Below are 144,179 nucleotides of genomic sequence, written 5' to 3'. Positions count from 1 at the left end.
GGGTCAAGGAGAGATGGCTTATAATCCTGTAAAAGAGGGCATGTATCTTGGGCTGAGAAAGTCTATGTTTCCTCAAATATTTTCCTGCTTCTAAATGTTTATTCTCTGAAATAACTGTGTTCCTATCTTCTGTCATCTTCTGTCACTGTGAAACTGACTGACTGCCACCCTTTATCCAAAATTCAGGTCTAAATTCAAAATACAAATATTTGAGCTGAATGTACATATGATCACATAAGATGAAACTAAGCAAAATGAACTCCAAGTTATGGAAACAAGTGGCTTATCTTTATTGTTGTTACTTCTAACACACTACGTGAAATTTTTTATCTTCCCTATGATTTAGTTCCTGCTGTCATTATATTTGATTTTGGTACCCTGGGTATTATATTTGTCTGAATCGGGAAAGGGAAGGGGAATATCAAAATGGTGAGACAAAGAATAAAGGGTGAACCAATGCAACAATACTTACAAGACAACATGTTGTAAACTAACTGTACAACTTGGGGGGTGCGGTGGGGAGGAGGGAAGGTGGGAGCAAAATGAGAGAGGAGGCTACAAGTTTGACAAGAAATGTAATCACTATCTTACATATGTAACTGTAACCCCTCATAAATCACTTTGACAAGAAAAAGAAAAAATATTTGAGCTGATCCATATGCTACAAAAAATAAAGCTTTCTCTTGGGAAAAACATCTTGTTGCTTATATATAAGTATTTCATGCAGGATGCATTAAAACCTAGGGTCATTTTAAACTCACAAAATGGGTTAGTGCTAAGGAAAATATGACGAAAGTGAAAGTTGCTAAGCTTATTTTCTCTTTTTCTTAATTTCAGCCTCCCATCCCCAGACTTCAACACTGGTGCAATTGTCCTGACAGCTAGACACAGACATAAGGTATTTCTAAAGCCACAAAGAAACCTGGACTCAGGGCTGGGGATATAGCCTAGTGGCAAGAGTGCCTGCCTCGGATACACGAGGCCCTAGGTTCGGTTCCCCAGCACCACATATACAGAAAACGGCCAGAAGCGGCGCTGTGGCTCAAGTGGCAGAGTGCTAGCCTTGAGCGGGAAGAAGCCAGGGACAGTGCTCAGGCCCTGAGTCCAAGGCCCAGGACTGGCCAAAAAAAAAAAAAAAAGAAACCTGGACTCAGCGACTCCAGAGGAATACATTTTGTACATTTATAATTTGATTCACTGTATTTAAAGCAAAGAATGTTAGATGCTAATGCTGGACTGATTTTTCTAACTATTCCGCACTTGCCAAAGGCAGAATCAGATACAGACCACATCAGGATTGACATACGTGACAGCGATTTCCAAAATGCCCATGATGAATTGTAATCTGCAAAAGGGAAAATTACATCTGTGTGGTGCCAGGACAATTTCCTCCAAATGCCACTCCTGTCGGGACATGCTCTCAGGCAGAGCCAGGATTCTTTTTGCAGGAAATCTAGTCTGGTAGTTAAATCCTTGGGATTATGGCAAAGGCTCCCTGTGATCCAGGCTACCTCTTGACTCTCTCTCTCTCTCTTTCTCTCTCTCTCTCTCTATCTCTCTCTCCACACACACACACACACCCGTGTGTGTGTGTGTGTGTGTGTGTGTGTTGCCAGGATAGCTCTCTTTGACAAGAATATGTGGGTCTTACACCCTTCAAAACCTGGTTCAAGCCTCACTGTTTTCTAAAGAGGCTTTTATTTCTAGTCTTTCTCCACCTGGATCATTCTTCTGTATTTGCCACTTTGGGGAAGTTATGGACAATGTCATTACAACATTGGTGGTGGCCACTGGGCTATGTGGCAAATGTGCAAGTGTGTTGAGCAGGCTTCCTGGTGGCTTCTGCTGCCCAGCTCCTGTGTCCCACCTTAACTGTCAGCCCACCCTGGGTTTGCTTTGCTTTCTTGTCCACTTCTAATTGTTCCTTTATTCTAACTGTTCTATTATTGCTTGCTTCCTGAATTCCTTCCTGAAACAGAATCATGTAAATGGGATTCTTTGAACTGGTGTGGCATTGTTTGTCTCCTAGCCCATGACCCCTTGAGTGTTCTAGAGCTTTCTCTTCATATGCTACTCCCAGGAGAAACAATGATCTTAGAAGCAAATTATCTTCTTAGGTTCTAGTTTCTGAAAATTGCAGTTTTTGTTTCTTCTTCAACTAAAAGAAGGAACAAAAATCTATGCAAGACACTTTATATGTATTATCTATAATTCAAAATGATCCCCAGTTCTAATTGAAGAATCTCATAATCAAGAAGGTTAAATGTGGTTGGCCCAATGTCACCCAGTTAGTAAGTTATCATCAAGACTTAAATTCAAATTCGGCCCCAAAACTTCTGACTTTGTGTCCTTACCACAAGTAAAGTAGCTTCATGACAGGAACCTGGAAATGATCTGTTCTAACTGATTGCTAAAGTATGACCAGGAGATAGTTGGGCTAGAATTTAATAAAATCATGGTGGCAAAGCTACTGACGTTGAGCTTACATAATTGGTACAAATTGTTCTCATAAAAAAAAAACTGAAGAGGTTCTATCTGAAAGAGATAAGACAAACCCTACTAAGGTAACCAAAACACTTGGGGTGTGGGATAAACATAATATTAGATGGGTTGCCATGTGCTGACATCCAAGTTTAGAAACAGAAAAATGAGTGGATCACTTAGTGATCCTTTAGTTTGGGGGGTTTGTGGAAGGTTTTCATTTCTCCTTCAATTATTAAGGTGAGCTTTACTGACAACAGTACTCTTAGCCTATGTTAACTGACCTTAAGTTATTCCTACAAAGACCAGGATCTTATGCTTTATCTCACTTGTGGAAACTAGTAGAAAAAAATAAAAACAACAACAAAAACAAACCAAGGTCATGAAAGTAAAAGGAGAACTACTAGGGAAATGGACAGAGGAGGAAAAGGAGGGAAAAGAGGGAGTAAGATAAAGTAATGTGGGGGATATGATCAAAGCACATTATATGCATGTATGTCCCGATGTAAGCCCTTACAACTTAACATATGTCCCAGTGAAATAAAAGGGAAGGAATAGAACGGCACACTGGGGCTGGGGATATAGCCTAGTGGCAAGAGTGCCTGCCTCAGATACACCAGGCCCTAGGTTCGATTCCCCAGCACCACATATACAGAAAACGGCCAGAAGCGGCGCTGTGGCTCAAGTGGCAGAGTGCTAGCCTTGAGCGGGAAGAAGCCAGGGACAGTGCTTAGGCCCTGAGTCCAAGGCCCAGGACTGGCCAAAAAAAAAAAAAAAAAAAAAAGAAGGGCACACTGGTTGGTTATATGCGTCCCAGGCAAACTGATCTAGCTGCACTTTGACCAGTCATCAGACCATTTGCAGCTGGTCATTTCTACCCAACCCCTTGGGTTTCAGTGAAGGTAACCTGGTGATTATCTCTAACCCTGAGGGCTCTGCCAAAATAGGATCAGTAGGCTTTTGATATCTAAGGCCAGAGTACAGAATCTGCGTTCATTGAAAATCTTCACATGAGTTATCTCTCTATAATACCTTTTTCCCAAATCCCCCTGCTTCCTGTTTCATAACACTGACCACATGATGTTACTGCTTCTTGTTTTATAACACTGATTACTTGATGTTATAACAATGTGCCTGTGCTCACCCTTCTCCTCCCTCCCCACTATGCCATCAGATGTCCCAAGACTATACCATAATCTTTAGGAATTATCACACAAATGTCACTTCTTCCCAGAATGATTTAAACACTATACAATTCCAACAAAAATGAATGACATCAAAATTATTGACTACTAATTCTCAAATTTACATGACACACAAACCCCTATGAATAAACAAAGTATTCTAGAGAGGAAAAGTACAGACCTGTAATAGTGAAGTTGGTATTATTTGGGCCCAGAGATAGACAAATTGCCATTGGGTAAAGGATTAAAAACAGAGACAGAAAGTAAGGGAGAAACATGAACACTTAAATATGGCCAAGAAGCACACAGGTCACTAAGGAAACAATGAAGTCTTCAGCAAGAGCTGAGAGGCATTGATTAGTACATAGAAAACAACCATGGCTATCTCCTGCTTCATACCATCCAGGAAAAAAAAAAAAAAAAAAAAAAAACTCCTTGGGGCTGGGAATATGGCCTAGTGGCAAGAGTGCTTGCCTCATATACATGAAGCCCTAGTTTCGATTACTCAGCACCACATATATAGAAAACAGCCAGAAATGGCACTGTGGCTCAAGTGGCAAAGTGCTAGCCTTGAGCAAAAAGAAGCCAGGGACAGTGCTCAGGCCCTGAGACCAAGCCCAGGACTAGCCCCCCCCCCAAAAAAAAAAACCACCAAACTCCTTTACCCTTATACCTTAGATGTAAAAGGTAAAAGTCTAATACTCTGTGTGTGTGTGTGTGTGTGTGTGTGTGCGCGCGCGCGCGCGCGCGCGCGCGCGCTGGTCCTTGGCTCTGACCTCATGGCCTGGGCATTGTCCCTGGGCTTTTTTTTACCCAAGGCTAGTACTCTATCACTCGAATCACACCTCTACTTCTGGCTTTTTCTTTTCCTTTGGTAGGGTGCAGAGAGGTAGATGGTGAATTGGAGCTAGAGTCTCATGAACTTTTCTGCCCAGACTGGCTTTGAACCCCAATCCTCAGAGCTCAGCCCCCTGAGTTGCTAGGATTACAGGCCTGTGCCACCGGTGCCCAGCTAAAAATCTAAAACTTTCGAAGGTGATATAGGACAATATCTATAGAATCCCAGAATGGTGGAGATTTCTAAAACAAGACATAGAAGTACTAACCGCAAAAGAAAAAAAAATAAATTTGGCTACATTTAAATTTACAAGTTTTATTTAACAATGCATCTCATGAAGAAAGTGATCAAAATAGTTACAAAGCTAAAGAATATATTTGTAATCTACATAGCCATTTTTTAAAACTATATAAAGTGGCTTGAATGTGAAAATTTGTTTCAAAGTCAATAATAATAATAAGTTCAAAGCCAAATTACTGAGAAAAATGAGCAACTGATAAGAGGCAGTTCACTGAGTAAGAAGCATGAACAGCCAATAAGTATATAAAAGAACACTCAACTTCATTAGCAATCACACAGACACCTGTAATGATACCAATGGGATTCTAATTTCCATCTACTGAGTAGCAAAAATTAAGAAGTTTGATACTGTCAAAGACTCAGTATGGTTGTGAGTCAACTGGAATATTTATGTACTATTGGTAGCAGTCTAAATTGGTACAACTATTTTGAGAAAAAAATAAGTTGAATATTCACATATTTTATAGACTAGCATTTCTAGCCTAGAAGAAACCCTTACACATATATACAAGATTTATGTGATTCTAGTGCTAAAATTAAACCCTAGAGAAACTCTCATATGGGATTTATGTATACAAATGTTCCTAGCAACATTGAATAACAACTACAAACAACCCAGAGAAGGGATGAATTATTTGTACCTTCAAAAAAAAAAAGCACGGGCTGGGAATATGGCCTAGTGGTAAAGTCCTTGCCTCGTATACATGAAGCCCTGGGTTCGATTCCCCAAGCACCACATATATACAAAAAGCCAGAAGTGGCACTGTGGCTCAAGAGGCAGAGTGCTAGCCTTGAGTAAAAAGAAGCCAGGGATAGTGCTCAGGCCCTGAGTTCAAGCCCCAGGACTGGCAACAAAAATAAAAATAATAGAATTTGTATTTTTAAAAAAGCGCAAAATTGGACTGGGGATATAGCCTAGTGGCAAGAGTGCCTGCCTCGGATACACGAGGCCCTAGATTCGATTCCCCAGCACCACATATACAGAAAACGGCCAGAAGCGGCACTGTGGCTCAAGTGGCAGAGTGCTAGCCTTGAGCGGGAAGAAGCCAGGGACCGTGCTCGGACCCTGAGTCCAAGGCCCAGGACTGGCCAAAAAAAAAAAAAAAAGCGCAAAATTCTGTATCTAATAGTGGAAATAGTGAATTGTGTATAGCATGGAAGAATCTGAGAAACAAAATATTAATTGAAAATAACCAAGGGGAAAGAATACTGAGTATATAAAATAAAGCAAGCAAAATTAAGTAATACATCTTATGTCATACATATATGTTAATTTTTTTTGTTTTACCAAAGATCTATAGAAATAAAATTCAGAATCCTGGTGATTTCTAGGGGCCTCCAGGGGATGGAATAGGAGGGCAGCCCTCAGCCAGGGCAATGGTGTTGGTCATGAGCTTGGGAGGCACACTCAAGAGCTGATGTTACTGGGTTTTATCACTTTATCATGACTCTCACATTCTTTCGCATATATCAACTATGACATACAATAATAAAAGGTACCCTGTGCTGATGGTTCACACTTATAATCCTAGCTACTCAGGAAGCTGGGATCTGAGGATCACAGTTGAAAGCCAGACCGTACAAAAAAGTCCATGAGGCTATCTCTAATTAACCAGCAAAAAGCCAGAAGTTGTGGTTCAAGTGGTAGCATAGCAACCTTGATCAAAAAAAAAAAAAAAAAAAAAAAAAAACTCCAAGGGACAAAGCAGCTAAGATGCCCAGGCTTTTCTAATAATGTAGAAACAAGCTTCTCCCAATTACTCCTAATTCTACCCATCCATGCTCAAAGACCGACCAACATAGAACACAGGCAGATCAGATAGTCTGGCTGTCTACACCCTACACTAAGCTGATGAGGGGGCCAAAACTCAGAGAAAAATGTCCCATGATCACCTGAAGGAGCCAGGAGCCAACCTCAGGTTTTCTGACACTTCTTCCCTTTGACTCTTGGTCTGGTAGAGAATAGAAAGAAAACTCCTTGTTAGGGATGGTTGCTCATGCCTATAATTCCAGCAACTCAGGAGGTAGAGACAATGGGTTCAAAGCTATCCTAGGCAAAAGTTAGTTCGATCCGTTGTCAAAAACACCCTGGGTATGGTGATGTGTGCTTATAGTCCCAGCTACTCAGGAAACAGAAGTAGAAGAATCATGGTCCAAAGCCAGCCTGAGCAAAGTCAAGTGGTAGAACACTTGCCTGGCAAGCCTGGGACTCTGTGTCCAAACCGCAATACAGGGGCTGGGAATATGGCCTAGTGGTTCAGTGTTTGCCTCATATACACGAAGCCCTGAGTTCAATTCCCCAGCACCACATATATAGAAAATGGCCAGAGGTGGCGCTGTGGCTCAAGTGGCAGAGTGCTAGCCTTGAGCAAAAAGAAGCCAGTGACAGTGCTCAGGCCCTGAGTTCAAGCCCCAGGATTGGCAAAAAAATAAAATAAAAATAAAAGAGTCACAACATATTAAAAAAAAAAAACAGTACAGCAAAAATAAATAAAAAAAGGAAAAAAAAAAAAAAAAGAAGAAAACCTCCAGATGTCCTTATCTTTGTGTCTCTGAGAATAGCATGGGGCCTCACAATTTGTTGGCTCCCGGAATATGTTTTCATACTGAATATTATGGAATTCTTCTTAGCTTTCTCCTAAGTGGTAAAAAGTATTTGTTTCCTGGCTTCAAATCAGAAGAAGCTTCCTAGAGGCAAGACAAAAGACACTAGCAGCCCTGTTAGTAATGGGCACAGCCCAAACTCATGTTTGGGCACAGTGGGGGAGGGATCCGTGGGAAGAAAAGAACGAGAGAGCGGTGGCAGACAGACTGTATGTTCCAGCTGGTCCCAGCAGGCCAGCCTCGCGTGACTGACTGGCTTGTGTGTAGCTAAAGGTGAAGAATCCAGAGGATCGGAGCCAATGAGTGAGTGTGTCTTTGTTGCCCCCAGGGGAGAGTGGTCGGAATCTGTGGGTGAGTGTTGGAATGAGCAGTGAGAGCACTTTCCCTCCCATTTCACCTGCATAATAGGCTGCTGATCTCACATTGTGTAAGTTCCTGGCCAGCTAGTGGCTGCCCTCTCACTTTATTGGCAACTTCCCCAAGCCGCAGGTTGCCTATGTCCCTGATTTAGTGGTAAACTAGCGCCTTCTGATTCCATTATTATTCTTGCTTCCTCGGTTCTCCTGTATCTCATGCATGCGTGCAAAGGCTCAGACTGCAGCATTGTAGACTAGGCCTCTGGGAAGTGTCTCAATAAGGCCTGGCTTTCCTCATGGAGCCAGTACTAGCCAGGCTCTTCAGTTCTGCCTCCCTCTCTTTGAGTGCATAGAGTTGACAGACTATGAATACCAAGTGTTCCTATCCAGGGGCCCCTGAAGAAAGATGGTTGGCTGCTTCCGCCCTGAGCAGCCTGCTGGCTGGGAGCCCTCATAATGGTATGAATCAAGATGGCACCAGTTGTTTACTGTTTGTGACTGCTGGTTGATACAGGTTCTCTCCAGAGACCTGTGGGAAAAATACTGTTCACTCACTGGAAAGCTCGGCAAGGTTTCTCAGTCTGTAATATTAAGATCCAGAGGACCGAACCTGGGCTGCTCACCCACTAAACCTGAATCAGGCTCACTTATTTACCACATGAATTAAGGGCTCTGGGCAGGCGAGAGGACGTTCTTCCTTCTCAGTGAGACTAACTGGGGTTTAAACTCAGATCCAGCTGAGCTTAACCTTAAGCTTAAGCTGTCCCTGAGCTCTTTTGCTCAAGGCTAGCACTTTACTACTTGAACCACAGCTCCATTTCTGGCTTTTTGGTGCTTAATTGGAGATAAGAATCTCATGGAGTTCACAGGCATAAGCCACCAGCACCCAGCTTAGTTTATCTTTCTTAAAGAACATTGCACACAGTTGATGTGTAATTCATTGAATTGTACATTATCCTAACTGGAGCTTAAGGTCAGGTAAACATGGTTCCCAGGATCTCATAACAAAGGATGGCATTGATTTTCTTGAGAGAGCTTTGTTTTCAAAACCATGAACAGGAAATGGAAATACATAAAAAAATGGTAGATGTATGTGTCTGAGACCAATCCAACCAAAGTATTTGTCCAGTTGTTTTTAGGTTTGAATAAAGAATTGTTCTCAGTTAACCTGGGATAGGATTATTCTAAGATGAACACAATTTAAACTGTGATACTCAAGAAACATCTACCAGCTTTCTTCATCCATGTAGAACACAACACACAGTTATACAGAGAACCAGAGTAAGATCTGTATTATTTGTTCTTATTAAGAAATGGATCATTTCTAATCAATTAATTTTTCAGATACCTAAAAGTTAATTTCTTCTGTGCTATTTTTCCACTATCTGCTGCCAACTAAATTAATGCTTTTGTTTCCAAGATGATCAAGTCTGCAACACAGATGTTATGTCATGTAATGACAATTGTCAGACTATTATCTACTGAGTAGTCTAGAATGCTTTTTTTCAGATTGTCTTTATAACAGAAACTGAAAAAAAAATTGCCACTCCTGGGGCTTGACTCAGTGCCTGGACACTATCCGTGGCTTCTTTTTGCTCAAGGCTATCATACCACTTGAGCCACAGTTCCAGTTCTGGCTTTTTCTGTTTATGTGGTGCTGAGGAATCGAACTCAGAGCTTCATGCAAGCACTCTACTGCTAAGCCACATTACCAGCACCCAGACACTGAAAATTTTTAACATTTTTAAATCAAGATATAGTTCTCCTGTTTCAAAAATTTAGATGCAAGTGGCCAAGAGGTCAACAACTGGATGTATAAGGTCTATTAACTAATCCTGGTCTTTCAAAAATATTGCCTTATAAATGTACATAGTTAAGATATTATTCAGCACTTACTGTGTACTAAATATTTTTATACAGACATATTCATCATGGATATGTGCTGAGAGAGAAAATAGTTTAAATAAAAGCAAAGATTTGTACTTTCCAACTTGCACCTAAAAGCAAGGGCACAAATAAGTCATGATACTATTCCTTAAATATACAAGAGCATATTAAATATAGCTGAGCAGGGTAGCTCATGCCTATAATCCTAGCTACTCAAGAGGCTTAGACCTAAGGATCACAGCTCATTAAAGCCAATCCAGGCAGCAAATCTATGAGGCTCTTATCTCCAATTAACCAGCAAAAGGCCAAAAGTGGAGCTGTGGCTCAAGTGGTAGAGTTCCAGCCTCAGTGGAAAAACTAAGCAAGAGCACGAAGCACTGAAACTACACAACAACAAAATGATACAAGGGATTTGCATTTTTTAATATCCTTTGTGTTTTACTACCTTCTTTTGAAAAAAGTTATGTGTGTGTATATGTGAAGAGTTCACTCTTAGATTCAGACAATTCCCAGTGGACTTTTATACCTTTACAACTTTAGGACAAGACATTAGGAAGTGGTGTGGAATGTTCCAGTGGGTTCTGATGTGCACACAGCTGACTATGCAGGTTGACCATCCCTGCTGACAGCCAAAAATCACTGTGAAAATATAAACATCCCCAAACTCCCCGGGCATCAGTACCTCCCCCATTCAGTGCCACTTTCAGAATGCCTCACCCAAAGGTTTAATTCACTTCCTAGGGTGTGTCCCAGTGCACCTGCAGCATCTCTGTATGGGTGTAGGCATTGGTGAGGTGACACAGGGGATGTGTTCAGACAAATTGTGAGGCTTGCTTCTGGCTACAGATCAGAAAAGCTGCAGGGACTGTGCATCTCCCCCTTGCAAAGAAAGGACTTTTTGCATCAGTGAATCAACCTAAGAAAAGAGATGCTGGTGGAGGAGGGGGGGAGGGTTCTCACTGATGGGGCCTCCTCAGTATACCTTATCTGCTCAAGATCCACAGAGAATGAAGTGGAAAAGGCAACTGTCAGATGGTTTTAGCAGTGATTCTAACAGTATCAATCATGACTTGATGACACCAAGGGAATCACACAAATGCTCCACAAACCATTCCATGAAATAGATAGGGAAGAAATGCCTACTCAGCCTATTAAGCCAGTATTATGATCATAACAAAGCCCAACAAGAATATTACAATTAAGTGTGTGTGTGTGTATCATTTTCATTGATTAGTATAGATGCAAAAATCCTCAATAAAATACTTGCTAACTGAATTCAACAACTCATTAAACCAATCAAGTCAGTTCTATTCCAAGGATGCAAGGATGGTTTGACACACAAATCAATAAATGTAATATAGCATATAAATGGAACTGAGGGGGGAAAAGCATAATCTTAATTGATCCAGAAAAACCTTTGCAAAATTTAACATCCTTTCACGATAAAAAAAAAAAACTTCTGTGAAAGGGGAGAAATATAAAGACACAATGTCTCTGTGCCTACGATCATATAAAACAATATTTATTGAAATGAACTCCGGGTGATGGAAATAAGAGGTTTTTCTTTTCTTTTGTCTTGTTTGTTCCTTTAGCTATCTTTGGGGTGGAGGACAACAGGGCAGCATAGAAATGGAGGGACAAAGGGAACAAACATCACAGTGGTATTCACTAGACACTATGCTGAGAATGAACTATACAATTTGTGGGTAAACATGAAAGGGAAAAACTGGGAGTGAAGGAAGATGTGACATTGTATAAAAAGAAATGTACTCATTACCTGACTTATGAAATAGTAATCCCTCTGTACATCACCTTTGTAATAACAATAAAAATATTTAATTAGGAGCTGGGAATATGGCCCAGTGGCAAGAGTGCTCACCTCACATACATGAAGCCCTGAGTTCGATTCCCCAGCACCACATATATAGAAAATGGCCAGAAGTGGCGCTGTGGCTCAAGTGGTAGAGTGCTAGCCTTGAGCAAAAAGAAGCCAGGGACAGTGCTCAGGCCCTGAGTCCAAGGCCCAGGACTGGCAAAAAAAAAAAATTTAAATTAAATTAAAAATTATGAAGAAACTAGAAATATAAGGCATATATTTCAACATAATAAAGGCTGCATATAACAAACCTTTATCCAACTTCATAATAAATGTAGAAAAACTGAAATCATTTCCTATAAAGTCCAGATTGAGACAAGGGTGACTACTCTCCTCGTTTTTACTTACTACAGTGTTGGAATTCCTAGCTAGATCAGTGAGTCAAGAGAATGAAATAAAAGGGACTCACAGAGAGAAGGAAGAAATAAAATTATCTATATCTGCAAATGACATGATCTACTTAAAAGAGTTTAAGGATCCCACTTCAAAACTCCTATATCTGATTAAGCACTTTGGGCAACATAAGATATAAAATCAACATACAAAAATCAGTTAGCTTTTCTATGTACCAAGAATAGTATAAAAATTAGTCTGAGAAATATTTGTCTTGGTTAGTGAACTGGTTTTTGAAGGTAACAAGTAGTCAATTGTTGCTTTTGAATCCAATGCACCATTCTATTTATTTTTACTAAAGAACTGAGACCATTAATATACAATGTTAATATTGACAAATATGTAGTATTTTGTTGCTTGGTTGTGTTTGCTTCTTTTTCTAATCCTCATTCCACTAGTCTACTTATCCAGTGAGATTTACCATTTCCCATATTTTCTTTTTTTTAATTAATTTATTTATTATCAAAGTGATGCAGCTGGGAATATGGCCGAGTGGCAAGAGTGCTTGCCTCGTATACATGAGGCCCTGGGTTCAATTCCTCAGTACCACATATACAGAAAATGGCCAGAAGTGGCGCTGTGGCTCAAGTGGCAGAGTGCTAGCCTTGAGCAAAAAAGAAGCCAGGGACAGTGCTTAGGCCCTGAATTCACGGCCCAGAACTGGCCAAAAAAAGAAGGCCCTACATAGTGATGTACAGAGGGGTTACAGTTTCATACGCAAGGCAGTGCGTACATTTCTTATCCAACTTGTTACCTCCTCCCTCATTCCTCCCCATACCTTCCCTCCTCCCAATTTCCACCCCCCATGAGTTGTAACTTTGTTTACACCGTATAGTTTTATAAGTATTGTTGCTGCATTGGTTTGTCTTTTATCCTTTGTCTTTCATGTATTTTATTGCTTGCACTTATCTTTTCTATGTGGATTCCTTTAAGTATCTTCTGCAGTGCGGGTTTAGAAGTCACAAATTCCCTTAATTTTTGTCTACCATGGAAGGTTTTTATTTCTCTCAAACATGAAAAAAATAACTTTTCTAGGATCTAGGTTGACTGGTGCTTTTGTTTTTGTTTTTGTTTTTTTCAGAGCTTGGGATATATTGCTTTGATGCTCTCCTTGCTTGTTGAGTTTGTGTTGAAAAATCTCCTGTTATTATGATAGAGTTTCCTTACAATGTGCTTTGTTACTTCTGTGTCATTTTCAATATTCTTTCTCTGAGAAAACAGGTTGGGAAGGTTCACACCTTCTCCATATCCCCCATCCAGTTTGTCTCCCAGGGTCAGCATGTGTCCAGGTCTATGGGTGATGACCCCCTAGTGTACTAGAGTGGTGAGAGCAGACAGCACTGAATTCTGCACTGAATGGGAGAGAACTGGGGAACCTGGTGCCAACGCCTGCTGGTCTCACCGTGTAGACCCACTCCAGCAGTTCACCTCCCACTGCAGAGGAAGCGGGTGTTGAATTGTATGCTTCAGAAGGTCTGGACTCTGAGTCTTCAGGTTTTTACTGTCAGCAAATACAAACCAGAAAGAGTTCTTGGTTGCAGGTCTCAGTTCTTTCAAGTCTTCCCCAACAGTTCACCTCCCTGGGGGAGATATTCAGAGAAAGTGTTAATAATTGAAATTATGTTCCTATGATATATTGACTCATCACTAAATTAAGACACAGTAAGAAAGCCTTTGGGCATCATATGGAGAAGGTTCTCACCTGACTAGAAGGTGGAAAAGCTAAGGGTCAGCCTCAGAAATCAATTATAAAGGTTGGGAGCTCATTAGAAGGTCAAATTCTCAATCCTGATATATCTTTTGTGTTAGGTGAGGATCCTAAATAACATATAGCAATGGAGATGGTTACCAGGTCATGGCATACACTGACAGTCACATAAATGGGCAGCCAAGAAAATCCAGGCTCTATCTATGCAGCTAAAGGCTTGGGGATGGAACAACAGCAGTAATATGGTTTGAGGAGCTACCCATTGTGCTCTCCTACCTCAACCCAAGAACAGCCCTTCTCATGATTTTTAATACCATTGAGTAACTTTTCTTATATTTGAATTTCATGTAAATGGAATAATAATTTTACAAGTATAAATTCATATTTCTTGGCTTATGCACACCTACATGAGCTGTGTAATTTCAGTGGTATTATACATAATTTAAATACTCTTGTCTTTATGTTTAAGACTGGTGAAAATTCATGTAATATTATTATTTTATTTTTATTTTTTTGTCAGTCCTGGGCCTTGGACTCAGGGCCTAAGCACTGTCCCTGGCTTCTTTTTGCTCAAGGCTAGCACTCTGCCACTTGAGTCACAGCGCCACTTCTGGCCATTTTCTGTATATGTGGTGCTGGGGAATCGAACCCAGGGCTTCAAGTATATGAGGCAAGCGCTCTTGCCACTAGGCCATATCCCCAGCCCTCATGTAATATTATTAGTACTGTATTTTATTTTCTCAGAAAAACATTGACTAACAAATAAAAAACATTCTGGCAAGTTGAAAGAGGATGAGACAGCAGAAGGGAAGACATTTGTATTTAGTACCTTTTTTTTCCCTTTGGTACTGGGAAATTGCTCTTGTGAGGCAATTGTTCTACCACGTGAACCATACCTCCAATCCTTTTGCTTTTAGGTTTTCCCCTAGAATTTTGTGCTAACTTCACCCAGCCTGGCCTCAAGCCAAGACTTTCCTGCCTCTCTCACCCAGAGCATGTACCAACACACCCAGCTATTTTTAGAGACAAGGTCTGGCTTTTTGCCTCAGGTGGCCACAAACCAAAATCCTCTTCTGTGTCTCATGAGTAGCTCTGATTACAGGCATGTTTGGCTCGATCTTTTAGTGTCTGTAATAGCATTCATTTTTAAATAAGGGCCCTCCAATTTTTATTTTATTTTGGTCCTTATAAATTATGTAATCGGTGTTTTGGAAGTGAGTTTTTAAAAGACATGAACAGTTTATCTAACTCAGTCCCTTCATCAGACTAAGAAGATTAAACTGCAACATCTTGCTTAGCAAACTGAAAGGGCTGGAGGGAAGGAATTCTCCCTGGGCCAGAACATGATGAGTGAACTACAGTTTCACGGACACACACGAAGTCCATGAGGGAGCCACAGCTATCCCTATCCAGGTTCTTCACCATCTCATCTCCCCATCCCCAATGACACAGGGTTCCCAGAGCCAGCCTTGTCTTCAGCATTAAAGGGCTGTGGAGCCAAGCAACCATTAGCCTTTACAGCTGCTGTGTATTTGGACTCATGGCCACCATCCCGGCTTTCAACTACTGGGCATCCTTCCCATACATAGAACAGCTAAATAGGGCCCTGTAGTCCCAAATACATCTGCCAGCCCTGGGGCCTACAAGGACTGTGAATAGACAGACATATGTTCTATTCTTGGGAACACTCTGTTTCAAAGAAGCCCATAAGGCCTTTAAAAGTCTGGAAAAGGAATGGTTAGAGATGGGATGTAGGGGTCACCAGAGAGTCCTGGTGCAGTATCCTGAATCTCTTTCCCTTAGTCAACTGCCTTCCTTCCTCTGAAGACCATATGGAAGGGAAGAACGAGTGCTAGAACCAGAGCTGTACTGAGAAAAGTGCAATGGTTATTTCCTATGGCTTTGATAGAAATCCTTACAGGAAGGCTGGAAACTGATTTTAAAGCATTAAAAAAATACTGTCTAAGGCAATTTATTCAGTAACACATAAAGAATCTTTTGTCATCTGATAGTCCAGCCAGCACTGCATAGGCACGCACGTGCATGTGCACACACACACACACACACACACACACACACACACACAGTTCATGAGCACACAATTTATTTCCACTTCTAAGAGAAATTAGGAGTAAATAAATTCTTTTCCACAAATCACAGCGAGCTCAATTACCTTCCCCTATTGCCCAGGGCAACAAACAACATCTCAGCTCTAAAATGACATCATTCACCCAAGCATGTTTTGAACTCCACCTGTCTTCCTTCTGCCTACATTAAAAACGTTTTGCGTGTGGTACAAAGGTTTGATTTCAGACCCTACACTTGCTAGGGATGTGCGCTACCTACGGAGTCACACCTCCAGTCCTTTTTGCTTTAGTTATTTTCAGATAAGGTCTTGCATTTTTGTTCAAACTAATCTGAGACTACGGGCCTTCCATCTATGTCTCCTGCATTACTGAGATGATATTTGCCTGTCACCATGCCCAGCACTCACTAAAACTTTTGCAGGACATTTTCTTGACATTTCACATGCTTTTTAATGGATTTTCTTCATGTCACCTGGAAATAATTTCTTTTCAAATTAAGATGTGTTCAGTACAGGCTGAACCTGTGGAGATTGTTGTGTTGTGGTGCCACAGATTGGGAGTGTGCTTCCATGGTAGAGGAAAAGAGCCTCTGAAGCTTCCCAGCTCTCTCCAGCCATCAGCCCAAGCATTATAGGGGAACTGCCTTCAGACAGTCACTAGCATCAGATTTTACAGAGAGAGAGACAGAGAGAGACAGACAGAGAGAGAGAGGCAGAGAGAGAGAGAGAGAGAGAGAGAGAGATGTACCTTCTTGATATTGGGCCCAGCACTGATTTACCTGCCCAACTGACCCCTGACTTCTGTGAGCTTCTTCCTTCCCATTGGTTTCTGTGTGGTGGTTTTGGGGTTCTCACTTGCTTCATGAGGTTTCTAGCCAGGACTCTGAATTGGGCTCTCCTTTCTAGTTCTCCTATTCTTCCAAGGACTAGCTCAAGGGCCTCTTCATTGATGTGCCCCCTGTTCTGTAGCCTTTGAACAATGCCTTGAAGTGGATACTTGTCTTTGCCTACTATCCCCCACCTCACACATATACTCACAATTCTGACTCCAAAACAATGTCATAATTATTTTTCCCCATCCCTCCTTTCTCCCCAAGTGGCCAGCATAGAACCAATGTTCAGGCACACATTTGCTGATCAGAAAAGATCTGTGACATAAATCTAAACCAGTAACAGCACAGAATCCCTTTGCAGCACACCCACACCAGAAGTCAGGAAATAAACATGATTGTAACTTTTTTATTTCAGTTGGAGAAATGGCTCCCCGTGGTGGTTCCAGAACCTTTCCTCCCTCTCTGGGAAAGGTGGTGACACTTGTAAGATCTGAAAGGTCGGTTGGGCTGCTCTGCCCAGCTGCAGGGCACAAGGGCCTATTGCTCAGCTTTGAACAAACCCTGGGATTCTTTGTAATTGGAAACCAGGCTTTGAGAGCCTTTAGAGCCATGAAGGAGTTTATTGTTCTCCATCCCCACAGGCTTCGGCCACACTTCCAGCAGGCCCTCCAGGTCTGCTTGGCAGACAGCCACCTTCCTGCTGGACAGAGACCCACAGACCACCTGCACATACACACATGCACTCACACAGACACACACACACACACACACACACACACACACACACACACGACTGGGGTGATGCATCAAAGGCTGACCAGGTGGCCAGCTGAGGCAGAAACCTCACAAACTTCAACATGGCTGACTTAGTTAGTCCCAGACTCATCTCAGTAAGGCACCTGCAGAAATGGGAGACAAGAAACTGAGGCCTGGGCTGGGGATATAGCCTAGTGGCTAGAGTGCCTGCCTCGTATTCATGAGGCCCTGGGTTCAATTCCCCAGCACCACATATACAGAAAATGGCCAGAAGTGGCGCTGTGGCTCAAGTGGCAGAGTGCTAGCCTTGAGCAAAAAGAAGCCAGGGACAGTGCTCAGGCCCTGAGTCCAAGACCCAGGACTGGCCAAAAAAAAAGAAACTGAGGCCTGGGTGCACGCATAGTTCTATGTTCATTCCATATACCTCCCTGCCTCTCCACACTCTTCCCTGAGCCTCCTGTGAACACAGCCCGCTCAAGGGCCTCTGGGTTTCCCTATGCTGTGGTAAGGTAACAACAACAGCAACAAAATAGAACAATAATGAGGAGGGCAAGACATGGGGAGGCAAAGTTCTTCTAAGCAGATGAATAGAAAACTTTTCTAGCAACAGAGTTCTTTCTTTAAAAGAACCTTATTGAAAACAGCATACTCCCGAAACTCTGTTTTCCCTTCTGCCGGGAAAAAGTATATTTTCATTTTACTCTCCTTCCTTAGCTCTTTTCCATTCATAGCAAGTAAGGGCCCCACCATCTTTTCAGCCCGAATACCTCAGTCAAGGCCTCTAAACCCAGCAAAAGCCAGGAAGCAGGCAAGCGACCTTCTACCTATCCGGAGGATGTTCATAAAAGCCAAACAGACAGGCACACAGGTGTGAGTGCTAACCAGAATATTCTTTCTTATAAACTTCTAGTAGAAGCCCAAATGCAAGCAATTAAAATGGGGCTTTACTGAAAGGATAGTGAACACATCTGGAGCCTTAGTGCCTACAATTGGGCTTTGACGCCATGAGAATCTCCTTATCTCCTCTCTCATTCTCTACAGTACAGCTGCGTTTTCTATAGGACCAATTCAGCAGTGAAACCAACTAGACACTATGTTGAAAATGAACTATACAATTTGGTGTGGGGGGGACATGGAATTGGGAGGGGAAAACGTGGGAGAGAATGAGGGAGGGGGTGATGCTCAAAAGGAAATGTATTGATTACCTGGCTTTGTGTAACAAAATATATTTCCACAGCGCTAGATCACCGTCTCTCCAAGCATCTCCAGGTAATATACCTTTACTAGCAGCTCTTCCTAGAAAAGCCCTAGGAAGGCCTCTCATTGGCCCAGTTCTGTCGTGTGCCCATTCCTGAAGCAGTCATTGTACCCTATAACTGCATACATGTCCACCCATGGCTAAGAGTTCACAGTTCTAAGATTGGGAGATATCACAGAAGGAGGGGCCGGGAGGGAGTAGTTACTCATTCCCCTCACAAAAAAAAAGAGGGGTTTCTGGTAAGCATCACAGATTCTTAACATTTTTTTTTCAGAAATTGTCTTTGAAAATGGAGTCTTGTCCAAAGGAATGTTCTAGTCAGTCTAACTTGATGCATTAAAGCCTGGGGCAATGGAAGTCTTGCAGAGCCTCTAAGACACCCCTCCAGAGAGTGCCATCATGGACCCTCCACTGAGCTAAGAATCAGGCTCAATGCACTGTTGCTTTTCCTTTTAGGCTTAATTCAGCTTGAAAAGTATCTTCGTCTTATCTCATACAAGTGAGCAAGGAAGACTATATTGGTTCAGTGTGAAATAAACAACCTCTTATTATGAGAAATGTGATGCTTGACTCCACTGAGCCTTTTGGTAACCACAATTGGACATTACAGAAGCTTTTCTGGTGAGCCCAAAGATATCTGAGCCACTTCCTTTTTTCAAATGACTTCACCCAATGGCTTTCTATGCTATTAGTGGAATGAGTCCAACCTATCTTTGATTTGTGGTTACTCGATTGGATCCTGAAAGGAGAAGCTGGCTCTGCCTTTCCAAGACAAATAATTGCCTGGGAATCCTGTAGAGTGATATAATTCCTGCAGAATTGAAGAAAACAAAAATTTGGAGAAACTTAACTCCTCCAGAGAGATGGAAATGGGTGGAAAAGGGCTCTCACTCTCTTTCTCTCTGATGGCTCCCTTCACTTCTTTCTGATCACCAGTGTTCCTGACACTGGAAATGTTTTCTTGGAAAGGAGGGGATTAGGGATCTTCAAAAGCCCAAAGCCACTGATTAGCAGGTCAAACCACATCCCCATAAGCACAACATCAGTCTTTGGACCACTCTTAAACTCAGCCTCTGAACTTCAAATTCACTCCAGCCACTGCAAGGTAGTGGGTGTGAGACAACACTAATCAAACCATTCTTTACTAACAAAAACATGCTTCTGGGCTAAATCACAGGCCAGCTTTAATAAGAGTCTTTGGTATCATTCAATCCAAAGGAAATGACCAGAGAGAGCAACACAATGTGATGGGTGCTTCCTAGGATGGAAGACAAATGCCAGTGAGACAGCATTTGTCTTGACATTGGAACCCTGGTTTCATTTTCAGATTGTAATAACCAAAAGTTATCTCAGGCTTAGAAGGATATTTTCTTCTTCTTTTTAAAAAAATTATTTTTTATTTGATGATTATTATTATAAAGTTGATGTACAGAGGCACTGCAGTTACATAAGTCAAGTAAAGAGTGTATTTCCTTTGAAACAATGTCACCCCTTCCCTCACTCTCCCATCCCCACCCACAAGCTGCATAGTTGATTTTCAACAGTGTCTAGTGGGTACTATTGCTGTATTACTTCACCTTTTGTCCCTCCATTCCTGGGTTTCCCCCAATAAATGAAATGTGTTAGAATCTGATAATTTGAAACATGATTTCATGAAGGATGTGACACAACAGGAAATCATTTTAACATTTACTTAGAGACCCAGCAATGATTATTTTGACTTCATTTGCATGTATAATGTGTTCATATCTAAAATCAGTCTGGAAAATGAGTAATAATGACAAGAAAGCTTCATGAGAGACTTGTGCAAGAGAATTAGCTGTCTACAATGTAAGGATACATTTAGGATATTTTCTTCTTAATGAACTCTTTCATTTTGGAATAATTTAAGAGTTACAGAAAAGTTTCTAATTCAGTAGAGTTCCCATATATCCTTCACCCAGGTCCCACTGTTGTTAACATCTTTCCTTCTCATGCTCCATTTTTCAAAAATGAAGAAATAAGACACCCATATGTTAATTCAGATTCCACTAAGTTTTCCACTAGTGTTTCAGCCTCCCATTCAGGCTCCCCTGTGGCATTTAGTTATCCTGTCTTCTTAGTCTCTTTGGACCTGTGATGTTTCTTCTGTCTTTCATGATTTTGAAGAGTATTGATCAGATATTTTATAGGATGTCTTTCCATTTGGGTTTGTCTGATGTCTCTCGTGGATAGGCTTGCATTATGGGCTTTCAGGAAGAATACTCATAACAAATGAAGTGTCTCAAAGGAATATTTAAAAATGAGGAGCACAGAAATTCAAACAAAACCCTATTTGTGTCCTCTTTATGTCTTTATGAAAGTGTGTATCAACTTTGTGCTGGATTTTTCTAATTCATATTTAGTTTCTTTAAAAAAAAATAGGAAGAGCTAGTGACCCTATATGTGTGCAACTGTCAGAGGTGAGCTCTCAGAAGTAGCTGCCTCCTTCTGGTGGAGCCACACTCGAATCCCGCTTGTGTCCTCTTAGATCATGCACAGAGTGCTGACTTCCTCCTACTCAAGAGGAACTTTCTACATTTCTATCATATTTCTTGTATAATAGTAGTGAACCCAGAATATCCCATGTGTGCCAAGAAAAATGAGACGAGCAAGAAATGAGGCTAGTTGAATCCCAAGGAAACTGTATTTTTCCTAATGACAGAAAATGGTGTAAATGCACTCTAAAAACTGCACATAAAGCTGTGTTCATTTTGATGAAAAATCTGTCAGTATTTGAGCTATAGCAGAGGTAGTAAATCTCAAGATGAAAATGGTTGAACTGAAATATTATGTGATGTTAAGAGTTGGGACAGGCAAGTATGTTCACACTTCAAGTACCAGAATCCACCAGAGCAAGAGATGGAAAGGAGATGAGAGAGATCACTTAGGCCTCAGAACCACAGAGGACAATCTCAGTTCCCAACATCCCAATGACACTTCTAGTCAGTGGACCTTTGTTCTGTCCTTAAGAATGTGAGAGATTGTGCACGGACATCATATAATAAATCAGCCTTTGGCTAAGCAGGGTTGGAATAGGATTTTAAGTATCTGTTCCTTCCACTGAAGTAGCCTTTCACAAATAAGACACAGGCTTGTTTAAAGGTAGAGTTACCACAGGGAGAAAGGTAAGTCACACCTGAGGACTGAGGTTGTGGTACTCACTGAGACAGAAAGCGCAGGGCGCAGCTCCCAAAGGCAGTGATGGCAATGGTCCTGCTGAGAAAATGTGAAGATCCTTCTCTCTAGGGTAAGCAGAGGAGATTGAGACAGAAAGTAGAAAAAAAATTCCAAGGAATAAGCTTTGGCCTGGCACATTATTGCTGGAGCAAAAACTGCCAATGACTGGAGAAGAACTGGCCAACAGTGAGTGGAAGTCAGAAGGCCTTCCATGACCCACTGTGGATATTGGCTGGCTCAGGAAAACCAGGAGATAGCCAAACTCACATCAGTCCAGAACACAAACAAGTCCTATGAGCAGAGTGACAAAACTAGGAGGAGAGCTATAGCCAACTTTGGGCTCAGTCAGTGGGATCCTGGTAAGGAAATATTCCTCGCCAGGAAGCGTAACTTGGATGGTGTTTGTCATAAGATTGGGAAACACTGTGGAACTTGTGGTTCCTGTAATTTGTCTTCCTCTGAGGAGCTCGTGTTTATTGATGTTGTTCAGTAAAAGACAGAATCATCAATTTCCTTCACCAGTGTGGAAAGTTCCCTGGTTTCTGGACAAAGTTTGAACCAAAAGAATTGAAATGGGCATTTCTACATTGGTTTTCTTCCTAAGCACAGAGTGGTTATTGCTATAATGATAGCTTTCAGGAACATCCAAAACTTAATTCCATTTCAAGTCATCAAAACTTGAAAACAATGGAAGGAAATGAGCACAGAACTATGCCTTTTGTAAGACAGCAGTGAAATGAATCCTTGTAAGATCTCCAAATGGTCTTATACCTATTTCACTGAGAAGACTGAAGTATAACACAGTCTAATGGGGTGCACACTGAGATTCTGATCTATGTCTGTTTATCTCAGGTCCCTGGTTGTTCTACGTTATTATACTGTCTCTCTGTGATTGACTTCCCCAAGGCCTTAGGAATCTAAGGAGTCAGTGAATAAAAATACTTTGGATGGTTGTAGAATGCCTATTTGTGACCTTACCATTCTATGTGAAAGTATGCAGGAGTGAGGAGAAACATGAAAACTCTAAATTGTGTGTGAATATGTGTGTATGTGTTCATGCATGCAATCGTGTGTGTGTGTGTGTGTGTGTGTGTGTGTGTGTGTGTGCTGGTCCTGGCACTTGAACCCAGAGCATGGGTGCTGTTTCTGAGCTTTGTGCTCAAGGCTAATGCTCTATCACTTGAGCCACAGCTCGACTTCTGACTTTTTGGTGGTTAACTGGAGATGAGTCTCATGTACTTTCCAGAGTGGGCTGGCTTTGAACCGTGATTCTCAGCCTCCTGAATTATGTTTATAGGTGTCAGCCACTGGTACCTGGCTAAAACTCTAAACTTTTATTAATATCATATTATCTTTGTGTTTTTAGACTTCTATCTTTAATCCATCTGGATTTTTTTTCACCAGTCCTGGGGCTTGAACTCTGGGCCTGAGCACTGTCCCTGGCTTCTTTTTGCTCAAGGCTAGCACTCTACCACTTGAGCAACAGCTCCACTTCTGGCTTTTTCTATACCCAGGGCTTCATGTACGCGAGGCAAGCACTCTACCACTAAGCCATATTCCCAGCCCCTGGAATTTATTTTTTTAATAAGGCATGAGTTAAGAGTTCTGCCTTGGGCTGGGGATATGGCCTAGTGGCAAGAGAGCTTGCCTCGTATACATGAGGCCCTGGGTTCGATTCCCCAGCACCAGATATACAGAAAATGGCCAGAAGTGGCGCTGTGGCTCAAGTGGCAGAGTGCTAGCCTTGAGCAAAAGGAAGCCAGGGACAGTGCTCAGGCCCTGAGTCCAAGGCCCAGGACTGGCCAAAAAAAAAAAAAAAAAAAAAGAGTTCTGCCTTTATTTTTGTTTGAATGGATACCCGTGTATACCATGACTACTTTTAAAGCATCCTTTTCCCCCTAAAGAAGTCATCTTTGTCATTATTTTTCACTTCACTTTCCTAGACTCTTCTTTCCATTGACCTTTGCCAGAACCAATTTCCTACTGTCAGCTTTGCTTAAAATGTTAAACCAGTCCCCACTATTAATTCTTCTCAGACATTTACTCTTCCATATCAACTTTAACATCTTTTTGTCTATCTCTGAGCTTCATTCACCCAAAGCAGTCATTTTGTTTCCAATTAAATTTTGATTCCAAATTAAATTCATTTGGTTTTGTGTTAGAAATAGATTGACACTACAAATTAAACATTGCATAAACACAGTATATATCTCCATTTATTCACTCTTACCCCATACAATGTTATACTCTATTTTGTGGTTTTGTTTGAGATAAAGTCTTCCTGTGTAGCAGGTCCTGAATTTGAGATCCTCTTAGCTCAGCCTCCTGAAGGCTGGGATGGAGCTTGAAATCAGGGTCTGGGAATTTTCTTGAGCTTTTGTGCTCAAAGCTAGCAACCTACCACTTGAGCCACAGCTCCACTTCCAGCTTTTTGTGGTTAATTGGAAATAAGAGTCCCTTGGACTTTTTTTGCCCAGGCTGGCTTCAAACCATGATCCTCAGGTCTCAGCCTCCTAAGTAGCTATGATTACAGGTGTAAGCCACTAGCATCCAATCCGGATCATCCTTTTTTATGGGTATCTTACCTTTCTCATAAAATCCATTAGGATTTTGTGGGGTTTGTTTCTATCAAAAATATAATTCATGCTTATTCCTAATTTTCCTTCTCTCATTTACAGAAAAGCTATTGGCTTATACATTTCTTACTTACAGACATCTTACCAAATTCTCTTCATTCTTGCAGATTACTTAATACACTAAATTCTAAATACAGCTTTTTGCAAAAGAGGCTCGTTATTTCTTATCCAATATTGTTACACATTTTCCTATTGGATTATTTAAAATTTTATCATCGAATAGTGTTTTTCTTCTAATCTGTTCATAAACAGTTCATAATCAACATCCTGATTTTTAAACTATATTTATACACCCAAAATAAACATATCCTCCCTTCATAATTTCCTATTGGACTTTAATAACTTTTGTTTATAATTTTGGCTTCTATAGTTGTAAATAAAATTGTCTCATTTTCACCCAACTTTCATTTTTATCACATTTTAGTTATTATGCTTACTTCATAAAATGAATAGTTGTTTCCACCTTTTTCTACAGCATGGAATCGTTTAAATAATCACCCAGTATAGTTTCATGGATATTGTACCAAACTCCTGGACCAGAGACAAAAGAAGAAGAAAACTAGTTCGTTACAGCAACATCAGTGGTGTGCTCTCAATATTTTCAGTTTGTTGACCCTCAGTTCCAGTGGGACAATGTGAAGAGGGCCTGCTCACTGTCACACACAGAGGGGTGGTTTAAAGTGATGCTTAGCAATCTATCATTGTAAATGGGCATGAGACACACCTGCCCTTTGCACCTGAAGGAAACATTGTCTTCCAACGCTACAAGCAAATCTTCCCTTTACTTGGAAAGGCAACACTACCTTCCAAGGTTGTCTTCTATCCAGTGTCTTTGTAAAGATAGACCAAAACAAGAACAGTCCGCACTTCCCTTGTAGGTACACCAAAAGATGAGAAGCACACCGAGAATTATTTGCACTCAGGTAATTGGTAAATAGGACAAAATAGTTTAGAACCTATTAATTCTTAGGCAGTAGATATATGAATGCCATTGGACTACTTTGTGGCCTTTTTCTGTATTTTTAAAATATTTCTTCCCACTGCCCTCCAAAAACCAAGAAACAAAAATACAAGGACTGAGCCAGATCTCACCAAAAAAATAAGACTAATATCCCTGGGACTTTTCTTTTCCTGTCCTTTCAAATACTGTGTTGATTCCATTCTTGTGGCCATAACAGTATCCCACACACACACACCAACCCTACACACAAACATACATTTATTCTCTCTGCATTTCTGAAAATTTCCTCTGATTTATTCTCAAAGGCAGAGAAGAAGGGCTACTATTGCTCACATGGGAATGACATTAGCTAATGAGAATGATTGTTTCTTTATCCGCCCTCTCAGCAACAATAAAACCATGGCTGGGGCTGGGGATATGGCCTAGTGGCAAGAGTGCCTGCCTCGGATACACGAGGCCCTAGGTTCCATTCCCCAGCATCACATATACAGAAAACGGCCAGAAGCGGCGCTGTGGCTCAAGTGGCAGAGTGCTAGCCTTGAGCGGGCAGAAGCCAGGGACAGTGCTCAGGCCCTGAGTCCAAGGCCCAGGACTGGCCAAAAAAAAAAAAAAAACCATGGCTGAATACAATTTCAGATTTATTTTTTTAAAAATAATAAATTAAGTCCATTTAGTAGTCTATTTTTAGAGGAGTTAGAGAATTCCTTTATTTAGACAGTTCTTCCTGCAAGATTCTAGAAAAATATTTACTTGAAAGATTAAATGTGCCTATATTTCCCCCCAGATTTGATAGCAAGGGTACCTAATGTCAAATAAGTGATGATCATGAGTACAAAGCCAGATTCTACTTTCTTCCGACTGAAGTCACAATTTTATAAATTGCTACACGGGGAATGCTGAGCTACTAGAAATGCTTTTGTAAGATGGACTTCATCTGCCCCCTGCTGTACATTGGGTATATGACAGGACTTCCCACTTGAGCAGGGGGCCATTCACGTCTCCTTGGCAAGCAAAGCCCAAGGCAAAAGAAACAGCATTGGTTCATTACTGTGCCTCTAGCATATAGCATAATATCTGGAATATAGCAGGTACTTGCTAACTATGTTGGGGAGAAAACACACAAGAAGGTACGCTTACATCACTGAGTAGGTAGGTATACCGTTATGTAAAGTCCAAGGAAAACATGCAAAACTTTATGATGCCAAAGGGAAAGCAATGTCAAACTTGGTACCTCTACTCATCCAACCAGGCTGAAAAATTGCTTAAATTAGAATATGAAAGGTAGAATTTAAGTTTTCTAATAATGACTGACAAAAACAATTCTTTGAGCGCCTAGGATTTAAAAGCCACAAGCTAAAATAAAACCATAGATTATCTCCAAGACAGCAGAAGTTATCAGCTGCTAGGGGCTCACACCTGTAATCCTCGCTACTCAGGAGGCTGAGATAGAAATATCATGATTCAAAGCTGGCCTGAAAAGACAAATATGAGACTCTTATCTCCAATGAACCAGTAAAAATCCAGAAGTATGGTTCAAGTGGTAGAGCGCCAGCCTTGAGTAAAAAAAGTGAAGGGAGAATGCAAAGCCTTGAGTTCAAGCCCCAGCAATGTGTGCACATTTGTATGTGTGTATGCACGCGCACGCGCACACACAATGAAGATGGCAGTTGTTGAGACCACACAAAGTTCTTTGTGTTATCTTCTATCCTTTTTCCAGTTGACACCTGCTGCTAGCCCTCCAGCAATTACCCATCAGTTTCATTAGGATTAATGAAGACAACAATGAAATAAATCATTCTATAGCTGAAATTTCAGCATTTCAGATGCTTATATACCTACACCACAAAAGCTGGGCTGAAGAGTTGACACAATGCACCTGTGCAGACCAATCCTTTTTAAAAAAGAATATAAGCAACGACATGCAATACAGAAACCTACGGTAGGACCCCACATATGGAAAACATAGAAATATGCCTGGCTTCAACAACAGAGAAAATGAGCCTTAAGAAACAGATATGAATTGAATCAGAAGGGGGTGGGAGAGATAGGCATTTCAGACTAAAGGAAGTGATTGATGGTTTAGATATAGGTGGAGCATGTCCCTGAAACATTCAAGAGCAAAAATTAACCCTGCTTTTGGTATAAAGAAGTTGATCCTATCTTGCATAATGGCTTTGTAAGAGTTAACTTTTTTTTAAATGTCAGTTTAAATTGGAAAAATGTCTGATTTGTCTGTTATTATTACACTAACATCCACTTGCCCCTTGAGGCCAATTCCAACTGTTTTCCCTCCATCAAAATCTGGAGGGAATACTTACATATCAAAACAACTACAGATTTCAAAGTTTGCGTCTTTGTCTGAACAGTATTCACGAGAATGGCCACTGGGAGTACTAGATCTACATCATGCTAGATTCAGCTAAAATTTTGACAAGATTCCTTCGGCGGTGCTTCTAACTATAAATGAGTAGGCAAATTGGAAGGTCTGTTTGCCCATTTGTATTCTGAAATCTGGATTCAATAGTGGTCCCCAGAAAACCATCTCACGAAGCCAGAAACTCTTCAGCAGAACGTAAGAGACCGATTCAAAACACTCTAGTGCTTGCCTATTCCTTTCATAGTTCAGTGGCTGTGAAAGCAAAAATGGAGATTAGGTCTGTGCTCAACGAACTCCCCACCCAGATGATCTACCACCATAGCTGGAAGATCAACCTGTCCACACTAACGACCAACTCTGAGCCTCCAGTTTGGTGCGGAGACCCAGAAAGACTAGTTTGTCACCTGGGTAGACAATCACATCGGACCATTTCCATCATAGAAGACAAGTGCTTTGTCTTCCCTGGGACACATATCTCTTCCAGCTATAAATTTGCTTTCTCTGCATGCTATCATTTGGACATGCTAAACACTTTAATCACCCAAAAGGGGCTGTTTCTGAAGGAAGTCAATTTGTAACAAAACTAAGAAGGCAATAAACTGGTACTTATGGGATTTATTGACAGAGAAGGGAAAGTGTTCACTGCGGGTAGGTAATGTTACAAAATGGTGGTTTGGATTGATGAAATCTTCAGCACCAACACTTTGGGGATATGAGTATAGTCCCACAAAATGCAGGATGCATGCTGTGTGTAAGGGAGAATTACATTGTGCTGAGCAGGTGGGATATTGGAAGATGAAGAAAGAGGCATGTTAATGGTGGACAGCTTACCCCATGAATAGTACTTGAATTTTTTCATTCAACTGCAGTGGCTTGCTCTCTCATCTCCTCCACATCTTCATTCCATTTTTTTTTTGTAGCACTTTTTACATTCTAACAAGCCATATAATTTGCTTTTATTACATTTTTATTGTTTGACTTTCTTACAAAGGTTGATTTTTTTTTTCTCTTTTGCTCATTGGTATTTCCCTCATTTACTGGGTAACTAAAAACCCAATAAATGCATATGAAATTAATACAATTATTGAACAACTAGTGCTTCTACAACTATTAAATAACTAGTGCTTTGATAGTCCTTCTCATCTCCTTAACATTTTTCCTGTCCTTTCCACGGCACCATACATATAGGTACTATAAAAATACATGATAGAATAACCATCTAGAAAGCCAGGCACTGGTGGCTCATGCCTGTATTGTAGCTACTTGGAAGGCTGAGATCTGAGGATTGAGGCTTGAAGCCAGTCCAGGCAGGAAAGTCCATGAGACTCATCTTCAATTAACCACCAGAAAATCCAGAAGGACTGTGGCCCAAAGTGATAGAGCACTAGCCTTGAGTGATTATATCTGTCCTCTTCAATATAAGCTCCACCTCTCTCCAGGAGAAACAATACAACTTTAGCTCCATACAGAAAGCTTCTATAATCAGCAGAATATAAAAATAGCAGGAAAAATCCATAATCCTGTTAACTATTAGAAAACATGCCTGGCCAGTCAGAGCAGCAAAGTCCCTGAGATTCTTATTCCAATAAACTACCAAAAAAGCCTTAAGTGGAGCTATGACTCAAGTGTTAAAGCACTAGACTTGAGCAAAAAAATCTCAGGGACGGCATCTGGACCTGGGATCAGCAATGTGTGTGTGTGTGTCTGTGTGTGTGTATTCTGAGAATTTACTGTGTATAAAAATATTTAATAATACAAAACACTAAAAAATGCTTAGTGTGCCTTAATGAAAAATACTAATACTTGCTTTCTTCCAAGACAAAGTATCCATGACTGTCATACCCCAAAACTCATTTTTCTCTTGAAAGCAGAGTATATATTGTTTTAAAAAAAAATAGGCATATAACTCGGCAGAGTTATAGCTATAATAGAGTATTAATCCTATACCAAAGACTTAAGGGAATATATTCCTAATTTTTGTACATTCTTATATCCTCTTAAGATCTCAGAAAGGTATTCTTCTCACTTTAAAGCCGAAGTTGAGGTTCAACTTTCACAGTACTGGTTCAGTTTTAATGCTAAGGTCTCCTTCCTCTTCCTAGAACTCAAATTTAAGTGTCCTTCCAACTCTAAGTTAGACAACTTTTAGGTTGTAATGTTTTTAAACTAGGATGTCTAAACTACGCCATTTTTATTTTATTTACTTTTTGCCAGTCCTGGGCCTTGAACTCAGGGCCTGAACACCGTCCCTGGCTTCTTTTTGCTCAAGGCTAGTAGTCTGCCACTTGAGCTACAGCACCACTTCTGGCCGTTTTCTATATATGTGGTGCTGTGGAATTGAACCCAGGGCTTCATGTATAAGAGGCAAGCACTCTTGCCACTAGGCCATATTCCCAGCCTAAACTATGCCATTTTTTAAAAGATGAACTTTCTTGCTGTCAATGGCTAGACTTGTTTGCCTTTAGACTGACTCTGGTTTAATAATTACCATATAAACTTATCAAGTTTTTTTTTTTGTTTAGAATTCTTAAAAGAGCTGGGAATGTAGCTCAGTGGTACAGTATATGCCTAGCGTGCACAAGGCACTGAGTTTGATCCTCATTATCACACCCTTAACAAATGACAGAAAAGAAAAAATAACTTGTAAATAAGCTTCAGGAAGTAGTTGGCAGAGTCAGCAGATCCAGTAGATGGTTACCACAGCAAAATTGGCACACAATTTTATCTTCTTGTACCTGCTTGCTAAGCACTTTTCATATCTTACTCGATTCTCTCACCAATCCTGTCATAAAAGCCAAGTGTCAATGATCCAAAGTGTGTTTTCCCCCTTAAGCTCCACCCACCACCCAGGTGTGACAGGTATGGTGGTATGCATTCTAGTCCTTGCTACTGAGGCAGGGGCAGGAAGACCACCGTGTTGCCAGCCTGCGAACACAATGACATCCCACCTGAAAAATTCAAAACTCATGTTCCATTGAAAGAATCACGTGATTATTAAATACTTAATTACCTAGTAAAGTGTTCATGTTGAATGCATAGTACAAGATAATTCTTTCATGCAAAATAAAAACTTAAGAGCACATTTTTGCATAGATAGATATGGCTACACATACAGAAAAGGTGTCAAACACATACTGAATCAAATCTTTACCTCTGTAGTACATAATCACGTAACAATGGACTTTTTGGTCAAATATTTTTGTTTTCTTTGTTTTAAGACAGGTTCTTAATACAGCCTAGGATGACCCCAAACTCAAACTGCTTCGGCTTCAGCCTTCCTAGTGCTGGGACTAAAAGCATGTGCCACGATGGCCCACTGACTTGTTTTGTTAAGTGGTAATATTATCAGTAATTTTTACCTTGCTTCAGTATTAGCAAAATCTGTTCTCCTTTTTAATTGTAATGCTTTTCAGAATGCCAAACAGTCTGCATCCTGATGTACAGATGTTCTGTCTGCAGCTTTGCATTTATGCAAGCTTCCAAAGGGGTGTATTTGCCCTGTGTTTGCAGCCTGAGATATCTAGACTTTTTTTTAAAGCAAAGTTTCATATAGCCCATACTGGCCTCAAACTTAAGATCACATCATGTTCAGCTGACACTCTTATTTTGGTTTCCTATCTTATAGATCAATAGTATGAAAAGCAGAAATATATATGCAGAATTGAGCTAGAGATGATTGTAATTTCATTCCCTAAGCTTTCTCATATTTATCTTTTTTAAAAAAAAATCTTCTGTTTTTTGTTTTTTTTGTTGCCGGTCCTAGAGCGTGGACTCAGGGCCTGAGCACTGTCCCTGGCTTCTTTTTTCAAGGCTAGCACTCTACCACTTGAGCCACAGCGCCACTTCTGGTTTTTGTTTTGTTGTGTTTTTTTTTTAATCTATATATGTGGTGCTGAGGAATCGAACCCAGGGCTTCATGTATACGAGGCTCTCATATTTATCTTTAGGTACTTTTGACCTGGTCCACTGCTATCAATGGCAATAAAGAGACAAACTATGAAAACAGAAGTATGCAACTATGAACTCTTGCAACTAAGAAAGTTGAATAAGAAAACCTGTTGAAAAATTGAGAAAGGGAGGAACGGAAGAAAGGAGGAAGACAGAATGGATGATAAAGGTTATGAGACTGATTTTAACATATTGCAAATTTAACAATGAAATCCCCACCATAACTTAAGCTAACAATAACAAACGCGAAAGGCAAATAATCAACACCCAAATTCACAAACTTAAAAGCACATAAAAATTGTTCTTTGTTGCAGTAATGGTGAGCACTCCTCAGGCTTAAGCTCCAACAAAATATGAATCTGAAGCAGGTAAGTTCCTAAGATCCAACATAATAAATACAGAAGCTGACACCTCTGTGCTTTGAGAGGCATAATTTGGTTTTGCTTGACCAGGAGCAAAAACTAGAAAATTCTCCAAAGTCAAGTCCTCTCTGTGGCACACACTCCAGACAGAAAGCAGGCATGACAGTCACTTGGTTTGTAAACTATGGACAAGGAAGATGGCTGCCAGCCCTCCAATACCATTTTATCACTCCACAACTAAAGCAAGAAGGTATCTGTCTGGATACTAAGGTGTGCACACCAATTCTGGTCCAGTTAGCTGACAAGAATTCAGGCCCAGTTTGTAGACTGAAGGCTAAACATGTGCAACACACATGTACAACATACACTAATAATGATTACTACCTAAAGGGCTCAATTACTTTTTAAAAAATTTTAATTTTATTGTCAAGATGATGTACAGAGGGGTTAGTTACATACGTAAGTTAGTGAATACATTTCTTGTTATACTTAACTACTTCTTGAAGTAACCAGCTCTAACTTAGCCAGTTCAATTCTTTAAGTAAAACAAAGCTCAACTCAAAGAGCTTGAAAACACAACCTTCAAAGTTGAAATACTGATACTGTATGGACTCAAGTGTTAGATCACCTACTTAGCAAGCACAAGACTCTGAGTTCAACCCTAGTAACAGGAAAAAAAAGTGAAATCCTGTTAATTTTACAACTAAGAGTATTTTCACTAAAGCAAAAATGAGTAGCAATCTAATGAGCAATGAAAAAATGTTTTGTATACTCAATAGCAGTTCACACAATGATTGCTGCTTTCACTGAAAAGTAAATTATTTGTGACTTAATTAAGAAGGGAAGTTGTTTCATTGCAAAAATCTTGTTTCTAAAAGACTTTGTAAGAAACTATCTTAAAATATCCCAGAGAAAATATATTAACATCAAAGTTGTTTCTTCAGTCGTTTTTGTCTTTAATCCCTTTTACTGCTTCTTGTTTAACATGTTTCAAATTTATCTCAAACTAATGTGCTTTCTTGGGAAAAACACTAATTTAACCGGAAACAGTAAGGAACCCAATAGTCTTATTATTTCACAATTTTTAAAAGGTAAGCTAGAATACCAAAATCGAGAGACACAGGATAAAAAGACAAACGACTACAAAAGCAATACTTGCAAAACTGTTTGTTGTGAACCAAGTGAACAACTCATGGGGGGAGAGGGAAAGGGGGAGGGGGAGGGGGAATGAGGGAGGAAGTAATAAACAGTACAATAAATGTATCCAATGCCTAATGTATGAAACTGTAACCTCTCTGTACATCACTGACAATAAATAAGAAAATAATTAATTAAATGGTAAGCTATGAAAGTCTTTAATTTCAGAACAATTGCTATTATACAACAAACTTTTTATTTTTTCACTCATAAAAACAGTCCACAGCATTCATAAAACAGGGTGGTGGAAGAAATAAAGACACATTTCAAGTGGATTCTTTAAGAACAGGTGAGTAGGCAGCAATTTAATACAGATGGAAACAAACACAATCCATATAAAAACAGGATTCAAATGGGGTGGGAAAGAAGTATACCAACCAAAGTACATTTACAGCTTTCATGCATGTAACTCAACATCTGAATTTTCACTTAAAATCAAAATAGGTGCTTTAATAGGTGTTTACAAAGAATGCTATAAATATCTTAAAGAAATGTTAGCCTCACATATAACAAGTACACAGGAGGAAAAAAGAATGGGAGAACGAGAGCTGAAGGAAGAAGGATGGGAAAGGAGAAAGAAAAGGAAGGAGACAACAGGAGAGAGGGCGGGAGGGAGGGAGGGAGGGAGGGAGGGAGGGAGGGAGATTCTCACAAGAAGACACAGAAAAATAAGCTTAATTTTACAAGTTTCATTTTGAGATACAATACCTTAGAGCTCTCAACTTGAGTGTTTCCTGCTCATGCTCTTTTCAGTATAAACAAATATGGTATATGTAGTGGAATACATATTTGAAGAATTCCTTAAAAAAGAATCACAAGTTTCATTTTATATATACAACAAATTTTAATTATGTACTGAAAATAAATTACAGGAAATAACTTTAAAATGCAACAGAGGACAAGTCACAATAAACATTCCCATTGAATTCCCTTGGGGGGGTGAGATTGCAGTGCTCAAAAGATAAATATCACAAATATATCAAAACTTTAAATTGTCTATGCATTCACACACGACATGAGCCACAAACATTCCTTTCACAGGGACTGTACTTATTACCCTACCACAGAACCAGATTTTGCCATAAACTACAAAACTTTTAATACAAAATTGTATTTATATATTTATAATTCATATACATGCCCTATCTGTGTTTTTAGAAAATAAAAGCTACACGCTGTACAGACACTCTTAACTCATAGCTGTAGGCAATATTTTTGGATGGAATTTTTCCCCCAATAAAATTAATGGCATATTTTATGTACATGAAGGCTAAACTGCAAAAAGACAGTTCAGTTTCCCAGATATGCATTTCCGTTTAGGGCTGGTTTACAAATTTAAAAAGGCAAGACAAATGTACACCTCAAAATTACTTTCTTAGCTACAAGAGTTGTCATGTAATTTTCGTGACGTTTCTGGTACATGCATTTATGTAATACTGGTATTGAAGGCAGTAAAGCAATATATACTTTAAATGTAGTGGCTCAATAAAGGCTTCATTGTCATTCCAATCTGATTCTTGATACAGTGATTCATAAATTCTCTAAAAATTAAAATTTCAATGGGTCATTATGTTAGAGACTCTAAATAGATTTCTTAAAATAGTTCCCTGAAATATCCTTTTACATAAGACAAATTTCACTAACATTAGATTGAATAAAAAGAAAAAAATTAAACATGGCACAATGTGCATGATAAACTAGTGCTCCTTAGCCAATCTCCAGGTATAAGGAGCTAATAAAAGAATGCTTAAAACCAACAAACAATTTCACACTCTGTGGCAGCCATCTGTGAAGCCAGTTATACTAAACTACTTCTACAGTTGATTGTAAACTTTGGTTTATTTTTATTTGAGTTCTCATTGTACAGCAAGCATGAAAAAGGGAGAGTGGAGTCCATGAGGAGATGAACTGTCAGTCTGTCTTTAATCGGGCATGATGAGACACTTGGTCAGTCAGGCCTGCCTTGATAGAGTTTGTTACAGACTGCCTTATGTTTTCCTCCATCAAATTATCACCCAGGGGCTTCAATACCTGTGGTATGAGAAATGTGCAAACAAACAAAAACATGAGGTAAAAAAAGAGTTACATATAAAAATAGATATAAAAATTCAATTCAAACAATGATAAAAATAACCAGGAATGTGAGAAATAAAAAGATGCTTCTCCCAAAAAAAAAGTTACAATGCTACAAATAATGTAGATAGACATTTTATAATGCAACAAAATTACTTTCCTCTCATTCAAACCATTCAAATCCTATGAGATGGATGTGCAATTCCATACCCTATATGCAGCATCAAATCTGGTATGTATACAGCATTTAGGCAGACCGGCCCAGACGGTCCTGCTTATTGTCCTACATGTATAAGTGTGAACACTTCAGATAGAGAAAAAAGTTAAAAATACTGTCTAATTTTTCTTCTTGTTATTGTTGGATGACAGTCTCTGACGCTGTGCTGATGAAAGAGCACGATGAGCCATTCGACGTCTAGTAACTTCAAACAGTTTGGAAAAGACCTAAAACATGGAGTGATTTGTTAGGAGAATGACTCAAGTGCTGGGAAGTTAGAGTTTAAGACTACAAAAATTTGAGACTTTGTAGCTTTCTCACCTTCCTGGGACTCCTCTGAAGCAAAAGAAAAGAGAAATGCAAAGAAATTTAGACAAAGTTTGATAACACAGCCCAGATCTTCTCTGGGTAGTGGTCACCTTACCTTCACGTGCCATATAAAACTAGGAAATTGAAAGGGAATACCAAAATCGAGAGACACAGGGTAAAAAAAGACAAATAACTACATAAGCAACACTTGCAAAACTGTTTGGTGTAAATGAACTTAACAACTCATGGGGGGGGGGGAGGGGAAACGAGGTAACAAACAGTACAAGAAATGTATCCAATGCCTAATGTATGAAACTGTAACCTCTCTGTAATTCAGTTTGATAATAAAAACTTAAATAAATAAATATTTTATACACCTGAAATTGTTCCACATAACTGTTTTACAATGATGGGACCTCTAATATTGTGAAATCAGTGCTGAACTGATGAGATTTACAAGAAAACATCATAATTACTGAAGTTCTTGTTGCAGAAAGTCAGTAATCATTCAAAATTTCAAAGTAGATCATGTGTTGTTGTTTTTTTAAAAAAAGGTAAAGTGGTGACAGAGTTTAATCTATCTTCTTGGGAAGATGATAGCAAAAGATCATGAAATAGTGAGGTTTATAAAAGATAAAAATTTAAACTTAACAAATATCAAAATACAAATTTCCAAATCAGAATCTTAATAACAGCATGTCTCCAAGGAGGAAAAAAGAAAATCCAAATTAACATAGGGAGTAACTTTACAATGCCTTAATGGCATCATTACAAGAAAGGTCAGCAGACTGTCAAGTTTCTTGAAAACATGTTCTACCTCTTTAGTCTTTGAATTTTAAGCAGAAACAAACATGAACCTGACTATCCTAAATCTTTAAATAAACTCAATACCTCACTGGCCCAGAAATAGGATCTGAAAAATGCCTATATTACATTGTTCATCAGTAATTACTTCAGCATTCATTATGGTCCTTGAAAGTGTTCAGTTATTTTCATTATGATGGTTTTAATAACATCCATAGAATTACCTGTATATTGGCAATTCTAGCACACAAGTGGCAGACATATAAACTGACTTAGTTTATGCTATTGGACAAGAGTTCACAGACTGACTTTGAATTCTGGTTAAAGAATTATGATGGAAGTTGGTTTCTTTGCTTATGGGGTTTTGCTTTATCAGTATTTCCAAGACACAGATGCCAAGTTTTTTTGGAAATCTACATGGGAGCTCCCTTGTGAAGTACATCAGTAACTCACTACTACCTTCATAGAAGGCACCAAAAACCTGTCTATCACCTACTGTTTCTTCTGAACTGTTTCCTGCCAATATTGCTAAAAACTTTTTTTTTCTTTCCAAAAGTACTGACTGTGCTTCAAAACTTCTTTTCCTTACCTTTAAAACTACTTATGGATAATATTTTTTCTCAAATAAACAAAAAAATTAATAAGAGTCCTTGGCCCTACCCACTGTCTGACACAGCCAGACATATAAACAAATTTAAAGAAAAATAAACCTTAAGTTAATAGAGATTCTACATCCAAACAAAACAAAACATACTTTTGTCATTCTTTACATAAAGGGGAAAAAAAGTAGGTGTGCAAACCCTGGAGTAGCAGGTGGGAAGGGAAAATAAGATTAGTCACTGAAAAACCAAAAGAGAGATACCCACCTGTTCCCATAGTGTTTCAGCAATCTGATCAATCATTGTTCCAATTTCTCTGAACTCCCCAGAGTATTTAACATATGCCCAAGTACAAAGGGATGTCAGTGCTAACCCCATGACAAGGTTACATAAGACGGCTATAGAGTTTAGGCCAATGAAGCCAGTCAGTCCTGAGATTATATACATAGCAAACATGACTGCAAAGAGCGTGGCAGGAGTACGAGCAGCATAGAAGATATTTTTGCCATCATTGTGCTTTATAAAATTTGCATAGGTTTCTTCAATTTCAGCTTCAAGCTGGTCCTGATAACGACGGCAGAACTCATCTCCACCCATTTTTTTCACAGAACGAAACTGTTTAAGGGACACTTCCTTGAAATCAAGATGTTTTCGCTCCAGATCGGAGGGTGCAATATAAGGCTTGTCCCCACCGCATACCTGTAAGGGCAGAATTGAAGGAGGAGATTATTACATGCTAAAAGTAACAAGTGAAAGAAGTTCCCTGCTCACAGACGTTAGTCTCCCCAAATCAAATCACTTACATAGTTTTGTTTAAACGTTATTTTTAATACTTTACAAAGAATTAAAACCTACTATTTATTACATGTCTGACTCAATAGAGTAACTTTTCCAAATATGACCAAGACCACTTAAACTGAAGATAAAAAATAAAATATACTACCATCTAAGTAACTTCACTTGGCCCCACTAACACACCATAATACTACACAACAAATGCTATGAAGAGAATGCATAAGAAATAGCACAGCAGAGCTCAATACTTCAGTAGTTAAACAAGCTTAATGCAGATACTGCTATTGCCTAATGTTTCCATCACAGACTACTAATAACAGCACTCTGAATTACAAGACAAAAAACACTTCAGTAGAGTTTATGTAGTCATTTGTCACCTGAATCCTAAACTCAAGCCATATGAATTATTTTCTTAGTTTATTTCTAGCAGAGACCATAAAGGAGAATTACATAATGATACAATATGTAAAGAGCACAAATTAGCTCAATTACTTTAAACAAATCATTTCTCTTCCTCTTGCATCAAGCTTAAATTTTAGTTACAAACCTGTTCCATATTTTTACAATAGGTATCTCTTGCTCCTGCTACTGCAGCAAGATTATTCGCTTCAGCTGTTGCCTAGGAAAAAAAATTAAATGTGCCATTAATGTACCATTAGTATGCAAAAAAAAAAACCTATGACTACAAATTCCAAGTAACACAGTAAACTACAAATCATGAACAATTCTGGAAATGTATCAGAAAATATCAACTTCTACTTCCTTTCCTGTGGAAAGGTAAATTAGTATAAAAGATATGATAAAGAGTTCTAAAAGGACCTCCTGCCCAATTTGTATTGCTTATGTTTATGTTTAAATGGACTTGTAAAATATACTACAATTACTCAGGTAACAGATAGACATAACCCTAAATTATGTCGAGTCTCCACGTGTAAAGAACCAAGAATTCCCTATTCATAGTTGTTAATATCATAAAATCAAATACAGTTCTGAGTTGTGTGAATTTGAGACATTCTCAAGCACATAAACCACTGGTTGCATTGAGTTTTATTAGAAAATACTGTTTAATCCAGCACAAAACTGAGAAATTACCCAAAGTAGTACATTTTAAAAAAGTAAAATTTAGATTAAAATAACATTGTCCCAAAAGAACACTATTTTAAAAAAAAGAATTTGAAAGCATGGAGCTGGCAATGTGGACTTAGCAGTAGAGCACCTGTCTGAAAGCAGAATCTTCCCAGTATTGGGAACCTCGATGGAGGGAGGGAGGGAGGGAGGGAGGGAGGGATGGGGGGAAGGAGGGAGGGAGGGAGGGAGGGAGGGAGGGAGGGAGGGAAGGAGGGGCCAGGCACAGTGACTCATGGTTGTAATCCTACCTACTCTAGAGACTAAAATCAGGAGGATCACTGCTTGAGGCCAGCCTACATAAAAAGTACACAAAATCTCATCTCACTCAATAGCTGGATAAAGTGGTATGTGCTGTAGTCGTAGACATACAGTTATATGGGAGGTTGAGATTGAAAAGATCATGGTTCTAGGACAATCCAGGCAAAAAAAAGTTCATGAAATCTCATCCCAAAAGAAAGTATTGAACATGGTGAATTCACACCTGTCATCCCAACCGTGTGCAGCAGGAAGCATACATAGGAAGATGACTGTCAGGCTGGCTGAGAAACAAAGCAAGACCTATCTCAAAAAATTAGAGCAGAAAGGGTTGCACAAAGCTGAGTTCAAATTCTAGTACTGCAAAATATTAAATTAAAAAGAAGTCTATACTTATTCACTACAAGCAGAACTAAATGTTATTAGTAGCCAATGAAATTAAGTCTTCTTTTCTTTTTAAAAATTTTTTGTGCCAGTCCTGGAGCTTGAACTCATGGCATGGGCACCGTCCTTAAGCTTTTTTGCTCAAAACTAGTGCTATACCACTTGAACCACAGCTCCATTTTCAGCTTTTGGGTAATTAATTGAAGATACAAGTCTCACAGCCTCTCCTGCCTGGACTGATTTCAAACCATAATCCTCAGATCTCAACCTCCTGAACAGCTAGAATTATAAGACATGAGCCACTACTGCAGGCTGTAAGCCTTATTTCAAACAGCATTCGCTGTCAAAGACTCAGAATAGAAGTAGCTTAGTTCGAAGCCCACATTAAGCCACTTTATACAATAGAAATTTCTTTATACTTTGAGCATCCGAAGAAGAGGTACCAAGGACTCTCAATTTCTAGCAGCCTATACATACTCAAGGTCTACATTCTGAACTCACAAAATAAATCATATGCAAACTTCATACAAAGATTGCCTTAAACAGATAAATGTATTGGTATGAAAAAAAAAACCCGTACATGTCCCTTCTTTACTTATGTTTCTAGTTAAGGAAAAAGTTTTGTTTCCCCACTTGTGTATTTACATCTCTCCCTGTCCCAATACCTGAAGCATGGACTTGGGATGCGGAAGTTCTTCGCCTTGATATATTTTAATGTAAGCCTAAAAAGACAGAAGATTCATTTTAGTGGGTTACACAATTCAAAAGGAAATTCTAAGTTTTAAAACATATGTGTGCTCTCTGCAAGGTTAATCCTATCCTCAATACCATCAAATACATAGGTTGCTAAATAAGATCCCAAAGAAATGTTTCTAAATAATTCCAACTTGTATTTAAATGTTATATATAAAATACCATCTACTTTTTTTTATAAAAAGAAATTATGATTCTCCCCTACTGCCAATATTTCAAATATGTATGTTAAAAAACACTTTAACACAGTAAGGTAAGAAGAAAAGGATGATAGAAGTCAACATAGGAGTCATTTGTCTCCACTTTGTATGACAAGATTAATTTATAACTAAGCAAATACCATAATTCATTCATAACTAAGCAAAAATCAAAGTGATCAAGTCTCCAATCAGTACATTTTTAATTAACTAATTTCCTTTTCATCTATATACAATGCTCTCAAAAAAAAAAAACAAAACCCTCGGCCAGGTGCTGGTGGCTCACACCTGTAATCTCAAGCACTTAGGAGGCTAAGATCTCAGGATCAAGGTTAAAAGCTAGCCTGGACAAGCCAAATCTGAGAGCCTTTTATCTCCAATTACCCCCATCACCAAAGTGGAGGTGTGGTTCAAGTGGTAGAACACTAGCTTTGAGCTAAGAGCATGAGGCCCTTACTTCAAGCCCCAGTAACGACACACAAAAGAATACAACTCTCTAAAATGATCTTGTTATAGTGAAGTAAGAAGACCAGATCTATGCTTCCCCTAGATAACTGGCCCTTGATTTCCCCTGTTTTCCTACATGGTTTGCTAGTTTTTATTAGGTTTAAGTGTCTTCATCTGGTTTGCTCTGCTCATGTATAACACTTTTGTTGGGTTTGATTCCACCCACCTTCTGTGGTTTTGGCCTATATAACCTTTCTGCTAGCTGCATTTGAGGCTGCTGGTCTTTGAGACAAGAAACTACCAGCAGTCCCCCAGCTCTCCAATAAAGACTCATAATTTGGCCTTTTAAGTGATGGCTTCTCCATTTCTCATGACTGAATTTCCTTACAACACAACACTAGCAGGTCAACTATAAAGGCTAAGGGGGCAGGTGGGTCCATGAATAATTTATTTAAAATCAAAAAACAGTATAGATACTTTCATCTTTTCTTATTAAGTTCTCAGAATTGAGGGAAGGCTTTTGTGAGCTTGGCATGCTAAATTATGTCCCTAATTTCTATTTCCACTCACAAATTGAGAGTGAATGACACTTCTCTCCATATCACAGAGAGAGAACAAGATAGGAAATTATGTGAACATACAGTCACTATTGTTTTTGTCTGTACTAGTACTGGGACTTGGTACTCAGGGCCTCCCACTCTCACTGTGCTCTGCCACTTGAGCTAGGCCTCCACTTTCATCTTTTTGTTGGTTAAATGGAGATCAGAATCTCCAGGATTTATTTGCCCAGGCTGCTTGTGAACTAAGATACTCAGATCTAAGGCTCCTAAGCCACTAGGAATTTATAGGTATAAGCCACCAGTAGTTGGCTACTACTATCCCTAAATGTTGATTCATCTAATTTAAGACAGGAAAATACAATTTTTTTGGTTTTAAAATAAAGATAAGAAAACACATTTCTATCTCAAAACCATTTACTTTAAGAGTTCACCTACCTTAAAATATTCTACAAGATCTCTACAAGTGACTTTAGATCCACTTATCTCTTTTTCTACTAAGTTCTCAGGAGCAAGGAGCAATGGAACCAGGTTTCGAAGCTCTCTTTTAAAGTCATCATCAATATCTGGTGGACATGAAATTGGTTGAACACGTTAGTCCAAAAAGGAAAGTGAAGATGGTCCTATTGATAATACTCATAAAATTCTAGTCTGTGAACAGAGTACATCAATTACTTAAATAAAATCATTTTAAGTATACCTAAGTAAGGTATATCTCCTGGAAAAAAAATTAAATCCCCACTACTATGCTACCCCAGTTTCCCATCCTTCCTTAATTCTTTCACCTCAAGTTGAAAACTACCAAAACAATCCCCATAATAAGTATTAAGTTGAAAATGACACACATCATTCAATTTTATACAGATTTTTTTTCTAGGCATCTGTAAAAGGTTTGTCGAACTCAAGCCTTTTGTGATCACACTCAAAATAATTCTAAAACAAATACAAGAAATAGTAGGGTTTTAGCAGACTGCAACCAGATTGTTAAAAAAGAAATAGTTTTAGCCTTCAGAATATTCAGGACACAATCCTGAGCAACAGATCCCATGATAAAATGGGGTAAGTAGTACAAACCTGTAATGCCAGTATTTGGGAGGAAATAGGAAGACTAACTCAAGGCAGCCTGGGCAAAAAGTAAGACTCCATCTCAACCAATAAGGTTGGAGTGATGAGGCAAGACTATAATCTCAGCTATGTGAAAAACATAGGAGGCTCACAGCCCAAGGCTAGGCAAAAATACAAAAACCCATCCCAAAACTAAAGCAAAAAAAAAAAAAAAGGGCCACAGGGCATGTCTCAAGTGACACAAGCCTGTTTAGCAGACCCTGAATTCAAATGCCAGAATGCCAAAATAAATAAACAAAACAAAATGGTGAAAGCAATATGCAAAGCTGTAGCAAAAAAAAAACAAAGGAAAAAGTTAGACAACACAGAGCATTACAATCACATTATCAAGGTCCTCCATATAAGACAGGACATTTAAGGAATCATATTTTGTTTTAACTTTCATCCTCTAAAAAAGCAAGTTCTGATTTTATCAAGAATGGGAATTCCCACCTTTCAATCTCCCATCAAAACTAGGATTAGTTGCAACTTTAAGACCAGGATGTGGCAAAAGGAAGCAACCCAGATTTGAGAAACAATTGTGAATGTGCTTCCTTACATTCTGTAGCTCTTCATGTTGATTTTGTTTTACCTGAAAGTGGAAAGAGATAAGATGAAGTATAAACGGAAGAAAAAAAATTAACTTTAAAAGGGGAGATCCACAGCATATTTACACACATGTACCCTCAAATGCTCAGATGCTACACCACAGAAGTGTTTATTGACAAAAAAAAAAAAAATTACTAAATGTCTAAGACCAGGTACAGTGGCCCTCTGCTACTCAAGAAGTGGATACAGGAAGATCACAATTCAAGGCCAGTATAGGCAAAAAGTTAGAAAGACTCTCATCTCAATTAGTCTTGGTGGATCATTCCTACAGTCCCAGTTAGGCAGAGGGCCATAGGTAAAAGGATCAAAGGCTAACACCAGCCCAGGAAAAAACTGCAAGACCCTACCTGAAAAATAACTAAACAAAAATGAGGTAAGGATGTGCTTCAAGTGACATAGCACTGAGTTCAAGTCCCAATACACAACAATAACAACAACAAATAATAATAACTTAAACATCTATTTATTCTGTGTGTGTCAACACTGGAGCTTGAACTCAGGGCCTCGTGCTCTTGCTTGATTTTCACTAACACGTGCTCCACCTCTTGAGCCATACTCCACTTTCCTAAATATCTATTTCCAAACACTCTGGTAAACTAGAAAAGTTATTTCTTTTTCTAAACTGCCTGAGATACCAAAAAAATAATAATAATTACAGTACCTAATGTCTGAATAATAGGTTCTGATTCTGATGTACAAACCAGTAAATAAAGAACTTGTTTTTAAGCACCAAGTGTCAAAATAAAACAAAAAGACACTAAAAAAATCTAAATATTAATTTATCTAAAATAAAGACAAGCTCCTGAGGAAAAAAAAAAACTAAATTTCAAAAAGCTCTGGCACAGTTTAGATAACCTTAGGAATTAGGAATCCAGGACTCTACAAAGTTATCTGACCTATACCCATAGTTTTTAGAAAAGAGACTGCTATGTACTCTGAAAGAAAAGCTTAACCTCAGAAACATTTTGAGTAATTACTAGCTTATCTAGATATAACTCACACACTCTACATTCCAAAGATTCTTCTCAAAAGCCATTCTAACAATTCTGCTGCTCATAATTAAAAACTGAAAATGACCTAAATCTCCATGGTAAAATGGGAGGATGGAAAATCTCCATTGCAGAATGGAAAAACAGTCATCCTTTCAGTAAAATATTGTATAATAACAATAAATGAACAAAAAAACTATGTGCAATGTGGTTTAATCTCAGGAAAAACACGAGACAAAAAAAGCTAGTCATAAAAGAATAAATTCTGTAAGTAATTCTATTCATACAAAAACAAGGTCTGGGGGATATGGCCTAGTGGCAAGAGAGCTTGCCTCGTATACATGAGGCCCTTGGGTTCAATTCCCCAGCACCACATATACAGAAAATGGCCAGAAGTGGCGCTGTGGCTCAAGTGTCAGAGTGCTAGCCTTGAGCAAAAGGAAGCCAGGGACAGTGCTCAGGCCCTGAGTTCAAGGCCCAGGACTGGCCAAGAAATAGATAGATAGATAGATAGATAGATAGATAGATAGATAGATAGATAGATAGATAGATAGATAGCAAGGTCTGTATGGCCATGATCACATTGGTAAATCCCCAAGTGAGAAAAACAAATCCATCACCAAAAATCTCTGTAGCCTAATACATGAGGAAAGGGATCTCTTATCTTTTTGTGTATGAATAATGTCTTTAAGTATCTGAATAGCAAGTTTTCCAAGTAGGGTAAAGGATCATAATCTTGGTGAGATTATTTTCTAGGAATGTCTCTGTGTGGCATATTGCACAGGAGGATATTAAGTACTGGTCACAATTATCAGTAATTAGTAAGAGATCAAAGAGAACTCAGTTTTCTGTGTCCTAATTTCATGAATATATAATAAGGCTGAACTAAATTATATTCAAGAGCACTTTTCTAACTGCGGGTGTGCTGTCATTGTTCCAGAAATAACTATTCCTTTGACAAAGGGTCTCACTTCATCTGTGCTCAATGTATGCATATTAATCAGCCTGTCCAAAATATTCAGAAGTTCAATGGCCCAGAAGCAATCAAGTAGAGAAGAAAGAAAATCTAGCCTTCTCTAAAATCATTATCTATTTAAAACTTATCACTGAAGGGGTTCACTCTGGAAAGAAAATACTTAATCCTAAATTTTAATTTGAGAGTATTATTTTCTTTAGCAGTTACATAACCAATTTTCTTTTCACCAATTACATAGTACTTGGGCTAATCTATAATAGCATATTGATTCTAATGATAGTAACTGGTAACATAAGCATAATCCAGGCAGCCAAGCCATTTGCCTGGCTTGATGTTTATGCACTACTCTCCAGAAAACAGGAGTTTACCTGCAATCTCTTTTCAAGGAATTGTTTTCCTCCTTCTAAGCCATATGAGTGTTCATAAGGATAACTCCAATCTCGAATCAAAAACATTAACGTCTGCACACAGAAAAAATACAAATCATTTTCTTACAAAATATGAAGAAAAATATTGACTTTATAGAACACCATCCCCCAAAGTCAACAATCCTTATCAAAAGTTATAGTATGCCAGGTGCCAATGGCTATTGCCTGCTATTCCAGCTACTCAGGAGGCTGAGCTCTGAGGATCGTGGTTCAAAGCCAGCCCAGGCAGGAAAGTCCATGAGACTCTTATCTCCAATTAACCACCAGAAAACAAGAAGTGGCTCTGTGGCTCAAGTGACAGAGCGTGAGCCTTCAACTGCAGAGCTCAGGGACAATGCCCAGGCCCAGAGTTCAAGCTCCACAACCAACACCCCCCCCCCCAAAAAAAATATATATATATAGTTATAGTAATTTTGCTGGGTATAGCTCAGTGGTAGAGCTTTTGATTATCATGTATGAGTCCCTAGTTTTCATCATTAGCATGGTAAGAGAGAAAATTACAGTAAGTAGATGGTTAACACTACTCATGCTTATATGAAAGGCCTAACTGCAAAAACTATATTCGCCCTCACATCAAATCATCACCTCTACTTGAGAACCTTACTAAAGTTACCCAAGCAATAATACAAGACGGCAAAAGTGAACAAAAGGCGTATCAAAACATTTTAGATCACAATTTTAAATCCAAGTTGTCTAACTAGAAGATCAGCTGATTCTAAGTGGCTAATTGAAAATTGATTATATATGTAGTGTTAATAAGGCCATTTTCATAGATTGCTTATACAGACTTAAGTTTCTCAATCTTACTGCTAACATTCTGGGGCAAATAATTATCAATTATGCATAGCTACCCTGTGTAGAATACAGATAAGTAGTTCTGGCCTCCAGGTACCACAGGCCAGTAACATTAACCTCCTTCCAAAACTGTAACAATCAAAAATGTCTCCAGACATTAGCAAATGTTATTTTGATGGTAAAATTACCCTGACTTACCAAACTGAAAAGCTAAAATACAGTGTATTTCGTTCATATACACAAAATGAAGCCATAAACCACTCACCTATTTCATAAACCTTTTTCATAATCACTTGAACAAGAACATCCACACAAGAGGCAGAATCAATGGAAACCCACTAACAGTCTACTAACAATTCTGTCATACAGAAAGAACTTTACTGATGAGCAAACATGGTAGTCATTCTCCCCTACTCTTACAACTATACAAACCTTAACAATGGCAACTTGCAAATTATATACACTTCAAAAACAAACTACCTGGAACGTTCTCATATGAAACCAAAATAAATTAAGACTTTTTTTTGTAATAAGTAGAAAAAAAGAGACCTGTAACATTCTGTAGTTAATCATGTATAAAGGAAACTGACATAACTGCCGTAAATCCTCCACAAGCTTACATTTTGGAATTAAATAATATCTCACTACCCTTTCAATCTAATCAATCTAGATTTGCTTTAGTTCTGATGTCACTGAACTTCTACTTGCAGTAAACTGGTGATGACAGTTATCAAGGGTTAGTTTGAATTCCATGAAAGTGGTGCTAAAAATGAGTTGTAAGATTCTGCACCTACAAACCTTGATAGTTCTCATATCATTTTTAAATGATAAAACACATACCTGAAAGGGTTTCTGGTAGATTTCTTCCATTGCAAGTCTTCCATACTCTGTAAATAACTATTAAATCAAGTTATTTAAAATAATGCCCTCAGAGAAACTGAAAGACATCTGTAAAGCTATTCTATATTATAGCACCAGATGTCATTCTTTAATGTCATTTGAAAGCCATACATTTCATTTTCTAGTACATCAATTATATAACAAGATTTTCTCTAATTAGGAAATTATAAATTAATTTAAAACCATACAGTATTCAATAATCTTCTGAGTATAAATTTACAATAATTAAATTTTAATACTTTCACATACATTTTTTAGACAAACGTACTTGCAAGTGTTGAAGATCATCTTCTTGAATGTTCTGAGACAAATTATATACCTGTTGAAACAAAATTCATTTTGTTTTCATCAGTGCTTGATTTTGAATAAACAGCTTAAATATAATTTTCCTTGTGAAAATAAAGATTATTTTATACCTTTTATACCTTAGCCACTGTCTTAACCAGTGGTAAATAGGAAGCATTTTCTCTTTTTCTAAGTCAATATAAAGCATTTTTAAACAGTATTATAAATTATATGTAATATAAATTATATGTAATTATATGTAATGTATATCTATGGCCTAAAAGTTGTAGCAATACACAAAAAGTATATTGAAAGTATACTAGGTTTCTTTTCCGCCTTCTAAAGAGTTTTTAATGCTATGTCATAATCATTTAAGAAAACAAAAATGAGGGTTGTTTCCACAAATGTCTTCTAAATTAGTAAATAAGAGCAAAATTTCTACAATAATAAATTTCTCACTAATACAATTTACAATCATTCAGAATGGTAACTATCATTAGCTCTAATGTAGTTGTCTTTGTTTTGTTTTGTTATTAAGTGATAGGGTTTCACTACTGTAACCCAGACTGGCCTCTTCAGTATTGGGACTACAGATGTGTGCCACTACATCCAAGTCCTGTTGTTTCCTTGCTTGCTTGTTTTGCAGTGATGGATTTTGCACATGGGACTCATGTTTTTCAATATGCTTCTAGTCATTTTTTTACCAGCATGTGAAAACGAATACCAGTAGGTGGCACTATAAGTCCTCCAAAGCACACAGATCAAAACTGGTAACAGAGGCTAAGTTTCATTAGAAAAGAGAAATTAGATTAAGTCCTGGAATTCTTAGAATTTCTAAGAATCTAGGCTGATTAAGAATTAGAGTGAGAACCTACAATAATAATCTCCTATATAACTTATTTCTAAGTAAACAGTGTTATTTCAAAGAGAGAGCAATTTGTTCTAAAGCAAGTAATTGATAACAGACGAGCCTGGAGCCTGGAGCCTTGGGTCACTGATGCCTTCCAAACAGGCTATCTATCTAAAAAGTAATTAATGAGTGCTGTGGTTAAACTTAAGACTTCGATTTAAAACTTGAACCTATTTTTACCCATATGGGTCTCAGCTTTCAGAAAACAGATCCAGAAGATGGGATACCAAATCAAGTACTAGAGCATCTGCATATAAGTATGAGACCTGGATTCAATGGGGCGGGGGGGAGGTCCAAATCCTCTCATTCTGAAGGCTAAGTTGGAAAATCACAAAGATTAGTACTCAGTACTCAGCAGGCTGCCTTATACTTTAATAGATGTTAAGAATTCGTGGGGAACAAGAAATGTACACACTGCCCTAATATGTAACTGTACCCTTTTTGTACAACACCTTGTCAAAAAAAATTGTGTTCAATTAATAAATATATTAAATTTTTAAAAAAACAAAAAAAAAGAATTTGTGGGGAAAAAAATGACACAATTACTTTATCAAAAATCATTGTTATATATATACACACATACACACACATATATAGATCTATATATAGATATCTGTATATAGAGATATCTATATATAGAGACAAGGTATGACCAGAGCTCTCACTCTCAGTGTTCAGGCTGGCCCCAATCTTACAATCCTGTCTCAGCCTCCCAAGTGCTGGAATTACAAGTATGTATCACACCAGCTTGGAAGCTCCATCTTAAAGAAAGAAAACTAACCTCCAAGGTTCAGAAGAAAGCAATATCTTAAACTCTTCATTTAGATCTCACCCCTTAACTGCACATAACTGCCACATATGATATAAGCAAGATAAGGAAAATCTTATTTTATAGATAATGGCCCTAAAAGTTACTAGATTTCTCACTATTCTTTAATAATTTCAGCCAGATATACCAACCACAGACAATATCAAAGAAAGAGAGAGAGAAGAGAAAGGAGGAAGGAGGAAGGAGGAAGGGAAAAAAGGAAAAAGGGAAAGGAACCAAGGAAAGGAAAGGAAAGGAAAAAGGAAAGGAAAGGAAAGGAAAAAGAAAGGAAAGGAAAGGAAAGGAAAGGGGAAGGGGAAAGGAAAAGGAAAAGGAAAGGGAAAAGAGAAAGAAGAAAGGAAAAAGAAAAGGAAAAAAGAAAAGGAAAGGGAAAGGCAGGCAAAAAGATAGGTGTTAAGTGAATACAATCAGTCTGATTTATAAAGAAAAGTTAGCCTAACATCAAGAAAACTAGAACTGAATAGAACAGAGTATGAGTACATCTTTCTAAACCAAAACAGGTGCTATAAATCTTTCATTTAAGTATCACATAGGTATCCTAAATTAAATAATTAATTCTACTTCTTTTAGATCAAATAACAAAGCACTATTATCACTGACATCCAATAGAAAACTAGACTTCTTCACTCAGTTACTTGCTTTTCTGGTTGGGTTTGGCAAAAACAAAAATTAAACTTTCCATTTAGTGTATCTGGCAGTCACATGTCTGATTTTAATTACAGATCAAATGGAACAAATATTGTTGCTTTTGCCAGTCCTGGTGCTTGAACCTTCAGCCTGGGAACTGTCCTTGAGCTTCTTTTTGCTCAAGGTTAGTGCTCTACTACGTGAGCCACAACACCACTTCTGGCTTTTTCTGAGTAGCTTACTGAACATATAGAGTCTCATGGACTTTCTGCCTGGGCTGGCTTTGAAACACAATCCAAAGATCTCATCTTCCTAAATAGCTAGGATTACAGGTGTGAACCATGGACACCTGGCTCAAGTATTGTTTCTTTTAAGGAAAAAGAAAGTACTGGATCAACAATATAAAACTAAAGGGATTGGCTATTGGGTTACTTCTTCCCTTGTATCTACCGAAGATAAAAATTTTCTCATTATGAACCAGAACAGCAAGCATGTAAATAGAAGGAAAAAAAAGATATAAATAGCTCTTTAATGCTAGTTTTTATCTTTCTTCAATCAACAGGTATTTTTAGAAAAGGCCAAAGGTATTATGCTTATGTTGAACTGATCACACCACTTAATCTCACCTGGACAGAGCTAGTCATGGTGCTCAGAGCAAACACTGTTGCACAGTCTTTAATAGTTGACTGGCTATCAAAGGCACCCTGGGTATCCATTAGCAGCACAGCCACCTAGAAATTTAGAAATTTAAAGTACTTAGTAAAATAGTCACCAAAAATGACCATGAGAGTGGACACTGAAAGCATACATTAAGTGATAAACTTCAGAAGCAGGGTAAGTCAAGTACTAATATCCTTTACATTTTAACACACTAATCTATGTTAAACTTATCAGACATTAATAGTTCTGTGTTTGATTTGTAATGCCAGAAAATAGCTCAAGAAAGAATACAAGATAAAGAAAAGTTGAAATGAAATTTTACTTTTGTTCCATTAGGTCTGTCAATCACAAATACTTCATTCCAAACTTGTATGCCTGTTGTTTCTCTTTCACAACCACCTCTCCATGTAAAGCCAGTCAATGGTTCATTGTTTCCACCAATCCAACTTTGAGAATCCTGTTAAAGTCCAGGATACATGTAAAATAAAACACATTAAAAAGAACTTTAAAACAAAAACACCAAACTATGAAAACCCACCCAATCTATAGTTTTCAGATGAGGAAGCTAAGTCCAGAGAGATCAACACACTACAGAACATTCACATGGCTAACTGAGCAGTCCCAAATTCTGTATGGGATTCTATAGTCTCCCTCAAAGCTAAACCTTTCAAAGCAGTTCAAACTCCCACTGACAATAGGCTTCTCAATAAGTTCAGTCACATCCACTTTCACCATTTGTAAAGATGTTCTATAATGCTTTAAAATCACAGTGGCATACACCTGTAATCTCTGCACTGAGGAGAGTCAAGTTGGTAGCAAATATTAGAAGTAAAAACAAAAACTGCACAAAATAGACATCATTTTACTTTAACATAATCTTATACAGAAAAGTAAAAGTACCTTGTAGAGGGAATGACTGGCAAAACAGTATCACACTCAGAATAGTTTCAACTAAAACATTTTCACATTGCTTTTAAAAAAATATATTCAATCTTAAAAATAACCAAGATTTGTTTGGAACCCTATTCAAATAATCCCACTATTAAAAAAAAAAAAGAAAAAGAGCAAAATGCTGATAACAGAAATACACTGGGGTTCATAATACTAATTTTTATCTGGGGATATATTTAAAATTTCTGAGAAAAAAGTTCAACTAAAATTTCAGGGCTATATCCATGATTATAGCAATGTTTTATAAGGCCAGGGTGTAAGTCAGTGAGAATGCACTTACCTAATAAAGGAAAGGCCCTGGGTTCAATCCCCAGCACCTCAAGTCAGCAAATACTATATAAGAAGGTAATTTATTTACAAAATTAATGAGTGTTGCTGATAGATATCAATACCTATACGTCAGTGTAACATCCATATATCCTTTGTTCAATATATCCCAAAGGAAAACTTACTTTCAGAAATACTTTTAAAAAGCAGGAATGACTAATCTAAAACATACTACAAAGTCCAAATTAGAGAGATGATTCATACAGAATCAAAGGATGAAGCAATTTATGAAAAGCAGACATAAGATGGCAAAGGAAAAAAAAGCCTATCACTCAGATCATATCATCATCTAATTAGAGGATATGGCCTTAAAAAATCTATAATCATTATTTAATGAAACTCCCATCTTCAGTAGGCTATAAATCCTGTAAATTACACAATTCTATTGTATTCGTGTCTTTTACTCCCTAAATATTCAGTACTTTCAAAGTTAGGGCCCTAATCTTTGTTGGTTACAAGACTGACACTTGTCATAACCCATTCACAGTATAAATAATGGACTTGTGTTTCACAAATCATAGAATTCAGACAACTTACTGATACCCAGAGACAAGTGGTGGTCCTGCCCCTGGTCTACATTTTAAATGTACCAAACTGGTCTCCTTGTACCTCTTTGCTGTAACCTTACAGCACCCATCCCACCCATCCCAGTTACTTAATTTTCACAAGAAACATAATCACTCCACCATTATACTATTCTTTAAAAATCCAATCCGTGTTGGGGGGAGGGGGGAATGAGAGAGGAGGTAACAAACAGTACAAGAAATGTATCCAATACCTAACATATGAAACTGTAACCTCTCTGTACATCAGTTTGACAATAAAAAATTTATAAAAAGAAAGAAAAAAATCCAATCCGTGGCTTCCTCACTACCTGTAAATCCATCTGGAGATCTGTTGTCTAACCATATTTAATTTGTGTTTTCTAGTTTTGTTGTCAATGTTCACATATATACCAACACACACAAATGCCCTTTCCTGTTTCTACCATATCAGAAAGATCACTATTTCCTATATACACGTTGTTTTGTAAGCCTATATCTTCTCTGCCTGGATTCATGTTTGCTTGATATTGTGGAAGAATGAAATATCATACCTATTCATTACTCTGAAATGTCAAAGAAATGTGGAATTAAATGAATTAATGAAGCTTAAAGGAGTCAAGTTCAGGAGAGTGGCACAGGCTCCCCTAAAGGTGGTGGAAGGGGAGAGAGCTAACTAGAGTTAAAGAACATGGACATGATGGAGGCACTTAAGTTTGCAGGCATGAAAATACAACAATAAAACCTATTGAAAATATTTTCAGAAGAAGGAAGGATAGGGGATAGGACAGTGGGAATATAGTTGACATACTGAAGTTACTATTACTACAAATTGGTAAAAACCACTTTGAAAAAAAATGGCAGTCCCTAGTATAGCTAAAAAGGCATTTCACCCTATGACCCAATATTGCAAAAGAACTAAATGTTTATATCAAGAATGTTCACAGAAATTTTATTCACTAAAGACAAAATCTGGAAACAATCCATGTCTAGGACAGAAGATCAGGTAACCTGCAATATATTTACCTAATAAAACACTACTTGGTAATAAAAATTAACCAATTTTTGATACAAGTAACAATATGATTAAACTTCTTACACTTAAAGTTGAGTGAAAGAAACCAGATACATACATACCTTATAATTAAATTTAGGTGAAGTTCCCAAAATAGGCAAAACTAATCTATGGTAATAGAAGTCAGACTAACAGTCCTTGAAAGCTGCAGATACTAATGACTTAGAAAGGAAGTGAGTGAGTCTTAAATAATGCAGGAAGTGTTTTGTCTTGATCTAAGAGGTAGTGATTACAAAAGTGTACTTATGTAAAAATTACTAGTGCTGGTGCTGCGGTATGATGTAAGGTTGAACACCTTTAATCCCACCACTCAGGAACTGAGTTGGGAAGACCTCAATTTCAATCAAGGCCAGCTTAGACTACATAACAAAATTGTCTCTAAAACAAAAACTCACTGACTGTACTAACATTTATGCATTGATTTGCTGTAAATTTATGCCACAATAAAAATAATCTTAGGAAGAAACATTTACAATATCATTTTTACTCTAAACATTTCTTTCTTGAAAAAGAATATACCATAAACCAAGGTTTTGTTTATGTATTCACACATTCCCATGAGTCTTATAACTCACATTTAACCTTGGATAGGAAGACGAAATCAAGTTCAACATCAACAGGGCTGATTCATATGTACTTAGCAAGTTATATTTGACGAGGCACCAGATCTCAGACAGTAATGATGCAAGTAGCTCTTTAAATAGTACAGAATAAAGACTATACATAAAGAGTAAATTATTTTAGATGCCTTTGGCATGGGGTCAAGCACTTGCCAAGCAAGTACAGGCCTTGAGTTCAAACCCCAGTACTGTCTCCCCTCAAAAAAACAAAAACAAAAAACCCACCTACCTTTGCAAATATAAGTCAAAACTCTTATATAACAAAGACCCTACCTTTATTAAACTTAGGTCTAACCAGTGGGCAGCAAGAAAAGTTGTCATATACACACTAGCACATTATCCTGTCAATTTTAACTTAAGAAGTAAACCATGAACAGCAAATATTCACACATGCAAAAAATGGGCATAGGAATAACCTATAAAAAACATACTTGGGCTGGTAATGTGGCTTAGTGATAGAGTGCTTGCCTAGCAAACACAAAGCTCTGGGTTCAATTCCTAGCACCACATAAACAGAAAAGGCTAGAAGCGGTGCTGTAGTTCAAGAGGTAGAGTGCTAGCCTTGGACAAAAAGAAGCCAGGGACAGTGCTCAGGCCCCGAGTTCAAGTCCCAGGACTGGCAAAAAAAAAAAAACATACTTTAAAATCACAAAACACATGGGACAATGATGAAACACAATTTTACACAGTAGTTTTTAGAACACAAGTTTTGGTATCAAATTGCCCAAATTCCAGCCCTGCCTGATTTTAGCCTCATCTCTTAAACAAATCTATCAAATTGAAATGTTAAATTTATTGTATGGGATTACTGTGAATACTGAGAAAATAGTATCTGTTAAATTCTTAGAGTACCCAGAATCCAAATTAATTACATTAAAAGATAATATGTGATGAGATAATACATCATCATGTCAAAAACTCTTGTCAAAAAGAGTGTAAAATATGACTCTGATCAAGTCTCTTAAAAACTACAGAAAATTCATAAGAAAAAAGAAAACGTGTAAACTATATCAGTGAGATAAAAATCAGCAAGTCCCAAGTGAAAAATTTCATTAAAATCAATAATCAGGCTTTTCAATGAATGAAATGTGAGAGAGAGAGAGAGAGAGAGAGAGAGAGTGAGACAGAGAGAGACAGAGAGAGAGAGGCAGAGAGAGAGACAGACAGACTGGGGTCAAGAACACTTTAAAAATAAATGATCACAATGTGGACATAATCTGGTTAAATCCAAACCATTATTAAAATAAATAAAGCATTTGAAGCAACAACTGGAAAACACTTTGTTACATTCAAAAAACTACATTATTTTGTGATATTATTGTAAAGTCCAAAAAGTCCTTATCTTTAAGACACTGAAATATTTACAAATAAAATTATACAATGTCTAGGACTTACTTCAAAACAATATGTAATATGTAGATTATGGAAGAAATAAGACTTGAATCATGATTGCTAAAAGTTAAGTCAATGGTAATTTATTATACTATTTTCTACTTTTATGTAGGTTTATAAGTCTTCCTATATATTTTAAAAAGAAAAAATAAGAAGTGATATAAAGTAGAAGAAACTATAGAATTAAGAATCCTTATCTGTAACAGTTATCATTACTAGTGTCAATATCCTAAGCAGTATAATCTGATCACATATAATTCTACTACATTAAATTTTGTCCTTTGTAAACTGATTCTTAGAATTACAACTGCTTTTACAGTACCCAGATGTGACAAGTCAATCAGAATTTTTCTAATAATTTCCACTGGCACTGATTTACTTCATTATAAAAAAAAAAAAGTATGACTCACAAAAATCTGCTAACTAAAACCTACAAGTTCTAAGCTACAATTAATGGGCAAATAAAATGTGGTATAATCATATGGGGAAATACTAAAGGAACGAACATAATGAGCTACAGAACCATGTAAAAACAAGGGCTTACATACAAAACATAGGACTAACACATCTTCTGTAGTGTGACTGTGCTCACAGGAAGTAACTAAGAGGGAGTACTAATGGGAATATCTTATTTTCATTTGGGTTGTGGGAATATGGTTATACATAGATGTATAAAATCTTATCAAGCTGACACTTAAGGCTAAGGATCTTTATATACACAAATCTTCAGAACTAAACACTTCAAAAAATGTTTACAGGAAAAATAAATTTTCCTAAACTATGCAATGAAGAACAAACTGAATAAGAAAGTGGGACTGTGTACATCTGTGTGTATATGTGTGTGTGAGCAAAATCTATTACCCTTCAACTATGATTACTAATTCTGTGATTACAGATTTTATTCTCTTCTATACCTCATTACTTTTATACAAAAAATGATTTTTTATAATACTAGCATAATGAGTCTAATAGTTCTCACAGAAAGTTTTATAATTATTTCACTAAAAACCTTTTTGAGAATCAGTTCTGTGTATAAATTTCTACTTCCAATTTTTAGAGACATCAACATTCATATGGCATTCATGAATGTCAGGATATCCTTATAAGTTCAAAATATTTCCCTTACTCTCATGTCTTACATAAATATAATGGAGTCTTACTATAAAAACATAAGGGAATTTTATTCTAGAAAGGCCTTTACTCAAGCTTTAAAAAGAAAATGATTCCTAACTTCCCATACAACACATTATTAGGAAAAAAAAAAAAAAAAGAAAGAAAGAAAAAAGCCTGTCTTCCAATACAACAGCTCAATAAACAATTCAGGCAACATTGTACATTATAAGTAAATGAGACCTAAAACTCAGAATTTCCTCTAAATTTGAAAGAATCTCAAGATATTATTAGACTTTAAAAGTGGTAATGAAGGGGCTGGGGATATAGCCTAGTGGCAAGAGTGCCTGCCTCGGATACACGAGGCCCTAGGTTCCATTCCCCAGCACCACATATACAGAAAATGGCCAGAAGCGGCGCTGTGGCTCAAGTGGCAGAGTGCTAGCCTTGAGCGGGAAGAAGCCAGGGACAGTGCTCAGGCCCTGAGTCCAAGGCCCAGGACTGGCCAAAAAAAAAAAAAGTGGTAATGAAGAGCTCACAATCTTGGAAGAAAGTATTTACATCTTTAGCTTCTTTAGTGAAGTGCACTCTCATATAAATTGACTGAAATCAACAGAGAAGATACAGAGCCATTATAAACTGCTACTTTTTTACTTCTTTCATTTAGTATGAATGAAATAAAAACAAAACTATTCCATTGCTATTTCTTCTTTACCTATTTCATAGGAAAAGTTTGATCTATCATTAAACCAGTAATGATTTCTCCCAAATCAACTGTTTAATGCAATTTTTGCTTAACAGAATAAGTTAAGCTTTAACAGGAATGCTGTAAGAAAGTCCTACAAATTAAAGTTAATAATAGTATTCTAGGGGCTGGGAATATGGCCTAGTGGTAAAGTGCTTGCCTCTATACATGAAGCCCTGGGTTCGATTCCTCAGCACCACATATATAGAAAAAGCCAGAAGTAGGGCTATGGCTCAAGTGCTAGAGTGCTAGCCTTGAGCAAAAAGAAGCCAGGGAGGGAGGGGGGAAGGGGGGGATGAGGGAGGAGGTAATAAACAGTACAAGAAACGTATCCAATGCCTAACATATGAAACTGTAACCTCTCTGTACATCACTTTGACAATAAATAAGAAAAAAAAAAGCCAGGGACAGTACTCAGGCCCTGAGTTCAAGCCTCAGGACTGGAAAAAAAAAATAGTAATCTACCCCTGCTGTCACTCTAGCTAATTACCTCAGTCCTTAAAATTTCTTCTCAAATGTGTTTTTCTTTATACTGGTAACATCATTTAATTTTTTTAATGAGCCCTGCTCTACCCTTTTTCTAACTTGCATACATATAATACTAATGTACAAATATTGTTCCAATATAATGCATGAAAAAGACCTTAAAAAATAAAGAAATTTTAATTTACAAGTCACTAAGTAGGTCTTAACCTTTCTCAGGCCATCATAACCTTTTTATGGAATCAGTACCTTCTCCAGCAAAGAGGGAGTTCATTAGTTCATTAGTTCTGGGACTGTGAATATGTTAACAAACGTGGGTTGCTACTCCCTTTGAACAGTAACTGACTAACCAAAGATAGAATCAGAAAAGGCACTTGAGGTAAAATTTACTGTAATTCCTAGAGAAGTGATCTAAGCTTCTACCATTCTTACTATCTGTGACCTACTTGTAATCAAATATATTTGCAGTGAACAGCTCAGAACTAGAAAGATAGAACACACTCAAGCAGTTGGAGGACCTCAAAATAAAGAAAGCCTTTATCATCTTTAAAGATTCAGGTTTAAAAAAAAACAAGGTATGTCACTCTATTTTTTCTATTTCAAATATAAGATTGAAAAAGATCAAATCTAAATGGAAGAACTTCAAAATAATGTATCTTTCTTAATTTCCTAAATAAAAACAAAATTAATATTCACTAATATGAACTACCTACATTCTTGATATCCAGGAATTCCTATGAAAAGAATTCTCTGAAAAGCTTCCTGGAAAATCAACTAAAACCTTATTTTAAGACTGACACATACCCAGATTTATACATAACTTATAAAGGTAAATAGTCCAGGTAAGTGTTTAGGTAATTACATAATTCTATTAAATTTTCATTTCTAGTGTTCTTATATGGTTTTATAATGTTAACTCTCCCTAAAAATTTTTTTTTCCTCTAAGGGCTATACTATAAAATTTCCAATTTCTTCTTCTTGGTCCCTGCCAAATCCCCATTCCTTCATTCCAACTTTGAGCTGTTCTGACACTCTGATTCAAATGGTTTTTTTCTCCCTTCTGAGAAGACAGTCAATGTCAAGAAGACAGGAAATAACAATTGTCTGGTACCATGTAAAAGTAACAGTGTAGAACTATCTCCAGCAAAACAGACAGTAAGTGTTTATGAAGTAAGCACAATTGTTAGGCATTGGAGATATAATGATCAAGCTAAAGCCGACTCCTAAGAGAAAGTAAAATGGCCAGAAAATAATAAAGTATTATCAACAAAATGTATGACCTGTGCCATGAGAATTGGGAAGAGGATAAGAACCTTACAAGTTGGGAAAGTCTAGTCAATACAGCAAAATTTGAGATATAACAAGACATACTCTACAAACAACAACTCTACATAGCATACTTGATACAGAAAGCAAGAATTAGGCACATTAGATATTATGGAAGGCCTTGGAAGTCACTCTAAGAATATGGACTTGATTCAACAGCTAGTATTATACGTGACTTGAGGAACACAGGCATACTTTCACTACAGTCTTTATCAGCCTATTTCACTCACTCTAAAGGTAACCAAAAAGGGGAAATGTGGAAGAAAAAAATAAAACCAAAGAAGATAAATCATAATTAAAGAGACTTTCAAGGTATACTCAAATGGGGGCTGGGGATATGGCCTAGTGGCAAGAGTACCTGCCTCATATACATGAGGCCCTGGGTTCAATTCCCCAGCACCACATATACAGAAAATGGCCAGAAGTGGCACTGTGGCTCAAGTGGCAGAGTGCTAGCCTTGAGCAAAAAGAAGCCAGGGACAGTGCTCAGGCCCTGAGTCCAAACCCCCCAGGACTGGCCAAAAAAAAAAAAAAAAAAAGGTATACTCAAATGTTTGGGTTATAGCTATAAGCTATAATGATGCAAGAAATGTACAGGGGCTGGGGATATAGCCTAGTGGCAAGAGTGCCTGCCTCGGATACACGAGGCCCTAGGTTCGATTCCCCAGCACCACATATACAGAAAACGGCCAGAAGCGGCACTGTGGCTCAAGTGGCAGAGTGCTAGCCTTGAGCGGGAAGAAGCCAGGGACAGTGCTCAGGCCCTGAGTCCAAGGCCCACGACTGGCCAAAAAAAAAAAAAAAAAGAAATGTACAGGCTCAGGTCATATGCATCAATATGTATTATATTTCAAAAGCAATTAATAGATATAGAAGAATCAAGAGCTCAAACATAATTAATACCTTAGTGGACAAATTCTATTTTTAACAACTGTATTTTAAGTACACAAATTTTGCTTTTGTCTATTTTTTGAAGAGCTATTTTGTTTTGTTTTACCGGGTTCAATTTAAAACACTATTCACCTTGTTATACATATATCTAAGCATGAAGTCCAGTAGAAATGATTTCCCTTTACGAAAAGCTCCTGCCACGGACACCACAACTATGTTAAGATCTCGTATGTGCTCCTGCAGCAATATCTGCTCCAAAGCTTCTTCATCAAGCTCAAAATTATGGTCATCTTCATGGGCAAGAACAATCTGTACTGGACATGGTTTCTTCATAACCTCATCAGAGTTTACTAGATCATCATCTTCATAATCCTCACCTAGAATTTAAAAAGGAAAAAACAGATTACTCACTGTATTACAACATTTTCTCTAAAACTGCAACTAAAAATGAAAGTTAAAATACCATCCATATTATCACTTGAAAATAATTATAAACAGATTTCCAATTTTATAGTATTCGGTATTTTTAGCATTGTTGAATACTAACTAATGGCCTCTATCTCAAGTCCTATGACCTAAATGTGAGCAGCTTCATCATTCTATAAACACCTTTTGCTACTGTATGTAAATTACGAATATTATTTTTCAATCTGGAATTTAAAAAGATTTTAAAAGACAGCTAGGAACAAAAAGTAAAATTTTAAGAAGTTTCCAAAAATGACATAGTAAAATTTAACATGTCCCTAATTTTATAAGGGTAACATAGTAGTACAGCATCCTTTTATCAAAGCAAAGCACAGATTAATGTTTCAGTGGAGAATAGTCTGTGAGATGCTAACTATACCTTCCACTGGGGCTTTCTCACCAAACCACAACCATGACATCAAAATTACGGAACTCCCCAAAACAACCATATAAACTCATTCTTTGTTTCCTATTAACACACTAAAAGAAAATAATCTTTATTCAAGAACTTCACTGAAAAATGCTGAATAAGTAAACCTAAGCAGCAAAGAAAAATGGCAGAAGTTTAGATTTCTATTCTAAAAGAAAATAATAATCAAACTTGCTTCACAAAATACATACTTTGGCTTCTTGATCCTATACAGTAATGCGTTACTCCTGGGATCTTTTCTCCCACATCAAAATTTGTGAGAGACCTGCTTGAATCTGTCTGCTAAATGTCCGTTTCCATTATAAGGAGCCCTACGATATCCACTGTGTTTAATGTACTGACCATCTCTGTCAGGAAGAAGAGCCAATCAACTAAAGAGTGATGCATCATTTCCCAAGAGTACAGCAATATATTATATACATAACCACTATTCACAGAGCAAAATGTATACACCTATATAAATGGGCTTTTAAGAAATTTTTTACAGAAAGAAACATCTAGCCTATCTGATTTGCAAAGACCTGCTAAAGGCTTTTCCTCCACAATTACAAGATATCTTTAACTGTATATACCAAAGTCAAAAATGTTATTTCAAAATGTGCTATAAACACTAACAATGGACCATAGAGAGCCAGCAGCTTCAAAGGAGAATTTCTTGAAGGAAAAGCAATCCATATTTATTAAAGAGGTTATTATCACTGCCTGTTTCCATGGCATACAGTTGTAGCCAGATAGGTTTTACTTGAATACACAAAAAGTAAACCTTCCAAAAGAAGTACTGCACAGTTATATTCCAAGCTAATATATCATTAGGAAAATCCACATAAATGATAAAACAGTATGCAAACTGTATAAAAGCGTCCAAGCAGCTGGGAATGTGGCTTAGTGGTAGAGTGCTTGCCTAGCATGCATGAAGCCCTGTGTTTGATTCCTCAGCACCACATAAACAGAAAAAGCCAGAAGTGACGCTGTAGAGTGTTAGCCTTGAGTAAAAAGAAGCCAGGACAGTGCTCAGGCCCTAAGTCTAAGTGCCAGGACTGGCACACAAAAAAAAACCTTCCAAGCTTAGTAAATGGCTAAGGCCATAAGGCAGAAGGTAAAACTGTCTATATGTAAGTTTTCGGCACCTGTTTTCTCATCTGTACAACAAATATCAAAGCACATACTCCATAAAACTGTCATCAGACTCAAATGTGCCCAATATGTATTAATACATTATTAAGCACTACAGATGTACATTTATTTATTTATTTTTTTTAATTTTTTTGCCAGTCCTGGGCCTTGGACTCAGGGCCTGAGCACTGTCCCTGGCTTTTTTTTTTTTTTTTTTTTTGCTCAAGGCTAGCACTCTGCCACTTGAGCCACAACGCCACTTCTGGCCGTTTTCTATATATGTGGTGCTGGGGAATCAAACCCAGGGCTTCATGTATACGAGCCAAACGCTCTTGCCCACTAGTCTATATCCCCAGCCCCCAGATGTACATTATTAAGGTAACCGTTTATTTAAAATAATTTAAAAGGAGCTTTAGTTTATACCTTAAAGTGCCAAAATACTATAGTGGTTTTCAATTGACCTGTAGCTATGTAATAACATCCTCATATACTCATTTGTGTAGCTGTAAAACTGGGGGTTATCCTTAGCAAATGTTTACTTTTCTTTACTCCTAAATCAGTAACAAAAATCTTAAACTGTCTTCACTTCAGAATTTCTACGGCTATCACCTTTATTCTTATTACCACCATTTTTTTTCTATCAACAGACAGAGATCATCAGCTAAGATGTTAGCACCTCAATGGTTTTCCCTGACCACACATTCTTTCTAAATCATAGACCCCATCCATATCACTTTTAAACATTTTCACAATCCTTTTCAGTATTTAAAAATAATCTTTTTCATTTATTTATATGTATACCTCCAATCTTCTCCCTCTAAAGAATGTGTGTCACTAATCATGCTACCGTTCTGTCTCCCAGCACCTAGGACAGTGTTTAGCACCTAGACTAATGGATGATTATTATATATTTCTTTTGTTGTTGTTGTTTTTCTTTGTTTTTGCCAGTCCTGGGGGCTTGAACTCCAGGCCTGAGCACTGTCCCTGGCTTCTTTTCGCTCAAGGCTAGCACTCTACCACTTGAGCCAAAGCACCACTTCTGGCTTTTTCTGTATATGTGGTGCTGGGGAATTGAACCCAGGGTTTCATGTATATGAGGCGAGCACTTTGCCACTAGGCCACATTCCCAGCTGTTATTATGTATTTCTTGAATGAATAAAAGTTAACCATTTTACTTAGAACTATTACACCTAACTTTAGTTCTTCTATAAGCAAATATGATCATCAATTAATTTGGAGAAATATCTCTACTAAGTCAAGAGAAGTATATTTAACACAAAATTACAATAGAAATAGTCATTTCACCAAAGACAATGTTTTAATTTTTTTTAAACCTCAAAAGTAAGCCAGGCACTGGTGCCTCACATTTGTATTCCTAGCTACTTAAGAGGTTAAAATCTGAGGGTCGTGGTTCAAAGCCAGCCCAGGCAGGAAAGTCCATGAGACTTTTATCTCCAATAAACAAATCAGAAGTAGCACTATGGCTCAAGTTGTAGAGTGCTAGCCTTGAGCAAACGAAGTTGCCCATGCTCTGAGTTCAAGCTCCGGGACCAGCAAAAGAAAAAAAAAGGCAAAACAACCCTCAAAATTTGTAAGTACTAATATATAATAACCAAATTTGGAAACTGGTAATTTTGTTAAAACCAACGAACACCTTATTCTTGTTGTAAAGAAAGTATTCATTTTGTTTGGCTGATTTGGCTGTTTAAAACGTATTTCAAAAATACGGTGGTACAGAATGATGACGTGCATCTACCTTAACTCTGTGTAGTTTTTTTTACAAAATTTGGATTAAATACAGATATAGCACTTCATCAAACACTGATAAAGGCAACTGAATAAAAGAATTGTAGTAAATTTCATTAAAATACCTGCAAATATTAACATTTGGTGGTTACCTACAGGAAGTCTTTTTCAGTTTACGATTAACCTAAGATTTTAAATGCAAATTAAATCCTGCATACAGAATAGTAATCTTATTTTCATTCTTCTCTGCTGGGTAAGATTGCAGTCCTCCAGTATTATCTTGATTTCACACTTCAGCTCTCCCTGCCTCAGCTCTCAAGCGGGTCTTCAAGATCAAAGCTGAAAGAGCACAGGCATCACCTATTTCTCAAATACCTCTCCATACCTTAACACTGATTATACCACATTATCACCACACCTTCACCATGATGCCAAGAATCAGGGCAAAAGAAGGGAGAACACAGAAGAACAAGGCAGAATACAGAAGAATTTTTTTAGAGCAATGAAACTATTCTCTGATACTATAAAGAAAAATACTATATACATTTGCCATTTTTTAAATGGAATATACAACTCCAAGAGTGAACTCTAATATAAATTATGGACTCTAGATGGTCATAATGTATCAGGGAAGGTTAATCAATTTTTTAAATGAACTACTACAGTGGTGGGGAAGGCATATGGCAATTTTACTATGAACTTATTTGTCTAAAAAATAAAATCTATTTCAAAAATATATTTGTCTTTTTGCTGCTTATAGTTTATTTTAAATCTGCCAAATTCATATATTCAGCATGAATACCAACAGAAAAAATTTACAATTCAGAGCTGATCTAGACCTGTCAGTAAACTTCAAGCTTAATTATAAGTTAAGACAAAAGAAAGGTACTACAAATCTGCATTATGATGTTACCAATGTTGTGTAGATTACATCAGCCCAAAACAAAATTTACAGAAAGAGAATGAAGAGTAGTTCACTTTTCAAAGCAATCAAAGAAAAACTCAGGTTATTATTCCCATTTCAAATCCAAATTTAAACAAACTTTTATGGAGTAACCTTGATTCCATCTCCTCAGTCCATTTATTAAAAAAAAAAAATCAGTTAACAGTCCAAAGCAAATGTTTCATAGCCTGGCACTGGAACCTTAACACTTTTTCTATACGCAATGAAAGACAGTAAGTAAGTATTCCAAAGTTTTTTCTAGCACCTATTTTTAGAAGCTTTGAGAGTTACACCATGGCACACTTATTTCTAGGAACTTACTATATATACATAAAGGACTAAGCAAAGATGCTAACAAAGATGTACATGTTTGTTTACCAGTTATTTCTGGTAGTGAAAATTAAAATTAAATGCCTCAAAACTGGGAAGCTGTCCAACTTTCAACCACATACTGACATTATGCAGCTTAAAAATGCATACACATCCTTAGAAGAGTGGTTTTAAAATTAGCATAAAATTAAGGGGAGGAGAGGCAGATTTCAAAGTACTAAAAACCATTCTCAATTCTGTTTTGCTTTGGTTTTTTGAGACAACACAGGTAAGTTCTGGCAACAGTAGCTCATATATGCAATCCTACACAGAAGGCTAAGATCTGGAGGTGAGACTCCATCTCTAAAATAAGCAGCAAAAATCAAGGCTGAAGTCATGGCTCAAGGGTAGAACACCAGCTAAGCAAACAAACAGCAAATCATTGTTGTTATTTTCAACATACCATGTGAAATTATGCTCTTTTTCTTTTGTCTTTCCGTGGTTTAACCCCTGATGTCACTGTAACTGATTTTGGTACCCTGGATATTGTATATACCACATGTACTGGAACTAGGGAAGGGAACGGGAATATCAAAATTGAGAGACAAAGGATAAAAAGACAAACCAAGACAACAGCAAGACTCACAAAACTATATGGTGTAAACCAACTGCACAACTCATGGGAGGGTAGGGAGGGGGAAGGTGGGGGGAAAATGAGGGAGGAGGTAACAAGTTCAATAAGAAATGTACATACTGCCCTACATATGAAACTGTAACCCCTCTGTACATCACTTTGACAATAAAGAAATGAATAAAAATTTTAAAAAGAAAAAATAAAATAAAAACCCAAACTGGAGGCGGGGGTGGGGGAATGTGTATGTGTGCCCGCGTGCAGCACTGTTTAAATCGTTTTAAGGAGTAGGATGAAGTTGGTAGAGATACATACGTGGAAATGCCAAAATAAAACATACTTTCCCTACAACTAATAATACAAAAAAAAAAAGAAAGAAAGAAAAACTACACACAAACACACACATATTGGAGGAAGGGAGATCGGAGTCCTCCAGTTACTAAGAATAACTGATACCATACTCATACTCTATCATAAACAGTAACAGAATTAGGTAAAATATATGAGGCATATGTTTTTTTCAAACAACTAAACAACAGGCATCACAAACCAGTCATCTCTGAAACAAAAACTCACAAGGTAAGCACCATCATCCCCCTCAGTTCTCTGGATAGGAACAATTTCCTAACCACAACAAGAGAACTAAAGCAAAAGCAAATCAAGATCTGAGTTAAACAAAACTAAAGCACTTGGAATTCATGAGGCAGGACAGTAACCCCTCGGCACTTCATTTTGACAATAAAAAAAGGAGCTGTGTGGCACCCAAAAGTCCTTGAGCAAGGGTAACAAATGTCACAGGTGCATGGGAACATAACACTATGCAAAGGCTTTCAGAGGTCACTGGCTACAGGGCTGGAAGACAAGAAGTTCTTGAGAGACTCTGAGTTCTGGCCTAGCCAGCCAGCATAGAGAGATCTTCCACATCAAGCAATGACATGAGACACTACAAAAGCCACATCTCAGAATTAAGCATGTCCTAGAATAAGGTCTGTTGAAGGTCCATCCAAACAAAGCCTAAGCTCAAGACTTGAAACAAAAAGTATCTGTAGAGTACCCAGTTTAGTAAATTAGAGCGTTGTTGACAAGGGAGAGTTTTAAGCTTTCCACAGATCCACAGTAACAAAATAAAGCCAAGCCTATATACAAGGTCCACTTACCAATATTCAATTGCTTGCCTAAACAAAAACTAGGTAACAGAATCTGGAATCTACAATACATATCATAATATACATGATTAACAATTACTCAGTATACCAAAAAGTAGAAATTGTACTTCAAAGTAAAGAAGAAAAAGTAGCAAATAAAAACTTAAATGACTCAGATTAGGAATTTAGCGGATAACTTTTCAGCAAATATGAACTCTTAAGTGAATAAATGGAGAATCTCAGCCAAGAGATACACTATTAATTTTTTAAAATTCCAGAACTTAAAGTACAATACTGAAACATTCACTGGACAAATTGGCAGAAGGAAGGAAGGAAAGAAGGAAGAAAGGGAGGGAGGGAAGACTTGAAAACAGACCAAAAGAATAAAGAATGAAGAAAAACTGTCTCAGGAACTATGGAACTCCATCCAACAAATAGTTAAGAGTCCCAAAAGGAGAACAGCTGAAAAAAAAAATTACTTAAAATAGTGAAAATGTTACCACATTTTATGACAGAGACATATAAAATCCAAAACACTCAACAAACCTCACAGTGTAATTGTTTTTAAACCGGCTCAATCACACTGTTAAAAATCAAAAATAAAAGAAAAAATATTTAAAGAAGCCAGGAAATTGGATAAAAGGGTGACACATCTTACTTAGAGAGAAAGAAGAAAACAAAATAAAGGCAGTAAGCAAAAGCTGAGTACCTGTCCAGAGCAGATATAAAAAATGATAGTATTCAGGCTGGACCTTAACATTACCAACTGAAAAGTATCTTTACTACTTTCTATAGCTCTGAAACTGAAGTAGTAAATAAACACAAATATAAAAAAGGCTCTTTGGGCCAGGCACTGGTGGCTCACCCCTATAATCCTAGAAGGCTGAGATCTGATGATCAAGGTTCAAAAGCCAGCCAGGTCAGGAAAGTCTGTGAGACTCTTATCTCCAATTAATCACCAGAAAACCAGAAGTGGCGCTGTGGTAGGATGCTAGCCTTAAGCAAAGAAGCTCAGGGGCAGTGTCCAGCCTGAGTTCAAGGCCCATGACCACCACCTACCACAACAAAAGGCTCTTTGCTCCTTCTAAGTAAATTTCCTTACGCAGTAACTAACCATTTAGAGTAAAAATAATAGGAATGTAACTCAGAGGGGGAACACTCATCTAGTATACACAAGGTACTGAGTTGGATCCCTAGCACCATACACACAGGTGAACCAGAACAGAGATTAAAATTTAAAAATTATGACATGCGGTTTATAATAGATATAGAAGTGAAAAATAATACGCAATTAAGGGCTGGTAATGTGGCTTAGTGGAAGAGTGCTTGCCTAGCATGCATGAAGTACTGGGTTCAACTCCTCAGTACTACATATACAGAAAAAGCTGGAAAACGGCACTGTGGCTCAAGTAGTAGAGTGCTAGCCTTGAGCAAATGAAGCTCAAGGACAGTGACCAGGCCCTAGAACTGGGAAAGAAGCAATTAAGACAGCCAGGCACCAGTGGTTCACACCTGTAATCCTAGCTACTCAAGAGTATCCCAGTTCAAAGCCAGCCCCAGCAGGAGAGTCCATGAGACCCTTATCTCCAATTAACCACCCAAAAGCCAGAAGAGCTGTGGCTCAAGCGGTAGAGCTCTGTCCTTCAGGCAAAAAGCTTAAGCACTGATCAGACAAAATAATGTTTATCAAAATGTACTCCAGAAAATGGAAACAACGGGGGGGGGGGGGGGGAGAGGGTGCTTTTTTTTTTTTTTGGTTCCTTTTTTTTTTTTGTCCTATTTGTTAGTTTATGTCTTTGTGACTCTAAGGGAGGCACAGAAATGGAAGAACAAAAGTAAACAAATGCAGCAATGGTACTCACTGCACACTATGTTGAACTTGTGGGTGGGGATGGGAGGAAAAAACTGGGAGGGAAGAGGCAACATTGTCTAAGAAGAAATGTACTCTTTACCTGATTTATATAACTGTATCCCCTCTGTACATCACCTTTATAATAGCAATAAAAAAATGTTTTAAGAAGTTTAAAAAAAAAGCTCAGCAACAATGCCCAGAGCCTTAAGTTCAAGATCCAAGACTAACACCAAAAAAAAAAAAAAAAAAACCTAAGACAAATGTTATAAGGACAAGTAAATAAAACTACAGTCTTAAGGTGCTACAGAAAATTGTCTTAAAAACACTATATGGGGCTGGGGATATGGCCTAGTGGCAAGAGAGCTTGCCTCGTATACATGAGGCCCTGGGTTCGATTCCCCGGCACCACATATACAGAAAACGGCCAGAAGTGGCGCTGTGGCTCAAGTGGCAGAGTGCTAGCCTTGAGCAAAAGGAAGCCAGGGACAGTGCTCAGGCCGAGTCCAAGGCCCAGGACTGGCCAAAAAAAAACAAAAAAACAAAAAAAAAACAACACTATAACATATAGCTAAAAAATGCCAGTAAGAAAACAAAATGGAACACTAATTCACCAACAGGAAAAAACACAAAAAATGTTTTGCAAATAGTAAAACAGCAAACTTAAACTCAACTCAGTAATGATACTAAATAATCTATTTCTGATAAGACAAAAATCAGTTTTTTTTCAGTTTTCTAATAAACTAATAAAATAATTTAATTTGTATTGACAAAACTACTTTTCAAATGTAAATTAAAGAAGCTTCTGTTCTCCAGTCACATATCCATATTAATATGTATTTCTCTAAGGTTGATCACACCCCTTTGTACAGACTACTTACAATCTAAATAGCTTTAAGGAACCTACACAGCTTAAATTACCACCCCAAATCACTTTAATTCTATAGTAACAAATTAAAAAACATTTCAACAGTATTTCTCAGAAAGCTTTATAAATTCACTACAATTTATGTGCTGGCTGTATATTTAAGAGTCTACCGGGGTACTTCGTATACAGTATGTAACAATGCTGAAAACTAATTTAAAAGGCTTATAGTTGCTATATATTTGTTTGTATATATAGTTGCTATGCATTTGCTTATAAAATCCGACTTATTCTTACCTTTGATAAGAAATGCAAATTTCAACTTAACCTACTATTGAAAGTTTTCTTTTTCCCATAAGAAAATATGACTATCCACTGAATGAGTTAAAAAAAAAAAAAAAAAACTAGAACTGGCTACAAACCTATCTATAGAAAAATCCTTAACATGCTAACACTGCCTCTTTGTAAGTTATAAACCAGCAAAGCTTCAATGGATTTACTTCAAACAAACCTCACCCTGCTTTCATGACCTCTGCCATAATTAGACTCCTACATTAATAATCAAAAATTATAAATGTACAGTTTATTAGTCAACATTCACAGCATGTACAGTCTAAACACTATCAACAACTCCCAATAAGGACCACTGTATGATCAGCTGAGGTAACCCAGCTTAAAATTCTGGAGGCTGTACTCAGTACAAATATGCACTCTGCTGTCTACTTTTCACACATTTTTTCCCCAAATTTTGAAACTTTTTGCTTTAAGTATGATCTCAAAAAATATTTTTTAAAGTAGTAAATCACCAAACATCAAGTTGCTTAAAACTAAATAAATTGTCCTTCAGGAATCCTACTCAGGAGGCTGATCCCTGAGAATTTTGGCTCATAATCAGGAAAGTCTGTGAGACACTTACTTCCAATTAACCACTAAAAAAGTGCTAAGTAGAGCTGTGTCTTAAGTGGTAGAGCACCAGCCTTGAGTGAAAATCTAAGGGACAGTACCCAGGCTCTGAGTTCAAGCCCCAGGACACAAATACACACATACACACACACACACACACACACACACACACACACACACACACACACACTTATCTTCCAGGTTCAAACTATCAAATTCAATAAAATCCAATTGTGTAGAACAAGGAACTATAAATGAAGTGGAAAGTCTAGATTAGTGCTACTAACAGTCATTTTTGATAACAATGTGGAAAAAATTGACAGAATGGATACTACCAAACATAGTAAAACAAAACACTACAAGCAATCAAAGAACAAGTTTTTAGCACAATATATGGTTTGAAAGGTTGAAAACCAAGTTCAATTACACATGTGCTAAGGAATTTTTAAGTAATTTTACCTAGAAATTAAAAAGGAATTACACTTTGCGATTTCCATCAACAAAAAGGACTTTTTCTTTCATTAAATGCACCCATTAGCCACAAAGAGCAAAAGCAATCCTAGAGGAATTGCTACAATCTAAGAAAAAGAATCACTGAAGAAAACTACCTGCCCTGTAGCATTTACTATTCAACATTTTAGAGCATCAAGGAAAAAAAAAATAATTTCAAAAATAAGCATTATGCTAGGTGTAGATGACTCATCCTAGCTACTCAAGAGGCTAAGATCTGAGGACTGCACTTCAAAAAACGGGCCCAGGCAGAAAAATCCATGAGACTTGTCACTTCAATTGAAGCACCAAAAAAACTGAAATGTGGAACTGTGGCTCAAGTGGTAGAGCATTAGCCTAGAGCAAAAAAGCTCAGGGACAGCGCCCAGGCCAAGCTCAAGTCCCAGGACCAACACCCACAAAAAAACAAAAAAACAAAACACGAAGCCAGACAACATGGTTCAAATCTGCAAACTACACTACTCTGGAGATCTGACGATTGCTGTTTGTAGCCTAACAGGTCAGGAAAAGTGCAGGAGACACTTATCTTCAACTAATCACTAAAAAGCTAGAAGGGGGGGTTGGGGATATGGCCTAGTGGCAAGAGTGCTTGCCTCGTATACATGAGGCCCTGGGTTCAATTCCCCAGCACCACATATACACATATACAGAAAACGGCCAGAAGTGGCGCTGTGGCTCAAGTGGCAGAGTGCTAGACTTGAGCAAAAAGAAGCCAGGGACAGTGCTCAGGCCCTGAGTCCAAGCCCCAGGACTGGCAAAAAAAAAAAAAAAAAAGCTAGAAGGGAAGTTAGCACTCAAGTGGTAGAGCACTAGCCTGTGACTTCAAACCACAGGACCAGAACAAAAATAACAACAACAATAACAATAGGCATTATAAGACTTTTGGAATAATGTAGTCCCCTCAAAGTGCTAAAGTAAAATGTACCAAGCTGTTAAGAGCATCCTGAACTTTATTTTGCTACTAGAATAGTTTTAGAAGAGGATATGAATCAAAACAATCCAGTTAAGAGAAAAAATTCCTTCAAAAGCTGCATTAGTATTAAACATGATTATTAAACAATATAATTTATATTAAATATGTTCATTTAAAAGAATGGAAAATATTTTTCCAATTTTCTTTTTATTTTCAAGTTCCTGTACAGTTTGGATTGAGATGGATTTCCTCAAGGAATCCTAATTTAAAATAATGCATTTATAGGAACTAATAAATGGACTTAAGATCATTAACTAAAATATAGGTATGCAGTGACAAGATCTAAGATCTTTCATAAAAATAAGCCAGTTAATCTTCAGTGTCTAGAAATGAGGATTTCAAAAAGGCAATAATGAATAATAACTAGGACTACTGGGCAAAAAGCTGGAGTAGGTTATAATAAATAGGATCAACCCTAACTTCCCTCAATCAATCCTAATACAGCAAAGAGATGATCAGACACTGTGTAGCTAGCTCCTAACGTAACTCATCAGAAACCACAGCATTATATACCGATAGAGAAAAAAAAATTAAACCTACCTCTGAACAAGCCTTAGATCTAACTAAATGGAAGAAAATATCAGTACAGAAACAAAGTCATAAAAACATAGAAATTCTACTAGAGAAATAAACCTGAATGAACAAATAAACTACAAAAGCAAGAGATAAAAGGGAGACCTAAAGAAAGGAGACTTAGAAGTATTTGAGCTTTGTTCAAACAAATTAACTTTTAAAAAAAATAACAAAGGGAAATTTAAGCTCTAGAAATTTAATACTAATGATTTCTCTAATGTGAAGATACTACTGCAGCTATGTAAAAAAATTAATACAATTTATCAGTTTTACAACATTGGCTATAGGGAAATAGTTAACAAAGTGAGTATTGTATTAGTAACTCTTAAATCAACACTTGAACATGCTATATATGGCAACAAATATACAGGGTTCCTTCTATTACATTCTTCACTTCTGTTCATACTTTAAGTTTTCCACAATGGAAAACTTCCTAACAATTTTCTTTTTTGAAGTAGTGATATAAGAGATATATACCAGTGCTATTAGAGACAAAGAAAGTCTCTCAGTCTAAAACTGTTTCCCAACCTTTTTTCTACTTCTACACATTTTTGGTAATACAAAGGGACCAAAACACCAAAAATGTATTTTCTTAAATTATATGACAAGACCATGTGTAAATTTCTGCTGTATCAGTCCCCTTAATCCAGACTTCAGAAATACAGCTCTGAACACAAACTAATTATTTCCACCTAAAATCCAAAAGAATCCTACCCTGCGAAATTTCTTACCAATTGGCTAACTAAAAAGAGGTACTCAACTCATGTGTATGAAAGACTGTAAGGAATGTACTTTAAAATCAAATGCATTGAACACCCTACAAAGAAAACTATAGCCCCAGAAAGCTTCACTAGTTAATTTTACGAAACACTTAATGAAGAAATGATACCACCTCTACAAACTCACGAAGGTAGGGACAAAAAAAGTGGGTGGGAAATGGGGAACTGAATACTTCTCAATTCATTTTATGAAGTCAGAATTTTTACTGATAGCCAAACTAGACAGGCATTGCAAAAAAAAAAAAAACTACAAGCCAATATCACTTGTGACTGTCTATCAAAATCCTCATTCAGGGGCTAGGGCAATAGCTCAGGCAGTACAGTTCCTGTCTACTAAGCATGGGAACTGCAATGCAAACCTCAGTACTCCCTACCCCTGCAAAAAGTATAAAATCCTCAATCAAAATCTTTATTCAAAATAAAGAAATTCTACAATTAAAAATCATTCCATTTTTAAATTGGCAAAAGATTTTTAACAGGTAATTCAAAGAAGACAGAAGAATGATAAAACAGGCACATGAAAAGAAATTCATCATCATCAACTGTTAGGTAAAATTAAGTACAACAGAGAGATACCACCTCAAAATGGCTAAAAATTGACAAGACCAACAAGAGTTGATGGGGAGTAATTGGCCCTGGCATATATTCCTTGTTAGAGGTATAAAATTACACAGCCACTTCAAAATCCTTTTTGGCAATTCTTTATATAAAGTTAAAACATTTGCCATACAAACAATTGTGCACCTAGGCAATAGACATATTAGGACATCAAAAACTTGAACACAAGTGCTGGGAATATGGCCTAGTGGCAAGAGTGCTTGCCTTGTATACATGAAGCCCTGGGTTCGATTCCCCAGCACCACATATATAAAAAACGGCCAGAAGTGGCGCTGTGGCTCAAGTGGCAGAGTGCTAGCCTTGAGCAAAAAGAGGCCAGGGACAGTGCTCAGGCCCTGAGTCCAAGTCCCAGGACTGGTAAAAAGTTAAAAAAAACAAAAACAAAAAACTTGAACAGGGCTGGGGATATGGCCTAGTGGCAAGAGTGCTTGCCTCATATACATGAGGCCCTGGGTTCGATTCCCCAGCACCACATATACAGAAAATGGCCAGAAGTGGCGCTGTGGCTCAAGTGGCAGAGTGCTAGCCTTGAGCAAAAAGAAGCCAGGGACAGTGCTCAAGCCCTGAGTCCAAGCCCCAGGACTGGCCAAAAAAAAAAAAAACAAAAACAAAAAACTTGAACACAAATATTCACAGCAGATTTATTCACAAAAGCTAAAAAGTGTAAATAACTCAAATGTCTTGTTCATTTACTAGAAAACAAATTATATTCAATTCATTTTTAAGAAGGACTACTGCTTAGTAATGTAAAGAATTGAAATAGAAATAGTTATGTAAACCTAAGCATCAATGTGTTAAGGGAAAAAACACACAGAGGGCAAGAATACTGCACTATATGATTCTATGTATATGAAATTCTGGGGGAAAAACAAAACTATGGCAAGACAAATCAGTGTTTGCCTGGAGCAGAGAGTATAGTAAGATAACCTCAAAAGGGCACAGGAAACAGTTTCAGGTCATGAAAATGTTCTATATCATGATTGTGGGGAGTATGAACTACACACTTGTCCATTCATCAAACTACAATTCCCAATGGGTTCATCAAACTATAATTCCCTAATCAGTGCTAGGAGATGTTTAAATAATCAGGTCCAGTATATTCCTCTCAGAATATTCATTTTTTAAACAAAAGAATCAATACAACCAATCTATTATTCATTTCCCCAAACAAAAATGTTGAAATTTTCTTTAAGATAAGCCCATGTAGAGTAGAAATAGAAAAAAAAAAAAAGCTCATGACTCCTTAAATTTGAGGTAAATGTGAAACCAACATCTGTGCGTCTCAAAAACATGCAGGAACAAGGGTCATGATATTTTAACTGTGTTAGTATATAAATATCATTCATTTATTTCATGTACACTCTAGTGATATTAAAGCCAAGTTATCAGGAAAGGAAGAAAAGTTTTGTTTTGTGTGTGTATGTTATTACCTGAACTTGATCAAACTCAGGGCATCCATACTCGTTTTGGCTCATAGGTAGTTATCTACCACTTCAGCCACACCTCCAGTCCAGCATTTACTTTTTCACTGAAGAGCTTCATGAACATCTTTGTACAGGCTGGATTCACACTGAGTTCTCCAGATCCCAGCCTCCTAAGTAGTTATGTACAGGCATGAGCCACTAGGACCTGGCTGGAAAAAAAATTTTCAAACTAAACTATAATACTCCATCCCTCTTGGAGACTATTTATAGTCTAATAAAATTTACACTTCAGTCTAGCTATTAAAATTTTATATAAAGCACAAAAGAGACAGGGAATGTAAAACAATCACTGCTTTTGCAGTGGCACAGTATCGAAATGCTCATGCCAGCTACTTAGGAGGCTGATATCTGAGGATTGAGGTTGAAAGCCAGCCTGGGCAGAAAGATCTGCAAGACTGTCTCCAATTAAACAGCAAAATGCCAGACTGTAGGTGTGGCTCAAAAGAACAAGCTATAAGCCCAGTGAGAATGCGAGGCCCTGAAATCAAGTCATGGTGTACATATGCTTTTTTTTTCTCTTTCTTTCTTTCCCTCACTGTTTCTCTTTCTCGCTCTCTTTCTCTCTCTCTCTCTCTTTCTCTCAATTTTACAAAGTACATGTTAACAAGATAATTGACTAAGGCTGAAAACTACTGGGTGTGGTGTAAGCTGGGCGTGGCATCCCAGACTGATGCAGACTGGGATAGGGATACAGAAAAAGACAAAAAATTTGGACTTCAATAAAATATTTATTTGAAGGAAAGAAGCAGCTAGCCATTGGCCAATTAGGTACTACAAACCATTTTAATCCATGATTTGTTCCAATAAAATAAAGTTAGCGCCAGGCGCCAGTGGCTCATGCCTATAATCCTAGCTACTCAGAAGGTTGAGATTTGAGGATTGTGATTTGAAGCCAGGGCAGGAAGTCTGTGAGACCCTAATCTCAATTAACCAGCAAAGGCTGGGTATAAAGCTGTGGCTCAAGTGTTAAGAGTGCTAGCCTTGAGCAAAAGACCTCAGGGACAGTACCCAAAAATTTGTTAGTATAGTAGAACTGATATAAATTGAAAGAGAAAAAACAAACCTTTGAAGACTCCACAGAAGAACAAAGTTAATTATCAAATAGTTTCCCTTATAGTTCTGCCCCTTTGGCCCACACAGAGCACTCTAAAATATTCATCCTTTAAAAAAAAAAACAAAAACCAGAACTGTAGCTGGGCACCAGTGGCTCACACCTGTAATCTCAGGAAGCTGAGGTCTGAGGATAGAGGTTTAAAGCCAGCCTGGCCAGACAAATCTGAGAGACTCTTATCTCCAATAACTATAAAAAAAAAAAGCTGAAAGTGGAGCTGTGGCTCTAGTAGTAGAGCACTAGCCTTGAGTGGGAAAAGCTAAGGGGCAGTGCCCATGCCCTGATTTCAAGCCCTAAAGTTCAAGCCCCAGTACCAGCACAAAAAAATATAGCCTTTAAAAGAGCATATTAAATTTATCTCCTTTCTTCATTACTATCTAATCAGGAAACAAAGAGTTGTTTTTTCTATAAGATTCACATCTTATTTTCCACTTGAAATCTTCCCTGTTTCTATAGTAACCAGCATTGATGTCACACAATTTTTTGCTGCTCCCACTTTTAAGTGGGAACACTATGCATAAAAATGCATTTACACATTTATTGAAATAGATAAAGCAAAATGTAAAACAGATTATATATATATGAACTCAATTTTTTGTCAAAGCTTGCCCTCAAGTGCTAATCAGTTCTTTATAGCATACTTGAATGTAAATGTATTTTAAGATTTAAAAAAAAGTTAACTTTAAGTATCTTGAACCAAATTTCAGTTTATGAAATCAACTTTACTGGCTAGTGAAGAGATCCCAGAATGAATAAAGGTTAAAGAGCCTCTATGGAACAAAGATACTCAGAAGAAATCTGTGTTATTCAAAGTCTTCATACTAAGGCTCTTCATTTTCTTCTAAAGGCAACTCTTGCAATTTCTCCTCAAGTCAAGACATAGCAAAGGTCCTATATCCGCCCTTGATTATTTGGGCAGTGAGAAGAATGTATTTTTTCCTGTGGTCCAAATTTATACAGAATATACAAAATGAAACAATTTTCAGTTTAATATTTTTAGGTAAGTTGTTCATACACAGGAGTTCCAGCCTATATGTACAAGGAAGAAAAATGCTTCCTTTTTTACTGAAGCAAAAAGTAAAATAACCTTATTGAGGAGAGAAAAATAAATTATGGAGTCCATTCAAAATGTCCGGAACTCCCACCTCAGTTTAATTCAGCTTGCAGGACAGTGGCCATTTACATTTTAATAAGTAACCTACTAGCAACCACCAAGGTAACTCTGTTGCACAGGGTGAAAGGACAGAATTATTTTATTCTTTACAAACTTTCGTGAAGGGTGTGTTTTAAATTTCTAACTCTTTAAATGTAAGATATAATAAAAGTGTATTTGCCCTTGGCTGATAATGATGACTCATACCTGTAATCCCACCTACTCAGGAGGCTGAGATCTGAGGACCACAGTTCAGAGCCAGCCTGAACAGCAAAGTCCATGAGACTCTTACCTCCAATTAAACACCAAAAACCTAGAAATGTAATTGTGGTAGAGTGCTAGCCTTGAGCCAAAAAAAAAAAAATCCTCTGGGACAGCACCCAGGCCCATAGTTCAAGTCTGAGAGACTGGCACCAAAAAGGAAAACAAAAAAAAAAAAAAAAAACCTGGAAGTAGAACCATGGCTCAAGTGGTAAAGCACTAGCCTTGGGCAAAAAAAGCTCAGGGGCAGCGCCTAGCCTAACTTCTAGCCCCAATATTGAAACACACACACCTATTTATTTGCCCATCTTTGGCAAGAGCTGAATATTCATTTCCAGCTTATTGTTTCATACTCATTGATTTCAACAATGCTAAATTACCTAAAATATCCTAACTCTGGAATAGCCTCCACCCTATATACCTCAAGCTAATAATCAGAAAATAAAGCATTCTAGATACTTTATTACGAGATACTAGGAGTACAATTCATTAATAACACTCTTACTCTCAAGATCCTAACAGGGCAACGCAAGCCCAAGTCCCGCAGATATGTGTCTTGCTTCAACAGCGTTTGAGCAGGACAGAGCTGGGGACTGCTTCTTTTTCCGTCACCAACTGCCTTAGAATCTCCTCTGCACTCACCACCTCTGACCCGTATCTTCATGCCCTTCTGCTTCCAGAACCAACCATCGATGGGTTTGTGTGTTTTTGTGGTTAGTTCCATTTCGACGACTAGCCATGACATCCCAGCTTCCAGCTTCGCAGTCAACCACCAGGTCAATTCGCACCTGCGGGCCTCCTACACTTGCCTCTCTCTGGCCATGTGGCTCAGAACAGCGTGGACCACTTCCTCTGCGGGCTGGGGAGGAAGCGAGAGGGCGCCCACCATCTCCCGAAGACGGACAACCTGCGTGGAGGCCGGGCGCTGGTCCAGGACCCGCAGTCTTCTCAAGACGAGTGGGGTAAAACTGCAGAAGCCACCGCAGCCGACCTGGCTCTGGAGAACCTGAACCATGCCATTTTGGATGTGCATGCCCCGGGCTCTGCTCACACAGACCCCCATTTCCGTGCCTTCCTGGAGAACCACTACTTGGTTGAAGAGCTCATCAAGACGGGCGGCCACCTCACCAACTTCCGCAGGCTGGCCACCCCTCAGGCCGGGCTGGGCGAGTACCTCTTCAAAAGTCTCACCCTCAAGCACGACTAGAAAACACCAAAGTCCAGCGGCCTCCGAGGGCCTTCTCTGCATTGCCTGACATCGGGGTTTCCACCTGGGCCTCTCTCTCCAGACACCGGGCAGCTTCCTAACTAACCACCCTTGAGCCCTACCCAAGCATGGAAATAAAACTTTCTGAAGGACAGAAAGAAAAGAAACCAAAAACACATTTTAAACACCTCTCTTAATCTGAAAATTCTTACAATCAAGAAGGACCTGTGTGCTAGATATTCCCTACAGGGCTTTGTAATCCTAGCTACTCAGGAGGCTGAGATCTGAGAACTAGGGTCGGAAGCCAGCTGGGTTCAGTAATAAAGTCCATGAGACTCATCTCCAATTAACTACCATAAAATCTCAAGTGGAGCTGTGGCTCAAAGTGTTAAGAGTGCTAGCTTTGAGCAAAAAAGCTCAGAGACAGTGCTCAGGCCCTGAGTTCAAGCTTCAGGACCACCAAAAAAAAAAAAAATAGGTTACTAACATGCTGCTGCCTTCAAACAAGAGGTATGTCCTTTACTTTGCTCTCAAGATCCACCCAACCTTCAAAGCCTAACAAAACTTACCCTACTTAATGATGTTCCTCTAAGTAGTAATTCTGCATCTGAATTTATAAACTGAAAACCTTATATTCAAAAATATACAAAGTCTCTTTGATCTCTTATCTATATGAAAGCATAGAATATGAATGTCTACACTTTTCTATGTAGGTATGTACTACAAACAACTAAAAAAGTCTGGCTTATAAGATGAACATTACATTGCCAAATATCTTTTTTTTTGGGGGGGGGGAGGAGGAGGAGATACTGGGGATAAAACCTAAGACATTGCACTTGCTAGGCAAGCAAGCGCTTTGCCACTGAGCTACATCCCAGCCCTTACATTGTCAAATGATAACATCATTCTTCTTCCATTACACTATGTTCCTTTTCTGTGATTAAAAAACACTGAAACTATAATCAAGTATTTTGCAAAAGGAAAAAAGAATGAAATGTACTTGAGATCCTAAATATCCATCTTTCATGAGTTACATAATTCTCCAACTATGTATCCGTTACAAAAGCAGAGTTACTAGTAATTTTAGTGTCCATCACAGAAATTCAAGTTGTTTGGATAGTTTTTTTATGAAGTTGGTAGGTTAAAAGAGTCCTTCTCTTAGATTCTGCTTATATTTGGCCAGAAGACAAAATTCAAGTTAGTCAATGGTGTATATTATTAGTCTGGCACCAGTGGCTCATGCCTGTAATCCCAGCTACTCAGGAGGCTGAGATCTGAGGATCAAGGTTCAAGCCATCCCAGACAGGAAAGTCTGAGACCGCTATCTCCAATTAACCACCAAAAAATGGAGCTATGGCTCAAGTGATACAGCACTAGCCTTCAACAATAAAGCTCAGACACAGCACCCAGGCCCTAAGATAAGCGCAACAAAAAATAAAGCATATTATTGTCATTTAAAATATGGAGGATTGTAAATAAATGTTTCATGTCTTAAATATTGTTTCTAGAGCTATCACCTGCTCTTAACATCCACTTGTCTAGGAGTAACTAGTGAAGGGGGCTACTTAAGTATACTCATTAAAAAATTCTATCTACAATGTTTGTACAATCACACAGAAATATATTTACCAATAACTTGAAAATTCATTCTGAAAATGTATACACTATCTCCCCTTCCTCTTCCTACTTTAAAATTTTCCAGTCCAACTGAGGGTGTAGATCCATGGTAGAGTACTTACTTACCCAGCAGTGCAATGCAAGGCTCTGGATTCCACCCTTCACACCAAAAAACAAAAATAGAAAGTTCCAGTCCCCTTTCTCTTTCCTATCTTTGCCTTCCTTCATTAGTATGATTTCAAACTTCACTTATTCAACAAAGCCTCACCTAGTCATCTCTAATTATATGTGATTAAATCCAATGAAGGAAGGCTGCTACTACCTTACTTCAAGTCTCGGGAGAATAGAATGCCTAAGTAGTTTCTGTGACTGGGAGAAACAACCTTCATACTCTCTGACTCAATTTCCTTACAGTAGAGCTTTAAGAAATAAAATGAAGACAAGAGCTTTTAAATGCTTTATTAATTATCAAATATTATCCCATTATCATTGTATAGTCAAGAAATCCCATGAGATTCTGTCTCCAATTAACTGCCAAAAAGCCAGAAGTGAAGCTATCAATCAAATAGTACAGTGCTAGCCTTGAGAGGAAAAAGCTAAAGTATAGCTCCCAGGCCATGAGTTCAAGTCCCAGTACCAGCACCAAAAAAAAAAAAAAAAAAAAAAGGTAACTTCTACTACTATACCTATTCATTCTGGCTTTTTAACTCTGGGAGCCTGTGAAGCAGCTTTGCTCACAAACTTGTATCAAATCCCAAATAACTATAACCGTTTTTTCAAGTACATTTTACTACTAAATTTTACAATTTGAAAAATACATCGTGAACTCCAGTGTCATCAAACTAGTTGACAGTCTTCCAAGTAAATTATTAGCTGCCTACTATCAAATGTGGAAAAAGCACAATTTTGGGGACAAAAATCTAACAAGTTTAAGGAAGTTATTTTATAGTGAATATTCAAAAGCGTTATCCTAAAGTTACAATAGAGCCACATACACACACACACACACACACACTCTCTCTCTCTAATGTATACCTACATGTGTATTCAACTTAAGGCTATAATCTCATTTTCATTCATGGTTTATTTCCTGTATACTAAATATCTCTCTACTATACTATAGCTCCTTCTCCCTGAGGAGTTCATAAAATTTCAAAAGCTCCTTACTAAACAGATTATAATCCTATCTACAAAATGCTATCAACCTAGGACGTTTATAACACTTATTTACTGAATGTTCACTTGCTTTGCAAAGATGCTACTTGCATTTCTCTTAAGAAATGTAAAGCTTCTTCCTAAAACTTAACTGCAATGACACTAGACTCATCCCAACTCAGCTCTTCAACTTACTTCTCCAGTAAGTACAGGGGGAGATGAAGAGTTTCTACAGCAGTCAAAAACAGATGAGTCCAGAATCATTCACATCCTCCTTATTTGTACCTTGGACACAAATCCCTACTACACCTCTATCTGGTTTTTAATACAATAAATTCTAAAGCAGAACAAATTAACAAGTCAAAACCTGTTTTAGGAAGTCATTTGATAGTAATGGCTAGCAAGTGAACTTTTCCACTTACCACCACTTTTTAAAAAAAAAAAGAGTGGGGGAGGCAAAATCTGTAAGGACAGACAGGAACATTTAATAAATGATAAGCCCTTTTTATCAACAGTCTCAAGAGCATGTCTACTCAATGTACTACAGCACAAAAGGGATAATCACACTTATTGAAATGTATGCTTCTCTTAATAAGTGCATAATCTTTCTAAAATTACATTTAACATGGCTAAAACACAAATACACACCCTCCCCTAGGACCAAAAGGAACTAAATTCGTCCATAGATATTCCAAGGCAACTAATTACTTAAGAAATTCAAGGAGCAGAGAGATCTAAGCCTAGCATAGCCTCTCCGTTTAGTACTTTTTTCCTATAGAATGCTACCACTGTAAACAGGTCTGTCAATTGCAGGAGTTGGCAGGCGATAATAAGATAAGCTTTATTCCCTTTTCTTTTTCCCTTAGGAAAAATCCAGTTCATCATCACCTCTGACATATGTCCAAGAGCTACTATGAATGTTGAAGTATATTCTAATTAACTTGTTCTGCCAAAGTGAATCTCTGTGGTTACTATTTAATCAAACTGTCTTGGAGAAGTTTCATCCACTGGGAAAGAGAAATCAAACAACAGAAACCTCTAGTTAAGTACACTTAAATGTGTTTTTACCCTGCTGAACCTACCCTACCTAAGCCGGAGGCTTTTTACTATTTATGAGCCTTTGAAAAACTTTGCCTTTAAGTAGCATCGAAATTCCCACTCAGGATTTCATGCGTTTAATGAAACGACAAGATCAAATGTTAAACTCCTAAAAATAGGGGTGCTGTGAGTGAGAGAAACACACACACACACATACACACACACACACACCCCGCTGGGCTGCCAACGCAACTGCGTCTTCCTTCGAGGGTGGCAGGCGCGCCTCGCACACGTACAGTAAGGAGCCTCACATTCGGCCAAGCCGGGGAGCGGGAGATCAGGTGATTTCACGCCGCCGACACTCACGGCGTGATCCGAGCGGACTCGTAACCCCGGGATCCGAACCCCCAACCCGGGGAACTGGCAACTCCAGCCCCCAGCAACTGGAGCGGAGGGAGGGGCTCGGGTGTCCGCGGAGCTCGGGAACGCGAGCCCGGGGCACGGCCCTGGCCTGCGGACTGCGGCTCCGGCCGAGGGCCTTGTGGGCAGCTCTCCGGCGGGGCGGCGCGGTGCCCGCACTTCCCGCGTCCTCCGCCGTGGCGGGGCCCGCCACCCCGCCCCAGTGGTCCCTCCTTCCCCGTCCCCGCGCGCAGCCCCGAGCGCGGCAGAGTGTCCGCCGGGTGGCGGGTCGCCGACCGCGCCCGAGCTCGCCCGAACTCAGCGGCGCCACCGGCGACCTCCGTGCGTCCCGACCGGCCCGCGGCCCCGGCTCACGGCCGCCCCCCTGGGGTCGGGGCGGCCACGGCGGCGGCCACGCGGCGGGCAGGGGGCCGGGCCCGGCCGGGTTCGCCCGACCAGCGGCGGGAGCCGCGGCCCTGGGACCGCCGCCGTCTCAGGCCGCGTGCGGTGAAGCCCGGGGTGCGGCTGGGGGTAGGCCCGGCGGGAGGACGCGGCGGCGGGAGGAGAGCCGAGCCCGCCGCGGACTTGGACCCCGCTGCCCGCGGCCAGTGCCCGCAAGCCCGCAGCCCGGGCGGCGGCGGCCTCCACCGGGGGCCCCGCGACCTCGGCCCGGCCCGCCCGTACCTAAGGAGGTCGTGGACGAGACGTGGTTAACCCCGTTGCTCGAGTCGCTGGTCCGCCGCCGGTGCCTCAGCCCCTGGTGCGACTGCTGCTTTCGCGCTGCCTCGTCCCCCTCCGCCATCTTGTACCGATTTAAAATTAACTCCCCACTGACGTCAAACGCCGCCGCCGCTTTATCAACCTCCCGGGAGCCGGCGGGGAGGCCGGCGGGTCCTAGCGCCGCCCTGCGCGCCGCGCCCCGCCCACCCGAACAGGGCCACGCCCACCATGGCCACGCCCAGCAGCGCTCCGCCTCCGCCCCCTCTTCAGGCCGCTGGGGTTTCCCGGGCTTCGAGCTCCAGGGAGGAATTGGGCCGGCTCCCTCTTCCCACGTCCCCCCACCCCACACCTCTCTGGGCTCGGTACCACACCCCTTTTCGGCTGGGCTGGATTGTATAAACGACAAAAGCTTCTGCCGAGGACGGAATCCCACCTTCCTAACTCCGTTACCCAGTGCTCTTTACACCTGCCCTGTGGGCTAGTTCCCTGCAGGTGACCTTGCACTTGCACCTTTTATCTTCTCACCGACTCATCCCCACGTCCTCCTCCCACAGCTGTTCCTCTCCATCGACCTCCCGCACCCCGCTAGCTGTTGCTTGTGCCCTGCTTCTCTTGCTCATCTTTTCTCTCCTGGCACAAATGCCTGAAGTCCCCCTCCCACTAGGTTTCTTTGCATTCGCTCTGATCTATGTAAGAGACCCTATCATTTCTTCTTAGCCAGGTACATCAGACCCTCGGCCTCTTACTCCTAGTGCTTAGGCAGAAAGCACTGTGATCAGAAAATGTATTCTAACAGTCCCTTTCCTAACTGTGAAACTGTGAAACTGTCCTAACTGTGATGGGCCTTCTTGGGGTGAATCCAGTGACATCCTGTAGAAAGTTCAAGTCATAATTTAACATAAATGCCACCCTGTCGAGGCGTCTGTGAAACATGGTACTCAGTCTCTTGGATTTTTACCACACCCTGTGCTGCATTTAAAAAGTTCATTTTCCTAGTAAAGAAAGGTGCCAAGGTATCCAAATGGCTGTCTTGTCCAGGTCTTCTCATAAATCTGAAGTTTACAGGGCCTCTCATCCTCTAGAAAGGCATTGGCATGGAGTTTCTGTCATATCTTTCAAGAGGGGTTTTGTTGAGCTGTTTGGGGCATTGTTTAGTCCTCTGCCTTCTGGAAGAGGGATATGGAAGTTTCTTGTGGACTAACTCCCTTCATACCAGTTCAGTGCCTCTGGCCCAGGCTCACCAGCTACTTACTTAATAATAGGGTTTCTTTCATAACCTTGCAGATGACATCTAGTTACTATTGGCCAGCTCACTTTCTACAAAGTATCATCTTGGGCATGAACAAGCTACAAAAAATGAGTATGTTTGCCTTCAAAGACTAAGCTTTTGTTTCGAATCAACAGTCAATGTAGGACGGACCTAGCTTCCCAAGGGGCCCCAAGAGAATTAAGGTAATTCCCAAGGTTACACTACTGACCAATTGGTTTCTTTTTATCATTATTGTTTTTTATTGTTATCCTAATGGTGATGTACAGAGGGGTTACAGTTACAGAAGTGAGAAGAAATGAGTACATTTCTTTTTGAACAATGCCACCCCTCCCCTCACTTTCTCCCAGTTTTTCCCTCCTGTCCCCACCAACAAGATGTATAGTTCACAACGGGTTTTGTAACTGGTGTCTTCTCTATCAGACATTGTTAATATCATAGGCTATTATTGTAGCGCCCCAGACAGGTACATGGTTTCTCTATACAAAAAGTATAGAGAAAATAAATGAAAGCAGCCAATGATAATCACTGAGTCCCACAGTCACTTCAAACCAGGCTATTAAGTGTTAGTCCATTTCCCACACTAACCATCTCTCTTCCATCTCCTCTCATAGTGAAATCTCAGCTTTATTCCAGACTTACTGTCTCATTTCTCCTGCCCTCGACACCCAGAAAGTCCCATATGAAGTTGATTCTGACTTCTCATTCTCTCTCTCCAGCATCTATCTAGACTGGAACATGACAGAGCCTCAGTAAAAAAACCCTATGGAAAAAACAAATGAGTAAGCAAACCAATAAATAGGTTACAATCCTAATCATACCACTGATCTATCTAATACTTCTAAACTTCCAGGATCTTATTTTATACAACTCACCATATTCTTAATAAATCAAAGTTTGAGAGGAATTTCCAAAAGTTAATAGGATTTACTTACTGTTGCAGGCACTATGTAAGCACTAGTCTACAAAAGTACATTGTCATTTAATCCTTACAACAATCCTAGGAGTCATGCCATTATTAGTCCTTTCCTACAGATGGGCCTTACAGAGGCACCACAGGTAAAATACTCTAAATAGTCTAAGTGGCCCGAGTGGTATTGGAAGGTGGACACTGTGAGTGCACAGCTGTGCTCTCACTCACTATAATGGGGTACAGGCTATGAGTATGTGGAACCTAGAATCCATAGCTTAGCCACAGGAGAAACTCAAGAGGTCTGCCTTCAATGAGTGTAAGTTATACCAAAAGATATTTCTTCCAAATAAACAACTTATTTTTAAACTCATAGGGAAAAAAATGAGCAAAAGATATCCACAGATAATTCTCTATAGGAAGTTGTAAAGCTGAGCCCTAAACGTATAAAAGTACTCAATGGTACTTATAAAGTGAAAAAGGTAGATTAAAAATGTCAGTAAGAAACCACTTCTCACATATTTAGCAACAGTTCAAAAGCTTGTGCCTATATTGTGTTGGTTGAGGTGTGGAAAATGTTATGCTACTTATTGCTAATGTTTTTACATGTTTAATCCCTGTGAATTGGAGCTTGCAACATAGCCATCAAACCTACTTTGCTTTTACTTCAGCCCACATTAACCCCCAAAAATACAACTAAATTTAAAAAAAAAATGTCCAACAGATGTGTGTGGCATGTGTATACATAAGGAAATTCATTGCCATATTGGTTTTTTGTTTTTTTTGTTTTGTTTTTTTTTGGCCAGTCCTGGGCCTTGGACTCAGGGCCTGAGCACTGTCCCTGGCTTCTTCCCGCTCAAGGCTAGCACTCTGCCACTTGAGCCACAGCGCCGCTTCTGGCCATTTTCTGTATATGTGGTGCTGGGGAATCGAACCTAGGGCCTCCTGTATCCGAGGCAGGCACTCTTGCCACTAGGCTATATCCCCAGCCCTCATTGCCATATTGGAAACTATCTAAATGACCAAACACTAGTGATTGGTTAAACTATGATAAATACTCATGATGGAGCATTTTGCAATTGTTATTAAAAGAGATTGAGCTCCATGAATTTATATGAACTGATTTCCAAGAGATATTCTTAAGTGAAAAAAGTGAGATGCTAAAGATCATATTTAATTTTTTAAAAGATCAAACAGAAAACCATTAAGTGAGTTCCAAGGACAGAAGGAATGTAGCTCGGAGTGACACTTCTCTGTGTGTCCTTGGTGGGATAGCACTGACTTCTGCAGATATTTTCTCTGTGATCAAAATAAATCAATAAAAACTAAAAGTGAAAACAAATTAAATTAGTGCTCTCAGTATTTAAAAATAACATAACTGGGGCTGGAAATATGGCCTATTGGTAAAGTGCTCGCCTCATATATATGAAGCCCTGGGTTTGATTCCTCAGCACCATATATAGAAAAAAAAACAGAATTGACGCTGTGGCTCAGGAAGGTAGAGTGCTAGCCTTAAGCAAAAAGAAGCCAGGGACCGTGCTCAAGCCCCGAGTCCACACCCGGGACTGGCAACAAAAACAAAAACAAATAAATAAATAAAAATAGCATAACCATTCTAAAAAGGAAAAAAAGCCAACTAAACCAAGTAATTTAGAAATATTATACTGGACAAATAAATATTTCTCAATATTGTTCATAGTCAGAGAAGAAGAGCAAAATAAATCTAGTTTGGATTCTTTATGGTATACTTGTTAGTGTAGAACTGTAAACAAAGCAATTCTGAACTTATTTTCAAAGCATCATAAGTTTGAGCAAATGAGTGAATGTCTTGGTATTATGGAGAGCAAGGATTCTTTCTGGGGAAGAAAGGATGTTCAATTATAAAAGATGGATTGCAAGATGACCCCCTCCAGATGGACTAAATTGGAGATATTGATGTAGTCTCAAGATTGCTAATATGTATGTGTGCATATGAAACTATAATCATGTAGGCTGGAAACATGGTCTGCCTAGTAAGACTGAGACCTTGAATTCAAATCCAGAACTACTTTAGTTTGGGAAGGGGGGGTGGGGTAGAAGGATGAGAGAGAGAGACAGAGGAGATAAATCTGATCAAAATACATTGTATGTGGGCTGGGGATATAGCCTAGTGGCAAGAGTGCCTGCCTCGGATACACGAGGCCCTAGGTTCGATTCCCCAGCACCACATATACAGAAAACGGCCAGAAGCGGCGCTGTGGCTCAAGTGGCAGAGTGCTAGCCTTGAGCGGGAAGAAGCCAGGGACAGTGCTCAGGCCCTGAGTCCAAGGCCCAGGACTGGCCAAAAAAAAAAAAAATACATTGTATGTAAATATTGACAGGTCAAAAATGAAACAACCCTGGTACAACTAATTGGTATTAATTTTTAAAACTGTGGAAGGAAAAAGGGAGGATAAACATGCATATAAATGTATATACAAATATATAGTAATGTGTAACTGTGTGTGTGCATGCATGTATTTCCCAAATTTGTCCACAATACAAGGACACCAAAGTAGCAATGATCATATGTTGTACCCAGTCCTGGTCATAACACCATTTCCTAAAGGAAGCAGGATCCCTTAGAGAGACGTCTGAGTTGGGTCAAGGTAGGTACACGCAGATTATGAGTACTATTTCTATGGCAGAATTTAAGAACACACTCAACAACTTAACAAGATATGTCAACAAGGCATCAAAGTTAACCTACAGAGAGGATCGCAATAGCCTTAATCTGGCATGGTTTGGAATAAATAGCTATAATGTATACAAATGTCACTCCAATGGTCAGAAAAAATATGCATATAGAGAAAGAAAAAAGGTAGTATGGAGAGAGAGAGAAGAGCACAAGCTTATTATTATTTTTTGGGGGGGGGAGCAGTCCTGGAGCTTGGACTCAGGGCCTGAGCACTGTCCCTGGCTTCTTTTTACTCAAGGCTAGCACTCTGCCACTTGAGTCACAGCCCCACTTCTGGCCATTTTCTATATATGTGGTGCTGGGGAATTGAACCCAGGGCCTCATATATACGGGGCAAGCACTCTTGCCACTAGGCCATATCCCCAGCCCCTAGAGCACAAGCTTAATAATTCATGAATCTGGATTACTATCAGGCAAGAGTTTTAGATCTTATTCTTGAAATTTCTGTAAGTTTGAAATGTCTTATTTAAACAATTATAAAAACAATATAACTATTTCTTTTGTAGAGCAAATATCTCTTTGATGGCTCAAAGATTTGGAGAAACTTATATTCCATATATTATTATTGTACAGTTATTAAAATCATTAACAGCTTAACAATAGAAAAATGCTTGTAATGTTAAGTAGGAAAAGTACGTCAATCATATGTTTGTTGAAAAAGCCAGAAAGAGGTATCTTAAAGGTAAAAGAAGATAATAAGGTGATATAAGATATATCCATGTTCTTCATAATATTTTGTGGGCAACTAATAGCTTAGTTCTTGGATCTGAGCCACCACCATAATCCAAAGAATAATTACCCTCCCTCTCCTTCAAAGCAACAGCAAGCTTTTCAACTTGAGAAGTAGCATTATCCTTATGTCATTGTTACAGTTTGGAGAGCTCACTTTGTCAGAACATTTTCTGTTTTATTATCAGTCTCAAGAACATAGTGCTTCAAAGAAGGAGGAGGAGGAAGAGAAGAAGAATAAAAATACTTTAAAAGGATCATTTAGCCAAGATCTAGGTACTGTTCATTTATTGACCTAAAAAATTGCTGACGTACATAGAAAAAAATTAACCATCCACAGAGTTTTTTTTTTAATTTTTAGAAAGTTATTCCCATGTCAAAATTAAAACAGAAGCCATTTGCTAAATTAAAGTTGTTATAATCAGTGACAATAAAAAGCTACCTAAATACATTCCAACATGTAATGTACACCTAACCTAGTGTACAGCCCACTTTCTTTGGGGTTTTTGTTTGTTTGGTTGGTTTGGTTTGGTTTTTGGTTGGTCATGGGGCTTGGATTCTGAGCCTGGGCACTGTCCTGAGCTCTTCAGCTCAAGGCTAGCACTCTACCACTGGAGCCACAGCACCACTTCCAGCTCACTTTCTTATTGCTCACCATAAACATTGTCCTGGAAGATGAAGATATCTAAGTATATCATCCTCTTCTCCCTGCCTTTAATTTTAAGGAATCCAATTCTATTTAGTAATAAGTCATCTACTCCTTCTGGTTTTTTTTCTCTTTTTTTCACTTTTCTCTGGTTTCCTCTCCCTCTTTTCATTTTGGTATTCTACCCACTTTGGTCCCCCAAACCCATTCCCTTCCCAATCTGTGCCATATCTGAGCCAAACTCTTTATTTTTCAGCAAAAGGGATGAAGGCATGGCTCAAGTGGTAGAGCACCTAGATAGCAAGTCTAAGGCCCTGAGTTCAAACCCCAGTAACACACACACACACACACACACACACACACACACACACACACACACAAAGTTGCCCCCCCCCCCAAAAAAAAGTACAATGATTCCTAAAGAAACTCTTCCACCGCCATTTCTCAGGAAGACATTCCTTCTTAGAAGTCTTCTTCCAGAGGAGGAGAGCCCAAGGCAAGAGGTAAACAAGAACTGATCAGAAATCATCCTGTCATCTTGCTAATCTTCACACAGATAGTGTAATTTATCATGTTCCTCCTCATGAGATGAGAAAAAAGCCAGACAAGATGTAGGTATCATTTAATAAAAATCATTTCCTTGATTTGGAGGGCATCAGCTAGAAGAGGAAGGATTGGACTGGGAGAAACAGACAGGCAGACACCGGTGAAGCAGTGTGGCTTCTGATGAAAAGGGTGGTGGGTATTGCTATGGCTCAAATAAGATAAATGGCTTTCTCTGGGAATGGAAGTCTATAAATGCTGTGGAAAATTACATTCTCTGATGACCTGGTTATTTTTTTAATGATGTTGGGGAGGGGTGGAAATATTGTTTCTGTTCCTCCATTCTTGGAAGGTGTTGCTCCTAAAGATACCTACAAGAATGTGCAAGAAAAGCTCTCAGAAAATGAGTGAGCTGTTTCCCTGGACTGCAGAGGGATTTGGACATGGGCAGAGTTACTTTAAGATCTAGAAGACTAAAGGCAGGGAAGGGATGCTAGGGACTGGCCTCAGAGACTGGCAGCATTGAAAGGACAAGGAACAGTGAGCTTGACCCAATCACTGATTTTCATGATGAACTCTACAGGTGTTTTTCCTTGACCTCATGGGGTAGTAGACATTGCCTAACCCCAGAAGTTGCCCAGTGATTGGCAAACTGATTCGTTGCAATGCTACTTCCATTGAGGATAAACATTTTGGGAGAGAAAAAAATTGTAGAGACAATAGAAAATCAGAGTTCCTGATGGAGTTGATGTGAACAAAATAGAGGCAACTGGATTCATCATGGTGCTATAACAAATACCTTAGATGATGATTAAGAAGAAAAGATTTATTTGTGCTCAAAACTTTGGAGACACCATTCCATGATTTGTGCACCCACTGATTTTAGGCCTCTTGTAAGTGTGTCAGATGGCAGTGGCAGCGGGCATATGGCAGAGAAAAATGGGTCATTTCATTATAAGCCAAGGAGCAATGACAGGGAGGCAGGGGTCAGGGTCCCATAATCCCTCTTAAGGACTTGCCCCTAATAACCTAAATACCCTCCCACTAGACTCTCTCTCTCTCTCTCTCTCTCTCTCTCTCTCTCTCTCTCTCTCTCTCTCTCTCTCTTTCTCTCTCTCTCTCTCTGCCAGTCCTGGGGCTTGAACTCAGGGCCTGAGCACTGTCCCTGGCTTCTTTTTGCTCAAGGCTAGCACTCTACCACTTGAGTCACAGTGCCACTTCTGGCCTTTTCTATATATGTGGTGCTGAGGAATAGAACCCAGGGCTTCATGTATAAGAGGCAAGCACTTTACCACTAGGCCATATTCCCGGCCTAGATCCCATCTCTTAAAGGCTCCACTACTTCTCAATAATGCTACCCTGAGGAATGAGACTTTAACACATGGAACTCAGGGGAACATAAGATCAAAATATAGCAGTTATTCATCCACAGAAGATTTTATGTGTATCCAAATGGATATGCCAGAGTCATTACTCAAAACTCTCTAAGGATAATTGAAAACATCAAGGTTTCTAGAGGCTAATGTATGTTACAGGAGCATAAGTATGAGTGCCTGCCTTTCTGTCACCTTATTTGTCTCACAATGAGAATTGTGGGCATCTTGAAAAGCAGTTTCTCCATAGAAACTGCTATCGATAGTTGGGTTTCTACATGGGCTTAATGTGTAATATTAGGGGTTCATTTTTTTTTCTCTAAAGCAAAGGACTGCTCTCTGTCATGAATGCAATAAGGAAATTATGGTCTGTCCTTCCAAATCTCTATTTAGCCTCAGGTGCAGTGGCTTAAACTGGGATATGTAAGATCAGTTCTGCCATTTGGTTTTATGACCTTGTGAAAGTTAGCTAATCTCCCTGGCCTTCAATTTCCTCTGCTGAGAAGCATCCCTGCCCAGCCTTGTTCATTATGATTACAGGTAATATAAATAAAATACTTAGCCTGGTGGCTGGCACTTGTCAACAAATGATAGCAACATGATTATTGATTTAATGCAGTTGATATTTCAAGTCTAAGACCCACCTTTGAAGAGCAGGAACATAATTAATAAAAATATCCATTCCTAATTTCATGTAGCCTACAAAAATAACTCCACAAGGCAAGGATTATTCACATAATACTCATTATTAGCCTTTTACAAATGAAAAACCTGAGGATTCAAACCTAACATCATTTATTCAAGGGCACATGACTACTTAGTTGAGGATCTGAGATTCAATCTCGTTCTGTCTGCTTGGATTGCCCATGTTCTTAAGCATGTATTATTTTAAACATGTATCATGTATCATGTTTGGATAACACACTGTCCTGCAGCTGAACACTAAAAACTCTATAGACATAAGAACCATTTTTTGACTGAGCACTGGTGGCATAGACCTATAATCTTAGCTACTAAGGAGGCTGCTATCTCAGGATCAAGGTTCAGAGCCAGCTCAGTCAGGCACGTCTGAGTGACTCTTATCTCAAGACACACACACACACACACACACACACACACACACACACCTGGAGGCAAGACTCAAGTGGCAAAGCACCAGCCATGAGTAAAAGAGCCAACTAGGAGCACCAGCCATGAGTAAAAGAGCCAACTAGGAGCACAAGGCCTTGAGTTCAAACCCCAGTACTGGCACAAACACACACACACATACACACACACACACACACAATAATTCAGTATTCATTCACTGAGTAGCTAGAAGCATAGCTTCTAGATGTCTATAAAACTGTTGTGGAAAACTGGAGTGAGTAAAGAAGGTCCAGGATGAGGATGTCTATGGGGCATCATGGATACAGTAAGGATCATCTGCTTGGACAAGTGACTTCTACAGAGTTCATAAGTGCCTTAGAGCCAACTAAAGTAGTTTAGTAGGAGGAGAAACAAAAATGCAAATCCATCAACTGGACTTGTTTGAATATGTTTTGAAAAGTAGCTAGAGCCTAGTTGATTTTGGTTTTTTTGGTCACTCCTGGGGCTTGAACTCTGGGCTTGTGTACTGTCCCTGAGCTCTTGGCTAGTGCTCTACCACTTGAGCCACAGCACCACCACTTAGAGCCTAGTTTTTAAGTTATGATCATCATACAAAAGAATGCTGATAGCAACTCTAGGAACTATGTCATATTTGATAGCATTAAAAAAAAAAAAAAAAACAGGGCTGGGAATATGGCCTAGTGGCAAGAGCGCTTGCCTCCTACACATGAAACTCTCGGTTGATTCCCCAGCACCACATATATGGAAAACGGCCAGAAGGGGCGCTGTGGCTCAGGTGGCAGAGTGCTAGCCTTGAGCAAAAAGAAGCCAGGGACAGCGCTCAGGCCCTGAGTTCAAGGCCCAGGACTGGCTAAAAAAAAAAAAAAAAAAAAAAAAAAACAGGTAAGGGGGCTGGGAATATGGCCTAGTGGCAAGAGTGCTTGCCTCATATACATGAAGCCCTGGGTTCGATTCCCCAGCACCACATATATAGAAAATGGCCAGAAGTGGCGCTGTGGCTCAAATGGCAGCGTGCTAGCCTTGAGCAAAAAGAAGCCAGGGACAGTGCTCAGGCCCTGAGTCCAAGGCCCAGGACTGGCAAAAAAAAAAAAAACACAGTAAGAAGGAGTGAAAATAGCCACCATGATACACAAAATGTGCTTGTGGCTTGAAGCAAACATTACTGTGTGCTTCAGATCCTCTGAGAACAAAGTAGTGAATGGAATCTATCTCAAATAGCCTATGGGGACAATACCTAAATGTTTCCCACAAGTCCTCCTCTCAAGAATGCCTTTGAAGTCAGTAGGAAACCAGACTTCACAGAGGAACTGTATATTTTGGCTGCTTTTAAGATTAAGACAACATCTATATTGACATTATTACGATCGATGTAATTTATTTGCAAACACAGAGCAGTCTAGTCTTTTTTTTTTCTATCTCACACACAAACTTCTAAAAAAGGACCAGCAGGCAGAAAGAAACACTCCACCATGACACATGTTCATAAAATATATTGTCCTTGTTGTAACCTATTTAATCTAGGATTTATGGTCAGTGGAGTAGCTTCATTGGTTCTACTTTAGTGATTAAATCTCCCCCATCCCTAACACTTTGCATCAGTCTTATGCCATGTCTCTCCTTCTCAATATTCTTAAGTTCTATCTTCAACAATAATTGCTCAGAATTTGAATTCCCTCTTTCCATGTCCCATAATAGTTCTTTGTTCAAGCTAAGATAGCAGCATGTAATATCACTGCCACCTGATCTGTTGGGCCATTCAATGTGAGATATGAAACGACTATTGCTTTAAGACTCTATATTTTGGGTTAATTTTTCATATGCCAATAGATAATCACAGGGCATAATACAAATGTATACATATTTGTGAAGTAATCATAGCTAAATACATAGCAATAATACTGAGTTCAGGCACTAGCAATCTTTCTCTGGTAAAGTTATGTGTTTCTGCTGTCTAAAGCAGTGTTCTTAATATTTGTCTTGTTTGGATCGATGCAAGTGATATATACCATTCACTCACAGTATTCTAAGCCATGTAACTCCACCAGGAATTGATCCAAAATGTATAAGTCTGAGGTATTTACAAATTGTGGGAATTCTTCAAGAAAACAAAGTATTAAATTAAATGTATAGAATGGAAAAAGAAACTCTCCCAAATCATAAACATTATGAAGCTAATCCATACAACAAACATTAAAAAACACTCAAAAAAGTAATATTTTAGTAATTAACGTCGTTTTCTATCTGTACCTTCCTAAAACTTTTTTGTTTTTTTCTTACTTATTGTCAAAGTGATGTACAGAGAGGTTACAGTTTCATACATTAGGCATTGGATACATTTCTTTTTTTTTTTTTTTTTTTTTTGGCCAGTCCTGGGCCTTGGACTCAGGGCCTGAGCACTGTCCCTGGCTTCTTTTTGCTCAAGGCTAGCACTCTGCCACTTGAGCCACAGCGCCGCTTCTGGCCGTTTTCCGTATATGTGGTGCTGGGGAATTGAACCTAGGGCCTCGTGTATCTGAGGCAGGCACTCTTGCCACTAGGCTATATCCCCAGCTGGATACATTTCTTGTACTATTTGTTACCTCCTCCCTCATTTCCCTCTCCCCTCTCCCCCCCTAAAACTTTTTTGTTTTACTTTTTGGCTTCAGAGTGTTTGGCTGTTTATATTATATTAATTTGAGAAGATTGTTTTCTGAAGAGAATGTGGAAGAGAATTCATTTTGCCCTGTAGCATAAGCAGTAAACATTTTTTTTTTTTTTTTTTTGCCAGTCCTGGGCCTTGGACTCAGGGCCTGAGCACTGTCCCTGGCTTCCTTTTGCTCAAGGCTAGCACTCTGCCACTTGAGCCACAGCACCACTTCTGGCCGTTTTCTGTGTATGTGGTGCTGGGGAATCAAAGCCAGGGCCTCATGTATACGAGGCAAGCTCTCTTGCCACTAGGCCATATCCCCAGCCCCTAGCAGTAAACATTTTAATTATTGGTCACCTGGAAAAGTCTTCCTCAAATTCATAACATTTCACTGCTATTGTTATATAAATTCTTAGAACTGACAATGTTAGGAAAACTTCTATAAGATCCCTTTCACATAAGAGCTTCAGATTTCAAGGTAAATCAAATTTTCTTTTTTTCTTCAAATTTTCTTTTTAGTGACAATTGCAAATACTCTTTGGGCTTGGAAAACCATGGAACATTTATAATTGTACTTTTCCGCATGTTACTGATAGGAAAGAAATTACATTTTTGATCATTGGTGATGATAAAAAAAAATCCCCTTTTAAAATTTTTACTCAACTAGTGATTAGAAGAATTTTTCATAGACTAGTTTTAAATTTCATGTCTCAGATACTATTTTCTACTCCCCACATATCTAATGTTGCTGCTAGACACTGTAGAACACCTTTAACCTCTGGACTTATTTATCCCTGTTTCTATACCCTTTGAGCCCATGAACATAAAAGGACACAAATATCTCCTCCTTTTGAGCTTATTGTGTAGGAAGGTGATATTCAGTAGATCAAGGAGAAGATGGAATGAAGAGTGGGTTTGGGCCTTCTTTTCTATGTGAAATTCATGGAGAAAACTCATGCTGCATGGGATAGTCTTTATTCCATTAAAAAAAAAAAAAAAACAGTGCAAGAAGCTGAGCACTGATGGCTCTCACCTGTAACCTTAACTACTCAGGAGGCTGAGAGCTGAGGGCTGCAGTTTAAAGCCAGCCTGGGCAAGAATGCCTTGAGACTCTTATCTCCAGTTAACCACCAAAAAGCCACAGGTGAAACTGTGGCTCAAGTGGTAGAGCCCTAGCCTTGAACCCAAAAGCTCAGGAACCGTGCCCAGGTCCTGAGTTCAAATCCCAGAACTGGCACCTCCACCTCACCCCCCCACCCCAGGGTCTCTTCTCATCAGAAGGAAAATTTCCCAAATCTTTCTTAGACTCTCCCTGTCATTGCTCAGAACTGCTACATATTACTGTTCCTAAACTAATTTCTGACAAATAAAATGGAATTGGCATAATTAGACCAAATCTATTAGGAAAACAGATGTCTTCGAAGTATATAAGTTGTCTTGATACCTGAGCAAAAAAGGGAAACGTAGCCATTGGAGATGTAAGCCCACAGTGTCCGTCACTGGTTATAACATGAGATATGATTTTCAAACATGCCCTGATCTGCCAGCTTCTTCTCTTCTGCTCCAATAACCCACTTGCCACAAGGAAAATGCCCTCAGAAGGCTGGAGGAGTGGCTTAAGTGCCAAAGTACTTACCAGGCAGGATCTAGGCCCTGAGTTAAAGAGTAGGAAGGAAGGAAGGGAGAGAGGGAGGGAGGGAGGGAGGGAGGGAGGGAGGGAGGGAGGGAGGGAGGAGAGGAAAGGAAAGGAAAGATGCCTCTCACCCCATTTGAGCACAAGAAAGAGAGGCCTTCTGTCACATGAAGTCTCCAACCCAGTCATGAATTCTGCAATTACCAGAGAAATTAATGTAAATGAAAATATCTTTGGTAAAACATGTCACTTGTGTTAGCATTCTTTTTTTTTTTTTTTGGCCAGTCCTGGGCCTTGGACTTAGTGCCTGAGCACCATCCCTGGCTTCTTCCCGCTCAAGGGGAGCACTCTGCCACCTGAGCCACAGCGCCCCTTCTGGCCGTTTTCCATATATGTGGTGCTGGGGAATCGAACCCAGGGCCTCATGTATACGAGGCGAGCACTCTTGCCACTAGCCCATATTCCCAGCCCTTGTGTTAGCATTCTGTTACTATAACAAATCCTGACATAACCAACTTATAAAAAGAAACAGTTGATTTTAGCTGACCATTTTAGAGGTTGTAGTCTATGATTAGGTAAACCCATTCCTTGTACACCTCTGGTAGAGATGCTACATGGCAATGGCAGAGAGCATGTGGTAAAACAAAACAACTCACTTTATGGCCATGAAACAAAAGAAAAGAGGCATTCCCACTATCCCATTCAAGGACACGCCCCACTGACCTAAAGACCTCTCATCAGACTCCACCTCTAAAGTTTCCACTATCTTTCAATAGCAGCATGCTGGAAAAGCTTTCACCACATATACCTCTGGGGAACATTTAGGATCCACATGGTAGCAGGTGCTGGTGGCTCATGCCTATAATCCTAGCTATTCAGGATACTGAGATCTGAGGATCCTGGTTCAAACACAATCTGGACAGGAAAGTCCATGAGACTCTTATTTCCAATAAACTACTCAGAAATATCACTGTGGCTTAAGTGGTAGAGCACTAGCTTTGAGCACAAAGAGGCTCAGGGACAGCACCCAGACCCTGAATTCAAGCCCCATGACCCACCCTGATCCCCCCCACAAAATACTTATAATGTTATTTAATGGACCTGAATTTAATAAACTCAAATGTCATGGGCAGTTCAGTCTGAAATGCAAAAGCAAATACAGGGGCTGGGGATATGGCCTAGTGACAAGAGTGCTTGCCTCGTATACATGAGGCCCTGGGTTCAATTCCCCAGCACCACATATACAGAAAACGGCCAGAAGTGGTGCTGTGGCTCAAGTGGCAGAGTGCTAGCCTTGAGCAAAAAGAAGCCAGGGACAGTGCTCAGGCCCTGAGTCTAAGCCCCAGGACTGGCAAAAAAAAAAAAAAAAAAAAAAAAAAAAAAAGCAAAAGCAAATACATAAACGAAAGAAGAGAACTATCTGAGACCTGAGACCTGCAGACCATTCCTAAAGGAAAATCGTTCTGAAATTCACAGGCTGCCTCCCTCTCCTTACAAATCTTAGGAAGCCAGCCAATCCTGATAGGAGAGAAAGAGGAGAGGATAAAATATCCCTTGTTTCTTGGTCTAGTCTACAACAATCACTGTGTTATGGGAGACCCAGAGCCCTAGATCTGATTACCTGCTGATCATGATTTCAGCTTGCAGAACAAGCTTAGTCCCATTAGTGATGGTATACAGTTACTGTCTGACATGCTTTCAGGATCTTACCACAATATTCTTTTTAGGAATTTCTTATTTGTTTTACCATCTCCTATGCACAAGCGCACTCTTCCTGTCTTAATATTTATTCATAATGGCAAGTGGCCCAAATGGAGTCTCAGAGAGACTCTTTATTTCCACCTCTTTACATGTTTTCTTGAGGTCCATATTGTCATTCTTTTAAATTTCCCCTTCATTATTATTCCCATTATCAGCTATAATCCTAGCTACTCAGGAGACTGAGATCTGAAGAACATGGTTCAAAGCCAACCCAGGCAGGAAAGTCTGAAACTCTTTTCTCCACTAAACTACAAAAAAAAAAAAAAAAAAAAAGCCAGAAGTAGAGCTGTAGCTCAAGTGATAGAGTGCTAACTTTGAGCATAAGAAGCTTAGGGACAGCACCCAGATCCTGAATTCAAGCTCCAGGACCAGCACGCGAGCACAGGCACACACGCACACGCACGCACACGCACGCACACACACACACACACATCTTTCTTGCTACATGTCAAGGTACAAAACAGAAAAAGGACAAGAAAAATATTTACATCTATTATTTTCAGTAAGTTCATAATCTGAAACTAAATCAGAATAATTAAAATGTACTAACTTAACTGCTCAAAATGAATGATGCCATATGTGGAAATGGGCAATCAAGTTCAGATTTTTTAGTTTATGAGATGGTAGGCGTAGTACTTTAAAAAAAAAATAGGCCAGATTTTTTTTAAACCAGCAAAATGGAGAAATAAATAGTCTTGTGATTACTGTGGCCTTTAGAGAAATTTCTGTCAAACTGGATTTAGCTATAGGGAAATCAGGTTAGCGTAATAAGAACAGACATTATTTGAGTTCAAAGTACACTTTAAAACATAGCAGGACACAAATAATACTCTCTCCCAACACCTGGGCAAGACAGTCTCTGTCTGCTATACTTCCTTACTTCTTTGTGATCTAAAGTACATGTTTCCTAAAATCCCAATTTTTATATTTGTTTATTTGTCTCATAGTACTAGAGTTTGAATTCAGGGCCTTGTATTTGCTAGACAGTTGCTCTACCACTTGAGCCACATGCCCAGATTATAGAAGACCTCTTTCTACCCAAAGGTCTTGTGTTATAGGCTGTGGATGAACATAAAGGAGTTGGACATTTTCTGAAATACCTTTCTCACCCCACGGAGTACCTGGAAACACAGCAGAGAACTATAAACATTGTTATAGCCAACAGGTCTTGATGGATTTACCTGTATCATGCAGTTAACCCAAATCAATTCAGAACTTCCTGGGTACTTGTTACGTGCCAGCATTGTGCTAAGGGCTATATCAGCTATAAAGAAATACTATGACAAAACTCTGGATTACAGGATTGTGGTGTTGTTTATGGGCTGAATCTACCCAAATAAAAGAATTAGAAAGCAACCCAAGAATGTAACTGGTCATCAAAATCATCATCAGGATCCAACCACTTCCCCCAAATGCATCAGCTGATAAACAAGCCCCTGAAATATGAGACTATGAGGGATATGCCACATCCAATTCACAGCAGGCAGTATCTATGAGTATATGGTCATATGGCCCAATGTATTTGAGTGTTCTACAACCATGGTTTTAACCAATCACACATGGGAAATATTTGAAAAATTTTGCATGTGCATACTATTTTTGTCATTATTCCCTAACCACTGCAGCATACCAATTAGCTTACATTTTATGAGATAGTGTAAGCAATCTAAAAATGTATTAAGGTATATAGGAAGATGTGCATAGGTGAAATGAAGTCTTATACCATTTATTAAGGGACTTGAGCTTCTTCAGATTTGGATATCGTTGGGGAGTGCTGCAACCAATTCTCTATAAATACAAAGATGACTGACTTCTATGGTCCAGTAATTCTATATCTGGACTTGCATCCACCTGAAGTCTATATATATTTTCACCAAAGGATACATACAAGAATGGCCATAGCAGCACTATTCACAATAGCCCTAAGTTGGAAACAGCCCAAATGATTATAAGTAGTAGAATGTATCAGGCAGAAAGAAGATACTGCAACATAGTGAGAATAAATAAACTACAATTATAAGCAACAACATGGATGGATTTCACCAATATAATGTGGAGAGGTCATATTATATAATTCATGAAGCTCAAAAAGCAAGTAAAATGAATTGAGGATGACATTTACCTTTTGGAATGTTAGTTATTGGGACAAGATAAGAGGACAACATTAATAATGATCTATTTGTTGCTAATAATGATAAACTTATTGATCTGGGAGCTGACTACCTGAGTTTACTTTGTGAAATTTCATTGGGCACTATAGGATTTGCATACTTTCTTGGGTACCTTATTTGTCAGTACAGAAATCCATGAAACAGTCACATTCAAGTATTAGAATCACCATCAACATTTCCTAAAGATATCTTTTTCTTTTATGCTTGTTGTTGTTTGTAAGGTTTGAACTCAGGGCCTGGGTGATGACTGAGCTTTTGTGCTCCAGGCTAGGGCTCTACCACTTAAGCCATAGCTCTACTTGCAGCTTTCTCAGTAGTTAATTGGAAATATGAGTCATCTAGGCTTTCCTGCCCACCTGGCTTCACTCCATGCTCCTTACATCTCAGCCTCCTGATTATTAGCATAACAGGCAGGGGCCACCAGCACCCAGTTCTCCTAAAGATTTCTATTGGTGGCAAACTGAAGCCTAGAAGAATTGTAGGAGCTGACTTCTGATACTCTGGCTAGGACAAAGAATTTAGGCTTCACTCCATGATCTGTTCTGTCACTGACTCTGGAGGTCATTTTAGAAAACTGTCATTTTCCATTATTTCTATTTTTTAAAAATAGCAAAGTTGGCTCTCCTTTTTCATTCCCCATCAAACAGATTTTCCTTTAAGGTAAAATATGTGATATTACATAGCAGTCAATGCTTTTGACATTAAGTCACAATGAAAGCCTTTATCTACCATAAACCTTCAGGCTTTCCACCATTCCGCAGGTAACTCTTCCACATCCCTACCTTCAATGCCTACCTTGTACCGGTGCAAAGCTCCACTCACTTGTCCCCATTCTAGCACCCCACAAGTTCTTTCATGATTCCATACTATGGTACATGCTGCAAAGATGCTTTTGAAAAACATGCTGCAAAAAAAATACCTTTGCAAATATTTTTCCCTTCACAGGAGAGAACATGAGAGTTTTAGGAAACTTCTAGTATTGCCAACATCACTCCAAACATTTTTATGGATGCATCCTGCCCAGCAAGTTCAATGGCTAGCACACATTTGGTGCTCCATAAGTGTTCATGACTGTATGGTGTGTCCTGACTTTTCACAAGGCATAATGTTGGGCATATGATAATAACACAAACTATTGTAACAATTGGATGAGTCCAAGAAGAATGCAGCAATGTTACCAGAAAGTTTAGTCCTTGCATCTAGCAAGAGAAGAATTCAGGCAAGATGTGAACACAAATAAAGATGCTAGGAAAGTTATTAGAAGAGAAATATGACAGAAAAAGAAAGCACGTGACATGGATAAGCCAGGGGGAAATCTGGCACAGCTCTGTTTATTTCTGCCATTCTTCTTTGTTACAGAGCTTAGCCTTGGGTTAAATAATAAGAATTTGTGGCTTTCTGATTGGTGAGCTTTTTTCTGTTTCCTATAAGATTGTGATGCCAAAGATTTACTGTCTTGTCCTTATTTCCACATTCTTTTGTCCTTTTTAACTTCTCATTCTCTTGTAACCCTTGCCATCATTTCGTTGTCAAACAGGTTTTGGCTTATCAACTTAAACTGCTATCTGCAAGCTATATAGTCCATAATTCCTGGTCAGTGTTTCTCCTAACCCTCTATCACTATGACCTCAGGGAAGCACGAGAAATATACATTACATTAGAGGAAGAACCCTTGTCCATGGCCAGTGTGGACACTAGGGGTAGATGCTCTGTGACACAGGTGAGAGAGGCTTAGGGGGATGGATTTCTCCTTTTAGCTCCATCAAGCAGACTGGGTTTCCTCAAAATTATGACCTAAAGAGAACCAGGGGAATTATGTCATTTAGTTTTTACCTTTTAACCATCATCACTGTTTCTTACTGAAAGACACTAGATGCTAAAGAGTGCAGTGTGTGTGTGTGTGTGTGTGTGTGTGTGTGTGTGTGTGTGTATACACATGTACAGAGTTTTGCCTGAAACCAGATTGGTTTTCTAATCAGAATAATGACTAGCAGAGCGGAAGAGTAGCAGAGAGAAGGACTATTGGGTACACCAAGCTGTCTATGGGAAAAGAGAAACAGGAGGTTGAAGATAAAGAAATAGTTTATCACCTGGCACTGGTGGCTCACACCTCTAATCCTAGCTACTTGGGAGGCTGAGATCTGAGGATCTCAGTTCAAAACCAGTCCAGGCAGGAAAGCCCATGAGACTCTTCTCTCCATTAGAAATGGAGCTGTGGCTCAAAATGGTAGAATGCTAGCCTTGAGCAAAAAGCTCAAAGATTGTTCCCAGGCCCAGAGTTCAAGACCCATGACTGACAGAAAGAAAGGAAGGGAAGGAAAGAGGGAGGGAAGAAATGGTTTATCTACAGATGGCCCTAGCAAAACTAAGTCACTATCAAGACAAAGGAATTCCTGGGGTCTCAGGACATAGACAGTACCAAGAAGCAAAGGAGAGAAGGAAGGAAGGAGAGCGGGAGGGAGGAAAAGAGAGGGAGACAAACAAGGAGGGAAGGAGTGAGGGAGGGAAAGAGCTGGAAGGAAGGAGGGAGGCAGGGAGGAAAAGAGAAGGAGGGAAGGAGGATAGAAGGAAAGGAAGGAAGGAGAGCGGGAGAGAGGGAGAGAAAGGGAGAAGGCTTCAGGCAGGCTGGGAAAGGACCATCTTGAACAAGCTTGGCATGGTGGGGGTGGGGACCTGTGGCCTGCAAGTACAGGCAGAGTGCTGAGGTGAACATGACACTGTAATAGAGCTGACTCCATTGGGTCAACCTGATCCCAAAAATTCTTCTGTAAATGGCTTGTTATTTGCTCCACCCTTTGTCAATCTACTACATCTGTGCCACACTTGCTCGTTTACTCTATCCCCTGCGATAAGTCCCTACATTTGTGTTAAGCTTTTACCTATAAAAACCTTGCCAAATGAAGAGTCAGGGCTCTCAATCCAGATTCGCTGCGTCGGTGATGGTTGTGATTCCAAGCTTGAGCTTGAAATAAAGACTCTCATGGACTTGCATCAGATTCGGCTCCTTGGTGGTTTTGGGGGACCCCAAATCTGGGCATAACAACACTGGCCAAGACCTCAGGGCCTCCAGTCCCTGTCCCCTAGCAGGCTTGCATGACCTCTGCAGTTTCTTATCCATACTGAGGGAGGGTTGGCCACACCATCTCAAAGGTTGCTTCCAACTGGAAAGTCGTGTTATGAAATGGTGATGTTAGGTAAGTCCTCCATTACAGTAGGAAGCCACAGCTTACTCTGAGAACTTCTTAACTAACCCAAAGCAATGATTAGCCAAGTGGTTCTCAGTCACCCTCAGTTCATTTTGCTAAGTCCCCTGGTTTAAAAAGAAAAAAAAGTTGGTAGAGAAATGGTTGGAAACATTGCTGGAAACATTGCTGGAATCAATGCCTTCCTTTGACCTTGAGATAAGAATGTCTTCGTTTGGGTCTCAAGTTACATAAGTCACTTTTATTAAAACTCTCCCAGACTGTTTTCTATTCCACTTTTTAGCTGCCCTGGTTCTTGGCTTTAATTAAATAGGTGGCCTTGTATTTATGCTAATTTTTGCTGTTTCTCCAAGATAATCACATTGGTTTGTTTAGCAAACTATCAGACCAACTCTACCCTCCCAGGCCTCCCTGGCCAGAGTCTGCTCAGAGTCTGCAAGGGAACAAGCCCCACCCCACTCCGATGTGCCTCGCCCTAAGCCTACAACCCTCACAGAGCCAACTTGTGTGTTTAGCTAATATGCTCTTTCATTTCTAGCAAACATTCTTGTTTACTTAACACTTCACAAGGATAAGATTCTCATCTATACTCCCTAGAGGGCTCATCTCTGATGCCTTACCCAAAGAGACTCCTTCCTCACACCATCACCCATTATCCTTCAAATATTGGCTTCATATCACATCTACTGTTTGAGGCTATCCCATTGACTTCCTTTGGTTTTATTACTGATGTTTTGCCTGGCATTGAGGTATGACCTTCAGATCACACACACACACACACACACACACACACACATACACACACACACACACACCTACACACACAGAGAGCCTTGCCAAGAGTAAGGAATTACTTACTGGTGCCCATGGGTGTAATAGGGAGGTCAGATCTGGCCAGTGTCATCATTAGCTGTGGAGGAACTTCAGGTTGACTCCAGCTCAGATTAGAGCAGAAGCCAACTCCATCTTCACTAAGATCTCCCCCATCCTATCCAGGGAAGTTCCCCTTTGCTGTGATAAGATTGTGTAAACTGCTTGACCACCTGAAGCATGGAAAGTTCAAGGAACGTTCAAGGTTAAACCTGTGCCCTTCTATGAGTAGGCGTATCCACCTGCCTCTGGTGAGCCCCGCCAAATCCATGCGCCAATTCTAACTAGAATGATAGGTTGGTTCAAACAGATACTATGAGACAGACTGTAACTCTATTGGCCACCTGCGTGCGGCCTAGCATGCTCTGTAAGTGTTGTATCCTCATTGGTCACCTGCGTGTGGCACATTTGACTGTGATGTTTGCCTTATAATAACCAGTCTGGAGGGCCACACACACACACGGTTCCAGCCCCCGAGTCTGGGCTGCACAGGTGTGCGTAGTTCCAGCTCCCGAGTCTGGACTGCACACATGCGGGCAGTCCCAGCTCCCGAGTCTGGGCCCTGATCCTGCACTGATCCTGCACTCGTGGTCGGCAGTTTCGGCTCCCAAGTCTGGGCTGCGACCAAGGCCGGTCAGTTCACTTTTTGTTCACTTTTTACTTCCCCAATAAATCTGTCTTTTTGTCATCTTGTAGCTGGAGACTATGTGGTGGACTCTTGGGGGAACCAGGAATCCCCTCCCTTGGGGGAGGGACCCTGTTTCATTGTAGTGAACCCCCACTCTACTTCAATGGGCTCTCTTTGCCATATTTCTCTTCTAGCAAACTTTCCTACCATCTTTAACTTATGTTTATGTCTTGTCTGAATTCTTCTCTTGCCAGATGCCAGGATTAAGATGATTTGGCTGCCTTAAGCTTTCTGGTCATGCTGGGCACTGGAGGCTCACACCTATAATCCTAGCTTCTCAGGAGGCTGAGATCTGAGGACCACGGTTCAAAGCCAGCCAGGGCAGGAAAGTCTGTGAGACTCATCTCCAATTAACCACTAGAAAAATGGAAACAGTGCTGTGGTTCAAGTGCTAGAGTGCTAGCTTTCAGCTGAAGAGCTCAGGAACAATGCCCAGGCCCCAGAGTTCAAGCCCCAGGAATGACAAAAAAATAAAAAACAAACAAGACTTTCTGGTCACATTCAGTGTGTTGGCCAGATTGTTAGGAATTAAACATGGCTTCTTCTACTTGGAGTCAGTCACCAAACAGTTTCAGTAGCCTGTGCTGCTATCTTTACTAAGAAGATGAAATTAGTCATACCCTCTCTGTTTTCTCCACTGTTACAAATGAGGAAAAAGGAAAGCAAATTCAAGCACAGCTCAAAAAAATCCCAACTTCATCGAATGACTTAAAAGGCTAAGTATTGGCCACCTGTGCCAGATAGCTGGGTGGGTTATAGCTTTACATCTAAAAGAATGTTGTTCAAGTTGGTTTGATGGGCAATCAAGTAGTTCTTTGTGCAGGACCTGCTGGCCAGGTTGAGGTAGAAAGCAGGCTCCCTCAAGCTTGACAGGCTCCCAGGGGGTGTAGGGGCTACCAACAACCTGCTAACACCCTGTAATAGCAGGCAGAACTGGCAAGCTCACTAGAACAGAGCAAAGCCTTGGGGGAGAGATTTTTCCTGCAACTCTGCCAGCATCTCTAACTCTAGACCTTAAACTCAGACTTTAAAGGACAAAGGGATAGGTCTAAAATTTATTTTGCTACTCCGAAGAAAACTGTAAGACCTCCCATAGACTTGAGAATTTAGAAGGGTTAGTTTTAAGTAACTGGCTTTTCCAATACTGGGCCACACCAGCAAAGCATGCCAGGGAGAGTGAACACTTGCATTTCTGAGGGAAATTTCTGAGCTCCTCTATAGACTCTTTTCTCCTTATTAGGCCATGGTTGTCTTAAATTTGCATCAAAATAAAGGGTACCAGGCATCAAATGAGGTAGCCTTGCTGAGTTGTTTTGCGTCTTCCTGTCATTTTATCTGGGAAACAACAAGACCTTTTTCCTTCTTTTGGGTTCCTTCCAAGTTGAACGGTCTTTTAGATCTAGTGTCTTTGGGGATGAATAATGGGCTCCAGAAAAAGTACAAAGCTTATGTTTAAATTGCTAGTGCTACATTGCTAGGACAATTCAAGAATGAAATCTCCCAGGATGGCCAACTGCTCCCAGAGGGCAAATTCACACAATGAATCATGGAAGGGAAGAGATGGCTAAAACAAGGAGGAACATACCTCTGCCATGTTGTACAAGAGTGGACTAATAACCTCTGACTGCACCTCCAGAAACTGCCACCCACCTTTACTGATGGTAGCCATCAGAGAGTAGCACCTACCTTGTCATGAAAGTGTATTCATTATGCAAAACTGTCTTCTGAGGAGCCACCCAAAAAGCTTTGTTTGATCCTCTCACTAAGGATAGACATACCTCTGCTGAACAATCTGGAGATTTTATGCAGTTTTGCAAACAGTCTTGAGAAACCAGTCATAAATTCCAGATGGATTCTGCATCTGTAGCTTTGTCAAGACTGACATGGAAAAAACTGCCTGCCCAGAGGACATCTCCCATGACAAGGACTTCAAAAGCAACAAGACACTAACATCCTAATTCCCAAGTTCTTTCCTTCTGTGCTTCATCATAACATTATTGCACATTCATATTCATTCCTCTATCCAGCCCAATCCTTTATAGCTGTAAGAAGCCTCTCTAAGCCTAAGCAGAGAATATTTCTATAAATACAGTGGTAAGTGACAGTGATAGCCATGTGTTCCAATGCACCTCTATTTCTACAATTTAGAGACTCTTAAAATACATTGCCAGTGAGGTGCTGTTGGCTCGTATCTATAATCGTAAGCTACCCAGAAGGCTAAACTCTGAGGATTGATTGTGGTTCAAGTCCAGCCTGGGCAGGAAAATCTGTGAGACCCTTATCTCCAGTTATCCCCCCAAAAGCCAGAAGTAGAGCTGTGGCTCAAGTAATAGTAGTCTTGAGCATAAACATAGTGAAGAAATCACATGCTGATTGTAATTTCTACTCTTGCAAAATGGCCAAACCAGGGACACATGAAGAGAAATTTTCAAGCTCTCAGTTCCTTTTTCTCTACTGACATTATAGGACAAATGAGCTAAATGAAACAGGTGCCCTGTTGTCACACAGAACTAATATTTCTCCACTGGATGAACTCAGTTATCTTGGGGCAGAAAACTTCTAGTTACTGGGCTGGGAACCAGCACCACACATATGGAAAACGGCCAGAAGGGGCGCTGTGGCTCAGGTGGCAGAGTGCTAGCATTGAGCGGGAAGAAGCCAGGGAAGGTGCTCAGGCCCTGAGTCCAAGGCCCAGAACTGGCAAAAAAAACAACAACTTCTAGTTACTATGCTGGAAGACAAAGGTAAGGATACCAAGTCTAGGTATCTTCTGAAGGTACAGTAGAGTTCTCTGAGGATGGATCTGAGCATAAGTGTTCAAAGGTAAACAAAAGGAAGGGGGAAAAAATGTCCTATGCACTCTCCAATCTATGAAGCTTCTGCTCTTCCAGTGGGTTAGTGTTGCTGTGATGTTGAGTTGTGTCCTGAACTTCTAGTCCACTAGAAATTACAGATGGTTCTATGACCTAAGATGTAGCTCAAAGGAGCAAGACAATCTACCGGCTGTGCATAACCTTACATATTGTCCTGTCCGTATGTCCCTATACACCAGGCTTAGTTGTCACACACAGATTATATTAATCTCACATTAATCACATGGATTACATTAATCTCATATGTGATTATATCTCAAAGAATTATTGTATTGTCTTAAATCACTTATAATTGTTATATACATTCCTTTCTGAGTGCAGACTATATGTTGATTGTGTATTTTTAATAATTAAAGCTCTCAGAGTTTTTTTTTTTCTGTGTCATATCCTTTTATTTATTTTTTTTTTCTTTCTCAAATTTTTATTATCAAACTGACGTACAGAGTGGTAGCTCTCAGAGTTTTTATCAGCATACTTTAAACTATCACATAGTCAGTCTAATTAAGTGTGAATCTGACCTACATCAGGTTCCCACGATATCAGCCCCAATCAGGTTTCGTGAAGAATAATATTAATTATAGATATCACACATGGGTTACTACATATGGGTCAGGAATTTTACATACAGCATTTTATTTGTTCTTTATAACAATGTCCTATTTACCTCCAGTTTATAGATGCTGAATCTCACATGCAGACAAGATCAGTAATTAACCTAAGAGTACAGTTGGAACTGAGGGGATCCGGTGTGGATTGGATTATGTTACTGCAAAGCCAGCGATATGGCAGAGTCCTTTGACTGACTAGGTACAACTAAGGGTCAGAAATTCTTATATTACATTCTTCATGACAATCATCACAAGGACTCATAGTTTTCTTTCAGAATAAAGCTCGGGGTATCTATGAGATGATCACACTGTATTCCGCATGACTGAGACCTCATCTTTAATGCTCCAAACACTTACAAAATACAGTATAATAGGAATAATAGCAAGAGAAGTTGGCAAGGCCATGTGGGTTTGCAAATGCAAGGGAAAAAAGCAAGATGGGAAATAGGGAAGACTTCCCAATAACCATGTTTTATAGTAGAAAACATATAAATATGAGAGAAATGGATTTCATTCATCCAACAAACTTTTCTCAGACACCAATCATGTGCCAGACTCTGAGCTGAATATTTAAGAATAGTAAGAAGTAATTCAAGGGGGGGTACCAAAGGCTCATGCCTGTAATCTTAGAAACTCAAGAAGATAAGATCTGAGGATTATAGTTCAAAGCCATCCCAGGCAGAAAAGCATGTGAAATTATGATCACCGATTAACTGGCAAAAAGAAAATCCAGAAGCAGAGATGTGACTCAAATGGTAGAGGACCAGCCTTGATTGAGAAAGATAAGAGACAGTGTCCTGAGTTCAAGTCACATACAGGCACAAAAAAGGAAGAATGAAAGAAACAGAGAGACAGAGAAAGAAAGAAAGAAAGAAAGAAAGAAAGAAAGAAAGAAAGAAAGAAAGAAAGAAAGAAAGAAAGAAAGAAAGAAAGAAAGAAAGAAAGAAAGAAAGAAAGGAAGGAAGAGAGAGAGGGAGGGAGGGAGGGAGGGAGGGTGGGAAAGAAGGAAGGAAGGAAGGAAAGGAAGGAAGGAAGGAAAGGAAGGAAGGAAGGAAGGAAGGAAGGAAGGAAGGAAGGAAAGAAGGAAAGGGAGAGGGAGGGAGAGAGGGAGGAAAGGAGGAAGGGAAAAAGGGAGGGAGAGAGAAATGAAAAAGGGGAAAAAGAGAGAGAGGGAGAAGAAGAGAAGAGGATCAACAAAATCCCAAGTCAAGAACATCTACTTATCTTCAGGGGATGAGAAACCTTCTCCAACACACTGCTGATGAAAATGTGGATAAGGGAAAGCTCGCTGAGTATCAAATGCAGTATCCAAGACTTTGTGTTAGCTCTGTCAATTGGCAACTGTTTTTTGGACAGAGAAATATTTTAGAAATCTATCATGTCTCTGCACCATCCATTCGGGAGACGACCCTTTCTCTTCTTGTCTCCTCAGCTTTGCCTGTGAAAAACTGTTGAAAGCATCCACTATTCATTCTGGTAGAGTGATAGGCACAGTGTTCTTCTTTTCTATGATAAAGCCTTTATTTTATCTTTTCATGCTCAAGCAAATAGCCACAACCCCGAGAGTCCTCTCAATTCGATGTTCATGCCAGTTTGGGAAGCTTGCAACTTTGAATCAAGCCAAGGATACTGAACAATAGCAACAACTAAAACATTGAACACATTGAGCAAGCCATTGCGGAAAGCTCAGGAAGGGAATATAAATACATCCTCTTTGACCAAATTCTTCAAGTTGGCAATGTTTCACCTCACAGATCAATGGCTCCTTTAGTGGTAATGCCTTACCACACATGGCACTTCAGGGAAGGCTTACAAAGCATGTTTGTTACCTCTGATGCCCCCACACCTGCCATCCCTGGTGGGGGGAGGGGGGAGTGGCTGGTGTTATCACAAGGCAGGTGTTGGACTATGAGCCAGAAGTAGAGAGCTTTATCCAGTTCCAGCCACATCCTTAGTCGATGTTCTTAGAGTCATTTCACTTAAATTCTGGGTACAGTTTTGTTTTTTTCATAAAACTAAAACACCCAAAGATGGACAAAGGTAACAAGCTTCAGCTTCAGGACACAGGCACAAACCTAATGCTGAATTCACAGTTCTGTGTCCTTCTCCTTAAAGAAAAAAGAATCCTCAAATTTTATTAGGTTTCAGGACCCAGAAAACCTGAGTCAGTCTCTGCTCCACTTAACTCCAGGAAACTGGAATATGACAGACATCTCTATATCCCAGATTGATCCCTGCTCACCCCATACCATAAGTGGGGCCCCATCAGTGCTGTGGCTTTGAAAGGCTCACAGCTGTCCCCTTCTCCAGAAAATTGCTTATGGACACACAGGATTTTTTTTTTTTGGGGGCCAGTCCTGGGGCTTGGACTCGGCCTGAACACTATCCCTGGCTTCTTTTTACTCAAGGCTAGCACTCTGCCACTTGAGTCACAGCGCCACTTCTGGCCATTTTCTATATATGTGGTGCTGGGGAATTGAACCCAGGGCCTCATGTATACGGGGCAAGCACTCTTGCCACTAGGCCATATCCCCAGCCCCTGGCCACACAGGATTGATCCCTTTATCCTTGAGTTTACATCCCCTCCCCATCCAAGATGGCCCAGCAGTGCCTAGTTGCTGGAGAGTAGTCTGCTATACAAAGTCCCACCCCTTCCTGAAGGCGGGACCAGCTCAATGTTACAATTCATGTTCCTCTGGGATTAGATCAAAAACTAGACTCCAGAAAAAAGGAATCACATGATTGCTTAGCTCCTTCCCATGCCTATCTGCTGCCACTACCCTCTTTCTTCTATAGCAAGTACCACGACATACATTGGAATTCAAACTTGGGATTTGGCCCTTAGGGCACACAAGCAAACACATAGCACAGTCAGGACAGTGCTACTAATATTCTATATCCATGCTTGTCTTTCAAACACAATCAGAAAGCCATGGGCCTTAAAGCTCCAGTGCAGCCAATGATCTGGCTATTGAAGAGATGTATGCATTTCTTCTACCAGTAACCTAGTCTAAAAACCATGCTGGATGGCCATGTTTCAGATTTACAGTTACCATTTGAAGCTGCTGATCTAGCACAGTGTGTGCTTGCTTGGCATGAACAGGGATCTGGGTTTGATCCCCAGCAGTACCAAATGTGTGTGTGTGTGTGTGTGCACGCGCACATGTGTGCACGCACATACATGTGTAAGTACTGAATAAATTGCAAGAATCTTTTGGATGCTTAAAGTAGGAATGCTGACTATTTTGTAAAATCCAACACCATACTAAACATTCTTGTATCTTTTTTTTTTTTTTTTTTTGGCCAGTACTGGGCCTTGGACTCAGGGCCTGAGCACTGTCCCTGGCTTCTTCCCGCTCAAGGCTAGCGCTCTGCCACTTGAGCCACAGCACCGCTTCTGGCCGTTTTCTGTATATGTGGTGCTGGGGAATCGAACCTAGGGCCTCGTGTATCCGAGGCAGGCACTCTTGCCACTAGGCTATATCCCCAGCCCAAACATTCTTGTATCTTCTTAGAATCTCTTGCTTTGATATTGAGAAGGATGCCAAAGCACTTGCCTAGCATGTACTGGGCCCAGGGCTTAATCCTCAGCACCACCCCCACCAAAAAAAAAAAAAAAAAGAAAGGAAAAAATTGCCCAGGTTAACAGAAGAATGAACAGTAATGTTGTGTCCCTCATATCATTTTCCTACCTCTTTTTACCTCCAGGGAATTTACACCTAGTTGCTTGTCTAGAAAACCCAGACTCCATCTTGATGCCTATCACTTCAGAGAGATATGGAATTTAAGAGATTCCTTTCTCACTTCTGACTAAGTTCATGACTTTAAATGCATTAATCATTACCTGTTAGCATTCCTATATATGGCATGGAGATTTACTTTTCTATCTTACAAAGAGCAAAGATATTCTGAAAAGGATCACTGTAAGGGCAAGACCACTATCCATACTAATGATATAATTCTAAAATCATTTGAAAGGACATGCAAGGGAATGAAATGGAATAATGTGGGATCAGAATGAAATATATTCATTATTCAACCAAGCACTAACTCCTCCAAGACTCCTACTTGAGGGACCTAGAAATAATAATCTACTACTTCCTTCTATAAAAGAGCTTTGCAGGCAAACTGTAATGATCTACATCCAATCCAAAGTGTTATTCAGTGGAGGGAAGAGCAGGTAGGCCAAAAGTTAGAACCATCAGGGGTGGGGCAAAGAAGCAGAAGCCCATATGAGTTTTCCTGAACAAATCCATAAATGTCTCTTCATCCAGAACCATTACGTTTCTGAGTCTACAGGTATTTCCTGTAGACTCCTTGGACTCATTCTCAGAATGTAGGAAGCCATGAACTTGAGTAGGGAGCAAAATAACAGGATTAACTGTACATGACCTTGGTAAAGTAATTTGACCTCCATTTCTTCATCTGTAATAGTGTCCTCTACATATCTTTCTGCACAGTCATCAGATTCTGTTTGAGGCAGTGAATAGGAAGTTTTGTGTAAACTGCAAAGGAACAAATGTAAAAGCAAGGCAGTGGGATCTGTGGGTAGCCATGGCAATGGAGAGGAAATCTCTGCAGAACAGAAAGGAATTCAAGCTCTGTTGGCACATCTTCTTGGTCTTTGAGCCACTTCAAGGCCAACCTTGTAGAGCATGCCTTCCCCAAAACTGGGAGAAAGCTAGAAAGAGTTTCATACTTTGTCAGGTGTTCCTGGTTAAAAAAACAACAACAATCAATCTGTGTATAGAGAAGGAGCTGTAGTCTATCACAAGCCACCGCGTATGGCCCATCCATCTTATTAGACAGCGATGAGTTCTTGTTCCAATTCCCTTTCCAGCTCCTGTTGGAACCAGGGTTCAAGCATGATCACTGGTACCACTGGCTCGGGCCTTGTTTGTCTTAGATTTTTCTCCCAGGGCAGAGAATCCCTTTAACCCTTCAATAAACATGGCAGATACAAATAATGCATCCAGATCCTCTATAGAATTCCCAGTAGACCAACCCAGCCTAACTCAGATTCAACTCAGCCTAGATCAGATTCAGCTCTTGCCTAGCTTAATGCTTTGGACCATGGGTCCTTCTCCTAGAGAGGAGGGGCTTATAGCCATTTCTTTGCCACTATCTCCCCTCTACTTTTTTTTTCTTTTTTGCAAGGCAGGGAAGTCAGTCATGGGGCTTGACTCAGGGCCTAGACACTGTCCCTGAACTTTTTCACTCAAGGCTAGCTCTCTACAACTACTCTACTTCCAGTTTTTAGGTGGCTAATTTTTAACTGGAGATAAGAGTCTGACAGACTTTCCTGCCCAGGGCTTCGAACTGCCATCCTCAGATCTCAGCCTCCTAAGTAGTTAGGATTGTAGGCATGAGTCAGCAGTGCACAGCTTTCCTCTCTTCTAATTAAACGTTAACTTCTCCTAGCTCCTTCCTTGCCATAGGAACCCTTACGGGATCCTTATGATAATGCTGATAATGACAGTTTTTAATCTTTCTCTAAAAATATATCAGCAAAGAAAAGAAAGCCACAAGATAAAAGGCTCAAAAGAAAGAGGAAATGTGTATTTTCAATTTTGCATCTCTCAAAGAATGTCAAAGATAATTAAAAGATTGTCAGGGTAAGGTAGATAGGAATTGTATTTGCATATTCTTCAAATTAACTTTTTGTTCTTGGGGGAAAAATCCTTACTTTAAGAACTTGGCTGATTAAAGTGATAAATTTTATAGAAATTGAAGTGCATATAAAACAAATATAACTTGTGTTTTCATCCTACTGCACCAAGTATATGGATATAGTATTGATATTCATATAGTATGTGAATATTCATGGATATATTGAACGTGATGGTTAATTTATGGTCAACTTGACCAGACCACAGGGTCCAATCCTTACATAATAATAAAGTATTTGGTCAGACATTATTATGGATGTTTCTGTGGGAGTATTTTTTAATTAGATTAATATTTAAACTGGCAGAATGAGTGAAACACATGCCCCTTACCAAAGGTAGGTGGATCCCATCAAATTGGCAGAGTAACTGAACAGGATCTGGAGTACGAGAGAATTCCTTGACTGCATTCACATGCACACATGAACTTGCATTCTTCTTCAGTTTTCATTCCACTGGCCTTCCAACTGGAACTACACCATTAGTTCTCCAAGGCCTGCTGACTTTATCTGAACCTATACAGTCAGCAATCTTGGGCCAGCAAAGCTGAATCACCCTGCAGATTTTGGCACTTGTCAGGCTACATAATCATGTGAGCCAATTCTTTAAATCTCTTTACACACACACACACACACACACACACACACACACACACACACACTATTGGTTCTTTACCTGAAGAATACCCTGACTAATATACCAGGCTATCTTCAAACATGGGGCTGGGAATGTGGTTTAGTGGCAGAGTGCTTGCCTATCATGTGTGAATCTCTGGCTTCGATTCCTCAGGGCCACATAAACAGAAAAAGCCAGAAGTGGCACTGTGGCTCAAGTGGTAGAGTACTTAGACTTGAGCAAAAAGAAGCCAAGGATGATGCTCAGGCCCTGAGCTCAAGCCTCAAGACTGGCAAAAATAAAATGGGCTGAAATGTGGCTTAGTGGTAGAGTGCTTGCCTAGCACGCATGAGGCTCTGGGTTCGATTCCTCAGCACCACATACACAGAAAAAGCCAGAAGTGGCCCTGTGGCTCAAGTGGTAGAGTGCTAGCCTTGAGCAAAAAGAAGCCAGGGACAGTGCTCAGGAACTGAGTCCAAGCCCCAGGACTGGCCAAAAAAAAAAAAAAAAAAAAAAGCCACATTGAACAGATCGTAAGCTGTTGGGCCAGAATGAGGTTATTTTTGTTACTAACCATTAGTTTGCAAATACATCAGGTCATGATTACTTTCCTGCCTGCCCAGGCAGGAGTGAACTGAACTGTGAATGGCTGAATGAAGGTGAGGAGTGCCTTGGCCAGACAGTGTTGTGCCCAGGTCAAAGGGGAGTACTAAAAACCTCACTGGGACAAACAGGCCAAACCAGGCTAAATGCAAACCCCATTGACAGATGGTGAGAAGCACCTTCATAGACTTGGACTGGAACTTAGAGAGGCAAAGATGGAAGAGAGAGGTGTGAGGAGATGGGAGGAGATGGGAAATTGTCCTGGAGCAGATTTTACTAAGGCCTGTGTAGTCTTGCACAGTCAAGAAGGGAACTGTTTAGTCATCAAGTGGGACTGTATGTTTCTCTTTCTTCTGGAGCATGTGCAAGAAGATCAAGACCTTAGAGATGGAAGAAACAGAGGATATTTCTGGTCTTGGGTGTGTGGGTGTGTGTGTGTGTGTGTGTGTGTGTGTGTTGGTACTGAGGGTTCAACTCTAGGCCTTGAAGTGGTCCTTTAGCTTTTTCACTCAAATCTGGCACTCTGACACTTGAGCCACAGCTCCACTTCCAGCTTTTTGGTAGTTAATTTGAGATGAGAATCTGGCAGACTTTCTTACTTGGGCTGACTTTGAACCTCAGATCTCAGCCTCCTGAATAGCTAGGGTTGCAAGTGTGAGCCACCAGTGCTTGGTGGTATTTCTGTCTTTAATGCTACTTCACCTCCAGGATGGAGAAGTGGTAAGGAGTTTCTCCTGAGATCAAAATTCCATCATTATTCTTGTGGTCCCCAGTAGGCCCAGCCCAAAACTCAAACTATCTAAACATTTGGAACAGAAAATCATACTTGGTTTGGATTGATAGAAAGTCACTGCTTCTTTTCACTTAATGTGACTGATTATTTAGATCAAATCTAGTAAATAAAGCAGGCCATCAAGTGAATAATATGCTCTGAGACTCAAAAATTATTCCATCTGTATGGTCAGAACATGCAGGTGTCCCTAACTGGAATGGCTCCTGGGGGTTATGTTGAAGCTGGCTAGTTATTACTTTGGACAGTAGAAAATTCATCTTATTGGAGTAGAAGAGTATCAGTGAGAAACAAAGGAACCCTCCTTTGGGTCAAATACTGAATTGACTGCATATAATGCTTGCAGTCACTCTCCTGCTTAAAATTCTCCCTCAGCTCCCAATTATTAATAAACAACTAACCTTGTTCATTACTGTGACAAGCAGGACTTGACTCTGCTATATAGCTGAGCTGACCTGGAACTCTCCATCCTCCTGGCTCAGCCTCCAGATGACTGAATTGCAGGGATTACAGGCATGTCAATTACCCACCAGGCCCTGTGTCTTGACATGATCTTCAGATTGCCAGGCTGGCTGTCTGAGACTGCATGTCAGCTTTCCTGGCTCTACAATAATTTCCTGGGCTCCACATGCCAGGGAATTGTCTCCTCACTCTTAAGAATCAACTGCTCTTTCTCAGTCCCTGCTTTTCCATCCTTGGTTGCTCCAGTGGCTTCAGCACCATTTAACAAGTCTGTGAATCTCTCCAAGGAGAATTTCTGAATCTGTCAGTCCTATCTCCAGCTCCCAGAACTGTACATACACATAAATAGGTACTTAGCCAATGCTTATTGAGTCAAATGGACTTGAAACTCGAGAATTAACTGAACTGGTGACTCTTAACAATTATCTTCATTGGTTATACAACAGTGTGTGTGATTCTGTGAATGTGTGTGAGTACATGCATGAGTGTGTTGAACTCAAGGCCTCGTGCTCTTGCTTGGATCTTCCCATCAAGGATGGTATTCTACAACTTAAAAATCAGTTCTACTTCCAGAACTTGAAGCACACCTCCACTTCCATTTTCTTTTTGCTGTTTAATTAGAAATAAACAAACATCCTACAGACTTTTCTGACCAGAATGTCTTAGAACCACAATCCTCAGATCTTAGCCAGTATTACAGCACAAACCATCAACACAAGACAAGAGTTTTATTTTAACATGTCCATCTCTGCAAATAATGCATGTTGATCAGTCACCCCCTCCATCATTCTCCGTCCTTCTCTGTCCCCTTCCCACACTCATTCCCACAGCTGGTTAAGTCACCTTATCCCATTTTTGCATATGTACATTGAGTATTATGACCCTATTTACCTTGTTCTCTCTTTCACCATCAACCTTCTCCCACTAGCACCTGCTCCCTTATTTTCCTTTTCTTGGTTGACTCATAAGCAGTATGAAAAGAAAATTGGAGTAGTACTGCATATCATCCACAGAAAAATTAAGGAACAACTTCTATGTAAATTCCAGATGTGCAAATGCTGTCAGAGTGTACCTCCATGTGATTCCATTTATCTCCTAAGTTTATAGAAATCAGTAGGCCTAGATTCTTTTTTATTCTAGCTTTTATACTTTACTGTTTCCTATGGACTTTGGGGAAGTTACTTCAACTCAAGACATTCAGTATCAAAGTGTGGATTATAAAATTTTCTTGTTTACTGTCTAAGATGGAAATTGATCTGCCAATGTGAGGTATCATCAGGCATTAGGCATAGAAGACCAATTTCCCCAGAATGAATATCAAATATATTTAACATCAAAAAGCATAAAACAACACTTCTAGCTTTCTTGGATGATTCAGAAGGCACTTGAAATTCAGCATTTACCATATTTCAGATTCAGCATTTACCATCACCCTGTGCAAACACCAGTTAGTAGAAATTTTCATTTGATATAATGCTACATGAAGTGTTTCTTCTTAATAGTACTGGGGTTTGAACTCAGGGCCTTGAGCTTGCTAGGCAGGCCCTTTGCCTGAACCACATATCCACCCTTGTTTCATGCTACCTATTTGAGACAGCATCTCTTTTCCTGCCCAGATACTCATCTCACCTATTTTTAGGCTTCCTGTCATTGCCAAGATGACTGACACACACCACTGTCCAGCTTCCCTTTGTGAAGAGAGTCTTGTGGACTTTTCTGCCTAGGCTGACCTGGAATCACAATCCTACTGTTCTCAGCCTCCCATGCAGCTTAGGATTTCGGGCACTTCCAATAATTAATAGAGATAGGGGTCTCTCAAACTATCTGTCCAGGCTAGCCTTGGACTGCAATCCTCCCATTCTCAGCCTCTCAAGTAGCTAGGATTACAGGGGTGAGCCACCAGTGCTCAAAAATCAGTTTTTGAGTAATATTGCATCTTTTTTCCCAGCCCTGGAACGCAGAACTAGGGCCTCACACATGCTGGGCAAGCTCTCTACCAATTTGTGTCATTTTTTCGATTAGCACACCATGGAATAAACTAATGAGGTTATCACCAAAATAGTTTCAAGGTTCTATGAGTAAAATGGATACTTAGAGCTGGAATGGTTTGCTCTGCCTCCCTCAGATTAATCACTGTTGACTGGTCCTGAGTGGGTTTGGGCCAATAGTGTTAGACATTACAATGTATGGTCAGTGATTCACATCCAAATTATTGTTTTCAGGCCAGAGAACCAAACATTTGGACAATGAGCCTTGAAAGATTCTCCATTGTAAGGAGGCTAGACAGCCTTGAGGATTAGTCTCCTCCAAAGAGGATTTTAAAGGTTTTTGTTCATTGCAAGTCTGAAAATCCCTATTTACCACAATATCATAGTAACTGCATTCTAGGAAAAACACCAGCACTCTTCCAGACTGTCTGGAAAGCATATATACTGGTGAACATTATTTCATAAGGAAGTAATGGTGTAGAAGCTGAACAACATGGTAAATTGAGTCTTTCTGAAACGTATTCATCACTGGGAAATCCCACTTGTAGTCTTTTTCTTAGAGGAGCCAGAAAGAAAAGGCAGAAGACTCTTCTGGATGCAAGAACTGTAATACAATCTCTAGAGAAATAAAGGCAAATTGGATAAAGTGAAGAGGAAAGAGAATTGATTGAATGTATAATCTCAGCCAAGAAAGAGCTAGCAATGAGATCAATAAATCAAAAATCAATGTGTAAAATAACAAAGAAGCTGCTGGAAGAAATTTGGGGGAATGACTTTCATAACTCTTATGCAATGTTCAGGCTTGAATATGCCTAATCATTTTTGCCACAAGCACAAAAAAGTACCATAGTGATCCACAAGGTATCAGGTATGAGAGAATCAGAGCACAGAACAGCAGCCATGAGGGCAAATATTTTTGTGCTTCAGCTAAAAAGGTACGTGCAACCCAGGCTGGGGCCTTATATCTAAGTAACAGCCCTATCAATGGTAGTCGTGGTGGTATTTGGGGTTGCTTTGGGTTGGGTGTTGTGATCTGTATTTTGTTTTTATTTTCACAGTGCAGGGGATTGAACTACAGGTCTTGTGCTTGGCTCTATCTATTAAGCTGCAGTCTCCATCCTTTGAGCCTTTTCATTTTGTTTTGCAGGATAGGATCTGATTCATTTCTCCAAGCCAGCCTTGGACTTGTAATACTCCTACTTCTGCCTCCCAAGTAGCTAGAATCACAGGAATATATCACTATTCATGATTCTTAGATCTACTGAGTGTGCATCTGCATTTTAACAGGATCTGCAGGGCAGTGAATATACAGTTGTGTGTGTGTGTGTTTCTTCTTTTTTGTGTATGTATATGTATACCCGTACTGGGGCTTGCAACTTAGAGCCTGGGCTCTCTCTCTTAAGGCTAACCTCCTACAACTTGAGCCACAGCTCCACTTTCAGCTTTTTACTAATTGGTTGGAAATAAGTATCTCGTATACTTTCCTATCCAGGCTGGCTTCAAACTATGATCCTCAGATCTCAGCCTCATGAGTAGTTAGGATTACAGGCTTGACCTACCCTTGCCCAGGTGATTTCTCCTACTTATTCTTTCACTTTCACTTTCTCTTTCATCAACTTCCTCAAATATTCCCCCCAAAGAGTCATGTATGAAAATCAGTATGTTATGTGCTTATATATCTACCTGGCGTGATTCCAAAGCACAAACTAGTCTCAGTTCATAAACATCTGAGCAAAACCATTACAATGGGCCCCAAAGAAATCAGCAGACATGAGCCCTCCCCAACAAGTTCTATATTTATATCATTTATTTATACAAAGCCTTAAGTCTACACAGTGCTTTGTTGTGGGGAACATGCCAAGAAAAGAATGCAATTCCTCCCCTATGAAAAATATTTTTCTTTTTCTCTCCTAACCCTAGAGAATAGTCGGGGTGGGGCTGGAATTATGAAATCTTTAGACAAAAACACTTCAAATGAATAGAAGGAAGCTGTGGGCATTTATTAGGGCCTCCAGAACTTTGTAACAAAACAAGCAAGACTTTCCCAAACAATATACCTGAACAGATTTTTGCCTTGTGTGAAAACAAGCCCTGAGTTATCTTCAAACTCGCATACACATTCACACACGCTCAGACACCACAGAAAACAGATTTTAAATATATTTTGGTCAGAATGAGGAGGAGAAGAGGGGATAATGCTGTCAAGAATTCAATGTATATCCTACAAAATTAAGAAAAGTAAGGGAAGGGATGGGGAGGGGAAGGATGAGTGAGAATGTTGAAAAGGTTGCCACTGACCAAGATATATTGTCCTCATAAACTGCTTTGTTAAAAGGCAACTCCTTTGTACAACTACTTGAAGAGTTTTCTCAAAGAATAAAATGAAATATATATATATTAACGATATCCATGCATTAAAGTAAAACTTACAAAGAAAAAACATTTAACAACACAAAAATAGTGAAAATGTAAAATAAAACTATGCAATAAAACATGTTGAAGCCATTCAAATCAAGGCTTCAACAATATTTATACCCAACTAAAATAAGTAGTAAATCATCTCGCTTTTATGTAAATACAAGCAGGGGAATTAAATATGCCAAAAAATTAACAGTTTGTATCTCTGAAATTGGTACTATGAGTGATTTAAAAGTTCTTCTTTGGATATAGTCATATATGAAAACACATAAAGGGCTATGAGCATATATACACAATCAAATTGACTAAATAAAGTATAGTATGTGCCAGGATGGGTTTCCATGGTGTAACCTCTTTGAACAATTAACAATTTAACAAAATAAATACCGACAAGCTGAAACATGTCTTTTCTTGGAATGTTAGGGTAAGGCTTTGGGGAGAGAGCAACAGATGAATGTGGAGAGAAATAGAGTGTGAAGACAGACATAGTGCTCAGTGTACCTATGTGAAAGTGGAACAAGGTAACTTGACAGGATGGATGAGGTTGAATAGAAGAATGGTGGGAGAGAATGATGGAAGGGATGACTCTGGTCAATATAAATTATACACATAAATTGACATGTTGAATTGAAACCCCTTTGTGCCACTATTTAAAAAGAATTAAATCAATATGTCTTTTGTTTTGTTTTTGTTTTTTTCTATGTGTTCCAAATGTTTCCAACTAGTATTTGCACTTTCTAGTCACCTTTGTTTGGGTCAAAGATCTTTCTTAATTTCACTAAATTTTCTTTTCTCTCTATTGCCTTAAGTAACCCACCACCTACTTATTTGTCCCAATCCAGAAAATAGATGGTTGCACAGCCTGATACATTTTTCCCCATTGAAAATTCATGATTGTTCTGCCCACTGAGAAGAGAAAGAGGCTGGGATAGGAAACGATCAGAGCTAGAAAACTTAGCTTCCCAACCTCCTTAACCAGCCATTCTGTGTGTGCTTTTTCTTTTTCAGTATTTTGTACTCAACATATCCATTGTTGATCAACACTAAGTTTATTTCAAAGCCAAATACACCTTTTGCAGTATACAGAAGCCCAAGAGCTGCAAGAATGTTGAAGATCACCTACTTAAACTACTTCTGTCTCAGTGCCTATTAGAGTCATCAAGGGAGCTTGAAAATTTCCTGATGCCAGAATCCTCTGTTAGAACTCCTGTCTAAACAGTCCCAGCCTAGGCTACTAGGTTTTCTTACAGCTCCCCAGGTGATTTAATACTGAGCAAAATGGATTAGGGAAATAATGCTCTAATCCAAACTCCACCATAGCCCCGCTAATATGAGCTCCCTATGGTGTACAGTGATGAATCTAGCAACCAGCCAATGTTACCCACTATTCCCAGAGTCTAGTCAGGTCAAAATAGTCACCCAGACCATAATAGTTCACTGACCCAATGGTTGGCCATGTTCTGTGATTCTGAAAGGAGGAGAGAATCAATGTCAGTGGACACATTCTAGTCCATACCACATGGGCGTTATTTTCCCTTCACAGATGTTTGTCAAAGATCCCTCAACTAGTAAGTGGTCAGGCCAAGATTTTTACTCTAAAGCTTCAGTCTTTCAGCTGGACAGCATTTTAATGCATTTAAAAATATTTTTCAAAAGGTTTAGAGAAAAACATAAATAACAGAATGAGCAAGCACAGAGTTTCTGTATAATCCCTCCTCCTTTTCTCCTAGTGTTACTATCTTATTCAACCAGATACATTTGCCAAACCAAGAACTCAACAAGGACATAATATTATTAACTAAACTCAAAAGTTCATTCAGATTTCATCAATCTTTTTCACTAATGGCCTTTATTCCAGGGTTCCATATTACACTGAACATTGGTACATCTTAATTTAACCATGAAACAAATGTTACCAGATAACAGAGGAACATTGATTATCAGATGCAGTTGGTGAAATGAGCACACTCCCTGGGCCAGAGGCCTAGGCATGCACCGAAGAAAAATAACCTGACAGAGTTAGGCCGGGAAAGATAAGAAGGTGTTTCCTATTGTGAGCAGTACACAATCTCAGTTTGGCCTTCATATGGTTCACATTACCCATGGCTCAGTGTGTATTAACTACTTAAGAAAATTGCAGTTCATATTAGACAAAGGAGATGACATTCTAACTGTGGAGTCTGGGGCCAGTGACGAAGCAGTGCTTTAGTATTTGCATGTATTAAAGGAAAGCTGTTCCCGGACTTGAACTCACACACTTTGGCTCTGTACTATGGGAACAATGTGAAGCCTCAGGTTTCAAACTTAACTTCCTTTTTTGTGTGCCTTTCCTAGGACTTGAATTCACTGTCCCTGGGGTAATTTTTGCTCAAGGCTTGCAGTCTACCACTTGAGCCACAGCTCCATTTCTGACTTTTTGATGGTTAATTGAAGATAAGAGTCTTATAGATTTTCCTGCCCAGGCTGGCTTTGAACTGTGATCCTAAGATCTCAGCCTCCCAAGTGGCTAGGATTCTAGGTGTGAGTCATCAGTGCACAGCTCAGGCTTACTTTTGGAGCAAGATTGCAAGCAAAAGGAACAAAAGAAACCCTGATCTTGGCCTCTCTAGGCCTCGAAGCTCCACAAGGCTGCTGAAGCAGGCAGGCCTCAGCCAAGAGAGAGAAAGGTTGAAGGCTGCCTTGGCCCCCATTAGGGAGCACCCAGCTATGGTCTTCCCTATGGTGAGATCACTAGTCTGTGATCTGGTGCCCAGGAAGGCAAATACCTATTTCTCATACTCCACCTATTGGGGGTTGTTTATAGTGCTAGACAAATACTCTAGCTCTCTCTCTCTCTCTCTCTCTCTTTCACACACACACACACACACACACACACACACACACACACACACACACACACACTGCCCATCCCTCCAACTGTATTTAATTTAGATTCAATTCTAGGTTTCACTCTCAACAAGAATAGAAAATGTCCTCTTTCCATTCCGTCCTCTTTCCTGCCTCAGAACCAGATCCAGGATGAGGCAAGTGAAAGACCAGAGCCCAGCTTATAAACAGGCCCTTACACAACCTTGAGAGTGAGCACCCAGCTACTGAACTTTGGCACCCTAGGCCCTTTGCTTGCCTTGGCATGATGAACCCTTCCTCATCCACTGTTCCACTTACATCATGGTGCCACAATGACTTAGCACCTAAGAAATGAATAGGGGCAAACAAAACCCCAAAATGTCTACCTTGCCCCCTAATAATACTTGGGATAGCTTCATATCCCAACAACCAGCTTTACAGCAGGACTGAATAGATATACAGCCCTTTAGAGGCCACGTTCAAGAACACTGGACCCAGTCACTTGTCACATGGCCCAGAGCAAACTCCCCTCTTCTCTAGGTTGTCCAGGGGATAAGTAAATTAAGAAATAGGGGGTTTAGAAGGAGATTTTTTAGATCCTCTGAAATTGCTGACTTCAGAATGTACAACCAGAGGGTGGGAAGAAACAGGAAGAGCAGGCAAGTAGTTCAGAGAGATCTATTATGCAGAAAAGAGCTAATCATGACTAGTCGCTCTGATTTCCAGCTCTTCATACTCTCTGGACATCCAAACCAGTCTAACAGCTCAGAATCACTCCTAAACACCTCAGTCCTCATTTCCTCACATTAAAATAAAGAATTTTTAAGTATGGAATGATTCACAATGCTATTTATTAGCCTCATGAGAGAGTGTTAACAACAACAAATGCTAGTTCCTGAGTCTACCTGTAAAGACAATATTGAGTAAGTCTGCCTGATTATCAGTTGTTCAGCTGTTTGGGGAATAGGGATTGTTTTTAAGAGTTTCTTGTTTGTTTTTCTAGTTGGTTGGTTGGGGTTCTGTTCTTGTTGTTGTTGTTGTTGACATCATCTTGCTATGTAGCCCAGGCTATCCTCAAATTCCAGATCCTCCTGTCTCCATCCTCTGGAGGTTACAGGTGTGTGCTACCACACCCAGCTAATCTTTTTCTTTTAACCTCAGTAGGTAGGCAGCTCTAATCACCAGGCTTAAGAACCTTTGTGGCAAATGATATTTTAGTCCTTCTTTCACATTCTTTGAAGTATAAGTAACCAAAAATAATAAGTAGCTGCTTAAGCAAAACCTACTTCAAACATTCCCATTCAAATGACCAGAAATTTCAAAAGGAAGCTTAAGGATTTTTGAAAAAAGTCTCTAGCTCCTGGCAAAAGGAGATCGGAGCAAGGCAGCCCACAATGACCATGCAAATTAGTAAAATTTCAGGTAGAAACTGCTACAGCCTCACAGCCACAGTGGCAGCAAGAAAGTCAAAAGTGAGTGGTTGTGTGTGGTCAGAAGGCAGTGAGCCCAGCCCGGAGCCTTGACTATAGGGCCTGAACCATGATGCAATTATCCAGCTGACCCTTGGGTAATCCGCTGACAACCTCAACTTCACCTCCTGGGAGGATGCCAGTGCCAATTACACTAGAGGTCATCTGAGTTTGACGAGGAAGATGGCCAGCTTGGGCTTCCCAGAGCACTAAGTCCACAGTGGACAACAGTGCAGTTGCTGGGAGAGCTGGGCTATGCTCCATACTGTGCTGAAACATGGTGACTGAAAGGCTTCTGGAAGATTGGGCAATGGCTGATTACAAGTCCAAAGTCACAGGTCAGCAAGGTACATGGAGTGCCCCACAGGAGATAGTCCCAGGAAGGCCTCTCACTGTTACAACTGCGCAGGCTTTTATCCAGGACATAAAGGGTATCTTGTGTCTTTTCACTCCCTCCCCGCTTTTTATCAGCCTCCTCTGGACCAAGTGTACTATGGACTCTGAAAGTGGGGAGTACTTTGAGTCTGCCACCTCAAATGACGTGGAGCCTTCTGCAGCCTGGTGGCATAAGAGAACCTCAGCTGCACTCTGGGCTCAGTTGGTCTGGAGTGGTTTCTAGGCATGGGATGTGTTTTTAACATTCCCCATGTCTACTGGGCAGCCAAGAGTGCAAAACACTGGGCTAAGCCATTCCTGCCTGGCCTATTTAAGGTGTGGGATGGACTGGGAGAGGATGTGGTTTAAGGAGATGAAGAGAGCCAAGACATGGTGATCTGGCACGGGTTCAAAAATGACCTAATGATTCCTTTTCTTTTCATTTGTTTGCTTTGCTTTCTTCTCCCCTCCCTCCCTTCTCCTCCTCCTTCTTTCTTCTTTCTCTCCTCCTCTCTGTCTCTCTATCTGTCTCTATCTCAGCCTCTCTCTTTCTCTCTGTCTCTGTCTCTGTCCCTCTCCTCTCCCTCCCCCTTTCTTTTTTGGAACAGGATCTTGCCTCAAACTTGATTTCTAGCCCAGGCTAGCCTTCAACTCAAGACTCCTGCCTCAAGCTCCCTAGTACTGACATTATAGGACTGTACCACCACGCTCAGCCTACTAATGTCTTTCGGAATGAATACCATTATTGAGTCTCATTACCCCACTCATTTGCCAGTTAGTAACACACTATGGTTCCAAGATACAAAAATGACACCAAGCACAAAGCCTAGTATACAGGATATGTTCAGTTTGGTTTAGTTGACTAAAACATTAATGACGTGATTTAAAAAAACAACAACAGTGTTTTCACATGAGGATGGATGGAGATGAGGTATAATATCTTCTTTTTCTTTGTCGTGTGGTGAAGTGAATCAGCTATGTGTATAACGTGTGACCTTCACTTTTAACAATCCAACCAGCACTTCCAGTTGCTTCGCAGGGAATGGAATACAATACTACATATAAATATTAGAATTTCAGGTCTGAACATGTACCTGCAAACCCTTCCTTTTCGTGACATTGGTCTAATGCTTTAAACTTGTTTTCCTTACCTATAGGTAATTTATGAAATATAAAGTTGGCATCTTTTTCTATGTGGTATTGCCATGGTTACTGTTGAGAAAATGGCCAATTTCCTGATTGTTAAACCAAAGTTAGTTCTTGCTCCTATCAAGTCATTGTTTGTTACAAGATAATGGCCATAGTCACTGTAGTCCAATGTCTGGGAATTGGAAACCTGGGTCTTTTCTATGCGTTTCATACTCTGACTGAATACCTTCCCTAGAGCCCAGTTGTGACCCTGAACTCTGCTCAGAAGCTAAGTTGTGCAAGCCGGTCACAGGCAAAACTCCTGTAATGAGCTCTTCCTGGCACAACTAGGAAAAAAAACTTGGATAAAATGTAACTTGTACTTACACAGATTTTTATGTGGGCTCTAGTGAGATGAATAATAAAATGGAAGTACCAAATTTGTGAGAATGAGAGTTGCATTACTCATCCGTAAGGATCATGCATTAGATCTTAGGATACATATATTAAACATCACTGTGCTTCCTCCTATTTATAATTATTAACAAGTTGATAATTATCATCTGGGAATACTGCTCAAAGAGTATACAACCTAAGAAGGTTACTTCATTTGTAAGGTTAGTTGATGTCAAAGAGAGCAGTATATAAAATTATAATGTAACCATGAGCAACAAGGCCACGAATCTATCTCACAGGTTTGCATTGCCTTGACCTGGAAGGAGGCACCATGGCCTTGTTAGGATTGGCATGTTTCTAAATTTTGTTCTGCTACAAATGGTGCACCTGTGGTTGGCATCCTCTAGGTAAGTAGCATTTGGAACCCAGAATGTAAACTTGAGGCAGAGTAGAAATTAGGAGTCCTTGTTCATAGCATAAACATTTAGGAAGCACTATTGGCATAACAGTAAGTCCATTAAGATAAGTGCCCAACCCCCAAAGGGAACCAGTAATGTGATAAAGGCAATCTTCCAGATGTGCACATAAGTACCAGAAAGATCTAGAGAAAGAGCAGCTAATCTTTCTTGAGGATATTACAACAGAGATCTTTGAGGGCATGATTTGTAAGCTAAGTCTTGAGAAGCTCCCCTAACTGCGCAAAGGAGAGTGTTCTATGTAACATAAAGCAAGAGCTGTTGAAGCCCTGCTCTCCAGGAGGCTGAGTGGGTCCTTCCAGGGCATAGACCAGGAAAAGTTGGCCAGGATGGGAAAGCCAAGCAAAAGGAGAGGAGAGAGCCAGAAAGGGAATGGCCAAAACTTGAGAGCTGGTAAGTCAACAAGAACAAAATTTAGGTCAGTTGGCAACAAGTCAGACGCTGGCAGACCAGGTACAAAGAGCAGAGCTAGAGGGCATGGAGTCTCCTAGTTACAGGTGGCCTTTTGTGGGTGGCCATTTGTGGGTAAGTCTGGCTTTAAAGCACAAGACTCTAACAGCCAAGTTTCATGGCAAAATAATGGTGTTTCGTTAACAATAGCAAACTGGCAGAACAAGAGCAAGTGTTCTTAAGGAAGTGAAGAGGCAGGAAGTGGAGGCAGGCAGGAGCCACTCATAAGTCTTTTTTGTAGCCTTCATCTTGTACTCAGTCAATGAGAAATCATCAAGGTTTTTTTTAAGCTAAGGAGTGGTAAAGAATTATATTCTAGAAAGTTCACCCTGGCAAGCACTTTGGGCTGCTTGTTTGTTTTTACGCTGGTACTGGGGTTTGAACTTGGAACCTTGTGCCCTTTGCTTGGCTTTTTCCAATGAAGGCTGGTGCTCTGACAATTGAGCCACACCTCCACTTCTGACTTTTTTCTGGTTAATTAGGGATAAGAGTGACACAGACTTTCCTATCTGGGCTGGCTTCCAACTGTGATCCTCAGTTATCAGCCTCCTTAGTAGCTAGGATTAAAGATAGACACTCAGCCATGAAAGGCAGATGTCATAACACATTTCTGAAGACAAAACAGAATGATCTTTCTTGAGGACACTAAAAAGCCCATGTGTCTCAGAACAACTGGATGAATGTTTTAAATGGGGATACAGCATTTGCACTCTACTCTAGACCTACTGTATTTTAATTCCCTGGGAAGACCTAGGAATCTGTATTTTAATCAAATTCTCTAGTAATTGGGAAGCACACTAGCATTATGTAAACAGCTGAATTCTTAGGGCAGTAAAAAAAAAATTAAATTAAAAAAGAATCAGGAGACCACAATTATCTGAGCAAGAAGGCAAGGTCTGTTCTAAGGAGGAAATACAGTAAAGAAACATAAGCAAAGGTCCTGCCCCACAAGTAAACATGCTGTAAGATCCTGGTGAATATTGAAAAAAATAAATGAAATACAATCAGGTTCTAGAGACTTGTGAGCTAAGAAGAAACATCAACTTTAGATGGTTAGATAAAACTATATGATGTTGTCATGTTTGTACTGGCAAAGTATCATTGAGAATTCATGATAAAATTTATATCAGATCTATCTTACCATTTAAGTTCTACTTGTCCTAAGCCACTCATTCTTCATGGCCAGTAGTTTCTCCAAGGGGTTTACCCTCCTCTGTGACAGACTGTGGGATGTTCAAGGGACTTAGGGCTCATTAAGGAGAAAAACAAAACTGATGGACATAGTAATTTTTATGGAGCAAGAAAGAGGGAAGGGTTCTTAATCAAAAAGGCTAGCCAGAGGTTCACGTAAGAGAGCAAAGAATGCCCAGGTGGCTTAGGAGAGCTAGTTGATAGGATTTTTAATCTCATCATCATTTGTATAACCCTATGAGGGATTTCTGGCTTGCTAGTTGGAACCTAACAAAGATAATCTCTTTATTCTCCCTAGGCCTCCAAATCAAGATAATAGTAAGCACAGTCTTTAACATAGAAAAATGATATTTACAACATCTTACATAAAATGTGAACAAAGACATTTGCAAAAAAGAAACTTTACCTAGTCAAAGATTGCCATCTAAGGAATGGTGTGTTTTCAGCCTCAAAATAAGGCCCAGCACCTCCCTTCCTTCCATCCATAAGCCCTGCTGCCCTGAAGTCTCTGGGTCACATTTTCACAGTAGTACTTCCTCGCAGTACTGCGTCACACATCAGCCCTGCAGGGAGACAAATGAGGCCACTCCAATCTAGCAGCAACCCAGTTCTGATTCAGAGTGGGAGCCAGCACTTCCAGATTGTACTACACCACCAGCCTAGGTTTTCTCAGAGAATTATCTAAGTCCTAAAGTTCACTAGTCTTTGATAGGCATCCAAGAGTTACTTTTATCATTTCTCCCTAAAACAAACCAACCAATCAAAAAACAAATTAAAAAGCCAGCAAAATCACAGGTGGTTCCAGAATCCCATAGAGAACCACTTCAATGTTGTTTTTTCTTGCAAGTATATAATGGTTCTCTCAGTTCAATGGGATCAAACTAGAAATATTGTTTTAGTATCTGATTTTTCAACTTAGTATGCTGTGAACCTTGCTCTAAATCTATTTTTTTTTATCTAGTGCTTGAGAAAATATGGCAATTTCATCATTTTCCAACATTCCAAGTAGTCCCCAGGTTTCCATAGGAAAAAGACAGTGTTTCAGAAAACATCCTAACGGTGCACAACCATTGTCTTCAGTATAATTGCCTAGAGTAGAATTCCTTAAGTATGAATTTTTTTTTTTTCAGGAGGATGGAATAATACCATGGTTTGAACTCAGGGTCTTGCATTCCATAGGCACACACTGTACCCTCAAGCTTCACCCCATCCCTTTTTACTCTAATTATTTTTCAGATGAGGTTCCACACTTTCACCAGGGGCCACCTTACAACCATGACCTCTGCTTCCCACATAGCTGGAATTATAAGCGAGCATGTACCACCATACCTGGCAAATGTATACACTTTAATAGTGTGTTTGCCAGCTTTCCACTGCTATAACAAATAGCTGAGACCAACTACTTATGAGAAGAAGGACTTCTTTTGGCTCACAGTTTAGCAGCTCTATAGATTTTAGGCCTAAGGTAGGGACAGCACAATACAGTAAGGTGTGTGCTTGAGCAACTTCCTCATGTCATAGCTGGGAGGTGAAGGAGAGGAAAGGGTGGAGATTCCGATCACTGTTCCCAGTGAGCTAAAGACCTTCTATTTAGGCCACAGGTCTTATTATAATAACTTTCCACCACCTCCCAAAAGTACCAACCGGAGGCTACGCATTAAACATACCAGCTTTGTGAAGAAATTTAAAATCCAAATTATAGCAGATACTTAAGGTAATTTTGCCAAACAGCCACAGGGAGGAGTTTTGTTTTTGTTGTTCCCTTTAGGACATTATTGTTTTAAGGGAACACACACTAGTACTACTATGATACAAATAACAACAACAAAATGCCAATGTGTGGTGGTTCATGCCTTTAATTCTAGCTATGAAGGAGGTAGAGGTAGAAAGATGGTAGTACTAGGGCTTTAAAAAATAAAGCAAAAAAGACTGGGTTGTGGTTCAAGTGGAAAAGCATTTGCCTAGCACACACAATACCCTACATTCAAACTCCAGTACCACAAAGAAAGGGGGATAATAAAATTTAAAAAGCCAGACATGGTGCTACATGCCTATAATCCAAGTCCTTGAAACAGGAAACAAGCTGAGACTGGAGAATCTTTTTTTAAAAATCCTGCCTGAACATAGTGAAACTTTGCCTCAAAACAAAAGTTAAACAGCTAAATTATAATTTCTAGATGGTAAGGATTTGGCTATGTGCATTGTGATATCCTACATTGTGTCTACCCAGAGTTATGCAATAAATGTGTTTTTAAAAACAATGTCTCACGAGGGCATATTCAACCTCTATGAATGATTTTCATACAATAAGAGCAGCTCAAACTTGTACAATGCCAGGCTTTGTGGTTCTCAACCCTGACTATACATTAGAATGCTTCAGGGAGGTTTGCAAGTTTCTAGAAGCTGGCACCCCGCCCTAGACCAACTAAACCAGGGCGAAATCCTGGCTTCTGTGTATGCCAACGCCCTCTGAGTGATTATCCTTAAAGATGGCCATACTGAGAGGATCTTGATACGTTTCCCTAGTCATCTTGGAAGAATACAGTATAGTAGGAGTGGGGAAAGTTCAGTAACCATTTGGAAACCAAAAGGATTCACAGCTAGACTTCACAGAACAAGTTTAATACCTTTTGAAGCAAGGTGTTTCCTTCTGCTCTGAAAGTGCCAAGCTTCCAAGAAAACCCTACCATGTCATCATCTCTCTAAGGAAACCAAGACAACAGATGGCAGGATAATAGATTGTGTCTGCTTAAGTCAGAGCTGCTTTTATTTGCAAAGCACCAAATTCATACTGACTCTGAGACAGGCTGATAGTGTTTATTCCAAATGCAAATAGAGGCATCGTGGGCTCTGTGTCTGCACAGTACCCTAAGACAAAGTTTTGCCTATCACCAAGACCAAGATGGCTATTGGCTGAAGCCATTCTCGGGCTGCAAATGGCCATTCCTATGCTCAGTGACTAAGTTGGAGGATCTCCATTTGACCCATCAGGAAGCCTAAATTCACAGCACTACCAGTCCCCACCAGCATTGCACTCAAGCAGAATGGAGTAAAGTACAAGGGAAATACTGTTGTATTTTTTACTGCTAACACTTCTAATTATGTACCCCTACATGTGCTCTCAAAAGTGCATCGCGATATTTTAGGAAGAAAATGAAATATACAACCCATTCATTCCTAAAAGCAGCCAAGAACTGCACATGAAACAAACAACCAGTAGCCCTAGGTGGTTCCAGCTCAGCAGTGTGGAATCTTGAGCCAGCCATCAATGGGAGGCTGTCTACTGCTCACTCTGCTCCTGGCTCTGACATGGCTGTCTCACAGATACTTCCCCTGCCTTGGGGGAAAGAGAGGGAGGGAAGAAAGCCTGGGGATGAGCAAGGAAGATTTGAGCAACAAGAAGCTTCTTCCTCTAGTCTGGGAAGAGGAGCCACAGGGGAGGCAACCCCTACTCCCCAGAATATTCCATGGCTTTGGAGAAGAGGCAGTGATATCAAAAGGGCCTTCGAGATCTTGTTCCCTACTCCTAATTTACAGAGGAGAAAATGAGACCCAAAGTGAAAACTGATCTTCCCAACATGGTGAAATGATCAGGGCAGTGTTTAAAATTCAGGCCTGCTGATCCTCAGATCCATCTGTTTCCCATGAGGATCTCCCAGGTCATTTTCAAATAAATAACCTACATCCAGCCCCACCCTCTAGAGATTCTGGTTGAACTAGTTGGAGAGTGTTTTTACAGCTTTCTGTGAGATCTTCATGCACAGGCAAGAATGGTAGTCTTACACCCTGTGAAGTTTGACTCCACGTCCATTCCCTCTACTCCATAATGGGGCTACTAAAAATGAATTAACTTGCTTCTGGCCCTAATGCTCCTTGGCATCTGTTAGAAAAGCAGAACTCATTGCAATAGCAGAGTGATATCGTAACAATATAAATAAATAACAGCCAGATTGACTCTGTATGGAAAGACCCAAAGAAATGATAGTTGAGTCTGTTGTTAAAGGATAATAGAATTTGCTGAGGAAACAAGATGCACAAGAGTCTTCTGAGGAGAAGAAACAGAATATGCAAAGGCCTGAAGGACTGAAGCAACACTGTCTATTTGTAGTTTGGCTTATCAAAAGAGGGTGCAAGGTAGGAGCAATAGACACTTAGGCAGCAGGCAAGGGCAGGATAACAAAATATCCTTTGATAGAAACCATTCTAAGAGTTTTGATTATCCTGAGGTGATAGTAAGCCACTGAAAAATGCTATGAAAAAAAAAATGACAAAACAAAATCTGTAATTTAGGAAAATAACCCTAATGGTGGTATGACCAATGAACTAGAAAGGGAAGAAGCCCGAAACAAGTAGAGAAGTAGAGAGGGTAGGCACAACGATGAGGAACTGTGCTAGAAGGAGCCAGAGAAGTTGTCATGCATGCAGGCTGGGAGCAGAAAAGAGCGACATCTAAATTCTCATCTCTGTCAGTAGTATTGCATTTGCCAGGTGGATGGTAGGACCACATAATTGGTTGGCTAAGGATGAGGAGGTCTGACTCCAACCTCATTTCTCTCTATTCTCCTTCACATATTGTGAACTAAACAACTCCCTACACATTTTCAAAAAATCTGTGTGTGTGTGTGTGTGTGTGTGTGTGTGTGTGTGTGTTGTACCAGCACACCTGCCTGTAGTAGGGCTTAAACTAAGGGCGTGGAGGCAGTCCCTTAGCTTTTTTGCTCAAGGCTGGTGTTGGACCACTTGAGCCACAGCTCTACTTCTGGCCTTTAAGTGGTAATTAACTGAAGATAAGAATCTCACAGGCATTCCTGCCTGCCTTGGCTTCAAACTGTGATTCTCAGATCTCAATCTCTTGAGTAGCTAGAATTATAAGCACGAGCCACCAGCACCCAATTTAAAAAAAAAAAGTTTTCTTAATGAAGGAGGAAGGAAGTTCAACAAGTTCACACTCTCATCTCATCTTCTGAGAATAATCTTCTCATCTACTGTAAAAAGTCACCTTGTCTAGAAGATGTTATTGGCCCCTACAGACTTGGGTCGTGTCTTACAGTGCACTTTTGGAACTCTCTGTCAGTGCTTAGAAAACTGTTCCATGTGGCCTGTATTTATTGCTTTATACATGTACCCCACCAGTCCACCACCATAAACTCTTTCAAAATGCCCATTATTTTTCCAGTACTGTAAAAGGTAATCTCTCTGTGGATAAAGATAACAACTGCCTAGGGTGATCACCAGGGTGATCTAATCTTCCAGTAAATTTTGACAGGCAGGGACATTGCCTTATTTGTTTCTTGTCCTAAGACAATGCACAGAAAGGGAGCTTTGAGAAAAGTTTGTTGAATCAATAAATGCTGGAAACTGAATTCATAAATTCTAGGGAAATGCTCTATAATGATGATAACAAAATGTGTGATTGGTATTGGATGCTACAATCCCTCTACCTCAAGAAAGCACCTCAAATTCAACTCTGCAGGGTCACCAGAAACCCCCAGGTAGAATATTAGACTGAGAGAACACACCCAAGTAATTGACTGAGGCCACAAGAGTTCAGTCAACACTTTGAGACCTTCACAGTGTTGGAGGAGCACTTCTGGGACATTCTCTCAGAGCCTCTAAGTAGGACTGGAAATAGAAGGTAGAAATTATCCTAGCCTATCCAGGAATAGTGAGGCCTGTTGTTGCCATCTAGAAGTTCTCCCTAAGGCTAGCTCTTCCCATCTGCCTCCCTCCTCCAGGTAACAAATACTTTCCAGAAGCCTCTTCCTTAGGAGGCAGCTGGGTGTTAAGAAGATTCTGATTATCTGATATACCTTAGGTCTGCACTGGTGGTTGCCATATTAATTGCACCAGGGTTTAACCCTTTCAAAATGCTACAAGATTCATGGGATTTTCAGAGGATATTGAAAGGCCAAACTGAAGACCCTAGCAGTGTCCACTGGCTCCCCTGCCATAAAGGAGATAAATATCTGAATTCCTCCAGCTACTGGCGAGCCACACATTCAAGGCAATGAGGTCCAGACTTTGAGACAGAGCTGAGACCCAGCATCAGCAAGACAGTCAGAATTCTCCTTGAGGGCAGCACTGGTTTAGCAGCAGTGGTAAAATCAAAAGAAATCATTGCATCTGAAGCCATCTCTCTGCCTATTTTTCCATTGTGATGTTCAGATGAATACTTGGGGCTGTGGGGATGTGGGAAGTAGGTGTACAAAATGAGAAGAAAGAGGAAGGAACACAAAGTGTCATCGGGTATGCTGCTGGAAGCAGCAGAATGAATGAACACCTTCCAGCCATGATGTTTTCCTCTGGAGAATGGGAAGAGCACAGCCTCACAATGAAACGTCTCCTGAGGCCTTGGTCCTGCAGCCAGCTCCTGGCCACTTTCTGGAAGCTAAGTCTGCCACAGAAGGGGGATGTACAGGTTGCAAGTGGGAGAACACGCAGAACTAGTGCAGTCTTTTTTGCTCCAGCAAGTCTAGCCTGTTCCTTGGGAATGAAGTCTGGTGGGAATGTCCTGGCAGAAAAGCTGTTCTTCTAGGGAGACTCATCGGCCTTCATTCCCTTCTGTAAATCCTGGGGTGGAGGCCAGTATGCAACATTAAGAGTTAGTAAAAAAAAAAAAAAAAAAAAAAAAAAAAAGTGCAAAGAAATCTTGCTGAGAATAAGTAGAAACACAAGTCCGGATGGAAAACACATGTGGGGTGTCTAGGTAGCACCTGACTGACACTAAGATGAGTTGGCAGATTCTCCTGAGGGAAATGCTGAAAAGCCTCCAGAATTTTTTTTCTCAGCTGTCTTAATCTGATTCTTCTTTTTTCGTGTCTTTATTGTCAAAGTGAAGTTCAGAGGGGTTACAGTTTCATATGTAAGGCAGTGAGTACATTTCTTATCCAACTTGTTACCTCCTCCCTCATTTCATCCCCCTCCTCCCTCCCCATTTCCCTCTCCCCACTCCATGAGTTGTACAGTTGGTTTATACCATATAGTTTTGTAAGTATTACTATTGCATTGGTTTGTCTTTTTATCCTTTGTCTCTTGATTTTGGTATTCCCTCTTCCTTCCCTAGTTCCAATACACATATATACAATATGCAGGGTACTCAGTTTCAGCGACATCACGGGTAAAACCACAGGAAAGAAAGACAAAAGAAAAAGGGTATAATTTCACATGGCATGTTGAAAATAACAACCACAATGATAAACCACTTGTTTCCATAACTTGGAGTTCATTTCACTTAGCATCATCTTATGGTTCATATGTACATAGCTATTGAGCCATTTTGATCTTCTGCTAGGACTATTCTAGACATGTACTAATTATTCCCAATGAGGGAAACCATAGAGTCTATGTTTCTTTGGGTTTGACTCACTTCACTTAGTATGATTTTTGATCTGATTTTTAAAGGCCAGAATTCTGCCTTCTACCTTAACTGGTAGCATCCTTGTACTGGAGACTCCATACAGTCCATTAGAGATTTCCATGAAAATCTTTACTGTGCCTAATTGTCCTACAGACTCCTACTCCTACTCACAGCAGCATTGACCTGGAACCCAGGCCTCAGCCAGCAGCTCCTCTTTTCTAAAGCATGACCAAACAAAAAGAAAATAATCTTTTCCCCAAATGGCCTTGAGGCTTCCCCTAAGTGCTTCCTTTCTGGGTAAGCTTAGCAAACATTCCTTAGGCACCCATTATCTGAAGGCAGGCACTTTGCTAGGCACTGGAAACACAAAAGAAGTTAAGACTAGGGAGGGGCAATTGCAAACACAAAGATCCCTTGATAGAGAACCATCAAGTGTGACATTATAACTGAAAGTTCTCAAGTCATTTGTCTTCTCCAATTTTTCTAGCCCTCCCCACCCTACCACCCCCCCCCCACCACCACCACCCCACCTTCACTGCAGTTAGTCTTCTGGATGCTATGCCAGTGACAACAGAGCTGAACTCTGCTGCTGTGTCCTCCTGGCACAAATGCACCTGGTTGAGTCTGGGAGAGGGAAACACAAGAGGATCTAGCAGCAAGGCAACCCAAGCCATTCCATGCTCTCTGCCTGCCAGGTGGCAGTGTAGCCGTTACTTTATCAGTGCAAAGCCTGCGACCCCTTCCTGACCTGCTCTCTCCCAGCAGAAGAGGGTCAGGAAAAACAACAATGCTAAAAACCTCCAGAGAATTTTGACCCACATTTCAGAATTGCCATGCCAGTGCAGCTGATGTTCTCCTGCAGCTGTGTCTTTAAGACAAAGCCTCTGTGCTGATCTTTCCCTGAGCTGCTGTGGGAGAAGGCATGGTCTCTGCTTTTTAATATTTCTTCTCCCTCCCCCTCCCCAATTGTGGATTTAGTCTAAAGACTTGCAGGAATTATTGCACAACAGCTCATCTTCTCTCTCTACCTGGAAGCACTGAAAGCTTGGAAGCAAACATCAAAGTCTTAAAGAATCATTACAGCCAGAGCAAGCACAATTATTAGATGTTTTCATTCCCTTCCTTTAGAATTGGTGCCCGTCTCCCAGGGTCCCTGGGCAATTCCAAGGACCAAGTAGTAGTGTCTGAACTACAGAATGTTCTTGATTGTTCTTCACTGCAACTGAGTTTATAGTAGTGAAGAGGTAGGCTACCAAGTATGTATCCTAAAAGTATGACCTTGTATTTGATTATACATCTCACTTCCATAGCTACTAACAATGGGCTCACTGGGTCTCAGTTTTCTGGTTAATAAGGTTAGTAAGGTTAATAATCATGTATGCTTATAGAATCAATTCAATGATTACAATAGAAAGTGTGCAGCACAGTGTACAGACCACAATTGATACTCAAGTAGTGACCCACCACTGAGTGGTAGGTCTACAGTAGGAGACAGAACACATCTTTTGACAGCCATTGTCTATTGACCAGGAAAACTGGGAAGGGAACAATTTAGCCTAACAAAACCTCATTCCTTTCTCCTTATTTATAGCAATCATTTCATTCTTTCTTGGTTGTCTGCCAGGAACATGGATTCGGATCCAGAGGTCAACAGAGTCTTGCTACATTAAAAAAAACAAAGTCAATAAATATTTGTGGATGGATGCATGGATATTTTCTCTATGATCACTGGAATTTGAGTTCTAATGCTATGGGTAATATTACCCAGAGGCTGGGGAGACCTGAGCTAACTATTTACTAACATTTACCCCTCTCTGCCACCTGATCCTCTGGAGGCACTGAATTCAAAGTCTCTTCAGATCTTGCCGATTTGCCTGACCGCATAGGAGAGTTTCACAAAGCAAAAAAGATCCATCATACCGATTTGCCTCTCAATTTCTTTGCCTCTCAAAGGTTTTCAAGTCACAAAATCCCAAGCAATATTCATCTACAAGGCAAAGAAATTAGAACCTCAGCTGGGATGTAATTAAATGAGTCTCTGGGATGTAATAAAAGTCATATCCAAGGGCAAATATATCCTTCTCACTTCCCCCTACCCCCCCCCCCCATTATGTCCTGGCTCCCTGCCACAAGCTTCGAGCTAAACAAACCCTCATAGAAGGGGTTCTGTTAACTAATGAGAGAAGCTTCATTAAAAATTTGGGTACAGTCACCGCTGGATAGTTTGGATCCAATTATGCTTTTGGTGGATCATGTCCCCGTGTGCAATGGCATCGCTCTTGAAAACAACAGAAACTTACAACATAGAGTTATAGAACTTCTGAAGCACAGAGTCCCTCAGCAATATAATGTCTGCAAATAACCCAGGAATTATCTTTATCCCTTTCATCAGCATTCCAGGGAATGGACTGCGCATCTCCCTTTCCATCTCTCAGGAATCCTAGCTATAATGAGAGTGTGGGGAAAGCAGGGGCTGGATGAGTAGTCCAGGAAGCTTGTGTTTAAAAGATTATTCAGCTTGAAATGGAAGCAAAGGCTCAGCCTGGCCCATCATGGCTCTGAGGAAATGGTGATTCCAGACAGAGCATCAGAGTAGGGACTTGCCTGTGTTTGTTTTAATAAAGCAACATGACCAAGAAAAGTTCCTTCATGCTATCTGTAGACTTGCTGGGGGTTGGGAGGAGACTCCAATTTAGTGAAGAGACATCCTGTCTCATAAGGAAGGGCATCTGTCCTCCATTAGGTCCTCAAGGATATAAGCCAAGGCCTTGCCTATCAGTAAGCATGACTGACTGCTTACCCTTTCTACCTTCAAAAGTCACTTCCTCTTGGAAGTGACCACCTGCCTACTTACCCCATCAAGCTCAGTGTCCCAGGTCACCTGAAGTCATCAGAACATCAGGCATATACATGCTCAAGGATACCCTCCAAATGGTTCACCCAGAGTCCTCAAAGTTAGACTTGTGTCTAACAGGTATTTTTAGAGGGTAGAAGGAGGTGGATTGAAAAGAACAGTGACAAAAAAAGGGGTGGGGGGAAGACCTTGAACTAGCCTCCTTTACCTGCTTTATGTTCATCTTTATAGTGAGACCTTATTGCCAAGTACATTTAAGTTCCTCCTCACAGGACTCCTATCTCCTAACCTTGCTTGATTTTCTCCACAGAAATTGCCTTTGACATTTTTTTTTCAGTTAGTATGGGTTTGCTATCTCTTACCACTAGATTCAAAATAGCTGGGATTCTTGTCTAGCTCATTCAGTGCTCCAGTACCTACAAGGCATGTACTCAGTCAACATGTCTTTAAAATCAGTGTCCAATGCTTTGCGTGGACAGGAGCCTCTAAGGCAGCTCTGCAAGTGAACGTTGGCTTCTGTGGGAACCTAAGTGTCTGCCCCAGGAATAAGATGAGTCACTCCAAACCCTAGGAAGAGTTCTGCTCTCTAGGGGAGTCTTAAGTGGCTACTGTGCCAGTGAGTGGAGTTGCTGCCTAGTTAAAAGTCTTGGTCCTTTAAGTGATAATAAGTGTTTTCTTCTATTGTCTTCTTAAGTCCAAATTTCTTGTTCTCACTGGGAGAACAAGAGGGAGGTAAGGACCCAGTTCTATCAGTTATGGCTCTTGGTTGAACAACAGGAACCCAAACTGGATCATTTCTTAAAGAAGAGATATTTATTGAAGAATAATATTATTAGGTAGTTCACTGAATCTCTGGAAGGGCCTGAGAAATAGTCCTAGATGCCATGCAGCTGGAATAATGCCTCCACTCACTCCACAAAACTGCTGCCCTAAAGCCAGGCGCTACGGCTCACACCTGTAATCCTAGCTACTCAGGAGGCTGAGATCTGAGGGTTTGAGTTCAAAGCTAGTCTAGGCAGGAAAATCTGTGAGACTCTTGTCTCCAATTAATCACCAAAAAGCCAAAAGTGGCTCAAGTAGTAGAGCACTAGCTTTGAGCAAAAAAACTAAGGGAGGAGGAAGAAGATGGCGCCGCCACAGTAGGGAGGCACCTCGACTCGCTCCAACTGAATAGTGAGCTGGGAACTCCAGCACCCAACACCCCATCAAGAACCCAGCAAAGCCAGCAGCCAGAAGCAGTGGAGAAACGCAGGAAAACAAAAAGGAGCAAAAAAGAAGAGCCGAAAACCTACACGGAGCCGGAGAATCTACGAGGCACCCTCCCCCCACCAGCCGACCCTGGCCAGGGCCAGGCTGGGAAAGGGGACCCAGTGATTGGCAGACTGACTGCCGGGAGCGCAGGGTCCAGACAGCGGGACCCCACGGACACCAGGGAGAGTGTGGACCAAGACACACGGCGACGGTGGCAACGGGAAGTTTGAGTCCACACCAGGAATGGACGTAAGCGGCTGGGGAACCCAGCGGTGCAGAAGGGGAGAGCCGGGGACACCACCATGACCTTTCCCCACACCACAGCACTCCACCCCCGAAGGACCAACGGCAGCGCGGGACACACACACAATCCAGGACCAGTGAGTCCCCCATTACTCCCTCCCCCAACAGGAGACCAGCTATCAGAGACCCAAACCCTACAAAGAAGCTAGAACTCTCTTCCTCCCCATCCCCACCTCGAGGTAACAAAGAACCCCCAAATCAGGCAGGAAGCTCCCATCAGGCCCTGGGAAGTCACAGGAGTTTAGCAGGGGAAGGGTGGAGCAGCCCCAAGGCTGCCCAGGAGCCTGAACTGGCCGCACCGGCCCCACCCCCTTCCCAACAGGGGCTGGGGGACGGCCGGCAGTGTAAGCCCCACCCGAGGTGCCTGGACCTCGCAGACTCTTACAACTAAAATCACAGGCGCTGGTGGGCAATACCAGCCCAGCAGGGACACCTGGGCCTGATCACGCCCCCCCCCCCCCCCGCAAGCAGCGGAGGCACAGTCTGAGAACGCTAACCCGCGGCTGGACAGTTGATCCCACTGGGCCCCACACATACCGCCCCCCACAGCAGACTCGCGGGAGGACACAAGCAAAACCCCACAACCTGGGGCTCGCTCTGGTAGGCGTACCCCGCTCAGGTGGGCGGGGCCACAGTGGCAGCGCCTGCTCTGGTAGGCGTGCCTGCACAGGAGGGCAGAGCTCTCCATCGGCCCGTGCCCACTCAGTTTGGCTCATTTAGCACAAGTGGGTGGGCCACCCCTCAACAAAACCGGCCCCGGAGCAGTCCACACAGGAAGGCGAACTGCCTGAGGGGTGAGCTCCTCTGACCAAGATACAGAGTGGAAAAAAAACCAAAGAAGAGATAAGCCTCCACGCCACGCTGAATCAGCGACCAGCAAACCCCCAACAGGGGCATGCTAGGGTCAGCACAGCACTGCGGCAGGACACTGTCCCGCAGAGAAAGACACAGAACCTACCGGCCCCCAAGTGCAGGCAGAGTGACCACCTCAGCAACAACCGAGAAGGTCACGCTCACCCATTGGGAAGCAAAGTTCAACAGCCAAACCCAAACCCAGAGCCAGGACACCAGGGCACAAGGCTCCCACTGACGGACCAGCAGGAACCAGCACAAATCCAAACCAGGGAAGCCACCCACAGATCTCCAGATGCGCAAATCACAAAGAAATATAACACAGTTCATCAAAGGGCAAGCCAACTCGCCAGCTCCAAAAAGCAGCACGACTGAAGAGGAGATGGGGAATAAAAAAGCAAATGAGGCCATGTTAACAGAAATGATGGAAAGCATCAGAAACGAAATCAGAAAACAATTCCAGGAGTTTAGAGTGGAAATCTTGAAGGACACCCAGGAAGCCAAGAAAGAAATGGAAGCAAAAATGGATACAATGCAAACCTCCGTTAAAGAAGACCTTAACATCCTGAGAAGTGAAATGCATGAAAAAATAGATTTAAAATACAACTCTTTAAAGGAAGAAATTTCCACGAT

General features: G+C 39.9%; 1 protein-coding gene and 1 long non-coding RNA gene across 3 annotated transcripts; one reads left to right on the top strand and one right to left on the bottom strand.

Moving 5' to 3' along the window:
• Positions 1 to 33,416: 33,416 nt before the first annotated feature.
• Atl2 (atlastin GTPase 2) lies at positions 33,417 to 84,507 on the bottom strand. Of its 2 annotated transcripts, XM_048353100.1 has the most exons (14): positions 84,293 to 84,433; positions 60,464 to 60,708; positions 51,192 to 51,326; positions 50,836 to 50,940; positions 47,827 to 47,877; positions 47,499 to 47,555; positions 45,804 to 45,896; positions 43,315 to 43,453; positions 42,196 to 42,323; positions 40,469 to 40,525; positions 38,584 to 38,655; positions 37,509 to 37,940; positions 35,851 to 35,865; positions 35,354 to 35,756 (listed from the first exon to the last, which is right to left on the bottom strand). In XM_048353100.1, exons 1-14 carry the CDS (start codon positions 84,408 to 84,410, stop codon positions 35,649 to 35,651), a joined length of 1,755 nt encoding a protein of 584 aa, XP_048209057.1. In that variant the 5' UTR covers positions 84,411 to 84,433; the 3' UTR covers positions 35,354 to 35,648. The 2 variants fall into 2 exon arrangements, with proteins under 2 accessions (XP_048209056.1, XP_048209057.1); XM_048353099.1 differs by lacking the exons at positions 35,354 to 35,756; positions 35,851 to 35,865 and adding an exon at positions 33,417 to 35,270 and having other exon boundaries at positions 84,293 to 84,507.
• Positions 41,115 to 63,620, top strand: LOC125356547. Its single transcript, XR_007211926.1, has 3 exons — positions 41,115 to 41,268; positions 45,018 to 45,021; positions 63,438 to 63,620. It is a non-coding gene; the product is annotated as an uncharacterized LOC125356547 (long non-coding RNA).
• Positions 84,508 to 144,179: the final 59,672 nt, after the last annotated feature.

This window comes from Perognathus longimembris, chromosome 8 (genome assembly GCF_023159225.1).
Source record: "Perognathus longimembris pacificus isolate PPM17 chromosome 8, ASM2315922v1, whole genome shotgun sequence".
Lineage (NCBI taxonomy): Eukaryota > Metazoa > Chordata > Mammalia > Rodentia > Heteromyidae > Perognathus > Perognathus longimembris.
Note: the sequence above shows the minus strand (reverse complement) of the source record. Positions and strands in the feature narration are given on the sequence as shown.

Excerpts from the sequence above, each read along its gene's own strand:
- Atl2 (XM_048353100.1), bottom strand. The coding sequence starts at position 84,410 with ATGGCGGAGGGGGACGAGGCAGCGCGAAAGCAGCAGTCGCACCAGGGG. Across the intron at positions 45,897-47,498 it reads TCTACCAGAAACCCTTTCAG|ACGTTAATGTTTTTGATTCG; the intron begins GTATGTGTTTTA and ends TTCTGTGTGCAG. Across the intron at positions 40,526-42,195 it reads ATCTTGTAGAATATTTTAAG|GCTTACATTAAAATATATCA; the intron begins GTAGGTGAACTC and ends CTGTCTTTTTAG.